The sequence below is a fragment of the Brienomyrus brachyistius genome, chromosome 24 (assembly GCF_023856365.1).
Source record: "Brienomyrus brachyistius isolate T26 chromosome 24, BBRACH_0.4, whole genome shotgun sequence".
In the NCBI taxonomy this organism is placed as follows: domain Eukaryota; kingdom Metazoa; phylum Chordata; class Actinopteri; order Osteoglossiformes; family Mormyridae; genus Brienomyrus; species Brienomyrus brachyistius.
Window position 1 is genome coordinate 4734759 of NC_064556.1, and position 144179 is coordinate 4878937.

General features: G+C 43.3%; 3 protein-coding genes and 1 long non-coding RNA gene across 15 annotated transcripts; 3 read left to right on the plus strand and 1 right to left on the minus strand.

Annotated features, from left to right (window-relative positions):
• Window positions 1-933: 933 nt before the first annotated feature.
• On the plus strand, window positions 934-15575 carry gabra6b (gamma-aminobutyric acid type A receptor subunit alpha6b). 6 transcript variants are annotated; one of them, XM_048995443.1, is made up of 11 exons: window positions 939-1122; window positions 1214-1262; window positions 1414-1532; window positions 1920-1987; window positions 2564-2784; window positions 3331-3413; window positions 3507-3650; window positions 4426-4578; window positions 7168-7421; window positions 8629-8888; window positions 13954-15575. In XM_048995443.1, exons 2-11 carry the CDS (start codon window positions 1228-1230, stop codon window positions 13964-13966), a joined length of 1350 nt encoding a protein of 449 aa, XP_048851400.1. In that variant the 5' UTR covers window positions 939-1122; window positions 1214-1227; the 3' UTR covers window positions 13967-15575. The 6 variants fall into 6 exon arrangements, with proteins under 6 accessions (XP_048851399.1, XP_048851404.1, XP_048851402.1 ...); XM_048995442.1 differs by lacking the exon at window positions 4426-4578 and adding an exon at window positions 6241-6393 and having other exon boundaries at window positions 934-1262; XM_048995445.1 differs by lacking the exon at window positions 4426-4578 and adding an exon at window positions 6241-6288 and having other exon boundaries at window positions 937-1262.
• Window positions 15576-35049: 19474 nt separating this feature from the next.
• Window positions 35050-58295, plus strand: gabra1 (gamma-aminobutyric acid type A receptor subunit alpha1). Of its 6 annotated transcripts, none has more exons than XM_048995435.1 (10): window positions 35050-35329; window positions 37007-37104; window positions 39641-39753; window positions 40813-40880; window positions 42870-43090; window positions 44196-44278; window positions 44797-44940; window positions 45964-46116; window positions 53279-53481; window positions 54920-58295. In XM_048995435.1, exons 2-10 carry the CDS (start codon window positions 37028-37030, stop codon window positions 55235-55237), a joined length of 1380 nt encoding a protein of 459 aa, XP_048851392.1. In that variant the 5' UTR covers window positions 35050-35329; window positions 37007-37027; the 3' UTR covers window positions 55238-58295. The 6 variants fall into 6 exon arrangements, with proteins under 6 accessions (XP_048851392.1, XP_048851397.1, XP_048851395.1 ...); XM_048995440.1 differs by having other exon boundaries at window positions 54926-58295; XM_048995438.1 differs by lacking the exon at window positions 35050-35329 and adding an exon at window positions 35493-35596.
• A 2293-nt stretch (window positions 58296-60588) lies between these two features.
• On the minus strand, window positions 60589-64816 carry LOC125720239 (uncharacterized). The gene is made up of 3 exons (XR_007385397.1): window positions 64626-64816; window positions 62803-62971; window positions 60589-60840 (listed from the first exon to the last, which is right to left on the minus strand). It is a non-coding gene; the product is annotated as an uncharacterized LOC125720239 (long non-coding RNA).
• A 26269-nt stretch (window positions 64817-91085) lies between these two features.
• gabrg2 (gamma-aminobutyric acid type A receptor subunit gamma2) lies at window positions 91086-133764 on the plus strand. Of its 2 annotated transcripts, XM_048995427.1 has the most exons (10): window positions 91086-91610; window positions 99256-99398; window positions 105182-105249; window positions 107607-107827; window positions 108411-108493; window positions 110056-110193; window positions 120432-120584; window positions 122313-122518; window positions 125008-125031; window positions 129474-133764. In XM_048995427.1, the coding sequence occupies exons 1-10, from the start codon at window positions 91498-91500 to the stop codon at window positions 129750-129752; spliced, it is 1428 nt and encodes a 475-aa protein (XP_048851384.1). In that variant the 5' UTR covers window positions 91086-91497; the 3' UTR covers window positions 129753-133764. The 2 variants fall into 2 exon arrangements, with proteins under 2 accessions (XP_048851384.1, XP_048851385.1); XM_048995428.1 differs by lacking the exon at window positions 125008-125031.
• Window positions 133765-144179: the final 10415 nt, after the last annotated feature.

A 144179-nucleotide genomic window follows, 5' to 3' on the forward strand; every position in this document is an offset into this window, starting at 1 on the left:
AAGCAGCTATAGATAAAGTGAAATTTGATACTACATACGATTGTATCGACTGTATGTCCATTAATTGCCTTTTGAGTACTAACATTTGTCATTATTTTAAATATGCTGAAATGCTAATTTCATTTATATTATTTCCATTCTCTTGCACAGACGGTTGTTGGTATAACTAAAGAAGAGTTTGTATTGAAGCTTCAGAAATCAGACCAGCTAACTATGTAAAGTGCCTTCAGATCACGGCTCTTTGACAGACGTCTTACACGTGACACCACATTAGCTAATAATTACAGGGGCAAAACGCGAGCCATTTATTGTAACATAATACAACCTGTCATTACTGAGTAGAAATCTGACATTTGTACTTTTTAACTGAAAAGAAGAAAAAAAAACATGCATGCAGAGTTTTAGTTACTCCGCAAGCATATTGCCCTGAGGGGAAACAGTCAAGTACAATATTGTAGTGGATTGTGTTCCATTAATATTACCCAATGTTCCGTTTAATGGCGTCTTATACAGTACTCTGTAACAAGCATATGAAAAAATAAACCTGTAACCAATGGATTTTTGACCGTCGTGCATATCCAATCCCTAATCATGTCATACAGCACGAAATAAGTCTGTAATTATTTAAGTACAAGAAACTAAATTTCTTACATTTTGTAGGCCTACATGTCGGGTTTGCAAACTCCATTCATACTCATGTTACTCGGTGAGATATTGGTGGCTCTTCAGTCATTTGTAAATAAAAATTATTAAACAAAATGAAATGAGTTCGTTGAAAATGGAAACTCCTCTCGATTCCGCCTTTAAACTTTATTGTGAATTTAACATCTGTGGAGTGCTCTCTCACAGGGAAAATGAAAGCATCTTTGGCGTAATCTCCAGCAGCGGGATATCTGAGCCTTGTCCAAATCTCCTAAAGGGTCCGGGCTAATTCTCTGCCAAAACTATCAGTGGATTTCTTCCTTCTAATCTCCCATAATGCCTTATTCGATTATTGTCAATGCTCTCCCTTACTGTTCTTACGTCTCTCAAAACTCCTTCGGTGCTTTTCCTCTAAACAGAGTTATTCAGATGAAGACCTACCGCAAGAGTGAAGCGGATGAGGGCAAAAACAATTTAGATGTATATTAAACCGCGGATGCGAATTGAATCAATAATATCAAATTATGGGCGGCGCAGGTTGTTTTAGTTGACGCACCTCTTTTCGTTGCAGATTATGCAAAAACTATGGCTTTCTTCATCACTTGCATCTTCCTGTCTTGGTGAGTCGAGGTTTTTGTTCGCTTGCAATGAAAAGTGAAGCATGTGAGCGGTGTTATTCTAATTATTGGTTATGTAGTGAAGCGCGGTGTAATAAAATGCACGGCGAAGTGCGCTGGGAGTTTGTGACTAAGGAGCGCTGTTTATTTGCAGTATCGGGGACGTTTGGGGAAACCAGCAAACAGAAGCCAGGGTCTATTTGGATAATATAACACGGATTTTGGACAGATTATTAGACGGCTACGATAACAGGCTCCGACCTGGATTTGGAGGTATTTCCTGCAATCTCGCTAAAGTGTTTAAAAGTGTCAATAATTGCTTTTATTTACCTTAAACTGAAATATTCTCCGCTATGTATTAGTATGGATTTTTTTTGCGCAACACTTAGCAGCGAATGTTTTGTGTCAGTGAGTAATTTCTCGGACAACTATTATTGTTCTTTCCACTTTGTTCAGTTACTTTTTTTCTCAAGTTCTTCAATGAACTCATATGTGTAATGCATATTAGTAGTGAAATTTATTGGCTAAGAGGAATTTTTGTTTATAAACGTATATTTCTATAAAAGATCGCTGTCTATATTGATAAAATGCAAATTGTGTCTGAAGTGTACGAACACAAAACCACGTCGTAAGTATGACTTTACAAAACGATGTTTTCAGGTCCTGTCACAGAGGTCAAAACAGACATCTTTGTCACCAGTTTTGGTCCGGTTTCAGATGTAGAAATGGTAGGTCTAGCGATTGCATGCCTTTGTATATATCGTAGTTGTGTCTTTCTTTTAAAAAATAAAAATGAGTAAGTAAATTAGTGATTGGTCCTTGGTTTGCAACATATATCAGCATTTTATTATGGTTATGTTGTGAACGTTGTTTTTAACCGATTAAGCACTTTAATCTGTTTGAGAGTCCTTGTCGGGGAAGGTCTCGGATTAGCCGTTAATTTCAGTATCTCCCTGTGCTATTTTAACTTCTTAAAGCCACTGCGTCCATCATGTAACATGTTATATGACTCCTATGTCTTCAAACTAGAACTTAAACAGCTTTCAAACATCCTCGCTTGCTTGTGGTTCTCGTGTTTTCACTTGGATTTTGAAAGCTGCGCTGTTCGTTTCTTGGATTATGTTTTATAGTTAGATTAATCAGTAGAATACTCCAGAACCCGTTTTATTAAATAAATGGTAAACGGGGAACAAAAATTGAAGTATGTCTGGAATAGATAAATCTTTTTGTATGAGCTCGTCATTAAAAAAAAATAATAAAATCGGTGAGCTGGTGATGTGAGTTTTGGATGTGGATAAACGCAGGAATACACCATGGACGTTTTCTTCCGGCAAACGTGGATCGACGAGAGGCTTAAATTCGACGGGCCCACGGAGATCCTGCGCCTGAACAACCTCATGGTCAGCAAGATCTGGACACCGGATACCTTCTTCCGGAACGGGAAGCGGTCCATCTCTCACAACATGACCACTCCCAACAAGCTGTTCCGTATCATGCAGAATGGGACTGTGCTCTACACCATGAGGTACACACAACCAAAACGGCCAGCTCTTCCAGAACACAATGTGTCCCCGCCATGTGTGCGGTTTAAGTACCGCAAACAGTTTGTAGTCAGCCTGATCTCACGTTAAGATCATTTTATAATATGTGTTTTCGTCATCAATTTGTACAATTTTGCACGTGCACGCGATTTTCCTATATACAGTAGAAAGTACATATAGTACTTCCTCTTTTTATTCGCAAAATATGCATAATGTGGGTAGAACTGTTACCTGCTGAGTTTGTGTATAAATCCATCTCCTGCTGTATGTGTGGAGTTTCCGTATCCCCTCGCAGTCTATATCAATCAGGGATCTTTGGTTTCTTAAAAACATGTGGTTAGGGGATGTATGTGTCTGTAATTCACCGTTAATGTGTGATTTGGGGATTCACTTGTTTGCAATAGACGGGCGTCTCTTTTTGTGTGTGTGCGTATGCATCAGGGGATAGACTGCAGACGCACTGCGTTAAAAAATGAAAATGTATGGAACTGGGTTAATACTACGTTAAACAGCAGACTGTTTAATTGCAGGCTTACTATTAATGCAGAATGTCCGATGAGACTCATGAACTTTCCCATGGATGGGCACGCCTGTCCCCTGAAGTTTGGCAGTTGTAAGTGTCACTTACGAAGCTCAGGGTGCAATTTTAAGAGGTGGGAGAGTTGGTGATGAAGGCTAACGACAGATTTCCTTACCAAATCTACAGACGCCTACCCCATCAGTGAGATTGTTTACACGTGGAAGAAGGGACCTCTGTTGTCCGTAGAGGTACCGGAGGAATCATCCAGCTTGCTGCAGTATGATCTGATAGGTCAGACGGTGTCGAGCGAAAGGTTAAAATCCAACACAGGTAAGACACATTTATTCCAGGTGAGGCGGTTAACTTTATTTGCATATTTAAGACAGGGGGGGCCACAGCAGGTAGCATTTTCGCACCAAGGTTGAGATGTTTGAATCCCAGCTATACTCCGCACGTAGAATTTGCATGTTCTTCTCATGTGATGTAGACGTTTCCCCCATAATTAGAAACGATAGACACTGTCTGACCGGTATTTCTAAGTTGCCCGTAGTGTATGAGTAGGGGCGTGAATGTGCATGTGTGCCCTGCTATGGACTGGCATCCCGTCTAAGGTCTACCCCACTACCCCAGCGCAGTGAGTTCAGGGATAGACCGCCCCTCCCCACAAGCCAAACCAGAAAAGGGGTTAGAAGATGATCGGGATGTATTTTTAAGTCACACATTAAATCATGTATTCAAAGGGGAACCGGTGCAGCCTTTGTTCCAAAAGATGTTTTTGGTTAATGTGCCGTGACTTGCCGTGCGTCCCTTCATATGGCCCTGGGGTAGCCGTGATGGGCTCTGGGGTCTCTGTGACCCCGTGATTATATATTATATAAGAATATGGAAAATGACATTACCATAAGTATTTGTAAAGCAGCAGTTTTGCCTTGTTCTGTTTAGTTGTTCTGTATTGCATTTCCTTTTGAGAAACGTTACATTTTCCTTAGATCAGTTGTCTGATCTGACATTTGCGCTGTACTGTATTATCGGCCTGCGGGAGCGCGTGCTATTCGCTGGAATTGCTGTGTCCCGCCTCCAATGTTTCCATTCTTTTTCCTGATAGGTGAATACATAATCATGACTGTTTATTTCCACCTGCAAAGGAAGATGGGCTTCTTCATGATTCAGACGTACATTCCCTGCATAATGACCGTAATACTGTCTCAGGTCTCTTTTTGGATCGATAAGGATTCGGTTCCTGCCAGAACCGTGTTCGGTAGGCCTGAAGTCGTCAGAAATCGAGTCTGTCCCATCAGCCATCATGTGTCTGTGTCCGCATGCAATGTAACAAAAAAAAAAGAGGGTTGCGTGTGTGTTTTCTTGCATCAGAATATAAAGGGTAACGCCGAGAGGCTGGATTTTATAGACGTTCGATTCAAAATTATACGCAAAACATGTTGTTTTTCCCACGTTATTTTATTCTTAGCACCTGCTTTGTTACTAGGTAACCAGTGCGGATTGGCATTGGCTGCCCACTGAATTGCCTTTGGTTTCTCTTCACTTGAGGGTGAAAAAATAGAAGTGTGAAGAATCTCTGCGGCGAAACGGGCATCTCAGGATAGACGAGCGCGTGTTGCAGTCACTCGCGGGCCCACAGCTCGCGCTTGTTCACAGTCCAGCGTGCTTCAGTGACTCGATCACCGCCCCCGTGAGCGGAGGACTCCTGAGTTCAGCGCCGCTCCCTCAATTAATGGCTCTGATTTGCTCTGTTGGGTGCGCCGTGCTCGGACTTGCTGTCTGTCCCCGCGGCCGGCGTGCTGGACGGACACGCCCTATTAGCTCAGAAGGCTCTTTGCCCCTCGGAGAGGCGCGTTACGCAGATTTGCTTATCTGGGTTGCATTTGTTTTGTGTACAAAATAAAGTCAAATAATTAACTGTACTCCTGATGAGTATTTAAACATTTTTTTTTTTGCAAATAAAGATTTCCTGTCCTTTGGGGAACTGCTGTTCAACAGTGCTGGTGAACCCGCTAGGCGGCGTGTCCTGAGGGGACACCGATTTAGCAAGAGGGGGGTGGCATATTCTGAGGGGGCGGCATATTCTGAGGGGGCGGTGGTATCGTGGCTGGGCCCCCCACAGGTGGTGACACTTGCCTGGGGCTTCACACAGTCCTTAATCAGCCCATGTCAACATCAGGCATTGTGATCTGTTTCCAGTGATTAGGGCAGTTTTACAGCATCAAAATCAGGGGTCATTTGGATCTATTGTACGTTTGAGGGCTGGGCTGGAGTAGGACACTAGCTCCTACAACCACTGGCTCACAGGACAGGGGCTTCCTCAGGCTGCAGTATGAGGTTGTCTGGGCTCAGAAAATTTTGATCCCCTTAAACAGACCCAGTGTTTTCTCTCTCTTTCTCCAGTCTCCCTTTATTTCCTCTCTGCATCCCATTTTCCGAAGTGTTTAACCCAGCTGCCGCCCTGTCGGCTGGCTACCTCCGCGGATACTACAGATCTACTCGCATCGAAGCGCTGCTTTAGCCGCAAGTGTCTGGCACAATTTTCCCCGTGTAAATTAACCGTGTAAATGTCTCATTAAGAAGGAGACGATAGAGAAGGTGCTCAGGTCAAGGTTCTCGATGGAGTAAAGGTAGAGCGATACTCTGAAAACGAAAATCTCACGAGGTCTGTGATCATCCAGTTAATATAGAAGTTTTCATACAGGCGACTCGGCTCTTACTGGTGTCTAAATGGATGCTTCCTTCTTCTGTTGTTCCATTCTTCATAAATTTTGATCTAGAGATGGTGAACAAGGGCTTCCTGGAGGGTTGGGCCTACAGCCTTGTTCACCAACTCTAGATCAAAATTTCACATGAAAATACCTTTTTTTTTTCATGTGAAATCTCTCCATCGTTGTTCTTCATCCCTTCTCCATTCCAGGTGTCTATTCCATACAGGTCATCCACTTTTTCCTGGAAAGGAAACTAGGTAATTATCTCATGCAGACCTACATCCCATTGATCATGACCGTTGCACAGTCACAGATTGTGTTCTGGATCAACAAAGAGTCTGTTCCTGCTCGAACTGTTGCAGGTACATCTCCATCTCTGGCTCCTATGTCATTGATCTTAATTTCCTAACATTCAGTATAATGTTTCGAGGTCCTCAGATTTGGGGCAGATGTGTGTCCAAGACCTATGGCAGCATCACGTATTCATTACCGTAATTTCTTAGAATTGTTGTATCGTATTACTCAGTCTAATTGAAGACTTCCAAAGCAGACCTTCCGATCCAAGGCGACGTGGTTTGGGTTAGTTGGGATGTGAACATGGAAAATAAACGAGAAGAATCACTACCAGTGTCTTCCAAGTGTTTATAACGTTAAGACCCTCTTGGACACCAAGGTTCCTGGACACAGATCCATTTTTGATCGTAAACAAAGGGTTGTGCTCGAGCTGAACAGTATTCATTTTAACCATGCGTTTGCTGCTGCATTTGCGATCTTATAGCTACCTAGCTAAAATACTAGCATCAGTTGCTAAATTTGCCTTAATTCACAAAATCGCAAGTTGACTATGTTATATTAACTGAATATAAGTTGCAACTCTGTAGACTGCAGGTTATTTTGGTCATTTTATTATTATTATTATTATTATTATTTTGACATTATTAAACTCAGGTAATATTTTGTTCCCATTCAATTTGCTATGGATTTGGAGTTTACACAGATTCTAAGAGAAGTTACAGCGGGTCGTTGTCGTTAGCAGAGGGCGGGAGATTAGATTGTGGGTCAGTCTGACCCCTTAGGGGTCAACTTGACACTAGGGTTGTTATCACTCAACTGAAGCCTCTTCTGTGTCCTTCCAGGTATCACCACAGTGCTGACCATGACCACACTGAGCATAAGTGCTCGCCATTCGCTCCCCAAGGTGTCGTACGCCACCGCCATGGACTGGTTCATCGCCGTCTGCTTTGCCTTCGTCTTCTCCGCGCTCATCGAGTTCGCCGCTGTCAACTACTTCTCCACGCTGCAGGCCAAACGGGAGAAGCGCAAAGCGGCAGCCCTGAAGGTGGCGGCCCTGGAGGCGGCGGTGGCTGAGGCCGAGGAGGAGGTGGTCCAGGTGAGAGCGCCCCCGGGTGGACGTCCATGGTAGTGCAGCGCTAGGCAAGCATGGCTCGGCTCCAGGTTCCGGGTGTTGCCTCGCGGTCCAGCTGACAGGTGCTCAGATCAGCCCACCTGCGTTCTCGAAATATGCTGGGGGGAGGAGCCGGGGAGATGGGTGTTTTGGAGAAAACTCTGAATCAAACTGCCGCATGAAGATCTTTGAAAATCATAAAACTCTTGACATGGATAACATATCTTCTGGTGGTATGTAGTAAATAAAATACGAGTTATATAATTGTGTCAAATCCATAAATAAGCCAGCAGAATATAGATTGCTAGCAGTAAGCTCGGTGTCGGCGTGCATTTTCAGATTTGCTAGCCAGTTATTTTTTTGTGACGTTTGTTCAGTTCAGTTCAGTGTATTTTTATATAGCACCTTTCACAACAGAGTCATGCCAAAGGCTTAACATGAATGTGTTGTGATATGTAAACCATCATTAGAGAGAAATACAAATTGGGTAAAGAGGAAGGAAAGAAATTAAGTATTAAATAATACCAACTGGAATATTATAAATATTTAGAAAACAGACAGAATTCTGTATGCTTTTGTTATTGCGTAGTAATTTTGTATAAGCGACAGGCTAGCTTTGTACTCTGCGTACATCGCTAAGCACTAAACTAGCAGGCTGGAAGTGTGGACTCTGGGCCGAGTCCAGGCGAGACCCGGCCTGCCGTCGTCTTTTAAAAATAGCCGCTCTCCGAAAGCAGCGTGGCACTCATCCTCCCCGCATGGCCCCACGTCTTCGCCGGGGGGGGCGGGGGCTGCACTCTGCGGCCGGCAGCTGACATTTGCCGCCGCAACCTGGCCCGCTCGATGGAAGGCAGTCAAGAGCGTGGCCCTCATCGGCCCAGTGCCGCGTGGCCCTGGGAGGCAGTGGAGAGCAGAAGGACCTCGCAGTGGGAGCTTTTACTTAAGCTGGTCCAGTAAATACAGTTCTGATGACCTCATCTCGGCACGGACGCAATCGTGGTGTTTTAAACGGTTACATAAGATCGGCCACGTGGGCTGCCTCTCCGGTGCCAGGACAAGCTGTAAAGATGGTTTAATTTTCATTGAAATGGCAGCCGATTAAGAAGGAAGTGATGCGTTCCGGTTGCCCCGCGTCGAGGCGGCGGTATGGCGGATCAAAAGCCTCACGCCAGCGCTCTCCGTTCTTCGCCAGCCCGCGACGGACGGCGGCAGCCTGAAGAAGAGGATGAACTCAGTGGCCCGTGGCGAGGCCCCTGCACCTGCGGAGCACCCCAAGCCCACCCCCGCGCCCGTTTTCGTGCAGCAACGCCCCGCCGCCCCACCTAGCAACGGGCTGTCGGGCACCAGTATCATCGACAAGTACGCGCGCATCCTCTTCCCCTTGTCCTTCGGAGCTTTCAACCTGGTCTACTGGATCGTCTATCTCACCAAGGACACCATGGAGCCTTCCAGGTACTGCTCCCCGCCTTCTGCAGTGGCGGGTTTTCGGCGTAGCTCGATCGATACTTCCCTCGTGGCAAACACGCCCGTTATTTCTAGCCTGGATCCTGATTGGGTAACCTCTGCCTTAAACGCATCTGCCATGCAGAGTATTATGGGAAAATGCATGTGAATTTAGAATTTAAAGTGTATTTAGAATAACACTTTATTAATAATGTCCAAAGTCCAAGTATAACATACCAGACAACTGAAAACAAACATCTTATTATAATACAAGTTGCAGTCAGTCCCTTTCTGAAAGCTATTACGTTAATCTTCTGGCTCCGTTTCTTGCAAAGTGTTTCGTTATTTAATATTATTAATTAGGGTTGTGATTCCTGGTACATCTCCGTCTCTGGCTCCAATGTCACTGATTTTAATTTCCTAACATTCAGTATAATGTGATGAGGTCCTCAGATTGGGGCAGATGTGTGTCCAAGACCTATTACAACGTCATATATTTATTACCATCGTTATTTAAAACTGTTGTATTCTATTACTTAAGCGCATCTGCTGTGGGTAGTTCTGGGAAAATGCTTATGACTTTAGTGGGAGTGAGAGAAGCGTCCAAGGTCCGATAGTAACAAAACCAGACAACTGAAAACTGAAAAATCTTTATTGTAATGCAAGTTTCAGTCAGACCAAAATAGTCCCTTTTTGCACTGACTCTGCAACCCATTCCGTAAATCTTCTGACTGCATGTGTCGCAAAGTGTTTCGTTATATAATATTACTAATTAAGGTTCGAGTATAACTGTCTGCTTGATCGCCTGGTTTCACACAATCACACACACTTATTGACAGGTGTTTGATATCTTTCCTGTGTTGACTGATTTGTACGTCGCTTTGAGAAGAAGCATTGGAAGAGAAATATCAGTTTATTTATTTAATACAGATTAATCAAATAGTAAAATGTATGCAATAGCTCAATAAGTAGTTAACTTATCTTTAAATTGTTGATTTTTTTGTAAACCAGCCTTTTAACCTTATAACTTAAAAGTATTTTCATATTGTCTGTATATTATGCTGTATGATATATTCGTGGGAGAATTTAAATTTCTTTTCTAAAGATGGTGATCAACTAACCATTACATATATTATGCATAATTAGTAGGCGGATAATTAGTTAAGTGTTTGGGAGATTAATCTTATGCCTTAGGTACGTATTGTCTGGTGCATCTCTCCCTCGGACTGTTAGCAGTTCCTTTAGCTTATTTATAAAAATTTGGCTTTGCAGTTTTTGAACTCTCAGGTGCAAATTAATCCGCCTGCAATGTGGTCTTGATGTGCTCGGAATGTAATGTGCTTGCGAGAGCCAGCCGGCGATATTCAGAATTACGTTTAAACCTCCTTGAAAGCATGCCGTTCTACCAGTGTCTTGTTGATTAAATTATAGTACCGGAGTACATTACGGAGCATTCAGTTTCTTGGAATAAAATCCGTGCTGTTACGAGGACAGAGATTCTCTTGGAGTGGAATCACTGTAGTCCTTTTTCCTTAAAACGTTATGTTCAGGAATTAAATGTAAGTTTAACAAATCTGATAATATTCATAAAAATATATATTTTGCTGATGTGGTACACACCGTCCAGAATGTTCCCTTGCTTTGTGCCCTGTCCTGTCTGGCTTCCAGGATCCCTGAGAATCTGCCCCGATAGCAGGCCTGGAAAAACGGATGCATTTTTTAATACTTATTTGCAAAAAAAAAAAAACAATGATTCAATGAATGAACAATCATTCACTCTAAGATGTTCATTTGAACCATTTTGACGTTCTGAGTAACAGAAGCTAACAGCGTCTTTAAGCCTGATGTGATTTCTGTGTTAATCTCCTTTATAGAAGCATATGGATTTAAATATTGTTTGATTGGATTTCGGCCTTTAAACGTCGCCTCAGCCATAATCACCGTCGTGTACCCCTGCTGCTAACCTAATCCCAACGGCACAAAGAAACCGCCGACTTCCGACATTCTGTCTTAGGTTGTTTTAATAACACCTGATACACTTTGCGTCACGCATTTACAGGGATGCCAACTCTCACGCATCTGGCAAATCTATAGTGTTACATTATAACCCTAAAATTAACTACACCAAACCCTACAGACTATTTACAAGATAACAATGAAATGAAAATCAGGCCCCAGCCAGCTGACTGAAGTTAGCGACCCTGCATTTATCTCCACTTCATGTTTGCAGTTAAGTCAATGCTTGCTTGCCAGTCTGGGGTAAATGTGGAACCCGGCACTTCACCACGTCTGTAACACATCCTTGGGTAGTTAGTTTGTTTTTCCATGTACGATAATGCTAACTAGCCAATTACCAGCATAGACATCCTGATAGAACTGTGTTTACTTCAAAGGTGATTATTTCTCTTTAGTTGTATTTGTGGTGATTAGCTGATATGTGGTTATTGATAGTTCTGGTAAATGTAAATACTTAGTAGGAAATGATTTGTGAAATTTTATATTATATGCCAGCTGACTGTGATAATGGGCGAAGAAATTGTGTCTGTTTGGTCTCATTAAGCTACAGCGTAATCGGAGGTTTATATACTCAACTGTCTAACATAAATTTTGAGCCTTATTTGGGTTGGGCTGTAAAATATTGTCTTTCACTTCTTTGCTTTCTTGGGACTCATTTCTGTATGATATATTATTAATGCTGCTCAATTTTTAAGGCAGAATATTTTGCTTTGAAAATATTTAAATGCGTTTTACGTTACTGCCTTACCGACTAACTTTCATCAAGAAAATGAGAGCACTGGGGCAGGTGGAAACGAAATTATAGATGGAATCCTGAAAAGAAGAGGTGTGTTTATAGAAATGTGTTTTACCTCTTTAAATAGATGAACAAAAAACTCTTTCATTTTTAATTTTGAACACATACAGATCCAGTCGGTCGCGTTAAGCTACAGAAGGCGGCAAAATCCGTTTGTTTAATTTTCACAACGCGGCCAGTGGAATGTCACTTCTAGCCTCTCAAGTCACGTTACATGATGAAATTACAGTGTCGATTTTTGTCAACTATTATCGTTAACTAATGCTGGCAGCAATAAAGTTTGCTCTGCAGCGCGTGAACAGTGTGATCAAAAATGCCACAGTAGGCATGGAAGTCAGGGATGTAAAGTTTGGGATAGTGTCCTCGCTTCACTTGTATGCCACTGGCATTACCGTTTCTGCGATAATTACAGACACTCTAAGAAAAAATGGTAAATTGTTGTACCTTTGCTTGCCACTGGGGCTGTACCCTTGTAATTGTACTTTTTAAGGTACAGAAATTCACTCCGAGGAACATCCCATAGGTTCAAACAGCAATAATGAACCATTGATGGTACACAAATGTTCCTCAGAGTCCATTTCTATACTTTAAAAGGTACAGCTACCTACAGCTAAGGGTACAACTGACAGACCCAATCTGAGTGCACCAGCTGTTTTGCAAGCATGGCCTTCGATGGACCTCTCAACGCACGTAGCACAGGACACTTGCGGTCGTCATGTGACCAGCGGTAGCTCTTCTAATGAATAATATTGTTTCAGTAGATTCTAAAACACATTTTCTGGTGCTCATTGAAGCTCTCGTCTTATTTGTCTCCCAGCAGGTGTTAAACTTACTCATTATTGCTTACTGAACTGCGCAAGGAGCAGCTCCGCTTCTTCTCATAAATCAAAACCAGTAAATGTCACACTAGCCTAGCACTTGCCAAAAAGTTTTCCTATGAGATTGTTCGTTTTCGGTCTGTCAAGTATAGAAGCACTATAACTGTGGCTTGATTTGCTCGTATCACTTTGTTATTTTGACGGTTTGGCACCAAAATAATTCACGTCTGACCTTCTATACCTGTATGCTTCCCTTAGCATCGATTCTCCACGTTTCGCTAATCAAACGGCAACACCGCCTAAGGTACCGGCCTGTCGTCACGGCAGTCGTCCCACTCATCAGTCGCTTGCCGCAGAAGTGTTAGAGATTGGACCCGTAATTGCTGGAAGGTCTCAAGTTTTGTTGAGATATTTACGTTATTTATTGTTAGCAGGCCTTCTTGCGGCATGTGCAGCAGGCCTGTCCGTAAATGATTTACACAACTCCCGCCCTCTATATCCGCCGCCTTGGTAGCTTAATCTGTTAGCCTCGGGTCGCATATGTGTCGGACTACCTCCGATTCCACACACCCACCCACCCCCACCCCCCCGCCCATCGGCACCAGAGATTTTTGCTTCCCCTTAATGTGCCAGTCACCACAGTTTAATATGTACTGCAACACCCCCGACGCACGTTCACGCGTTTTATTAATGTATTTCTTTTTCAAAGTATAAATTATAGTATTCACACGTTAAAAATAATAATATTAATACGAAAAACAGACCAGAGAATTTTTCGGGGGGTGCTATGTGTATCTTAGGGTAGTTCTGTAATTTGCATAACAGTAGAAATTAGAAAAATGCTTTGAAAAGATGGCAAAAGTATAACCCTTGACATTACAGTGCTATCCTCTGCATGCAGTTTTGTACATCGACCTCATCTGTCTGATATACTGGGTAATATATATTTTTCATGGTTCACTAGTCAGTATGCCTCCTTTCTAAGTTTGTATTTAATGATAGTGATTCTACAGTTTTGCACTGTTTTGCACTATTATATCAAATCGTCTCATTTCTACTGTTCTTAATTTATGTTCTGCATCAGGGCTCTTCAAATCCAGATTTCCATTCCAAATCCAGGCCTTGTTTTTCGGTTCTCCCGAGTAGTTAGTTTAATAATTACTGATCCTGATTGGCCAGAGTCTTCACACCTGGCTCACGGGTAAAGGAAGGCTGGAAAACCAGCAGGGCTCGGACCGTGATTTCAATAGCTGTGTCTGTGAATGCGTGCACCAGTACGGGCAAAAGAAATTTCTAGTACAGGCAGGTGTATCCGGCCAATAAAGTGTGTTCTGTTTCTGAAAGGGGTCGCTACAGCCCCCACCCAAGCCAGTTCCTGGTGCTGCCCCTGTCTCTTGCAAATATGCTCTTAAATGTAACTCTTTTTCCCTTTCTCTCATCACAGGGAGTCTGCGTGAGACCCTCCCCACCCCACCCCCCCACCTGCAAACTGAAGTCAGCGAAACCATCACTGGAAGGGGGGGGGGGTGCATGGAGACCAGCTCTGTTAGTGTTGCTGCTGCAGCGCAAACCGTACTTTCCTCCATCTGTTTTTTTTTTTTTGTTTTATTTTGTTTTTAATTGTTGCAAAGAGTTTACTGACTGACTGGGGGGGGGGGGTTGGGCGACATGGCCTTTTGCCAGACTCTTGATCAGGGGCAGGGGCTTATCTGGGGGCCTAAGGTTGACATCAGTATGGACACTTGGGTGTTGGCGATGTTGCCAAACTGTTTCAGTGTGGGGGCCCTGTAGTTTGCCAGGGGTCTGGGCTTCAGCCTTGGGTAGCCGATGGGTAACTCTGCTTCTGACATCAGTGCTTTCTGTTCGTCCAAAAATGTCTCCCATTGTTCACGGTGAGGAACCAGAACACGCGTGTACACCCATAGTGAGGTTTGACACACACGCAAGTGGAAATGAAAGGACCACACAAACATTGTAGCCAGACTAACTGCCTGTGTGAAAATCCTCCCCTAATCCAGGTTAATAAATACAGACTCTCCCCAGGTTACGATGCGGTTACGCACCGATAAACCTGTCGTAAGGTAAAAATATCGTAAGGTGAACAATGCATTTTAATACACCTAACCTAACGAGCATCATAGCCTAGCCTACCTTAAACATGGTTAGAACACTTACATTAGCCTACAGTTGGGCAAAATGATGAACACATTTTCTTAATATAATAAAGTGTTGAATATCTCATGTAAATTATTGAATTTACGAATGTACTGAAACTGAAAAACATTTACCCATCGTAAAGTCAAAATATCGTAACATGGGCCATCGTAACCTGGGGAGCGTCTGTACACTGATATATCAGTAGTTGTCCTAAACATGGTTTATCTCATTGCGTGACTGCTTAGGCTGCAGACGAATGTGAATGGCAGTTTATAAATGCAATGTTAGTTTGCGTAGACTATCTTCACTAACGATGGCAACTTCTAGAAGGCCTCAGATTTTAAGTGATTTTGGGGTGAAGTCAGGTTTATCATATTTAATGGGCTTGTGGTGACCATGCACACATTTGCTTCATTCGTTCACCTCTTCAATCAGGATGGTGGGTCCATGCTATTTTGGAAATGGAGTGATCTTTGCTACAGTCTTTAATGTGCGGTTTAGATTTGGGACTAGCATGACTAGACTCTCCTTTACTGCTCATTATGTGGTTCATGTAAAGCCGCACTGAAGTCATTCAAACTTCTGAATGTTGATTTTGTTTCTACTCATCAGGAGATTAACCTGCTTCAGGAAATGTACTGACCGTTAGATTTTCGTACGCAGATAGGCATGGTAGCTCAGATTTTCTTTTATTTTTCTAGCCTTCCAAAGTATATGATAATATCTGATATTCAGTCATTCCTGTTCAATCAGCTTGTTTTCATGAAAGAATATTCAGATCTGATTTGTTACAAACGTATCAGTTACTGTTTGATAAATGTATTATACATCAATATGATTATTGTACGCCGCATTTAAATGAATGTTCATTGTTCCGCTTGAATAAATTCTATGTACATTACATCTTTATTTTTTTTTACCTTTGTGGTTCTTGGCACAAATAGCCGCTGTCATGCAATAAACTTCAACTCATTCCTATGAAAGTAACAACCCAATTTGAAGAGTAACAATCCGATTTGAAGAGTAACAATCCAATTTGAAGAGTAACAATCCAATTTGAAGAGTAACAATCCAATTTGAAGAGTAACAATCCATGTCAGTTTGTATTGGATCTTATGGGGGGGGCGTATATGTATGTAAAGTGTCATCTTTTCAAAGCATTTTTCAAATTTCTACTGTCCATGACACTATAGTGCTGCCCCTAGGGCTTCTAAACCACTGGTCAAAGCATCTTTTATGAGCTTTTCCTGTTCCTGGCGGAGTTACTATCTAAAATGAAATAGTAGTTGCGGGATTTTATGCAAAATTGTTTGTCAGCTGCCTATAATAGTTTATTGTAGCTGTCCAGTGTCAATGCAAAAACTGAACATATGTGTCTCTTGTAAAGGCTTAAAAACCTCTGTTCATTTGTTCAAGTTGAATATAGTTTCTGCTTGTCTTGTTAATTTAGAAAAAGAGATGTTGTAACTAATTGTCTATTGGTGTTCTTTTACTGCCTCGGAGTGAGTAACCTCCTGTTACTGTTCTGGGATCCTCTAGAACCTAGTAGAACATTCTACACAGATGAAGCCTCATCACCTTGGACTATGAGAGTGTGGCACCTTAGGCTCTACACATATCGACGCAACCTCCAGCAGATGACCTAATAAAAGTTCCTGTCAACATCTGAAAACTAGCACATTTCCACTACCCTCTCTAGACGCGGTTCCGATCGTGCTGTGCACCTTGGCACCTCGGGCTATGTTACACTGGCAGCCTTAGAGTGAATCCCCGTGTTCTTAGATAAACCCGGGGCATCGAGGTGTGGAACGCTCTGTTCCTGCAACCTCCATCCCTGAGTGCACATCAACTGTACCGAACATCCAGATCGGCATGTTTTAGATAAGGGGAACCGACTGATCCATATTTAAAGTTGTTTTTTTTTGTTTTTGTTTGGATTAGAAAATATCAACCAACCTAAATTACACAAACAACATCATACTGTGCACCAGAGTCATTTTTTTTTTTCAATTTTAAAAGTTTGAACATCTGACCGTACTCTACTGAATATATTTACACTTAGTATTATCAGTTCTTTATTCCCTCCTGCTCCTCCCCTCCGGTTTCTATAGAAACATGGGGTCTTTGAATACTTGAAGTGTTTCCACTGGATACATTGACATATATATATATATAGAGAGAGAGAGCTGCCCGCACTTGCTACCAGGCGAACAGAGTGACCAGGGATGCCAGACATGTCATCAGTCAAGTGAAGCTCATGATCCTGGTCGTCTTGGACCCTGCCTGAAACAGGGCATGTAAACCGTATAAATGATAATGGTCTTCAAAATCATTTTTTGTCTGTTAAATCATTCCACATTTTATTAAATGCCAGAGAGTTAAAGGGGCAGAGTGAGAGACTAAAACCTTTAGCGTGATTTATTGCATCCGGGCCACAATAGAATGGTGAGCCAGCTCATTTCAGCACCTCGGAGAGCATCCCTCCTACGGGCACCAACACCTCCAGTATCACTGAAGCAATGGGGTTAAATCGGCAGGAAGGCTTCACTTCCAGGTAATGATGTATTCCACACATTACCGAAGCTGGAAATTGTTCAGACTTGTTTTCGTTAGGGCTTGTTTGTTGAAGCTGGCCTGGATGTCAAATTCTGAAGGCAGTTAGTATTAAATGAATAGAGTATAGAGTGTCCAGGATGCATGCATTCAGCATTCATTCTATACGTTCTATATACATTGTAAGTGCTATAGGTTGCTCAAAAAGTATAGGGTGCCACCTATTGGACGATAGCACACCAACGGCTTAGCTTACATCCCCACACCACCCCCATAAATGCCCTATTCCATCATAAACTACCCAGAAGCCTCTCAGGGTGGACAGAGGCTTCAGGGCCGATCAAAGGAACGTCGACTTTAAGCAACAATGCTTCTGACCGGTGGATGAGAAGCAGGCAACTCTGCAGAGAGGCGGGGACGCCGAGTTGATCGCGTCCAGTTCCGTGCGCAGACCCTTTATCCCTGGTGCGATTAGGCTTCTATACGCCCCACTCTGGCTCTGTGGGTCATGTGACTTCCAGGTGATCAAAGTCAGTGATGACAAGAAGCAAGAGGAGAATAATGACGACAGAAAAAATAATCACAAATGTGGAACTTCTGGATGTGTAAGACTGATCATTGAGAATAGGTGCGGATGGGTAAGCAAGACCTATGCTACAGGCAATATAGAGGATTTTACTACTGATTGCAGATCTCACACGAATACTCTGATGTAGTACTTTTATATCATTCATTTTGCTCACGTATGCAATCTCATTACGGTGGGAGCCAAAATGCAACAAAATATTTGGCACAATACTTAAAGCAAGTTTGAAATGTAATAGTTTGTAATGTTTTGTTAACAAACTATGCTGTCGAAGCATGTATTTGATGAAAATAAAGCATTCTTGTGGAATTTGGTAACTACTACAGGGCATGATGGGTATGATATTTTTTTTTTGGGGGGGGGGGGGGCATTGTCCATTTTTCCCCCAAGGCCCAGTTGTACCGCCAGTGACTGAGATACATCTGCAAACATACTAAATCCACCAGCACTGGATTTCATAGAATATTATTCACATGAAATCTATATATTCCTGTTCATATTTATTTCCTTAGTCCATTTTCATACCCTAACCCTTACAGGAACTAACTTAACCGACACAAAAACTGCATGCAGCAGAATTTTGGGATTTAATCCCGCAAGCATCTGATCATTTCCACTCCCTAACCTCTTTGACTATTGATTCGTGGCTCTTCCACAGAGCAAAAAAATCTGTCTGCTCCTTTTCTTACTAGATAATGGTGGGCAGAAGCAGTGAAATGTCTTGAGCCAACACAATAGAGGCTGAAAGGCTACGGCCTTTGTCCCTCAAAATAATAAACAATTCTGTTTCATGCTTTCGTCTTTTCGTCTGACGCTGGAAAGCATAGAGCCACATAGCGGTTTTTGAAGACTTTTTTTAAGCTTTTATGTATTTCAGTACCCAAGATATTACATTCTTAAAGTTATTTTTTCATTTATATATGATAATAGATAAAGCGTCCCCTACTTGTAGCAGTATTATCGCATGCTGGTTTCGTAGAAGTACCGCATGCATGAATTAATTTCCAGTGACAAAGTGCTCCTGTGTAAAAATGCTCTTTAAGTGCATTTAATCAGGGTGCGTGGACATAACATCCTGCTGTTTAAACGTTTATTATCATCTGCCAGCTGTTCTGGGAATGCAGAATATTAGACTAAAAAAACAAATCTCTCAGCTGCATCGGTTTCAACGCGAGGAAGGAAATCGCTGCTGTTTCATTTGACGGGGAGCTGCGTGTTCTAATTAAAATCCCTCACGCGCTGTAGTTAAAAATAAACTTAAATTACTGTCAAGTGACCTCTTTAGATTTGCACAAGCATTCTTAACTTCCCCAATGTGGTAGTTACTGGGCAAGAAAATATTTAGGAATTAAGGGTAATCCCCCCAGTTTCAAAACAAATTCCCTTATGTCATTCACATGTGTCAAAGACGTCATCTATCCTCGTAACCTTAGTAGAAGTTGAATATGTATTTATAACTCCTGCTTTGTCATTGGCTTTCTTACTGTTATATAGAGCTTCTAAGGACCAATCACTGGGGAGAGTAACACTTGCTTCCCAGCATGCAAGTTATCATATTCAAATTTGCGTTTGAATAGAGATCCAGAAGCAGGCTGTAGAGTCTGTAATAAAACAATGTCACGTCTGATTTGTGTATTTCAAGGGTAGGTGCGTCCTCAGGTAATGTTATAAGCTTTATGCCTGTGTAACTGTAGCGTGGCCGTCACACAAGGAGTGAAATATGAGTAGAGCTGGAACATCGTATGGTTCTTTTTTGTAATGCTTTGATTTTTTTTTTATATATTAAACTCCATTATCAATAAACTCGACATTTATTGCATTTAATTACACAGAAGTTAATTCTTAGATAAGTGATTACGTTCATTTTTTTCCCCCAGAAGTTTTCCAGAGACAATTAAATTCCCATTAGTCAGCAATTAATGTTTCATGGCTGCTTAATAGCTCTTTCTGTGAATGAAGTGTTAGACGTTTCCTGCGGGGACTCTTTCAGAATCAGCGAGAGAATAATCAAGTTTAAGGGTGGACTTCACGAGAACCTTGAGCTGTGAAGAACATTGAAGGTCTGGGCCTTCACCAAATGAAATCTACGCCAGATATTTAGCAGAGATTTATATATTTATTTATTGAAGTCTCACCACTTATCATAGCCCTGTAAATTAGCTAAGAACCTCTGAAACCTCATACTTGCTGCACGGAAAATGCCCTCACTGACCACATTGCGGTATCCCCCAACTTATGTGATATTACGTTCAATTGCGATTCCGCTACCTAGCGTTTTTGTCATTGGACCTACACTTTAAAACCACAAATATCAGTGGCAATGTTTGCAAACACTCAAGGAATGTTCACTAATATTATAGATTGGATGATTAGATAAGTAACTGGAGCAACAATTGAAAGTTCTGCAATCTGAAAAAAGTCAGAAGTGTTTCCACAATTTTGGACACTCGCGTACGTCCGAGGTCCACAGTAAATAACACACCGATGGAGACACGTCTGAAGGCGGACGCAGCCGGACGTTAGCGGCTGTATCGCTTAGTGTAACATTGCGGGGCAATGGGCAGCGCTGCCAGCCATATAAGGACCCCCTGCCCATATCTAACCTGCATGCACTCAGTAATGTATATATGATGGACAGCTACAATGAACAGAAATGATACAGATACAATAGCTGTACTGTGCTGATTTGTTACATAAAAAGAAACTTACTGTGTAATATTTTGTCTTCTTTCGCAGCTCCCATTGTTCGGTCCCGCGCACATTTTAATACCACAGTGCAAATCGCACCTTATTTTTAGTGAAATTTAAGTGCAATCTTTTTACTATGAAGTGTTGTGATTTGCTGCAGAGTGTGTATATTACAGTACCGTACTTAATATTTTGCATCTCCCCTACACTGTCCGAAAAAAAGTACCAATTTGTACCTTTGAGGGTACAATTACTTGACACTGGGGCTGTACCCTCAAGGGTCTGCTAATTTTACCCTAGCTATAGGTAAATGTAAGTAATGTAAATTTTAAGGTACAGAAATGGACTCTGAGGAACATGCTTTTACCAATGGCGGTGCATTCATGTTTGTACCTTGGGGTACAAAACTGCACCAAGACTGTACCATTCTTCTGATGGTGTATATCGGCAATTAAATAAAACAGGTAAAGGCTGGTTCCAGGGTAGCCTCAAGCCAGTGACTAGAGGGTTCTCAGCTTCTGAGCCACACGCTCAACCAACTGGGCCACATAGCAGTCCTGGGAGTAAGGGCAACACACAAGGGTCATCAAACAGTGAGTGACAACATGAGATGGCCAGTGACACCTGCTGGCCAAACGGGGAAAGGGCATGAAAGGTAGTGTCGGAAATACACCCACCCTGACACTCAAATCCTTTACATAAAATGCCACAGTATTTGCATATATCCTATGCAATCCTCCCGTGTACTTTAAATCATCTCTGTATTGTTTAGGGAATAATAACAAAAAAGTATATCGCAACCATCGTAGTACATATGTAAAATATAGATAAAATACAAATTCATTCCATTGCTTTACTTACACATCATTACATTAGTGTGAATTCTGCATGACAAATTCAAGTTAGGTGTTTGGAAATTTATGTTTTTTTTTTATATGGCTTTGATCTGTGGTGGGTAGAATCCACTGGTGCGGAACCCATGTATACGTGAAGGCCGACTGTTTCGGTGTAACCTACTCATTGAGAGGAAGGAGAGGCCCCTCCTAGATTGTTTAATGAGAAACTTAATTGTAGCTGTGACCTCAGAAAGACAACATTTACAAGGGTTTTGCTGCGTGTTGCAAACAACTGTTTTGTACATCACCTAGTCCAGCAATTACGTGCCTGACGTTAAGTAGTGCTGCTGTAGTTTCTAATGTGTTGTGTTGTAAAAAAAGAACTGCTTCTCTCCAGTGCTCAGACATACTGTTGGAGTTATGTTTTGGCTGCTATGATAAATATCTTTGGGCTAATATCCAAAATGTGTTGATGTACCCTCGGGATTGAATTTCACCACTGTAATTTTATGTATGAATTACTACCTAAAATTATACCACACATTATATTTATATATTTCATCATACCAACGTTTTTATAGCTTATACCAACATTTTTACAGCGTAAGAATCCATAGTCACTCCAAAACAAGCTGTCCACTCATACAACATTTCCCAGTCAATAGAAATGGGACAGTTTTATAGATTTTCCAATATTCCGCTGCTTGCTTTTTAAACAATTGCAGTAAATTGTGGTGGGCGGTTCTGGTATATCGTGCTTCTGGATAGCTTAGTGCCTTAGGGCAGCTGCTCTAAGCAATCTGGTCCTTGGGCATCCGCAGTCAGTCCATGTTTTTGCTCCCGCCCAACTTCCTACCAGACAGTCCACATTTTTGCTCCCTCCCAGCTTCCGGGAGCAAAAACGTTGACTTAACACTGCCTTAGGGTGACCTGCTCTGGAACTGGGGTCGCATGCTGTTCTGTTTTCTCCTTCTGTGGTTTTCATTGAAGTACCTTGATTCCTTCCCATGGCTCAATGACTCGCAGTGGCCTTAAACTGCCATCATTGTGTGAGCGCCCTGGAAACGACTCTTGCAAGTGTTTGCCTGGAATAGGCTTTAGGTTCCTAATTGGTTAAATGGTTGTTTAAGTGAGTGGATGCATCCTGTCAGAGTCCAGTTGAAGTATTTTAAGGCTTCTATTGATTCTATTGGCTTGTGGGAGAAAATGATTGGTTCAGCGAGACCCCAATCGGATTGTAGAGGAGGTGGTTCCAAGTAAATAGAGGAGGTAGAACCAAGACATCTGATTGGTTTACCTCACCGCCTGTAGTTGCTCGAACCCACCGATCAGTTATCTCTCTGAACCAATCATTTTCCTTCTACCCTCAGAACATTTTTGTGTAAGCAAAACTCTCTTGGGCCAAATATTGTTTATATTCCCTTTCTGAAGATAAAATAATCACCATTCCTGAAAATAACCATCAATAAACTGTACAGAATTGATTCCGTACTTAGCCAGCAGTTAGTTAGGTCTATCAAAAGGCACTAGCCTCCTTAACTCACTTAATCTATCGGACAAATCTTAAGGACGTACAAAATCCCACAAACTGCTATTGAGTCACGTCATATCAAAATAATGGACTAGAAATAAATGACGTGCTAAAGAGTCCATTGAATAATGGTGTAGAATTAAGTGAGGTTGTTATCTAATCACAGCCAAAGCTCTGAAGTCTCATTATCGCATGGTTTTTACTTGCTGGGTCCCTGGGGGCTGCTATAATAGTAAACTATTAATTTATGCCCATATGAATAAGAAAACCAATAATGATTCGTAAAACACATTATAATGAGGATACATGGCAAGACTATTGTATTCCATCGCTGGCTATGCATTCCACAGTACGTACATGTTTGCTCCTAGTCCCCATTCATCACGTTTACTGTTCCTCCCACTAAAACACATTTAAAGCTTACGCCCTGGAACCAGTTGTTTGTTCAGGAAATCCCTCAGGTGAGAAAGTAGGGAAAAGGTCAAATAATGTTACCCATTTAGGCTGCATGACAAATTCTCACTATCAGCATCATATCTTACTCATAATCCCATAAACATCAACGTGCGGCGGTTAGATCTATATTAAAAAAAAATATTTAGGTCCATAAAGGAATTCTGTTTATTTTCTTCTTCCTGTTATATGGAAATTAGAACTGCTGTGTTTGTGAAGGGAAAGACTCGTCCTCTCTGCTTGGCCGGGACGGCCAGAGAGTGACGACAAACAGGTGGATCTCATTGGCGTCAGCAGGTCTCAGCCGAATGATTGATGATGGTGGGGCGAGTTGGATGGAGTCTATGCTAATGAGAGTGAGGAAGGAGGCTCCTGGGGCTTTAACTACCTGGGCTGGAAGGCAGAGCGACCAGGACGGCATGTTTGACTTTGTAGGTGTACTTTCTATGCTTCAGATGTAACCATAGAAACAGAATGGAGTTCACCTGCTTCAGGCATAACCATAGAAACAGAATGGAGTTCACCTGCTTCAGACGTAACCATAGAAACAGAATGGAGTTCACCTGCTTCAGGCATAACCATAGAAACGGAATGGAGTTCACCTGCTTGAGACGTAACCATAGAAATGGAATGGAATTCACCTGCTTCAGATGTAACTATAGAAACAGCATGGAGTTCACCTGCTTCAGATGTAACCATAAACACAGCATGGAGTTCACCTGCTTCAGACATAACCATAGAAACGGCGAAGAGTTCACCTGTTTCAGGCATAACCACAGAAACGGAATGGAGTTCACCTGCTTCAGACGTAACCATAGAAACAGAATGGAGTTCACCTGCTTCAGACGTAACCATAGAAACAGAATGGAGTTCACCTGCTTCAGGCATAACCATAGAAACGGAATGGAGTTCACCTGCTTGAGACGTAACCATAGAAACGGAATGGAGTTCACCTGCTTCAGACGTAACCATAGAAATGGAATGGAGTTCACCTGCTTCAGATGTAACCATAAAAACAGCATGGAGTTCACCTGCTTCAGACATAACCATAGAAACGGAATGGAGTTCACCTGCTTGAGACGTAACCATAGAAACGGAATGGAGTTCACCTGCTTCAGACGTAACAATAGAAATGGAATGGAGTTCACCTGTTTCAGGCATAACCACAGAAACGGAATGGAGTTCACCTGCTTCTGACATGGCAATTTTACAGTCAATCGCCTTGCCCTGATAGGATAGGATGCATAGGATATATTGCCCTGTCGCCTTCCTCCATTCATACATAATACTGTACTTATAGGGTTGGCTCTCCCTTTTTCTCCCCGACTCTCCTTGTCAGGGCCAGTGAGGAGGCTGCATGACGCTCCAGAGGAAGTTCTTTTGGAGGCGACAAGCCAGATGATTTTTTTCTTGGGCAGTAACTTTCAGGAGGACCTTGTATACTGTTCCGTGTGATTGATGCTAAGGGGTTGCTTGCAAAAAGCACCCACCCCCCAACCCCCACTGCCTTGTCTCACTATCAGGGTTTCTGAGGAGGGCTCGACAAGGCAGAGAGACAATGTGACAACCAGTGGAGGGGAAACTGAACCTTACTCTCCCCCCCCCCCCCCCCCCATGAGTCCTTCAGTCCAACGATGTTCAGTATTCTGTCCCATCTGTCCATCTGCCTTACAACTCATGAGGTACAAAGTTGGAGCAAGCCAGGTGGGCAGCGGGGGGGCACCCTCATTTTGGTACCAGTCCATCACAGAATAAAACTAACATTTAAATCAAAATGACCCTGGAAATCAGTTGTGCTGTTCTGTGCAAAGGTGAGCAAATGGTGGGTGTTCAGTCATCATGGTTCGTTTGACTGTTTGAGCTGTGTGTTCCTAAGCCGGTTTGGATGTTTTTCCCGCGATCAGAAGGTTGCTGGTTCAAATCCTGGGGTCAGTATAGTGATGTCACCATTGGGCTCCTGAGCAAGGCCCATAACCCACAATTGCTCTGGAATTGCATTTTGCATTGAATAAAAGTATCTGTTAAATGATTGTAAGATCCAAACCCTCACAGAAATAATCAAAGACATGGAAGTCAAACACATCTTATCTCTTTCTGCAACTCTGCATGCAGCGCATGATCACTTCTTGAAGCTTTAATGCGGTGTTCCTCAACCCGGTCTGCAGGGACCACCCCAGACAGTCCGCATTTTCGCTCCCTTCTAGCTCCCAGCCGGTAACAGGTATTCGGTGTTCTTGTTTGCCTGATTGGATCAAAATATGTTGGGAGCTGGGAGGGAGCGAAAACATGGGCCGTCTGGGAGAATCCCCGCACTATTACATCACGCTACATAGCCCCACAACCACTGTGCCAAACTCCACAGAGAGCGCAGGAACGGCATCGCACTCGCTTTGGCTGTAAAATATTCTCCGCGGTGGATATTTCAAGCTCTGCTGTTAGTGAAGCGCTTAAGTTACAGAGGCGTATAGAAAAGCTGAAAGTGCAGACGGGGCAGGGGAGCGAAAAAACGCCGTGGGTCTCGGGGTGCTAGAACATGGGTCGGAGGTAGGAGGCGCTCAGTGATCGCACCAAAATGCATCCAGGGAACAAGGCATGGGTGTAAATCACCAAGCGACAACACCCCCGTCTCCGGAGAGGGCTGCAAGCCATACACTCCCCCGGTGAAGCTTTAAGCACATAGTGTTATGGTCACCTACATTATCCATCTGGGTCCAGAACTATAATATACAGCGACTGATTATCTTACTTTAAATAACATATGCGATCGTTTAATGAATTAGGAGCTTTTCTTTGATATAAATAGAAATATGGAAGTGCTTTTTCAGTCATTGCTGTGACAGGGCAAACGTGTGTGTGTGTGTGTTTGTGTGTGTGCAGACATGTGTGTGTGTGCATGCGCGTGATGTAACGTGCGTCGATCAGCGAGCACACCCGTCGATTATCGCACGCCCGTGGCGGTAATCCCCCGTAATCCTGCTCCTGCGTGGGAACAGTGCACACTAGAGGGCAGGCAGCCGTTCTGCATCTCGTCGGTGCTGGAGGCAGCCTGGGCATCGCAAGGCCACCTCTCTCTCTCTCTCTCTCTCTCTCTCTCTCTCTTTCTCTGCATTCTCTCTTCCTCCCCTCCTCTCTTTCCGTCATGGCCGCCCTAATCCCCTGCACCTGCCTCGCGTTCTGCCATCTGAAAAGGAGATGATTCAGTTGGGTCACTGTAAGACTGTAAGGCTCCATTCCCTTTATTTTCATATGCGTGGTGTCGGGGGAGGGCGAGGAGGGGGGGGGGGGGCAGGGGCACACAGTGACCAGAGGCACGACAGCGACGGAGAGGCCAGCTGGTGCCTGGCCAGGTGGCCCTCGCTCGCCCCCTCAAGGTCAGCTGACTGTGCCATAATGATCGATGTAAATACGTAGCAGGCAAATGCTAACCCAACCTTTACACAGGCTGTAGCCTGGTTTAGCATCATTAGCAAAAGTGCCCTGCATTGTAACTGACTTGCAGGTAAGTTGTATGGTTAAATGTCACATATAATATGGTTTAGACAGAGCCTTTCAACACAGCGGGAATCACAAAACACCGTGCAAAATAAGCTGGGCCCAAAACAACAGCGGCATCAACAAAATCGCCCCCCTCCGCCCTCTCACGCCGATGACTCGCTGTATTCGCCGCGTCCGCTCCAGTCTGGCCGTCGCGGATTTCGAAGTGGCCCCCTTCTGCTTTCACGTGGCATGGGTGGCGTGGGAACAGAGTACCCTGTGCATGCATAATTAGCGTTTAAAAGCGGCGATGTCGCACTTCAAAACCTCACATCTGCATCACCCCCCTACCTCTCTGAGCTGCGGGAGCTCGGTCCGTCCGCTCTTTTGTTTTAACGACACCTGAGCGAAATGAGCCCTTTTTGTTTCGGGATGGAAATGAAGATGTCTGTTGTGTCGCCATTGCTCACTAAAATACGTGCCCGTCCTTCATCCTGCTTAAAAAGGACACAACACCCCCCCCCCACCCAGAGGTATCGTGTGCTGTGTACATTTCTCTACGTCTGACCAATGGGGCGATAAGGCCGCGGGGAGGCCAAAAATCTCAGGCACTAGTATGACACACTTCAACACCACAGACGTCGGTAAACTTTAAATATTGTCACAAGGGCTCCTCTGGGACCTCTGCCTGCCTGCCAGTCCGGCTGACTGACAGGTGGCCTCGCAACGAGCCGCAGCACTAGAAACCGCAGCCACCTGTAAAAACTTCAGCGCTCTTGTAAGGTCAGCCAATCAGCACATGGCTACGAAGCTCCACCCCCTGACACCATACAGCTGAAGACGATTGGACCAGCTGCAGGCTTCTTCTCAGCATCCGTATTCCTTTTAAAACTGCTTCCTCGGCAGTGACAGGCTGTCAAAACGGGCACCACAGACTGACTCATCACTCTTAATTATCGACCATCCCTCTCGTCGCTGTAGATGACCTCATGTCGTTTTTCTCGTTTTCCCCCAGTTTTTGCCGGAAATCACTGTCTTTTATATCTCTCTCTCTCACTCCCTCACACTCCAGATGAATCTGGCACAGGGTGAGGGTGCTGGAAGCTATCTCCCACCAGCCTGGGACTTCCTCACCTCCTCCAAGGAGCCTTTCCCCAGCTAAATTCGACCTCCTTCCCCTCCCCCCCTCCCCGCTGCTCCCTGTCCAGTTCGCCAGCTCTCATGAAAGCACCATTGCCTGTGAGTTTTCATGCTCATATATTATCAATCGAAGGGATGTTTAATTCTAACTCAAATTACTAGGTTTTCCAATATTATGAATGGAATAGACTGTTGATTAGCATGTTCTTACAAAGTGAATCTTTTATCCATCCATCCATCCATCCATCCAGCCAGCCAGCCACTCATCTGTCCATCCATTATCCAAACCATGGGTCCTGTATAGCTGTATAGTTGTGTAGAGGAGGCGGGCCCAACCAATCAGATGTCTTGGTTCTGCCTCTTCTAATTGCTTGGACCCACTTGCTCTGAAATCTGATTGGTTATCCATCTGAACCAATCATTTTTTTTGTTCTGCCCTCAGAACATTTTTGCGTAAGTAGAGCTCCCACGAGCAGAATGAAACACACAACCTGATGGTGCACGACAACAGTTTTAATATATAAACCTATCCTGTCCTTTGAAGTCACTGTAGGATATATATTCATTTATGTGTACTAGATAAATATAGTAGTTTCTCTTCAATATTGTTCCGAGAATTACAATAAGTATAAATATAAAGGACATTTAAATTCAATTTTATATCAATGAATTATGTACACTCTGCTTGACATTAATATAATACCCTCAGTCATGGAGAATGAACTATCATCCTTTTCCACTGCGAAGGATAATCTCCAAAGAATGTGTCTTTATTGGGATTAGAACTGTTATTCTACCATTTATCACCCGTCTATACAATTGTTGGAATGTTGCAGTGAGAAAGAACAGCAACAGACTTTACTTATGTCCTGGGTGGTGTGTGTTCCTGCAAGAACTTCATCAAGGCGCTTGGTATCCTAGCTTCCTGCTTTGTTGTGACGCGGTAACAGAAGTTCCCTTTCTGAATGTGGAGATATCTAACTGGTGCTGAACTCGCTCACTGGATTCCATCCGCAATAAACTTCCATGTGCTCATGGAAAGCCTTGGGGACTGAGGATACCTTTGACAATCAAGTCAACTTTTCAAAGGCCTTTTCAAATACTTATAAAGACGGTTGATCTTGGGAGATGCGTTGCCTTTTCGGTCTGATTTGAAATCACCGTGGTCTCCAGTCCACCCGCTAAATTGGTGGCTTTTAAAAATTAAGCAATGCTGAAGAAATTCTTATTATTTTATTTTAAATACACATGAATAAAGATTCGACATTTAATTCTCTTAGGCACCAAATTATCTTTTATTGGAATGCAAGGTTTTTAAAATGCGTGATCCTACCGCACAATTGGAATTCATTTGTATATGTGTCCCTCTTTAAATCATCGCGCAGGTAAGATTATGCACATTTTTATAGAGAACAACAGCACTGGAACATTTCAGAGAACAATGAGATGCTAAAAAATGTACAAACAGCGAAATAGTACATCCTTTGACGATACTGCAAATGAAACAAAGGAAACTGTTTTATTTTACAAATTGCACCATTTTATGACCCATCCACTTTTATTCTGCTGTTGAAAAACATCTCTTTGTATTTTTTATTCACGGAATGATTTCTATTATAAACGCGCAATATTTACAGACTGCCTTCATCAGTATTTATTGTATAAAGGAGAACTTGTGGCTTCCTTTGTGCATACTGATTTGAAATCCCCAGTGCACGTGTCCTGCTCGACAGAATTTGGGACGTGATCCGTCATCTTCCAAAATCCGAAGACTAGGGCACGAGAGGGCAGAAGGTGGGGTACAACTGTGGAAGCAGAGATGGTCTCCAACCCCGGTCCTGGAGGGCTACCGTCCGGTAGGTTTTCTATCCTACCCAGCTTCTCATGAGCCACTCCTGTTCCTGATATTTACCTGAGAACAGGTGTGGCTCATCAGAAGCCAGGTAAGATAGAAAACCTACTGGATGGTAGCCCCCCAGGACCAGAGTTGGAGACCCCTGGGTTAGGCTCATAATTCTAGTCTCGATATATCTCTGAGCATGGACAGAGAAAAGCTTTGCTAAGCATATTTGTACAATGTGTCATTGTTAATTAAATCTATGCAGAAAAAATTGAGCACAAAAATTGAACGCCACTTTGAAAAATACCTCAACTTGAAAATTTAGAGTTTTAAAGTCGGCCCCATATGTAAACACATTATAAAATTTATATTTAAAAAAAAATGCGTTTATACCTTCCATGACCCTTCCTTACTGTTTTCATCTGTTATGTAAGACTGACTCTCAACCACATGGTTTGCGTCACCGCATGCGGTTAAGAAAATTAGCTTTCGTTTTTTTCTTTTTATTTGAATATTACAATATCGTTTATGCCTTAGGGAGCAACAATGGGATCGTGCCATTTTCATTCATTCAATTAACTAAAAATGCTCATTTACTTTAACTGGAGGTACAACTGCAATAGCAGTTATACTGTTATGATTCAGCGACGTTCAAACTGTTATGATTCGGTGACGTTCAAATATTGTGCCGAATTTCTATAGATATTTATAGGAATTAAAAACAATTAGATGAACAGATGGTCAGCTAGGTTTTAACAAGAGAGCCAAACTGTTGCTGTTTCATAAGTCTTGGGGTTATAATCGGTGTTATGTAAACTGCAGACTGCGATCGCTGTGCCGTCTGCCTCTACCGTGTCGCACTCCACTCGCCCCCCCCTCCCCCTCGTCTCTCTCCCATTTCACAAGCGGCGAGTAAAACAGAGAGCCAGTACAGGCGATGCGTTCATTGGCACTATACACATCTGTCAACCTTTCCGTAGAGTAATGAGTACTCCGAGTAGAGCCACAAACACTCTGAGTATGAAAACGTGAGACAGTGTTCCATTTTAAATACTACTGGTAATAAGTGCACGAAAAATAAGGGTACCAACAACATTAATGTACCCCCATATAAAAATGCTCCTTACAGTCCATTTCTGTACCTTAAATGGTACATTTACCTACAGCTAAGGGTACGATTGGCAAACCCTTGAGGGTATACAGTCCCAGTGAGAGGTAAATGTACCCTTAAAGGCACACATTGGAACTTTTCTCTGACAGTGTGACAGATACCCATACTAAATAGGATTATCCACAAGCATTTTAAAAAAGGGTTAGTTTTAGGTTTGAGTCGCACTAAAAACAGGCAGATTGAGGTCCCAGACACTTGGCTTGTCCTTTCCGATTTTCCTTTTTGTCATTAGTAATATTAACAATATGCTATAACTGTATTTCATTAAAGAGGGTTTCAAATTTGAGCTAAAATTATTTCGCTTATGGTTCATGTTGAATTGACAGAAGATGATGACTTGCATATTGGCTGTAAGCGTGGAAATGTGACACAGTTTGGAGAATAAATAAATTATGGAATGCAGTGTTACATTAAGCTCACCGCTGCTGGTGGAATAATTTAGCTTTATTTTAACATATTGCACTTAAGTTAATAATTTAGTTAAATGCCACAAAAGAAAGATTAATGCTTGAAGAGAATAGATGAGTGGGTTTACACTTATGAAACTCCAAGGTCAGATGGCCTAATTATTTGAATGTAAAATGACTGACTGCGTTGCAGATGTTGTCCATCATTTACAGTCCGCAGTCGCCCCCCTTGTAAATGAGTTCCATGCCAACCTGAGACCTTTCTAGAACTTTCTGGATGCCCCATCCACTCACAATCTGTGATGATGTCTTAGGGGCACATCAGGTAGGTAAAGCCCACCCTGAAAGTTCTGAGTTCCTTGGTTGGACATCTACGTATGTTGATGACAGTGATGTCTTTTATAAACACGACCAAACCGTCATCGTTGCCTCCCGTAGGCAAAATTGGAAGAAGTAAAATCAGAATATCAACTTCTTAAATGCCTTTTATCTAAACGTCACTATCCGACACCTGTTAACAAGAATATTAATCATTGTATAACAACCTTGTGTATTTTGGAGCATATAATCATCCATGAGTAATGTTTTACTCAATGTGACTAGTGAAATTAACAGTGATTGGACGATATTCTTATCCAATTGTCTGCACCCTGAGGAGTTCAGCCCCCAGAAGTTTGTAATGTTTGCAAAGTGGTGACGGTCGCCAACAGCTATATGAGTCAGGCAGTGGCGAATGCCTGTTGTAAATGTGACGGGACGTTGTAAGACTGCTTGAGCTCACCCATCGGAATATGATGATCAGTCTGACCTTCGATCATTATCTAGCTTTGTGCCGAAATACAAAAAAACAGCTACCTGCGGTTGCCCTCTGTGTGACTGCTCTCAACTCCCCCTACAAATAGCAAGGACAAGGAACAAGCAGTGGCTTGTTTAAACTGCGGTCAGGGCAAAATAACTCTAGACTTAGGCTGCAGGTCTAACTTAATAACTCAGGTGTTCTGGCTCCATCACTCTGATCAGTTGTGGTCGACGGGTCTGCATCACACAGACCGCTGGATGCTTCCGCCCTATGGAAAACATTCCGGCCATTGTTCTTCCGTACGGTGCCCAAAGATGCTTTTTGACTATTGCTATTTTTTACCAATAAATTGAAAACACCCAATGCACATTCAGGTATACTCCGCTCCCTCCCCCAGAAAAAGGATTCTAATGTGGATGGACACCTATTTTTTAAATAGACACTAGGGAATCAGATGCACAGCCAAGAGGGGGATCTCTGGGGACTGATTGGTAGAAAGGATGTAAATTGGAAATGTATTTCGAGGGAGACTGTTATATTGGCCGGCTTTTCACATGAGGATTAAATGGATGTTCTTAGAGGAGGTGCCGTTTAACAGCATTATATACCATTACGATCTTTATATGTGTGTGTATGTGTGTGTGTGTGTGGGGGGGGGGGACCAAATGTCCCCCACAATGTAATAAAATCCTGTTTTTTTGGGGGTTTTTTGACGATGTGGTGACCATTTTTTAGGTTCCCACAAACACCTGTGAATGCAGTCAAAAAAGATTTGGGTAGAGGTTAAGGTCAGGATGAGATTAGAGTTTCCCCGTAGGAATTAATGGAGAGAGCCCAGAAAGATACAATTACAAACCTGCGTGTGCGAGTGTGTCTGTGTGTGCATTTGTCAGAACCATTGAAATAGCTTTACTATCAAACATATACAGCTAAAAACATATCACTAAGAGGCCATAGACTATTAAATGCTTAAAATGTTAAAATGCTTAAAATGTATTTATATCATTTAATATATGCCATTGAAAGTACTTTTCATACCACTGTTGACGCGACAAACATAACCTAAATGCACTGCATAGGCCAATAAAAATGTGTTTATATAGGAAGTTGCTTACCAAATTCAAGTACGTGTCATTCGTACGTACATACTGTACACGGACTGTTAAACTGATAGCGTATCGGAGCATTTATACTAATGCACTTTGTCTCCAAGATTTACGCGAAAGGTACTGTGTTTTACGCTTCGGACGGAGAGTCATACTGTACATTTCCAGTGTAGCTTACTGGGAGCTGGCCATGGTTCTGAAACACTTACCGGGACCAGCTGCGTTGTCGCTGTCACGTTCCCTAAAATGTAAAGATGTGGAGCCCTAAGCTGTACGCTAATAACTTTCCCGGCCGAAACCGTGCAATATTTAGCATTAAATGTCCAGCCCGTGCCATATTAATGCAATAACCGCAGACAGAACGGTTTACCGCATTGCAATTTGCCACACGCAAGTATAACCTGCATTGAACACCGATTTCCTTATTATCCTTTATCCACGAAAGCTGGACATTAATCCAGCGTTTGCTGGTATAAACCCTTTTGAGTGTGATCTTGAATAACTGGAATGGAACTCTAAATATCGATGAAAGTCGCCTAACTTAAAAAGAAAATTGCACTGCAAAGCAAATTCCGGGGAGTGGAAAAGGGAGGTACCAGCAAATGCTTTTTCAACATTTGCATTAATACATAAATAAGTGTTTAAAGTGGTGTATACGCCGGGGCGTTATCTCGGCTCATACAGCCGCTTGGCTAAATTTAGAAACGGAAAAACATAAGGCTCCGGAGCCGAAGGAACTCGGTCATTAACATGCATCCCCCGGCCGCCGGTCCACATCCAGCCGGTCCCGAAACGAAGGAAGCATCAGGTTACGGTCCAGACGGCAGCACTGCATGCGTTACTGCTCCAAAAAGCAAAGCTGTGTATAAATACGGTACACAGATCACCCTGCATCCTTTGCTGCTATCATCATCCAGGGAAATTACAGTGCTTTAACACTATTCCCACCTCTTCAGTTTCATAAGAAGAAACCAAATCTCCCAAAGTGATGAAATAAATAAACATTACCGTCTATTTGCTCTTAATGCGTGATGATTTCTTTGTGAAGGACATCTGGATATAGGTCGTGTGAGACAGATACGTTAATATATATTATTGACATCAGATCTTGTTCTGCTTTATATGAATTGTCAGGAATTGGACGAAAAAATGTTATCTTCGGGTCATGTTTAACGATCCCGTATGTGTTTTACGGAATGGTTTCGCAGCGATCATAGCTTATTGTATAACCCTTTGCTTAAACGCGTATATGGGGGGAAAAAATCACAAAAAACGTCCCATATATACGAATGCAGTCGTGTTCTATATTCTTATTTGAGAATAAAGTGTGTAATTAAGATGATTTGTTGAGTGGTACGTTATTACAGATTCTATATGGTGTAAAATGTCAATTCTTACGAGAATTTAAAATACCTCTTTAGCATAAAAAGCTGTTATTTACAGTTTTACGAGCCATATAGAGAAACGCACCTTGATTTTTATTAAACGTAGGATCTGTGATTGCCTTGTGTCAAAGCGATTCCGTAATGCATGGTATGTATGTTTATGAAATAAAACTGAGTTTTTTTCCTCGCAGCAAAAAACATCAGAAATCAGTGTAGTGAAGGGAAAATGGGGGGAAAAAATCGGGGGATCCGTCTGAAAATGTAAGAGGATTTGATTTTGCAGCTACTGAAAAGAGATTAAGTCGACAGCAGTGGAAGTTAAATTGTGCTGCATATAAAAAAAATGGGCGGATTGTTCTTTAGATGAGAGATTGGTACCACCTTCCATTCTAAAATAAAATCGCCCCGGCATGAAGTCACAGCCTATTTCACATCCGGTTTACCCAGGGACATATTACTATTGTCTGAGTGGAGAAAAAGCTTTATTTGCTCGCAATCTCTATATTTAAAGTAGATTTTGTAGTTAGATTAGCGATCTGCTGGGACTGGAAAGAGTTTAACTCCCCTCGCAAGGGATAGTGTGCGAGACCTGCGCAAACTCAGCATCGTCAGCAGCCGCTTCGCGAGCCTCGAGCCAAAATCCGCTAGATCTGAGATCAGTGAGGATTTTGCACGTCGGATCCATGTAGAAAAGGTAAAAATCCACGGATACAAAATAGCCGCATCTCTCCAGTATACTGTCGTACGCGGTTTAAATGTGTTTTTTTTCCCCAGTTTGATTGTGTTTTTTTTACCAGTTGAAAACAGTGGAGGGGGCGGATGGGGGTGACAAACACTGGCAGTTGTAACTGCATTGAGTTGCGCTCCGGCAATACGGGTAGATACGGCTCTGTCAAAAAAAATGGATTGCTAAGGAGTTTCATTTGAAGTAAGAAATGGCAAGTTTGGGGCTGAAGCGAAGGTGCCTTTGCTGAATATGTACATGACTCAACTGTTTGCTGTTTTTTTGCCATCTCCGGTTGTTGGATAGCAGATTTAATATCGCGGCTTAATCACTTCGCAAGGATAAAATACTGAGCGTGTGGATGCATTACGCTGCACGGATACTCATTTCGGCATGCAACTTTAGATTTATACGTATTTTAAGGACGATCGCATGCTAGTTGCAAAGTGTAGATGCGGGCTGCGTTTTTATTTTTTTTTTGTCAGCTTTATGAAATTGTGGTCGACTATAGGAATTTAAAGAGGACACGCTGCATCATATGCAGAAAAACGCTGCAACGCTAATCTGACTTTCTGCTGCCGAAATCGCGCTCCGCTTAGTACATAACGTGTGTTTCTTTGGCACGGCGGTCGTTTTCATTGCCAGGCGTCTTTGGCGTAATGTTTTTTGTATTGATTGGAGTGGCTTTCGATGGGGAAGACGAATCGCTTGATGCCCCCTACATGTGTAAATAACGCCTTTTAAGGGTCAGAGTAAATTCAGACAGGTAATCATCGGCGCACTCTCTATTATCTATCTGTCCTTCCTGGGTGTGTTTTGTGTACGAGTTTTAGCCTAGTAAATAGTGTGGAGAATGGGTATGATGATGGATGGGGCTGAATTCGCCAGTGTTTAATACGACTTGGCTGGTACTGCTTTTAATTATTATGATTAATAATAGTTTATATGCCTAAAAGTGCCATGGTTACAAACGACGTGGCATTAAGACGTTGATGTTAATCAGATGCTGTTAATAGCGAGGCGTGATTGTCGCCAGTGCTTTTCTGCTTTGTCTATTAAAATATATTCTTTTCCCCTGAAATACTTAACTGGATACGGTTACGATAATGGTCCTGCATGCATTTTGTTGATCCGATCGACGCCTGTTGGTTTTGATAAACTCAATCACGACGTGCGCTCCCGTGTGAGATCGTGAACTAATCCCGAAAAGATGTTGGGGTTTAGCAGCGAATCGCCAAGCCATACAGGCGCCCAAGTGCGCCCTTTCGTCTCTGGCTGCACTGGCGATCACTAGCAAAAAGGTGTCTGTTAGAAAGGTCGTGCTTTTTTTTATTGCAAAGACGGGTGTATGGTATGTTTAATTTAAAATATCGCTTGGATAACTGAGACGTAGGATTCGTGGGATCACCGTAGCTTAACAACAAGGCACGTCTGTACAGTTTTTATTTTCTAAACAAGCAAGAAACAAGTAAGAAAAATTTTTTTTTGGAAAGACGGATTTTAGATAAGTTGGTTTTGCTTCATATGGTTTCCTTGGATAAAATATGGCCATTCAGAAGTAAAAACAAGTTTGTGTGTATGTTTGGGTCTATTATTACAAATAGGCGTACTGGTGCATCATATACGTGTTCTCTTCTTTCCTTTCAGTGAAATTTGCATAACAAAACCATGTTTGGACGAACCGGATCGTTCGTGCTCTGCTTATGGGCCTGTGTGCTGGTGCTGCATGTGCTCTGTGGGAAAAGGTAATTATGCTTTTATACCACACTTCCATTGTCCTGGATCGATGGATAATTTTGTTACAGAAAAAAATACACTGTAAGCTCTGGCATAAGAACAATATCAATCTCGCCTCAGTAGCAAAAAAAAGGTACATTTTTCAATAGCAGCATAAAATATATTTTTTAGACATTTTCATTCTCAGTTTGCCAGGATTGTTGATACATATATAATTAAACAGTTGGGAAACGCGTACAGTTATTACGGTAATGCAGTGTCCTATATTTGTCAGCCATGTAGTATGAAATGGCATGTTGGTAATTAGAATATTATTTAAGAGCCATGCTACAAGCTAATGAAAGGCACATTCTGAAATGAGTGTTACAGACTGTGTCAGAATCAGTATATATTTTTAAGTTTAGTTACCTGGCTGGCTGGCAGACACTTATATGCAGAGGAGTTTCACAGTGCGTGTTGTAAAACATGTGCGGCGTGTTCGTTTTCTTCCGTTTCAAATGAACAAAGTGGATAGCCATGCTTCTGCCTGGGGGCTGTTTCTCAGACGAGGAGTTTTTGACCAGGGCCCTGTCAGGGTTGAGACATAACTGCCTCTAGCAGCGACTGGAAACATCACATCCCCACTGGGCATGTGACCCGGGGCCTCAGCCGTGCCCATAAAATGACAGCGAAACAAACAGTCTGATGCAGCACATCTGTTACAAAGGGGGCAGCAAAGTTAGCCAGCGGAATACTTTTCAAGAGTGAGCTGAGGTGCTAAGGGGTTTCCGCAGGGGTAATATTTAAAGCTATCCTACATAAAATTAGACTAAACCAGAAGGTATGTTTGGTCCTCTTACAGAGTCCCTACTCTAAAACCTGTAAAATTTAGGCCTAAATATATTAACGTCTGAGCATAACCATTTATCCTTAAGTGTGTCTTGCAGTCATGGTTATTAAAATAGGACACAATGATTATGTAGTAATATAGCTAGACGGAAGGGAACACATTTAGCAGAAATTCAGAAATTTGCAATACAAATTGTGTGACATACTATATTCCCAAATAATTTGTATGGCGCATCCAGTATTTTCTTTATAGTTGTGTAGTATAATGCAATGGAATATTTAATGAGACTTTTAATCTTTTCCAGGCGCCGTTGACCATAAAACCACAGCACTCGAATTTTTTCCTGATCCTTCAACTTAAAAGTCCTCCTGGACCTGCGTGTGCGATGGTCCAAATTGCTTAGTGGAAGGCTAGAGTAGGAGCACAGGGGCTATATTTAGCCAGGATTTGGCCCAATGATGGGATAACTCGGAGGAAAATGAGCAACAGCTCCTGATGGTCCGGGGAACGTGCAGCCCGCAGCGAGAAGTGTTGCTGTTCGCATGACCTGTAGGTGGGGGTGGTGTACAGTGTTTATAAGCAAGAGGGTTTAGCTTAAAAAAACACTTCCCTGATTCCTGTCTGCATGCATACTTGCATGGACTCCTCCCTCACCTGTCTCCAGAGTAATGATAATTTAAAGGAATTTGGATTATAATCCAGATTAAAATAATGCCCTGTATTATTTTTGTACAGCAGTGGTTGCTATTCTTGTGCAAACACAGCATGACAACGAGATGCACCCTTTAACGATGCGCATTCTAAAATGCGTCTTCGGATATTGCGCACGCGCATTATTTTTAGTATTTGAAATTGTGCAGAAAAAATTGTATCTTCAAAATAAAGCCATCTGTGCATGAACTACAATCTATGTCAAGCCCCTAAAAATGAAAGCAGTTATTTCATAACTAATAGACCTAAAAAAAATGTTTCCCACAATGCTCAGCACTGTGCGGTTTCAATCATGTTTACTTCAGGGATAGGTTAGTAATAAATGTGCTATTGTCACTGACATAAAACATTTTGGAAGGGTACAGATAGCATATGGTTCAGTTCCTGTATAATGAAGAATATGCAAATGAAACTAGAGAGATGCTGTGATTGTCCCTGTAAACTGCAGTACATCAGTGTAAGAATGTCCTTATTTACCAGATATCTGCCCGAAAACTCTAGAATCTTTGTGACTCAGTCCCAGCCTTCGCTGACGCTTCCGTGTTCTTCCCGTTGCTCAATCTGGACCCTCCTTGCAGGGCTACGTTAGCTAATCCCAATAACCTCCCTTTGTCCTTGGGCTGCCTCTGTGTGTGCAGACACTTTTCAAACAGTGAGTGTTTGCGGAACCAGTGATCGAGCGGTGCTTCCTGTTTACCAGAAAAACAAAGCATCAATCGAGTGAATTTCAGAGGAAAAAGGATCTTTTTTTTCCCCAGCTTTTGTTCCTAACACTGATCATATTAATCTAATTCATTTTTGTTTGTGTTTTTTCACCAAAATTTTTAGAGACATTTTTACTCATAAGTGGTGTTGCTTGGTTATTTGCTTTTTTGAATTTTTTACATTCTGTTTTGTACAAGAGCCGATCAAAATAAGGGCCAACCTGGAATGGGTTTGAATTTGTATCTTAAACGCTTTGCATCTTTTCACAACAACCCCCACGTGTCTCTCCGCTTTGCCAGTTCCGGACAGAATGGCATTTCTGACGAGCAGAAAGACAACACTACTGTCTTTACCCGCATCCTGGACAGCCTGCTGGATGGGTACGACAATCGACTTCGGCCCGGACTGGGAGGTACGGAACCACGATCTTCGTCAATAGCAATCAGTTCCCTACTGTCTCCTCCTGACTAGTCCTGCTGTTTGTAGACACAATGCTATAATTTACTTTATTGCTTGGAAAAACAAGGACTATGTGACCAGGATGAGAATGGATGTACACATCCAGACTCACGTACTCCATGACAGTTAGGAAGTTGTGGGGTATGTCTTTCCGGAGAGTTTTTTGGGCGCAGATAACCGTAAGTGTACGTGTTAAATCTGAAGCAGTCAATTCTTTCTACGTGGAAGAAGCCCTATAGGTATTTCATTCCATGAAGGTCAGTCGCATTATATTTTGTGAACAAAAAAAGTCTTGGGGGAAACATCCCTTGATTGTGTACTTGATATTCTTGCCAGCACGGCATCCGTAGAGACTAAGACTCTTTAAGATGGAGGACAAAACTGGAAAGGCAAAATTACTCTGTCACCCTGACACCGTCCACTGAAGGATGCTCGCCGACAGTTTAAGATGATCGTTTTGGCACCCTAGATGGGAAAATGACAGTTCCAATCATTTGATCACTGGGAGACCAAATCTCATCCCTTGTTGAGACTTTTTGGGTTTTATAACCGAGACTCTGGTCTTTGCCATGTTCCCCTTAGAAGCGGAGTTGAGTACACAATGGGGAACTTGCGCAGGAATGATGGTTTTTGATGGTCTGGTCAAACATAATGACCAGCATTCTTAATTCTGGGAGTTTGATTGGAAATAGCAGCGACAGCAGGGCAGATAAGAGTAGCTGAGTTCAGAGGACTGATCAGGGGTTGATCAGGAAGGCCTCTTGGCTTACGGATTGCGACTTCATTGTGCATCAGTACTCACGTTGACGCCAACGCTAGATCACATTGGCGAGTGGCGAAGCGCTGCTTGACCGGGAAAAGGAAACAGAAGCAGACAGTTAGGTGTCGGTTATCATAACGATTCCAGGATGATTAGATCAAAGCTCAGAAATGCTCCTCTGGATGAAGAAGGAACTGGGTCTAACGAAGAACGCCGATCGACACTCACTGTCCTAATTTCCTGCTTCAACAGAGCGTGTAACCGAAGTCAAGACTGACATTTTCGTGACGAGTATTGGGCCTGTCTCGGACCACGACATGGTATGCCTGTCTTCACCTCCTCTAAATGTCATCACCCTTGCATGCCTTCGTTTCCACCAATCACGAATCGGTTGCTTAGATAACATCTCTATGGGTGTCATAATTGCATCTATTTCTACTTTAGGAAAGTTAATCGATTCATTTGCACCTCCAAGGAATTAAATGTTTACTGAGAAAATCTTTAGTTCACCCTGCAGATATAGTTCTTAACACGTTCTCCTTCCGGAAATGTGATCATTCCTTGCATTCTTCATCACCTTTTTTTGTAATGCTTCTTCTAGCCGATTAATGACATTTTCATATGTCTCCTGATTCCGCCTGAACATTTTTCATAAAATCTCACAGTGACCTTTTTGCTGTCATTTTGGCCTCACCTTACTCGTTTCATAGCTCCGGGGATTAATGGGTAACTGGGGAACAGAAAGTAGAAACGGGTTGAAAACACAACATCTAAATGCCATTTTCATAGCACAGATTTTGATAGTGACACTGGAAAGTACTGACCATTTGTGCAGCATATAAATTTTACTTGCTATATATTTTAAATGTAAATTAGGAGGTGGCACAGTGACACAGTGGTTAACATTGTCACTTGACACCTCTAGGACCAGGGTTCGAATCTCTGCCATGGTTCCATGTGTTTAAGTGGAGTTACCATATCATGCATGTGTGAGTGTGCCCTGTGATGGGTTGGTGCCCCGTCCTGGATGATTCCTTGCTTTGTACGCATAGACACCAGACGTCTCATGATCTGGAATAGGACAAGGAGATACAGAAGATGGATATAAACTATTTTCCAAAAATGATACCTAAAATCTACATCTACCCTATTATTTTAAACACCAGTTCATCTATTTTTTTGATAAACAAGATTGCAAGAAGCATAATAATTAATATATATATATATATATATATATATATATATATATATATATATATATATATATATATATATATATATATGTTATTTGTTTTGTTTTAGTACATCGTCTTGAATATTACACAAAAGTTATTAGACTGACAATGTCATTACGAAACTTCTTTAGTCCTCGCTGTATTTTAATACGTTCCCTAAGGGATAAGATTAGCTTCAAAGTTCGGAACACTTAATATCTGCAAAATGCTATTAATTTCTTGACAGAGTTCCCGCAGTATTTGCTTGGACCTTTGACGTTGAGTATAATTCCCGATAACTGTAATGCATGCGCCGGGCCTGCTGCTGCATCGTTACGAAATCGGCCGCGAAATGGAATAATCATCGCCTCTCCCTCAGTCTGCACGTGTAACCTTTCGGCTCGGTCGCAGACCCGTTTAATTAACTCACTGAGAAGCAAAGCATCCTCCAGATTTTTTTATTTTTTTATTTTGGCAGCTGACTTTGTCAGGCTGTATAAATAAATTAAAGGCATGCTCTTGGCTGTCGTTGTTCGTTGTTCGTTAGCGCCTCGTCTTCCTGTAATTTCTAATTACCTACTTGGCCCAACGTGACAGGCCACACTTTATGGCTTTCGAGCACAAACAGTCTTCATTAAAGGGGAGGGCCACATTATGGGGCCCCTCTATGAGGGGGAATTTTGTGGGCCCTTGCAGAAGCCACATAACCAGAGTAGGAGAACGTGAGCAGTCCTTGTATGGGATACTGCCGGCCACCTAGCCAAGGAGAGCATCACGCTTGCTTTCTAAGCAGCAGTTGTGTCTATTTTCCGTTTATTATTATCAACGGTCCTTAGCTAACGATTTTATACAGTCTTGAAAATAATAGTTTCCCCCAGTTTTTATTCGAGAACATTCACCTACGGAAAATAAGTACTGCACCTTCAAGGTTCAACATGAATTCCACCAGGTAGTTTGACGCTTTCGGGATGCAGTTGTTTATTATTTTCTGCTTTCTGCTGCATAGTCAGTCTTTCCCCGAAGTGCAGGACCGTCCCGAGGCAGTTAAAAAAACCTACTTTCCCCTGCATCCGTTTCTCTCCGTCTCCCCGGCAGGAGTACACGATTGACGTTTTCTTCCGACAAAGCTGGAGGGACGAGCGGCTGAAGTTCAAGGGTCCCATGGCAGTGCTTAGGCTAAACAACCTGATGGCGAGTAAAATCTGGACGCCTGACACGTTCTTCCACAACGGCAAGAAGTCTGTCGCCCATAACATGACGATGCCCAACAAGCTACTGCGAATCACTGAGGAGGGGACTCTGCTGTACACCATGAGGTGAGAGAGGCACCCAGCTGTGTGCGGAATAGTCGGTCAGACCAGTCATCCCCCCTCCAGGATTTTTTAAGGTGGGGTACATAAGAGACGTACTTCATACATAGAGGGGCAAACCTTATCATTATCCAGTGATGTTTGGAACCAGTGAGTGACAGGGGAAGGGGAACCTTGGGGGCCAATTGGCTTTTAGCTGGGGCTAATGTCCTTGTGGCCCCGCCCCTGTATACGCCCTGTCCTCCTCGCCCGTACGTACCATCTTGCAGCTGTCCTTGTGGCCCCGCCCCTGTATACGCCCTGTCCTCCTCGCCCGTACGTACCATCTTGCAGCTGTCCTTGTGGCCCTGCCCCTGTATACGCCCTGTCCTCCTCGCCCGTACGTACCATCTTGCAGCTGTCCTTGTGGCCCCGCCCCTGTATACGCCCTGTCCTCCTCGCCCGTACGTACCATCTTGCAGCTGTCCTTGTGGCCCTGCCCCTGTATACGCCCTGTCCTCCTCGCCCGTACGTACCATCTTGCAGCTGTCCTTGTGGCCCCGCCCCTGTATACGCCCTGTCCTCCTCGCCCGTACGTACCATCTTGCAGCTGTCCTTGTGGCCCCGCCCCTGTATACGCCCTGTCCTCCTCGCCCGTACGTACCATCTTGCAGCTGTCCTTGTGGCCCCGCCCCTGTATACGCCCTGTCCTCCTCGCCCGTACGTACCATCTTGCAGCTGTCCTTGTGGACACAGCGGCAGATTAAGCCCCCAGTGATGTCACTTCCCCAAGCCCATAAATAAAAGAGCTGACACCCCGGGCCGCCTAGAGAGCGGCGCTAACGAGCAGGGCCGTGGACGATCCCCATAAAGCATCTCCTAAAACGTTTATCTGGAGATTAGGGCTCAGCATGGGCTCATATTTACGGCGGGGAGATGAGTAATGGCAGACAGGTACTGGATATGGGACTCTGATGGTCAATTTTTCACCACGACTGTCAGGAGAAGCCCGAGGACCCAAGGATTCGGGTGCCAACGTGTACCGTGGTGGGTCCAAGGAGGACGCCCCACAATGAAATGCACACGAGATATAAAAACTGAATCCCCCCCCTCCCCCGCTCTTACCCCCCAGGCTGACGGTGAGAGCTGAGTGTCCCATGCACCTGGAGGACTTCCCCATGGATGCTCACGCCTGCCCGCTCAAGTTCGGCAGCTGTAAGTGGAGCCATCTTCCCAGAGACACCTGGATGGGCAGCTGTGTGTGGCCAGGATTCTATTTGGGAGGGGGGGGGGAGTCCATGCAGTAGCCCACGCCATCGAGTCTGTTGACATGACGATGTCCTTCAGCATATAACAGGATGTTAAGCATCATCTCCGAAAAAGAGAATCGGAAAAAAAAACACCCAGCATGAACAAGAAACTGACCTTTAACTTTGAACTTCTCAAGGTCTTTAAATATTTTAAAATACCGATGTGTTTGCGGTAAAAAAAAAAAAATCCTCTGCAGTGGAGGAGGTCTTCTGCAGCTCGTGCTAGGCTCGATCACAGGAGAACGCACCTGTCCCGATTTTACGAGGCTCCGGTGGACACCTGCACGTTTAGTCTGACCTTTATGCTGTTATCGCTGCGATCTTCTCACAGTCCGCTGTTGTGTTGGTTATGGGACCTGATTAACGAGAAACCTGTTAATTACTGTTCCACTTAACCTCTACATTTCTGTGCATCCTGATCAGACGCTTACACGCGCGCGGAAGTCGTGTATGTGTGGACAAGGGGAGCTGCCCAGTCTGTGGTTGTGGCCGAAGACGGATCCCGACTTAACCAGTATGACCTAATGGGACAGTCTGTGGACTCTGGTGTGGTCCAGTCGAGCACAGGTCAGTCTACTGGTCAAAAGATCTTGATGTTGCTGGTTCAGCAGCAAGGATGTGCCTTGATTATAAACACAAAGCACTTTCTGGAAGGTGATTACTAGAGTTGGAAAGTTCAGGTCCAGAAAGTGAAAATCCAGACCAAGATTTTGTTTCAGCCGACTGGCTGAGTACTATGTGACTGTGACTCTATGCTCAACTGGTTGGTTGTAACAAAATCCTGGTCTGGATTTTTACTTTCTGGACCTGAAATTTCCACCTCTGATTATTAGCTTGAATTTTCTGTGATCCTTGAAGTGCTGGCCGTAAAGTCAAAATGCTGATGAGAAAGACGAAATCATTCACTAAGAGACAACATAAAGTTTTTGAATGTGTAGATTAATAGGACAGTATAGAAGAGCATACTTCTAGTTGAAAATGGCATGACAGAGCAAAACCATTCATTTCAATGTAAATTCTTTAGAATCTACTTCCAGGTCAATGGATATATTGTCAATTTCAAGTGCTGTTAGATTCCTCTTAGTAAATCTCCCTAATCAGTAAGAACTTCATTTCTTTCACTGCCAAAAGGAGTTATTGATTTCTACCCCTACCTAGCAGATACCCCATATAAGATAATTGGATTAATATTTATTACTGTTACCTTGAATTTAATATTTCACTTTATAAACGTGATGACTACATAATTTGGCCGCCAAGCATAACTGCACCAGTATCGATAAATCCCCACAGCAGTAAAACCAATCCGCATACAAAAGAACTTATCGAGCAAAATATTTCATGCCATATATTGCACTGAAGGTAGCGTTCCTTTGATTGTATTGCAATACAAGCATCAATGGTGCATAAAAGTTTGCTTTTTGTGTGAAAGACCTGGATAACAGTCCTGGCGTAATGGTTGAGGTAGAGATATTGAATTTGGATGAACTGGTTTTTTTTTTAATGCAAGGACATGGTGAAATAACATAAATCAATGCAAGAGTAAAATTTTGATTAAATAAAATGTGTTTTTTTTTTCCCCTCTCGCAGGCGAATATGTTGTCATGACAACACATTTCCACTTAAAGAGGAAGATTGGCTATTTTGTCATCCAGACCTACCTGCCCTGCATAATGACAGTGATTCTATCCCAAGTGTCATTCTGGCTCAACAGAGAATCTGTCCCTGCAAGGACTGTGTTCGGTGAGTAGCAGTTATTTGAAAAATGCACTCGCTTAATTCCCAAAAGTGTGGGGGGGGGCTATAAAGGATGACCTGGAATGACCCCCCCCCCCTTCAGTCTGATGGAGTTTTTTTTTCTCATATTGTGCTTTAAATTACTGGGGGGTGAGTTTGGCCCATCCTCAGAGGCCTGAATTCAGGCACCGGCTCGTCGGACTGATGCACCCCCGGGTCACCAGGCAACGGTAACCGCGGGGACCGCCAGTTCTGAGTGTGGCCCCTGCGGAGTTACGTAAGGGAGAACGTCGCAGAGCGTTTTTCTAATCTTCCTGCCGCGCACCTGTCCTCACTTTACCTTCTGTCATAGTTCAGGGGGCGGAACATTCAGTGTCTGAACGCCCATTAGTCTGTCCTTAAATCGCGCGCAAGTGTCTGCTCATCAGTCACGGAGCTTTTGCGTTCTTCCGATGATTTATTTTTTTTTATTTGAATGAGATAGCTGCCGGCTCAGTGGGTAGCTTAGCACCTCTAGGGTGTGACAGAGCAGTGTGGCCACAAAACTCTTTGGCTAATTCTCACTTATGAGCATCTAACAGTGGGTAGCGCTGCGTGCCTGTGATTATCTGGGAAGCCCCTTTGAGTCAGGTGAGCAGGTTTGTGTGTGTAATTCACTATCTGGGCTTTACAATTCCAGAACGGCGTGGGGGGAAGGGGGTGTTTTCTCTGTTTTGCAAAATCTCATCGTTCATGTTCTGCTACACATATAAGTTATATCGGTATCACGTCGGTATCAGCCAGTTTTCGCTAAAAAGTTAGACATCGGCACTGGTCCGATGTGAAATCTTGACCAAAGTTAACAATGATAATATTATGGAGATGATTTGCCCTGGAGGATTTTTTTTTTGCGTGATGGAGGACGAGGGATTGCGTCTCATTCACCACGCAAAAGAGATCTCGAAGTACCGGCCAGCGAGACGGTTTTTATATGGCTTGTGACGTGCTTTTAATTCGTTGTTAAATCCGGCCCTGAGACTGATCCCTGATTTTCCACAGAATAAAAACACTGTGATGGACAGGACAACGCAGAGCGACTGCCGTGTTATAATGAGGCAGTTGCCGCGGCGATTTTGTTTAACAAGCCGCAGTCATCCGCAGCACTGGTGCTCTAAGAGTGACTCAGTCTCCAATGGCTATAGCTACTTAAAATATCCCACTTACACACATTGCTGTGGAGGGCAGCTGCATTCTCTGAGTTAAATTAAGCATTAAATTAGACATATAGGTCTGATCCCAGGGGTGGTGCTGGTGGTGGTGGTGGGGGGGGGTGTAGGTTTAATCCCAAGGGTGGTACTTAACCTAGGAGGGACAAACATCATCAGAGGACAGCGGTAATATTAGCGGGATGTGTGATGTGATGGTGTCGTCCGGTAAGGTAAGGTTTGAGGCACTGTGCTGCCCTTAAAGGGTAAAGTCAAAGGTTAGTAAGCACTCAGGTACAGCGTTAAGGACGTACCGCTGCCGCTTAAGCACAAGCGTATATAGCGGATCGGACTCTCTGGAAGAGGTAGGTGTGGGATGCTGTCTCTGTGCTGGCTGAAGCCGTGTTACTATAGTCTTCAGTTTTGGTTTTGATGCCATTTTCGATTGTCAAATGAAACGGAGGTTAGTTTCAGTTCATTTTTTAGTGTGATATCATTCGTTTTTATTTATTTCTATTTATATATAGTTTTTTATGCACTTTTAATTTACATTCTTCTACGGATAGCCTGAGAGTTGCCGAGCTATTTTATGTGTCTGATCTTCAGAGAATTCTAAACGAATACACAGTGCATGTCATGTATTGATGTCATCAGAACAGGTTCCAGGCATTATTAATAATTGACGATAAACAAATCATTGCTTTAGCTAAATGGAATTTCGAAACCATAACAGAGGATATTTGTTTTTATTTTGTTTCAGTTCGTTTCGGAAGCAATATTTATAGTTTTCGTTTAGTTGGATTTTTAAAAAATTAGTTCTTGCATCTTATTTTATTTTAGTTTACGAAAATATCTTCTTCTAGTGCTAGTTTTCATTAACAGTAATACCCCTGAGTCCATAGGGCTCAATATTGCAGTTAGGCCCAGTTGTGAGGCTCAGTCTTTCATAAACATAATTATGTTTTACAGAGGTAAAACACAGTAATATTATATCAAAACTGACTTATGACCACAATTGAACCTCTTTGTCTCATGACAAAATAACTTCGTTCAACTGCACTAGTTTTTTGAAGAAAACGGAGAGAAAATTACAGTTGCCTACAAAATCCACAACAAAATCAAGGCAAATCAGTTTCATCGTCGGCGTAGATGCTGTGTTTTTGGGCAGTATTTGTCGCAAGGGGAAAGGGGAGATTCTGTTGTGCTGGTCACTATATACGGTCTTAATCTAATCCTGAATGGTCATCCTGGTCCCTTGGGGGTGGTTGGAGTTAATGGAAATATGACTGAAGAGCTTAATTCCAGTGTCACACTTTAAGCAGCCTGGTGTGTTTACTGAACTGTCCCACCGCCCTGTTTGAAGTGACTGCTGATTGGTTTTCAAGTCCCAGTTCCCATTATGTTCTCTGTCCGCATTCCGTCCATTTTACGGTGACCATGACAACCAATCCCAGACACTATGAGTCAGGACGGGATTTGTGAAAAGCCGTTTCAATTAAAAGGACTTGAATTTCATTTAAGCCTCGAGTTCTTGCCGCCGTGCCGATCGGCCAGTCTCCGATAATCATGCGCGTGTCACTAATTTGAATGTGAAACAGCTGGATGAGTCGTTCAATCAAGGAAACGAACCAGTCAAAGCGCAAGACGAGCTGAACCATTTAGCCAATCACAGGAGCCTTTCGGTTTTAAAATAGTTTGTAAAACCTGAAGTAGCTCATAGCGTCCCCCTAATATGGCAAACTGTTGGCAAAGTGTCACCTTAGTTCATTTTTCTTCCTGCCTTTGTTACGGCCCATGAAAATAGCCACTTGAGGCTTTTGTGCCATAGTGGCAAAGTGGCCTCACAGCCAGGGGACACTGCTGTGGTTTCGGTGGATGTTGCTTCGGAGAATTTATGACTGCTGTGAGTGTGGGGCTGGGGGTTGGATGCTGGATGGTCTATTCACCGGTGCACAAGACAGGACTTGACTTTAGCTAACGAGGTCTTAGTAGTGACTAGTTCCAATATTGGTGTGCAGCCATTTTGATTGGCTGTGTTAGTTTCTTGTGCCTGGAGAGTTTTGAACCGTTTGAACCACTGCGGTGTAGGTTTGCTGTCCTGATACCTGCCGACGATCTCTAATGACATTCCTCAGATGTGTTTGCTCTCTTGCTGTCACTCTGATTAATCTATGTTAATTTCTTCTTCATCTCCTGCAGTGTGTGTGTGTGCCGGAGCACGCCTTGTTAAAATATGTGCACTGCCTTAATCAAATTTCGCTGGACTAAATTGAGTGGAAGAGTCCCAACAATCGAGTTATACATCAGTCAATTCCTTTCAAGAACTTTCCAGATGACTGGCTGAGTTCATTCAGGGCCCATAACCTTACTAAAGTCCACTGGGGCTTTTGACGAGAAGCAGGGATGAGAAAAGCTGCCAGATGGAGTCTTTGAGAATAACATTACGCTCATGGGAGTTTTACCTACACAAAAAATGTTCTGAGGGCAGAGGGAAAAATGATCAGTTATCAGCTATAAGACATTGGAGTTTTACTTACATAAAAAAGGTCTGAGAGCAAGAAGGAAAAATGATTGGTTCAGAGAGATAGCCAATGAGATTGTAGAGGAGGTGGGTGCAAGCAACTAGAGGAGGCAGGACCAACCAATCAGATGTGTTGTTCCAGCCTCCTCTATTGCTTGGACCCACCTCCTCTGCAGTCTGATTGGTTATCTCTCTGAACCAATCATTTTTCCTTCTTGCTCTCAGACCTTTTTTATGTAAGTAAAACTCCTATGTCTTATAGCTTCAAAGATTCAAAATCTGCAAGGATAACAAAGGCACACCTGCATTAAGCATTCTGTTACACCAAAAACCCATTTGGGATTTTTGTTACTTCACAAGGGACCAACTCCTGTGCCCCATTTTTTTTGTGGTACAGACGGAAATCATTCATCCTGAAATACCTTATTGGCCCGAATATACAACAGTGCTTTTTTTTTTTAAAAAAAAAAAAAACAAAAGTACTTACCTCTAATAAACTGGGGCCATCATATTCAAGGACTAGAATTTCAACTTCATCACAGGAATACAACAGTAGATGGCTTAAATTATCTGCTGTACGATGACGTTATGAGGTCGCGTAATCACTATGGTTATCAACGTTTCAGCACACCACTCGTGCAAGGCCCCCGAGCCATACTTTTTCTTTGTTCTGATCCCACCCCCTGTCTATGATTGGCTGACATATATGTGATGCCGCAGGGTTGGTCAGCACGTCTAATGTTTACAGCTTCGGACCGCGTTGCTCGTGTCGTAGAATTTGATAATGGTGAACAATGTAACCGCGTGATGTTTGCTGTGGAATGCGTGTGGCTCGTTAGCTTGTAGCCATGAGTGTCGTGTAAACTGTTGGCATCCCTGCCTGTGCCGCTGCTGGTATTAAACCAATAGTGGCCATTAATAAAGAGAGCGGCATTCATTTTAACAGAGCTGTCATCTCCTTTTCTAAAATGACGATAAATTTTTCTTTTTTGTGATCATTTATGTGGATTTTCTGAATCAAATATTCTGCGCCCTCCAGGATTGTAGAGTTTGTAATATCTATCTGTCCCCCCCCAAATAATTCATTCGTTTATCAGAATGTTTGCGGTTTAATAATCTTGTGGTAATACGATTGTCTGTGGTTGCTTTTTAACACTGATGGCTTCTTAAATGTTATTGTCAAATAAAATGATATTGCGTCATAAACATACCATTTGGTATCCTAAAGACGTTCTTCCACAAATATTCAAGTTAAGATGGTAGTTTTCCGAGTTACATGGTTTTGCCTGTATCTGTAATTGTCCAGCCCTGGATGATAGATTTGGACTTAAACCTGTATCTGATACATTTATTCTATTGAAACCAATACCAAAGCGTCAAAGCATTAGTTCCAGTGATCACTGGTATGGTCCTTACTATGGTAATTTGCAGGTGGCTTTTCAGGATACATCTGTGCGGTAATGGATTAGGACGGTTTTTCACGACTTCATGACACTTCTGTGTAGTAGAACAATAACAGTAGGAGATGATGGAGAAAACCACAAGATACTTCTAGGTTATGGATGAGTAGAGAACATTCATGAGGGCAACAACTCAGAGACACTTCTGCATAGTAGTGAAGACCGATTCATGTTGTAACAGAACAAGACCACCTTCTTGATGGAGATGACTTCCATTATGAAGTTGGAACAACGTCGAGTTATTTGCAGGTGGTAATGGAGCAGCACCAACTTCAGGAGGGAAACACATACACAAGTACTGTGTTCATTGCTAAAAGCAGAGAGATTTTACCATTTATAGGCTTTCAGAACCATGCGGTGAACCTGTGTTTCTGTGGTAAGAATGATGTGATCTTGGCAGTTGACAAAGCCAGCAATCAAAACACAGCTACAAAGCTCTGAATTCAGTATAAACCCATCGCTTCCATGCACAATCATCACGCCCAATGCGACGCCATCGAACTGACATAGGCTTTGCGTGAGCAAAGGCCGGATGAGTCACCTGCACTCATTCAGAACAACGAGCGATTAAATAACTCTGATGAAAAGCGACAAGAAGCTGGAGCATAATTGTTCACGGTAGACCGCTTTCGTCGTTTTTTTGTTTGTGTGAGTTAGTCACGGTGCATACATGGGGTTTAAATACCTTCTAACCAATTTCCCAGCAAAGAGACGCTACACTGAATACATTCTACGGTCTCGTCGGACATAAATTCCGCCGCAGTCGCTGGGAGTATTTTTTTTTTCCCTACTTTTTTTTTTTATGCCGAAACAGATGTCGTCCATATCTCAGGCACGCGCTGAAGCGTCCGTCAGCAGCAGGGACGTTCTTGCTCAGCTTCTCTTTGCCCCCCCCCCCGCCCCCCCCGCACTAAACAGAGAATAATACAAGGAGGATTTAAAATGCACAGTCACGCTGTTCCCCTTTGGCAGTGGTGTGACCAGAATCCAGGCCAAGGTCAAAGTGCAATGGAGAGTAGAAAAATGTCACACAGCCCGCAGTGTAATTCCGACTGGATTATTTGTCATGAAAGCTTAGAGTTCGTCCCTCCTCTTTCTGCAGCAAAACCAGGGAGAGAAGAGACCCTCAGTATCCCCCGTTTTGTGAGAATTTCAGGGGTTATGGATATTCGGAAGGGGAATTTTTAAAAATGAATTGATAGAAATCTGCTACACAGGAAAAGCCTTTCACAGTCCAGCAGATTATAAGTGCCCAGTGTTAGTGGCAGCTAGCGAAGACTGAGATCTGTGGACCGAATGCCTCTGTGTCTGAGGGGCACGCTTGTCGTCGGAACTGGCCGGCTTCCCTCTTCTGCATGGGCTGACCATTCACACTTGCACAGTAGGGTAATGTACCGCAGATCCAAATACAGTTCAGCAAACAAAACAAATGTCAGACGTCACACACTGGTAAAAGTTACAGTTCAACGTGCTCTCTCAAGTATCCCATCCGTAAATGAATAACTTTGATGCGCCATGTTTGCCGGGATCTATTTTTAGATCCATTAAAGCAGTTTTTCCAACCCAGCCCTCGGGGACCCATAGACGGTCTTCAGTTTTTGCTCCCTCCTAATTCCCTGTCTCCTACCAGGAGCTGGGAGGCAGCAAAAACACGGACTATCTGCGGGTCTCCGAGGACCGGATTGGGAAACACTGGATTAACGGGTTTGTGTAAAAGAATAAGTCAGACCTTGGATCCTCATTTTTTTGTTCAGGATAAAAAAAAACAACAAAAGAGCACGACCTCACTATGGAGTTTGCCGTCCTCTTGGTAAAGAGTCTACATGTAAAATGGTTTCTAACATTTTATCTGTTTTTATGCGTAGGCTCCATAAGGTCAGCTCATGAGTAAAGCTCGGTATGATTTCACCAAGGGACAGTGTGTAGCCTCCCCGTAGGATTCTGAGGTAATGACTGTATTGGTCACATGTGCTTGTACTTCGTATTTGTTCCCGTCTTCGCAGGGGTGACCACCGTACTGACCATGACCACGCTCAGCATCAGCGCGAGAAACTCCCTCCCCAAGGTGGCCTACGCCACCGCCATGGACTGGTTCATCGCTGTCTGCTACGCCTTCGTCTTCTCCGCGCTCATCGAGTTCGCTACAGTCAACTACTTCACCAAGCGGGGCTACGCCTGGGATGGCAAAAGTGTGGTGCCAGAGAAGGTGCGTTTTTGTGTCCTTTGACGTTGCTTAGCACGTTAGCACGTTAGCACGTTAGCACGTTAACGATTAGCCTAGTCCAATGGTCCTCAACCTGGTCCTCAGTGAACCCCACATGGGCGTCGCCGCCGTTAAATCTGAGGGGGACGTGTTCCCCTCATATTTCATAATTATTTGTTTGGACTCCCCCCCCCCCCCCCCCCCTCCCCCCACGTTCAACATAAAATATTAGTTTTATGCCAGTGTGTCCCCCCGCACATTGAAAATGCTTCTGACGTCCCTGGAACCCCAGTCCACATTTTTGCTTCCCCCCCCTAGCTCCCAACACGCCTGTACCAGGTATTCTGTGTTCTTCATTGACTGGGAGCTGGGAGGAAGCAAAAATGTGGACCGGAAAGACTGGGTTAAGAAACACTGGCATAAACCGTTCGCTGGTGAAATCTCAGACAAAAGCGATGGGTTCATTACCATGTGTTTCTCATTACCATGTGTTTTTAAATCGGATTTAAATGTCTTGAAAAGCCTCCTGTTACACCATCTTAACACTGTCATGCACATTATAACATTATCCCATGAATTGAAACAAGACAAAAGAATAAGAGTCTCAAAACTCTTCACAAGATGAGTTCACGCATGTGTCATAACTCGTTATAGTAACCACGACTGGGAATGCAGCCCAGTGACACCTCCATAAGTAATGTCAAAATTAATATTAAATTAAATCTCAGAACGGCAAAATATTTAACACTTCCTCCTGCTAGAAAATAAGCGGCAAGATAACGGCCAAAGCGGCGAAAATAACAAAATGGGAGATGCAGTTTTGACTGGAAAATTGACAGCGTTTATGTTTGAAAGTGATAGCAGTGATACTGCTGTGTCGTTCCATGACGTATATTTATTCATACTCTGTGACAAAAGGGATTATATCGAGCTTGGTACTATGTGTGGCATTAACTTTTAAGTCACTTTGTAATATCCTTTTATCGTAATACCAGTTTATGACTGTTGTCTTGGGGGCCATGACATTTCATCAGACGCTATAACCTGTTACGGCATGTTTATGATGCCATAATGTCTGGAAGTATCAAAGTGTACCCACACATCTTTATTATTGCAACGGGTACTACTTAATGGGAAGTGCGTAAAAATCATTTAAGGAAGCTAATTTGATTTTGCTGAGACCGACACATTAATAATGTGCTTCTTCAATATTTGAATTACTGCCTTATTCAAGCCTGCTTATTAGCGGTACAAATTAAATACTGGGAAATATTAAATGTTGTACATCAATTTTTCCGTTATAATTACTTTTGTGTAATATTTGCAGAACATTTAATTTGGTTTAACAACAGCAAGTTCAGTCACAGTCATACAGTTGCTATTCCTCCCCCCTCAGAAGGATATGCACTTGTCCTTATTGAAGTATTGTTATTTTGCCCAGCAAAAGAAGAAGAAGGAGTCACTTCTGAAGAAGAACAACACGTATACTGCCACAACTGCGACGGCCTTCGCACCAAATATCGCTAGAGATCCCGGACTGGCCACCATCGCCAAAAGTGCCCCCCCTCCCCCCACCGAGCCAAAAGAGGAGCCCAAACCCAAGCCCCCGGAAGCCAAGAAGACCTTCAACAGCGTGAGCAAGATTGACAGGATCGCCAGGATAGCCTTCCCCCTCCTCTTCGGTACCTTCAACCTTGTCTACTGGGCCACCTACTTGAATAAGAAACCAAAATTGCAAGGGATGCCTCAGCCTCACTAATCTGGAGGTTCACTTTCGTTTTGCGTTATATTTTTTGGGGAGGGGGGAGGGGACACAGGGAATGATATTTTCCCCCCCGGAGAAGTCTGTCATGTTCAAGTTGACACATTGTTTCTATGTGTATCAAAGATAATATTGTACCTTAAATTAGGAAAACAAAAAGGAGATTCTAGAATTCCAGAAATGTGGTTTAAACGAATGGGAACCTTTAAGGAATCGCTCTGCTGTTAAAATACGCTAAAATATATACATGAGAGAATGCTAAACTACCAATGCACATAGCCTAACAGCTAGCCTAACGGGCCTCCCTCGTCTCGGTTTCCATCCCTTATTTTGCTTCACAACATCATTACTTTTAAACCGGTCTATTAAAAAAAATGGGAAAAAAGTTGCATGGAATTTTATTCACTACATTTTCAAAATCCGTTAAAAATTCTTACAGATTTACGTAATTTCACTCGCAGAGGTTACCTTGAATCCAAGGTATTCAGCTAGTTAGCTAATCTTCCACATTTAGCAGTAGTATATTTAATGTTCGGATCTATTTGTTTTTTTTTTTTTTAATTGCGATAGGGTTTCAGCAATAGCAATAAAACACGTCTCAGTGGATTCTATTCATGAATTTAAAAAAGGAAAAAAGTTCATTAGAGTATTACATGGAACAATAAGCAGACTATTTAGTTTTATTGTAAATATTACCAAGTGTTAGAGATGTCAATATTACGTTTAAGCTTTGTAAAACGTAACTATAAGATATACATATTCTATATGTGGAACAGAACAGCTTTTAAAAGCTCAGTGTAAACAAAGGATGAGGAAGTTCATGGATTTTAAGTGACTGTTTCTTTACCAGGCTAGAGTTCTTCTAAATACTGGTTTATGTTCCCAGTGTTAAACACCTAAGTCAAATAAAATTAAGAACAAAAAACAAAAAAAAAAAACTGATGAATATATGTGTGTATTTACACACCAACATGCGTTCTAAGAAGGATCAGCAAGATGTAAGAATGTAAATGTAATATTTAAATGTCGGAATGCATTTTATATTTATCACTTATTATATATTTTGATTTATTATAGAACAGACATTTGTAAATGGTTTTGTCAGAGCTGAATAGTTCTTTGCATCGTTTTTTTTTTTCGGTTGCCACTGGTAGCTGGTTACATTGACCGTGAAGAGCAGTGCCTTTTCCACTTGAAGGGATGAACTAAGACAGATTGCGTTCCGCAGATTGTGAGAAGTCCGTCCGCTGTGTTCTACGTTGTCCTGATACAGTTCGACTCTTTCGTTTTGACTTTTCACTGAAGGTCGGAACATGCCAGCTGCACTGCCTTCCATCCCACATGCCCTCAGTAGCTTGTCATCGTCGTTTTTATTACGATTACTGCATTCTGTTTGTCTGTTACAGAAAAACGCTACCTAGCCTTGTACATTAGTACTGCACCCTGCACATAATGATGTCTTCTGCTGTTACAGTAACAACAAAATGTTTTATTTTTGTAGCCAGATGTCCTGTATGAGAACGTTCCAACAAAACCAAAATAAGCCACTTTAGAGTTTTTTTTTCCAGTGAGTGATTTCACAACTCGGCATATCTTGTTTCATTTCTTTTAATGTAGCAATATAGCGAGAAAGGGCTTTTTAGTGACCAGGAGATATTTTATTGGGTAACTAAATTTATTTGGCAATCGCAATGGTAGCTTTATGTTGGCGTCAAAGAAATATATAATTTAGTACGTCGAATTCAGGAGACTCTGGTGGGTGAAGGTTTTTCCTCGATGTTTGATTCTGTTGGAAAACGAATTGCTTGTGGGCGGGGTGGGTTTGTGAAGGAAGGCGTTCGATTTCAGGCCGTGGAATGCTTTGGGACGGTTCCTGCTACACGAATAGCAAGAGGAAATCACACGTTTTAAGGGTTCAAACACAGCAGCCCGAATATGAGGAGGACTGATTGAATCGGAATGGGGTTTAGTCTCATGGGGGGGCTGTTTTCCCCTGCAGATTGTATGTAAACTCTCTGTCCATTTCAAACTGCTGTATGCCCTTGTCACATGTTGTATAAACACATACAAATGGATAGATTTGCCAATTAAAACATACTGTACGGATGTTTATTATCATGAAAGTACATATATAAATACAAATATAAATATATATATATACATATAAATATTTACTTATAGTACAGATAGGTATTGTTTGTAAGAGACTAGTAGTATGCATTTTGCACATTAGAAGCTTAATTTACATTTACGTAGTCAGCTTCGTGCTATGCAAGAACACTATTGTTTTCCTTCCATATTTCAGATCGACCAGATGTTATATAAAGCTTAACACTTTGCTAAAGACAATGCATTCTGCTTTTTTTTGCCCCTCTTCATAATTTTTGTCAAAAACAAGCCAAAAATAATTTTTTATTCGAATAGCTATTCGGTTCTTGGTCAAGGTTACAAAAAAAAAACGACGTGGGGATGTTAATTGTACGTAAGCTTAATATCATGGCAATAACATTTCAAGGTGATGCATGTTGCGAATTAAGATTTGAGATGCCTGTGCAGACATCGATTCAAAGCATATGCTGGTGTTGTAATAAGCTGGAAACGAGTTTCGAGTGAAGAAAAAAAAAAAAACGTGTCAATTGTCCATTTCACCAATATCATTTTTATTCATCACAATGTTTGTAGTTAATTTCTGCTTCACAAGTGAATCAGGTTCCATGGTATGTTGTGGAAGAATTGGAATACAGTCATGAATACATGAGCACCCAAATGTGTCAGACACACTGCAGGTCATTATTTCGGGCAGCAGTTATAAAATAAAAGTATAACGTTCTAAGTCAGGCATCGTGCACTTCCACTCACCTGTGTGTTATTCTTCCACGTATGTATTATGCACAGATGTGTAGCACCTTAACATTAGCAATCGAAGTCAGTCTGTATTTAGGTTCCAGCTGATCTGGTTTTCTTCTCGAACGTGGGTGTCTGTTAACCCTGTTAACATATGCCTCCATTTGTGTTTGTTTTAAAGAGAAAATAAAGACTTAACTGGAAAACGAAACTTGCTAATGGGGGCATTCGGGGTTCATTTGGAGGACAGAAGTGCGCTGTCGGATTCGGTATCGCTTTACGCTCCGCCGGACTGCTACGGCGTGCCGAACCTCACCCGTCCGTCGAATCGGGTACATTTCAGCTACTCCCTGGGTGAAGACAGAGACGATCAGCAGCTCTCGCGCTGGGAGGGGGGGGGGCAACGGCTGGGCCTCGGACCCTGTTCAACATTCTGTTAATGTTTGGTTTTCGTTACCATGCGGCACCCGTATAGCTAGATGATCTGCGTTACTATTCAAATAAAAGAGAAAAAGGTTACATTCATTTTTTATCACATTGAATAAACTCCAAATATGAGGACATTAAGTATTTAAGTCATACATCAAAAGAAAAACAGAAAAAAGTCATACATTTTTTGATCAATGTTAATAAACTCTAAGACTGAGGTGAATAGGTGTTTAATTTTCGACATTATTTTTATGGCTTTTTGTCTGATTTGGCAGAAGAAATAAGTAATAATTATTCATGACAAATGATTTCAGTATAGCTTTAGAAAGGAAATTTAATTAAGATGAAATATTCTCATGGAATACTTCAATGTGTCTTAAAAATTGATCATCTCACTGCACATTTTTATCGGATGCTGACAGTTAAACCCAGGGACGGATTACGGACCGGGTCAGCGGGACCGCTGCCCAGGGGCCCTTGGGGTGCAGGGGGCCCATGGGGCCCCTAGCCCAAAACAATTTGCAACGCTTATCAACAATGTATTTTCGTTTGTCTATTTTAGAGGGCCTACATTCTTTGATCCTCTGCCTACAAGGGCCCCTGACCCTATAGGGAGGGCGTTTGGCTGCCAAGGGCCCTTGAACTGTGGTGGTTGTGGTGGTGGTGGTGGTGGTGCTGGTGGTGGGGGGGGGGCCCTCGCGAACGTTTTGCCCAGGGGCCCACACAACCCATAATCCGTCCCTGGTTAAACCTTTGCGTTAGTTTTTTTCCCGCAATTTATTTGACGCTCCATACAAATAGCAAAATCCAAAGTATAAGTTGGGGTGACTAATTGTCATTCTATGCCTAGAGGAAAATTAATGCATAACTACCAGATTAAACACTTAGATTTAAATTTTCTAATTATGCCGCTCACTGTATATAATAAACTGTATTTCTCTAGTGTTTCCGTTAAGCCTAGAGAAAGATGTTTATTCCAATGCGTATCTGTGTTACTCCAGATTTTCCAGGAAAAGACACTTTTAGTCTCACAGCAAAAAAAACAGTTAGTTACTAAATCATGTGTATCGCTGGCATTGCTGATAAAATCAAAGTAAATGTATCCACCGCTAACCCCATAATATATACATATAATCTACACATATCAACACTGGTTTTCCGCAAACACATTCTCAGGTTGCCAATAGAGAGCCTTGGAGCCAGGGCTAGCTGTGGGTATGCTGCCGCCCCAGGTGAGATTCTGCTGATATCCACCCACCAGATTAGAAAACAAATTTTGCTAGTTAATTTATATAGCAAAAAAACATTTCAGTAGCACTAGGGTAACTGGCTGCTAACTAGCTAGTTTGCGTCTGTTTCACAAGTACTGGAATATTAACCCTCGTTTAAACAACTAGTGTTATACAATGCAAGCAGAGGTATTTTGGTCGCTCTTTTGCGCCTCCGATCAATTGGCGCCGTAGGCAATCGCCTATTTCGCCTGTAGGGCGAGTTGAGCCTGCTTCGAGTAAATCAGCCTGACTAGCTTCAAAGTAATAAAAGAATAGAGGGCAAAAGGTCAAAGGAAAGAAGCACAGCCAGAAATTATGTTGCGTGATGGCAGTTTTTGTTGACATGAATTAAATACTAAATAAAAAATTTTAAAAAGTTGCCCAAAGTATTTTAAGCGGAACAGTCATCTGACTGTCCAGTGGTTTGCTGATCCCTCTACAGCCTCCTATGCACTTCTCTCTCCCTGGCAAAGCCATTTGTTTGACATGGGGCAGCATTTAAACCGAGATGCAATCCTGCATAATCCTAGTACCCAAAATAAAAAACGTCCCCAGCGATAGGACTGACCGCCGCTACCATCTCCTCCCACAATGCACTATTCTCACCGTTCTCCACTTCATGCTTTCTAAGCCTGGGCACTCACTGCAAGCTCAGCCTGCACTTACACTTACGCCTAGTTGACTACTTGACAGCACATGTGTTTGTAATGAACATCACCTGTACGTCACTTCGGGCAAAAGCAACAAACAAAAACAATTAATAACATAAACGTGAACTTAAAGCACCATACAGAAATGACAGTTTGAGGCAAAGGAGCCATTTAAGCATTGTGTGCTTTCTTTCTGGGATGCATGTGAGAATTTTATTTCAATCCAGTACTAGCTTGTCTATTGTTAGACAGGGAGGGGATGTAATCAGTTCCGTCTCTCATTTTGTTAGCGCGGATCTTTTCACGCTGATGAAAAGTTAATTAGCCGATACCTTCACCCAGAGAGCAGTGCGCTTGTTCTTCTCATCCACTAAGTGGCTGTGATGGAGTTTATTTCCTCCGCGACCTGTGGAAACACGTGCTTCCTAAATAGCGTGAAGACACAGCACTGGTTTCGTTTCATGGTCTTGTCACGCATCACGTGACTCGTGTTCGGCGTGTAATTGGCTGCCACCTCTGGCCTTGAAATCAGCCAGGAAACAAGATGGCAAATCTGACTTTTAATCTGCATTGCCCATCTGCTGAAATCCTAACTGTAGATTGGTCTAAACATTCATAACAATGTATTTCATTACTTTTTGCAGTGATAGAAATACTTGTGTTTCTGAAGAGATAAGATTTGTATTCTTCTTCTGAAAAGCTACTGCAGGAAACTAGATTCTCAAAGAAGCACAAGAACTGAACACCAGTTAAATGGGATCTGAAGAAATAAAAAGGCAATATCTGAGCACTTTAATGTTCAGATGAGATCCCTGAACATCTTTAATTTTTCATCCAGTTTGTCTACACCCAGAGAATTCTGATGATGTATCGGAATGCTGACTGGAGACTGCATTACTTTTGCTAACTATCACAACAGCAGCAAAAGTGACATCAGAAGGTGGCACAGTGGTTAGAATTGTTGGGACCAGGGTTTGAGTCCCCACCATGGCTCCATGTGTGCAATGTTTGCATTTTCTCCCCGAGTCATAGTGGGGTTTTCTCCAGGTACTCTGGTCCCCCACCACCCGCGCAGTCCAAAAAAATGCTGAGTTTAATTGGAGTTACCAAATTACCCATAGGTGTGCATGTGTGAGTGAGTGGTGTGTGAGTGTGCCCTGCGATGGGTTGATGCACCATCCCAGGTTGTTCTCTGCATTGCTCCTGTAGACTCTGACCCTGAGTAGGATAAGCGATTACCAAAGATAGGTGGATGGTGCCAGATTGGATGCACGTGGGGGCGGCATGGTGGTGCAGTGGTTAGCACTGTTGCCTCACACCTCTGGGACCCGGGTTCGAGTCTCCGCCTGGATCACATGTGTGTGGAGTTTGCATGTTCTCCCCATGTCCTCGTGGGGTTTCCTCCGGGTACTCCGGTTTCCCCCCACAGTCCAAAAACATGCTGAGGCTAATTGGACTTGCTAAATTGCCCGTAGGTGTGCATGTGTGCGTGCATGGTGTGTGAGTGTGCCCTGCGATGGGCTGGCCCCCCATTCTGGGTTGTTCCCTGCCTCGTGCCCATTGCTCCCAGGATAGGCTCCGGAACCCCCGCGAGCCAGTAGGATAAGCGCTTTGGAAAATGGATGGATGGATTCACATGAAAGCTTTGCATAAACTGTCCATTATCTGCACTAAGCTTTCAGTCCTGGTGGCCATTTTGCAAAACGCTCCTACTTTGTTTTGACCTCTCTGCCTGACCTCAGTTCCTACCTGTTTCTGTTGAAAATATTAAGAGCATTATAACTGCAAACTGAATTGTGCTCCCATCATAATGTAACCTCTTCGATTTCCAGACACCTTCAATATATCCAGTAAAAGAATACCTAGCCTATCGTATGGGTTTCGACATTTTAATTTGTATGTGTTTTTTCCATACCTGCCAGCAGTAGATTGTGAAAAAAGAACATTTTTGTACAGTGACCCATGCAAACTTATTCTCTGTACATCCCCTCTAGTGTTCATATGGTTCAGAGAACCGTTTAACATAAAATAAAATGTTTAGTACTGTATCAAGCAGTATCTGTATCAGTGAGCCAAATTTGGAACCAAATTGTCTTCAGCACAAATCTAGAAATGCTGCCTTTTCTAGGGTAGAAGTGCTACACACATCAGTAGATTTTGGGAAAGTTTTAGCGCTTCCTTCAGACTGTGAGGGAACGTAAGGAGACCGACCGCAGAAGCTGTGCCTTATGAAGCGACTCCCTGTCAGGAGACGACGCGGGTGTGTTTCTGCTCGGAGAGGTGTGCATATCTAATGCGAAAGGGCCGCATTCGGCACCTTCAGATGAGCAGCACATGTGAGAATGCTGAGGTGCGATGGGACCTAGACCTCGGGGCTGCCGGAGGACGCAGACGGGGCATCGGCGCTGAGTCACAGAGAAACCGGAAAGCAGAGTCGGCTACCGGAATTGACGGCCATCGCTAGTCACGGCCTCTTTGCGTCCAAGGGCAGAGAGAGAAGCAGGGGTTGCCCTCAGTGGGTTCCTCAGCAAACCGACCTGCAGAAAAACACATATCCGAACTCTTATACTCGCCAGCAGGAAGGATGCTAAAGCGAATTTGATACCGTTCATCTGGGTCAACTCAACCTTTACATCAACTGATGGGAAGTGACAGATGACAGTTGGTGCTCAATGAAGAGGTTTTAAAACTTCATTTGACAGCGGTGCAACATACAAACAGGAAGTAACACTCCCCAGGACAGTGATGTGACATACAAACAGGAAGTAACATTCCCTCAGGACAGCGATGCAACATACAAACAGGAAGTAAACAGGAAGTAACATTCCCTCAGGACAGCAGTGCAACATACAAACAGGAAGTAAACGGGAAATAACATTCCCCCAGTACTGTGGTGCAACATACAAACAGGAAGTGAACAGGAAGTAACATGCGTGTGGCAGGGTGAACCCGGGCAAGACTCCCATTTCTTGCAAGTCAGACGTGCAAACTCCACACATGAAGACTTGGGGGATTTTACGGAATCCATGGAGGTGTGAGCTGACAATATCCACAGAGGTGGTCTAGGTCAGGGGTAGGTAGGGTCCTAGCATTTCAGTTCCTATCTGCCTGAGATTGGGCGTGGTTCATCAGAGACTGGGTAGGATAGAAAACCTGCTAGGTACCAGCACCCCAGGATCAGGCTTTCCAAACTAAAGTCAAATTTAATCTCTTCTATTATTGAGAGTCTCCTAGCAAAATTCATCATCGGGATCGTGACTTTTAGTTTCCGATGCAATCTGGCCCTCAGAGAAATATAGTTCTTAGTCTCAGCACATATATATCTGGGCACATCTAGCGACTATAGCGTCCATACTAACTTTCCGAACAACATGCCCGATTAAATCGACATTAAAAACAATAAAGGACCCAATGCAGCTCTCCCATCACGGTGTAACAGGTGTGCTGCAGTTAAGCAGGTTGTGCTGACCTTCATTCACTAACCAAGGATCCAAACACCATCGGCAGCAGCTTTGGAAGCGAGTAAATACAGACCTAAGCTTATAAAAATAAAACATTGAAAGCTCTCTTATTTACTGCACCTCCTGGCAAACCGGAGCTCTCTAATAAGGTGGAGATTATTAACAGGAAGTCTCACTGATTTGAGCGGGAGCCCAAATTAACAGTATCATCAGCAAATCGACCGCTGGAGCGAATTTCATTATTAACACTCGATCCTCTCTGATGCCCATCTCTGTCCTTTGGATCACCACAGCCCTGGAGGGACTGATCTTTGGTAAAACATCTAATCAGCCCCCGCTTTCACTATTAGATTCTCTGAGAGCTAAAAACGAAAACGGTCAAGACCTATACTGTGCAGATTTCGGTGGGACATTTTAAATGTTCTTGAATGGCTTTTTCCGAGCGTAAAATCAGGCTGAACTATTTCTGTTCTACGTTAACAGATTTAGGATGCGCTGTGAGTCAACTGGTGATTCCGTACGAGTGTTTCGCGTATGATTGTTGTGCGTATGTGTGTGTATAAGTGAAACCGCATTCCGAGTACAGTGTGTGTGCAAGGTTATGTAAGTACACACTCATCGCAATTCAGTTGGATGGTTATGAAGAATTCTTTTTGGTTCTTCTTCTCAGCCTTTTGATGCGAAATTTACGTAAGTTTGCTTCAAAAGAGCCGGAACTGACGGATCTTACTGTCGAATGAACGGCGCAACCAGAATCCGGCGGAAGCCAAAACGAGGGGCTTCTCCTGCCTGTCCGAGGCACAGCGCTTGTGTCGAGAGAATCGCCCCAAGGGGTGCGAGATGACTAATGTTTGCAGTGCAGTGACACAACAGCACGTATGTGATTAGAGGAGGATAGAAATCAGTTATCCTGCTCTCTGCCCCCCCACCCATCCTGCATGCCATCATCAACAGTCACTGGGTGATTCTGGAACAGGTTTATAAATAACTCCCACACAGTGTTTGCAGGCTTATGTAACTTATTTAAAAATTCCCCGTTCTTTTTTAAAATGTACTCCCCGATTTAGATGTATTAAATCTCTCCCCCAGTGTGAATGGGCTTGGCCTGACAATGCCTTTCTCTAGCTTAACTGTTACAGTTGCTGAAATACGCTTTTGAACGTAACTGCCAGATCGCCGGAGAGGTTGGGGAATTTGCTTGTTTGTTTGTTTGTTTGTCTGTCTGACTTCAGGGACATTTTGAGAAAGGTTATGTGTGAAATAAAATGCTGTTCAGAAGCTTAAAGCTCCAAAAACCAGGAAAAAGAGTATTTCATTGTCCTTGATGGATGGTGTAACCTTGCAGGCTTTTATTTTGATCAGTTTTGTCTCCATTTGAGGCATGCCCCCATTGTCACTCACCTTCAGCCAATCATAGGGCATGACCTGTACCACCTGACCTGAGAAGGCAGGTGGAGGAAGGGGAGGAGTTAAAATGCTCCTATTCAATCAGAATGTCTTGAGAAAGACAATCTACAAACACAAGAACACTGTTATGGATCAGTGGAATTATTGGGATTATTTTCCACTCTTAGGGCAGAATTCTAACAGTGATGAGGTCTTGGTAAGATCATTACATTTTGTTGTTTATTTTCATTTTATTTTTGTTTTGCTATCACCAAGAACTGGGCAAATGTCGTAACCTAAAAATCCTTCGTTGAACATAAGTCAGGGGTGGCCAATCTTATCCAGAAAGGCCATTGTGTATGCATGTTTTTGCTGCAACTCTCTAATTAGATTACTAAGTAGAGAACTGATTGGCTGAAGAGTCCTCACACCTGGGTTTGTACAGCTGACCTACAGGCTACCCTTGCTTTATACTCAACTGGTTGGTTGAAGCAAATTCTTGATCTGGATTTGTATTTTCTGAACCTTAAATTTCCACCTCTGTCATTTAGTAGTAATAGGAGAGTGATAGTGCTCTAAATATAGTCTCACCATGCAGAGTCCTACTTTACCCCTGAAGGAAACAGTGAAATAGCCAATTTGATGACCTGCTGATCACGGCTGGCTGTGCAGCCTAATATTAAACTTCAGTGAACGCCACCTGTCCCAGACTAGACCCATAAATGGTTAATTATCTCTAATAAGTTTAATCAAGTGTTTCCCAACTCCAGACAGTGTTTCTTGGGAGTTGGGTCAGAGCAGAAGTGTAGACTGTCTGTAAGTCCCCATGCACTGGGTTGAGAAATTTAGATTTAATCAACTATATTCTGTATTTTTCTTCTCCCACCTTTTATAAAAATTAAGCTGTGTTTATCTATGGTGTTGCCTGGGTTTGCAAAAAAATGCTAATTGCATCATATTCGATAGCTGCCCCCAAAATACCTTTTCTTATAGACATTACTCATGCATTTTGTGTCATGGAATTTGAACCCTAAATGCTGACTTATGCGAGGTGACATTTCATTCTTATTTTAGCTTTACATTTACATTCACATGTAGTATTTTTTCATGTAAAGTCAGGCTGATTTGCACGTGAATGCTATAAAGGCTCCTGAAATCATTCTTCATTCGAGGGCTTTTTCTCACCGACGTTTGAAATTTTTCGAAAGATGCATTAACGACTGTTGGAATTGGTCGCTTTGTCTCTGGGGTCACCCTAGCGATGACCAATCGGATCCCTCGCACGCGCTGCCGTTGCGTGACCTGCATGGCTTGTGTTTTGCCGTTAGCTTTACCGTAAAGCTTTTTCCCCCATAACGCCTGGAGGGTGTCGCTTTTTCTGGATCACGGACTCCGCCGTAACCCCGGCACGCCAGCAACGGCTGAAGAGACACACGCAGTCAGAATCTATAAGTCTTTTTTCGAGACGGACATTGCATTTAGATTGGCTGTCCTTCAGCTTTGCCTGTGCTGCTCCCGGGAGGGTTAGAAATACAGAGAGTCGACTTTGAGAGAAGCTTGTACTTCATTGATTTGTTCCACTGCGGTCAGGCAGTGCAAACACTCTTCACAGGTGGGTTTAATGGGTATGTAAATAAGTCTTGTTCTACCTGCTTCTTTGTTGGGTGTCGTACACCTGCATGGAGAATCTTGCTTTAAAAAAAAAAAAATCAAAGGTTTTCGTTATTTTATATTCTTACATATTCAGTAAAGGAAGATCTTTCCGCATTTGGTTAGAGGAGGGTGAAAAGGTAGCAGATAGGACACAGTAGGAGTTGGAGTGATACTTTTTTTTTTAAGGGTTGCTGTTTATGACGTGTCAGTATTGATAAACGGAGGTGGCAAGTACAGGTTTAAAAAGTATAAATCCAGACCAAGATTTTGTGTCAGCCAACCAGTTGAGTATAAAAGGTCACAGTTACAGAGAACGCAACTGGTTGGTGGAAACAAAATCGTGGTCTGGATTTTTACTCTCTGAACCGGAACTTTCCACCTCTGTTGATGAACACATACGGTCAAAGCCAAGGAATCTAGCAGGTAGACATAGGAGGATAGCCTGGGCATGGGTGGAGAAAGGCCCTCAAACAAGAAGATTGTCCTCGATTACATTACAGCGCCCTGCCCCCCTTGTCTCTACAACCGCTTGTCAGAAAAGTGACACTGATCAGCTCTAAGAGGAACCTGCTAGTGTATCAAAGAAGGTGGAGATATATTGTGCTTTTTCATACACAGAAAGGAAAAAAAAAAACCTTGAGAGCTCTTTACATCTGGGGGTTAAACACACGCCTGCTAGCTGCACTTACAGTCAGGCGGGTAGCGCTCAGAATTATTATTATTATTGCACTGGGAATTTTGATTTGTTCTCTCTGCATAATTTATCGCTTGTTCCTGCAAATGGCCGCCTTTGAGAAGGCAGAGAAGAGCCAGGCACTTAGGTTGAGCACATTTCTCTTTCCTTTTGAGCGCTTAAAAGCATACGGCCGGTCCGGAATGGCAGTGTCCGCCTACCTCCTGCCTGGTGTGCAGTGCGTTCCAGCGACAGACGTGGGATAAGATAAAGCCTCGTCGTGACAGGCAGGCCGTCGCTATCTCCTGGCACCTTTCTGAGACGCATCGCCATACCTCTATACTCATCCCTGTGAGGAGACTCAACTCTTTTTGGTTTAATATTCAAGCGTCCATTGTCATACGCACAGTAAACAGTCAGTGACACCAGGCAGAGAAAATCTTACTCTGCATATCCTTCCAGCAAACATATATTCAGCTGTTTTCTATACCCATTTCTCCTATGCAGAGCCTATCCTGGAAACTATGGATTCAAGGCAGGAAATAACCCAGGATGGGGGCGACCCTGATGCAGAAAACACACATAAACACTCCTATGGGTAATTTGGTAACTCTAAGTAACCTCAGCATGTTTTTGGACTATGGGGGGAAACCCCATGACATTCCAGGGAGGACATGCAAACTCGACATACCCTTGTGGGGGCTCAAACCCTGGTCTCCGAGATGGGAGGCAATAGGATTAACCACTGTGCCACCTTGCCACCCCGTAAATAGAAATTAAACACAAATACAAATTAAGCTGGCAAAAGCAGAATATAATGAGGAACAAATTTCCAAAACTTGTACTGTCCGTGGGATACATTTCCAAGGAAATTTCTGGGGACTTTGTCAGTTTTGGAAATTTTATGAAATCCCCTTTATGGATTACAGGAGGACTGAGTGAGTTTTGGTTCCCAGCACTGTAACACATGATGAAGAAGTCCGACTTTAGGTCACTGGCGGTCTCATCTCAAACGTTTTGGAAATCTGTACCATCAGACGGTTCGCCAATAAAACAATACATATTAATATAATTATGACAAATATGTAATACACATACACAGTGCTACATAAACATGTAAACACAGTGAGCCATCCATCCATCCATTTGCTGTAGCAGCTTGTCCTATTCAGGGTTGCAGGGGTCCGGAGGCTACAGGCTCATGGCAGGGACCGGCCCCTCCTCCCCCCCTACCACCCCGATGGGATACTAACCCATCGCAAGTGATGTAATCGTATAATACAAATACTATATTGTAAAGGAGTAGATATGTAAGAGCCACAGGTAGATTCAGATTTCACTCATCTCCTGAAAACACACTCGGCTATTTGCCTAAATTTATCATCTGCCGATGAGATGTTACCTTGTCCGGAACTGAATCACGTCACCTTATTTCCTCTGGTAAACAGTGCGTCCTGGAGAGAGTAGTGTGATTGGAAGATTATAATAGTGCTAGTGACTGAGTACTGAAACTGAGTACATCCTGTACTCATGTAATGATCTGGATACCTTTAATACCCTTTAAGTACTCAACACCATCTGCAATCCACCATCAGAAATGTCTTGAAAAATTAGTACTCATTTTCACTTTATTTATATTTGATCCACACGCAAGATGATAACTAGAATAAAATACTGATTTTAATCCTGGTGTTTTCTGCCTGTCCCTTAACAGTATGCAGTACCCTTGGAGCTGGGTGATAAGGGCTTTTGCTCAAGCGCCCACAGATAGATAATTATTCTGCTGGGGTACAAACCTGCGACCTTCTGATCGCAGGTAACGCAGCTTAACCCCACTGCGCCACACCCTGCCCCCAGTACTGTGTGTCACATATAAAGTAGACCGATGTTTTTTAGTTCTTCACATAAATGCATGAAGTAATGAAGGCTAAGTAACTATCGAAATACTTCTCACTTCTCCCGTACTGTACCGCGAAGCAAACGCCAACTCAAGCCCCCGTTTTAGACAGACCTTACATAACGTATGCATGTCTCCATATTAATAATGTAAGCCAGTTGTAACTTTAGGTTTTTTTTTTCGCCTGAGGGAATATTATAAGTCTGACGATTTCCATGGTTTTGCAGGCCTCGTAGAGTTCTGTAATTTAGGTTTCAGTACCACTGCTTTATTTATTTAAGCTGTTGTGTGTGTTTGTTGAGTCATCCCATAAAAATCCTTCTATTCCAGTCAGGGTTGTGGGGAGCTGGAACCAATGGGTGCGAGGCAGCGAACAACCCAGGATGGGGCGCCAACCCATCGCAGGACACACTCATCAGTCAGTTCTGCATCCACACCTGCGGGCAATTTGATGACTCCAATTAACCTCAGCATGTTTTTAGGTTGTGGGAGGGAACCAGAGTACCTGGATGACATGAGGAAAACAGCCAAATTCCAGGCACACGGAGCTATGGCACGAATTTGAACCTTGGTTCCAGTTGTATGATGTAACGGTGATAACTACTGCACCGCCGTGCCACCCCTGCTGTAAAATCGTGGGATTTTGTAGTTCATTAAACCCGATTAATATTCTTGGAGATTTTGTGGAATCAGGCGATGCGTCATATCTAGTTTCTAATGTGAACTGGAGCATGAGATGCTCCACACAAATATGACTTTTAATCACTGATGATCGTTCTCGTGGAAAGAAAGAAAAAACTAAAAGAAAAACACCTGGCCTACATTGTAAGTTTCCAGCCTGGAACAACACTGCAAGTCATGTGACATTTGAATATGGTTCCGCAACAGCAGCATTATGGGAAACGTGGTCTCGTTGTCATGCAACTAAATGGACACACTTCATGCATGATCTAATGATCTGAAATGTCACAGATCCGCTGAACGGGAACCCAGTACCCAGATGCTCAATCTGGCCTCCATACGCATCTATATGGGTTTCTCCCTGTATCTGTAACCCCTGCCCCACGCACCCACCTTGACCTAAAAATAAATACGAGATCTCAACACAGGTCAAACAGCAATGGCCCGAGGAGAGGAGGCTGGCCAGAACTTATGGAGGCTGCATAGCTCGATCCCAGCAAAACCCTGGGGGCAAAACACTGATGTGTCATGGAAGGTAACAGTCATTAGAGGAAAAGGTCTATTTCCCTTTCAGCCGGTGGGAGGGGCTGCACACTCCTAAAGAACTCTGCTGTGTGACCTGCAGAGCAAAAACGCACACAGACCTAATGAAACCCAAATACAATGGAGAGAGAGACAGCGACTAGACAAGCAGACGAGGCTCATGGGAGTTTTACTTGCACAGAACGAAAAATTATTGGTTCAGAAATATAACCAGTCACATTGTAGAGGAGGTAGGTCCGAGCAAGTGGAGACCAAGATATCTATTTTGTTGGCCCCGCCTTCTCTAGTTGCTTAGACCCACCTCTTTTACAATCTGATTGGCTATCTCTTTGAACCAATCATTTTTTGCCCTCAGAACATTTTGGTAAAGGTGAAACTCCCTTGAGAGCAGGAGAGACACAGAGAACGTGGACTGGGTAGCGATTTCAGGCTTGGGGGAGAGTAGAGGCCAGGTTAAAGAGGAGCAGGGAGAGGCACCACGAGGGGGGGAGGTCAAGGGGTGGCCCCATTACGGTAGCAATGACCCTTTTTCCAGCCCGCATGGGAAGGGAAGAGGAGATGCAGGGAGATCACGAATACCATTTACAAAAGAGATCTGCAGTGGCGGTGGGCTGTTATTAAACTGTCAAGTATAGGTGCCCGATAAGATGCCGGTGAGTTTAAAAATGAGCCCAGTTGATGCTATTCCAGTTAATTACTCCGCTCACGGATACAACAACAGGTCACACTCCAGACTGCAGCCCATGTTGAGTGATTGAAATGAAAAAGAAAAAAGCTCTGAAATCACCCACTTCTTATTCTCCGTGGAAAAGGCATCCATCTTCGAACCGCTTTTTCCAGTTTTTCAAATGAATTTCATGTGTAGGTTTTCATACTGTGCTCCTATATATTTTTATGAATATATATTTTTCCCCAAGTCCCACTGGGGCTCTCTTGGATGGGACTTTACCTTGGGGAACCTGAGATGTGGTTCTTTAGCACATTCTGACAGTAAACATCACGGAAGATTAAGAGGTTTGTCATTCTGAACTGAAATATATAGCAAAGCATTTTTTTTTTCTATATTTTTTTATTTTGCCGGCTGTGAATTTGGCTATTATGCACATGAAAGTCAAATCTATGTGATAAAAAGGGCCACTGCCGTTTTCATTTGGCTGATTCTCCTGGCTCCTGCCGTACGCTGGTTTCGGGGGGCAGGGTGGGATAGTGGGGGGGGGGGGGGGGGGGGGACACTGTGCATGCATTGCAGTGAATGCATACAGTACTCCTATATCAGAGAATGATCTGGAAATGTAGTTGCTGCAGTGATTTTTCTGGAGCGGAAAATTAATTATTCCCTGTGCATTGTGATGCGTTAAAAATATCAGAGAAAAAAAATCTCACATAAAGCTTTATTGCAAAACGTTACTATGGGGTGTCAAGCTGAGCGTCTGACTTCTGATTAGAGACATTTCTTACAGGTTTCAGGAGCTGCTGACAATGATTCTGATTATAGTTCTATCATAAATGTGTGGTGATTGTTGGAGGTGTTAAATAATTCGTTTTCCTAGACTGCTAATAACGCTTTATCTTTAGTCGGAGGTGAGCGCAATAACATTAGATTTATCACATTGCATCTAGTTTCTGATGCAGCACAGGCAGACCTGCAAGATTGTGTGTGTTTTTTCGCTCTCTTTTCCTGCTTTTCCTGTTATGTTCTGTTCGTCGCCCCGGCACATCCGTCACCGCAGCTGCTGCAGGACTGAGCGGTGACATGCTGTGAGCTGAAAATCGCCTTCATGATGGATTTCCTAACACGCTCATTTCAGGTTCCGGCTTTTTTTTTTTGGCTTGTCAACCTGCCCATTTTGCATTCATACTGCATTTTTACTCCTCAAAGCAGCCACCCCTTTGACTTGATACCCTCCAGAGGTGGATAGTTCCGGTCCACAGAGTAAATGTCCAGACCAAGATTTTATTTCGGCTAGTCGGCTGAGTACTTTATGTCTGTGACTCTTTATACTTAACTGGTTGGTTGAAACCAGTATGAAAAAACACAGCCATCTACTTGGGATTGAGATGTCTGGCACCAGCAATCATGTCATTTTTAAAATTGCTTAGATCAGTGTTTTTCAGTGCGATCTTTCAGGACCCCAGACAATCCACATTTTTGTTCCATCCCAGTTCCCTGCCAGACAGTCCACATTTTTGCTCCCCGCCAGACGGCCCCCTTTTTTGCTCCCTCCTAAGAGCTGGGGTTAGAGCAAAAAATATGAACTCGGAATCCCCAAGGACCAGGTTGAGAAACACTGGCTTAGATCATACATTCACATGACTGGTGGTTTGCAGGTCCCAGTTTATACCAAATGTTTCGTAATATATTGTGCGTGGTTGATTGTCTTGATGTTACTGTAATGCTGATTTATGATTTTGGCCCTAACGTCACCAGTCAGATTGGAAGCATTTGTCTTCCACAAGGCCCAGATTGGCTAAAGATAGCATTCGTGTAAATGTGAGCCTGCAAAGGTAATTAATAAACTCTTTCCATCACCGTCCCAGATACTTTTTCTTTACAAATCTAGAACTTTCTTCTTTATAGGAGTTTATTTCAATCCAGTGCAACATTAATTATTTATTAAGCTTAATTATTGTTGTTTCTTGCTTTTAGGGAGATTTTTCTTGCCAGTGTCACCTCTGGCTTGCTGACTGGGGGCTTTGGGCAGGACAATGTAAAGCACTTTGAGACTTTTTACTTTTTGACAATGTAATGTTGTGAAAATGCACTATACAAATAAAATTGAATTGAGAAATTAAATTGAATTGATTTACTTAATTTTGTATTATTTATGGGGAAAAACATTTAAACATGCTATAAATTAAGACATAAAAAAAGCTGATGTTCCCATAAGTGCCCAAAGTCAAACAATTAAACTGGTTATTTTTATTTCTCTCATTCTGTTCAGTATAGACCCTTTTATATGTGTGAAATATCCATCCATTCATTTTGCATATGCCCTTAAATATGCTCATGAAGTCTATTCTGGGGAACATGCAGAACGTGATCATACGGAACAGGAACAGACTGAACAGGAATGCCCTAAATGGGATAGAATTTGAAATAAGCAGCGTTCATTTCCCATCTATAACTGTTCCACATCAGCTTCTTATGACATGTTTATGTTTTTGAAAAATGTTACAAAATGTATTAAAGTGTTCTTTGAATGTACTGTGCCAAAATGTGTTTATTATCTCATGGCCTGAATTTTGTATTTTTAAATATTTTTGTGTTCATCTCTGTGAGTTTATTGGATGAAAATGGATAGTGACCTTTGAACCTGAACCTGTTCGAGGAGAAGCGGGAAAAATGAAAAGCGATCGAGGGAGGGGTTGGCTGCGCGCGGACGGTTAGTATGACGCCGTAAATATACGGTTAATATCCACCTCCAGGCTTTAGAAGTGGAATTACGCATGATAACAGTTGTCGGATTGATAACTTCTTTATCAGAGATCGGGTATTTCTGATCGTGTATTTAAGTATTCCTGAAGTTTAATACCGCGTGAGTAGCAGTAATCGTAAGAGCGTGGTGGCGCCTGGCCGCCATCTTAAGCTGAACGCGACCTCCGGCACGGTGTCAGTTACCATCGCCCTGAAGGGACACGGACTCAGTGGACGGAGTTCGCCGTTCACCTGGACGAGATGGGCGTATGGGGAAACTGGACGCCAGCACAAACAGGTCTGCGGGAGATACGGGCTTCCAGGCGTCCCAGCGCGACGGAGCTTCGCTCCTCTCCTGAAGCGGCAGGTACCTGCTTCTCTGTCTTTGTTTGCTCGCAGAGCGAAGCGGCCGCTTCCATGTCGGGTCCCGAGCCACGTTACCAGGCCTCACCCAGGGGGTTATCAACCTTAAATTACTGTATATAAATAAAAGAATGCAGGGCGCCCCATGGAGATACTGGATAAAGTTAAGGTGTCATGCCCGTCACCGTGGCTTGGGGGCGCTACACAAACCTGAAAACAGCGTCGCTTTATTAATTCCATTAAGCTGAGAGTGCATTTGCAGTGCTGAGCAAAACAGGCTGTATGGAAGAGTAATGGGACCCATCGGGATGCTGCTAAACTCCAAGACCCACCCCAGCTCCCCACACCCTCCCCCGCTGAGACTTGGTCACCATGGGACAGGTCCTCATCGTTCATAAATGAGACACAGATCACTCTTTGCCATATCACCCAGGCCCCCCTACTGCGTACTCTACCACACTCCATCTTTATGGGGGGGATGGTGTCAAATGTGTTTTTTTTCCCTCTTCTCTTCTTTCCTTTTAGGGTAAATGACTTCGTAATCTTATCTCTTACAGAATGCACTCTGTATTACACTTCATTTTTCATTAATCCAGAAAGCATGGGCTAATGTGATAAAATGCCCACAGGACGGGAGACTTCTGTAGATACTTTATTTGGAGGTCATTTGTTCTGGGTCTTACATAAAATACAAAAAAAGACCAATGACTTATGTTAACAGGGTTCTTTTAAACCATATAGCCTTTTATTATTTACAATAGACATTTCAGAATTATACTTCTCCAAATCCTTTAACTGTTTTGAGGGCTGGATACTTTATACCAAAGCAATTCAGATCAAACACCTCGCACAAAGGTGTCATGTCAGGGACTGAAGACTGGTCACAAAATTCTGTGTCCATACACTGAGAATTAAAGTCCTCTATTCATGCACCTTTCACAGCTATTTGACAAGTGCAGATTCATGTGAGCTTGGAGCTGGTGGCAAGTAGCACGGGACATTTACATGACATACCAGTCTATCCCAGCGTGTGTGCACACACACACACCACACACACACACACACACACACACACAGACATATTTGTATTTATATTTCTTTAGGACGCAAAAGCAATCCCAGCAATCTTAACCCCTACCCAGCCCTAACCTTAACCATAAGTAACCAAACAAAATACAAGAGTTTTGGCATTTTTACCTTTCTCTTTTTATTGCAGCCCCAGATTTTTATAAAATTGATAAACTGACTGAAAAAATTAAACCACAAGGTCAAAATTAGTTTTCTTAAATTTTTATGTTCTTGGGAACTGACTGTGATTCAAGCCCCCAAGTAGCGCGGCCCTGAGCAACTGACTACATTTTCACACCTCCCTAAACTCACTCTTTTTATTTCACAAATAATATATTAAAATAGATTTTCTGGCAAATATCACAATTAATATTCTAAACGATCCATGAAACAACAGCCCTTAGATTCTGGTGATTGTACGTCTTAGTGATTCTGGTGATTGTACATCTTAGTGATTCTAGGAGTCATACTTTAGAGCTAATGGCCCCATTCATCATGTGTCGCATTGCAATAACGTGAGTAATGTGATAAAATGATCAGTGTTCCATGATCATGCTCTCCTGTTAGCTCCTGTTATCTTATTTTTGCTGATCTTCCTGAAGTCTTTCATGAAATATCAAAGCAGAATGCCCTATAAACGGGATCTTCTGTAAACACATAGACTGAATTTTAATGAAACAAGGTAGCCTTTCTGTGAAGGTAACCAGTATGACCCATTAGCTCATTGGCCCTGAGTTCTGTTAGGCTGTGGGAGAGATCGATATCCTGTTGGATGAAAATGATTAGTGAAAAATAAGCCTGTAAGGTTTACCTATTGCACAGTGTGGCAGAAAGTAAATCAAACTTCTAAGAACAGAAATATTTTTTTCAGTAATTAATTTCTTTCCAGGTTTTTTTTAACCTTTGGGAATATTTGTACCCTTGCCTTCTCGTTCGGGTCCACATGGTTAGAATAATTTGTAAAAACCCATGATCCCTTTGTCACTGGCTAAGCAGGGGATTTGTCTGTTATTGTCTGAGTGTGTTGCAGTTAGACCTGTATTACGATCCTTTGAGACCTAGCTATCACACGCCATACGTGATTTCTATCTATGATTTGATTATGGGAGAGATACTACTTAATTTCCATTTCCGAAACGCCAGCACCTTGATGTGAGTATATATATAAAGATCAAAGGATTGTCAGTCACGTGATGCAGCTAAGTCCAAATGCAAGGCTGTAGGTCATCGCCAGCCTGTTATTGCGGAGGACCAGTCATTAAAGTGGGAGAGTGATGTAGGTACTGAAGGGTACCCCGGTCATGTGGGTTTCTTTGGGGGACAGACCTTGATCTTTTCGCCTTTGAGGTACTGATTTAATTTGGCTGCCTTTTTCCTTGCTGTAAGACACACACATCATCAACTCACATTCTACATTATTTATTCCGTCATTCCCCCCTGCTCCTGCTTCTGATGATCGGCCTTGTCTGATTTCTGCATGGAGTCGGACGCTTTGATTCTTGTGCCCTGTTCAGAATCTCCCCATCCTAACGGCCATCGATGGCCCTTGACAGAAGACCTCGTGCTGATTGCCATCTGAATTCCTCATTGGTCCATGGATATTTAGCAAGGTCACGTTCTCGTCACTGATTACATCTAGGAAGAAGACTGCATCACATAGCGGCTGTAATAAGATCGATAAATCATCAGCAACACTGTGAATGTTTTATGATGAGTAAAAAATGTGTGCACACGCGCAGTGACTTATCTCCGACTGCTATGGGTTTGTATTAGGCCATTAGTGGTACTGACAGTACAGGGTATGTCTCAGAAACCATGCCCAAAGTGTAATAGCTTACTTAATTTCCACTGGTTGGCTGACTAACCTACTCTCGACCATAACTCCCAACTTCAAACCTTGCATGAAAAGTTGTGATATCTTTGAGAACTCGTTCCCCCCTGGGCCTTTTTTGCTGTAGGTCACAGCCACAGCTGCTCACCGGGATCTGAGGGCAGCACACTGATGTCTACATGCAGTAACAGATAGGGGTTAAACGGCTCCAAAAGTGCTCCCGCGGAGCACTTTGTTTTTCCTAAGAGGCTTTGTTTTTCCTAAGTGACCAGCATGGCTGAAGCTGAGTGTAAATGGGAATGAGGACTGCAGAGGTGCCATGAGGCTTTATTATTGCAGTCGTAGGGTCTAAAAAAAATAAAGGAGCTAGCTTAATGGCTAGGGGAAGGTGTCATATTTCATACAGAGGCGAGCCAACCTTATCAGCCAATGAAGTGCTTTGAATCTGAGAGTGACAGGGATGGGACACTCCAGGGGCCAATCAGCTTTCAGCTTGGTCTGGTACTCCTGTGGCCACGGCCCCATATATGCCCCTGTTTTTGGAGGACACCTCACAAAACTACCGCTACGACTTCAGTAGTCGTGTTGCTGACACTTTGGAGCAAATGTACGATGTTTCGATAACATCAAAGAGCAATATAGATACATATAGTCTGGGGTAGGATAATGTACTTCCAGTTGTCAGATGTGTGCCCAAGGACTGTAAACACGGAGTAAGCACTCTCCAGCTTGCTTTTACAAATTCAGTAACATGGGAAACTGTGCATGATAGAAAGTGTTCAGCGAAATATTTACCCACAGAAACGCCACTGTATGTTCGACGGTAGACTGTCAGCAGAGCACAGCTTAACAATGCAAAACACCACATCTTTTCCAGTGGAAATTTGTCACATCGCAAAGTTGCTGACCCAGAATGCTTCATGGCCAATCACTGTGCCAGTTCCCATTGCTGACTATTCAATTACCTTCCGTCCCTGGGCTGTTCTAGAATGCTTCATTTTGTTGCCCACAATCTGATTAGTAGCTGTGAAACGTTAGAATTTCGGAGCAGCTCCCAAAATCCAGGCAGTGTGCAGCTTTTAAAAGATGGGATCTACGCCCCAACTGACTGGCTGGTGGCGGAGTGGCTTTCCTGGATCGTGGGAATCCACAGAGTGCTGTTGTCCTCGGATTCTTTCCATTTGGACCAGAAGCCACCTCCAACTTTCCAACACATCCGTGGCCAGGGAGCAGATTAGCTCTGTGACTGACAGGGTTGGCAGACAGTCGAGGCCCCGGATTTAGCTGAGTCTGAGGACGGCAAAGGCTTTCAGTCACTGAATGCTGGACCCAGTCCTCAAGAATGAGCTTTGAAATAGATTTAACCCAGTGTACCTTAATTCCGTTGTGTATTGACAACATGGGATGCCTTTTTGTTGTTTTTTGTTTTTCTGAATTTTGCAGCACAAATGCTCCTCTACTTATGAATTTTTGACTTGCGCATTTTCAGATATATGAACGAAGAGGACGGCAAGTCCAAATTGTTTTCATTGGGTTACCGTTTCCTGTGCGCAACATTTTTTTTCTGCGCGCCAAATCCGGGTAATACGACTTCTGGTCGCTACTTCGCTGCGCAGCAATGTCGCACGCGTACTCCCAGCACCCTAGTTCTTTGTACTTGCTTATACCCTTAAAATTATGCTGAATAATGACTTACGAACATTTCAAGTCGCAAACGGCCATTCTGAACGTATCTCATTCGTAAGTAGAGGAGCTGTATTAAGAAAGATGCTGTGAATGAAACATCCCAAATAGACGTATGTGTTTTTGCATAATAAATCAAATATAGTAACTCCATCCCTAAAATTATACTTCATTTACAATCTTAAAACAGATATTATGTATTATTCTCATATAAAATAGCAATTCATAATTTTAAGTGTGGAATGGATAAATTTCCATATTTGTACCTCAACAGGTGCAAAAACACTTTTCGATATACAGTAAAACCTTGGATTGCAAGTAACTTAGTCTACGACTTTTGCAAGATAAGCATATTTTTTTAAAAATACATTTCAACTTGATAAACGAGCAAGGTCTTCAAATGCGAGTATTATGCATACTCTTCGTCTGCCTAGCGTCACGTGACCACGTGGCCGATGGTTCTTCCCTCTCTCTCTCTCGCTGTGGGATTGTAGGTAATCGTTTCCCATGTTCGGTCTCAGTCGGCATGCCTCACTCGGTGTTAACATCCTTATGAGCATATACTGTTTGCTATAGTATTGTGACCACGTGTGTTTTTTTTTTTTTTTTTGTGTCCAAGTGTAGCGACCGTTCTTTAGTAACTATACTGCAAGGAGGAATCTCTCACTTCAAATGATATTAGGGAGATGTGTAAAATGTGGGAAAGAGTGCAAAAGTTTGTGCAAAAGCATCTCCCGAATAAAGCAGCAGCATGCAAGCGACGAATCTGTTTAACTACAGTGCAATTTCTGCAAAATCCTCAGAAGGAGGCAAACGCAACTATCATGTGAAAGGTTTCTTGTTAAAGTCACACAAAAAGAAAGATTCCAGTGAGCAAACAGAGAGCAGTGATTCCATTAGTTATAGTGAAAGTCGCCCGACAAAACCTCCTCTCCTCTCTCTTGTCCCCCTCACACCAGCCACGATTCTCTTCAAAGGTAAACTGCAGGTTAATTTGTTTTATGTATTTTTACTTTGCATTTTGTGTGAATCATTTTTGTATTAATATTTCAGGGTTATGGAATGACCCAAAAATGGGATAATTTGCTTTGATATACGAGTGCTTTGGATTACAAGGACATTTCCGGAACAAATTGTGCTCGCAAACCAAGGCACCACTGTTATTAGTTTTTTAAAGTTTCACTTTAATTACTGACCATGATTGTTCTGAATATGGGTGGTACAGTGGATGCAGTGGTTATCACTGTTGCCTCACTAATTTGGGACCAGGGCTCACGTCTCCGCTGGGGCTCCATGTGTGTGGAATTTGCCTGTTTTCTCTCCCTCCCAAAATATGTCCTAAAGTATGCTGAGGTTAACTGGAGTTTCTAAATTGTGTGTAGGTGTGTGTGCACCTTGCAATGGGTTGGTGCCCCATCCTGGGTTATTCCCTGCCTTGCGCCCATATGCCTTGGAACCCCCATGTCCCAGAATAGGACAAGTGGGTACAAAAAAATGGCTCGAGAGACTTCCATTGATGGATTATTCAAAATATACTCGGTGACTATATGTGTAGCTTTAAAAACTGGCCAGCAGCTAGCCAAAGGGAACCCAGCTGTGCAGCTTCCTGGGTTGCTCAGAAGCTTGGACGTCTCTTCTCCACACGTCCCCACATAGAGAGGCGGCAGGACTTTGGCAGCCCTGCCTGACACCGCGTCCATTTGTCATGTGACCACACCATGCGCGAGTGGCTTCCCGCCATTAGAATTACGCATGCTAACCTTGAGCTAAACAGGACGTGTCCATCCATTAATCAACAATGGAGACTGATGACTAATTTGACCCCCCATCTTCGTCATTAATCACAAGCACGTTTTCACAGCTGGTATTCCCAAGACGTCCATATAAAGTATTAATTACCTTTCGGAATGCACATTACATTTGATCTAAAATATTAATTTCTTTTGCAAGAATAGTAGACTGTCAGATAAAAAGTACCATTTTGTACCTTTGAGCATGCAGTTACTTGTCATTGGGGCTGTACCCTCAAGGGTCTGCCAAATGTACCCTTAGCTGTAGGTAATGATACTGTGTAAGGTACAAAAATGGACTCTGAGGAACATAGTTTGTACGATTGGTGATACATTACTGTGGTTTGTACCCTGGGGTACAAAACTGTACCAGCCCTTTTTTTCTGACTGCGTGCACTCGTCAGACCCAATTCACGCTGGTACTGCTAACACTCAAAATCACCATTCAGTCAGCACCCAACTTGCCATCCCCTTGGCAAATTATCTCAATGGGTGAGTGAAAACCATGCGTCTCCAAATGCTTGGAGAGGGTAAAGTTCTCTGAATTGACAACATGAACAGGAATGACTCAGCTGCCAACGCTCAAGACTGAGGCCTCCAGGAAACATTTGTTTTGCTGACTTGGCATTTCAGACCAACAAACTACATGACCCCAATATGCAAGGTGTGCTTCCCAAATCCCTGGTAATATTTTAAAACAAAGGTAATTTCTTGCTGTTCAAGATACAGTAAAATTAATGTGCTCACAGCACATGTTGATAGAGCAAAAATGTACTGTTATCTGTTAAATAAATCTGAGCGAATGACCACATATGTGTATTAAAATTGTGAAAACGTTTTCTAGATAGGGCAAAACGTAACATCTAGATCTCAAGCTATTAAATGTAGGACATGGGACAGGGGCATCCTATATGGGATGTGGGTCCACGCCCGCACGCAGACATTCATACATATTCAGACACCAAGGGCAATTTACAGAATCCAGTTCATATAATCGCATCTGTTTTGGGGAAAATGCTAATTTGTAGGAAGAAAATGGAGTTCCCAGTGGAACTCTGCACAAACAACATGCAAAATCAACTCCCATACAGAGCCATATACAATATAACTCGTGTACAATCCAATTTAACATGCGTCACTTTATTATGCATGGATAAATCCCGTACATTGTAGCAGGTGATGCAGTAAGCAGAATGATACAATTTCTAGCCAGCAATTTCTCTGCAGTAGTTTAACATGTCATCCTCATTAGAATGTATGGTAACACTTTCTATTAACAGTACATTCGTAATGCCTTTATAATGCATTCATACAGCATTCAGTGTACCTTCGTAATGCATTCATAGAACATCCTGTCATGCCTTAACAGCTTTAATATAAATCACAAATATTATAATAATAAACATGATATAATTATATCATTTTTGTTATTAATGTATTGCTATCGGGTGTGCATCTCCTAGCCTGCATTGGAAGTAACTATAAATAGCCCCTTCTTGTATTGTTATTGTTAAAACTCCTATTTTCTAATTGTGGCATGTATCTTTGCCTGTGTCATATGTGAACCCTGTCTGATCATAGTAAATCTTTAGTATTGTATAAATTATCCACCATGTGTGAGCTTTACTGTTCGGCCTCCCTGTATTTTCCAAGTATGTTTGATTTGGTGGTTGTTTGCGTGCCTGTGTTAATACTGTTAAGCCCTGTAATAAAAGTGCATTGTTCTGTGCTAAACAACACTTCTCATCATTTGCGATCATTTCTGCGATGCTTCGGTCTGCTAGTCATTACAGTATATTAAAGCTATTAAGGGTACCTGCTGCTTATGAGTGTTCTATGAATGCATCATGAAGAGGAACAGAATGCACATGAAGACGCAGTTATCTTTAAGCTTTACGAAATATACCATATTATGATTTGTAGAGGTTTATATTGAGATGGATGTCACATTTTTCAGGAAGTAAAACAACCAACAAACAGCCAAGTTCACCCAACTTCTCACTTGTGCATCAGTGTACTTTGCTGCGATCATTCAAGAACCTACTTAACCTGTGCTGACTTCAGCATTTCATGATGACTTTGTTAACCCATATTTACCCAGAGACACTGATGCTTGGAAATCTTCTCTTGGAAAAATGACTTCCATCAGTACATCAAAATAGGTGAAACTATATTTTGTTTTAATCTGCTACTGCCCTTTTTGTAGAACTATCTATTTTAAGCTTTAGCTTTCAGCTGCAGAGTCAGAATTTGTGATGCCAACGCATGATGTACGAAGCACTTTTTCCTCAAAGACTTTTCAGAATGATCGTCACCATGACCACTTTTAAATCAAGCTGAAAATGAAAAAAAAAAAATGAAAGGTGTGTCTACAGTGACTAATCCTACACAAGATGCAGGTGCCCCATGAATCATCATTTTAGAGAAATCTTCCAAAATTCTGTTAAAAATCTTAAAATGCATGCACCTGCAATACGATATTGCAGAATGTTAACAAATCCTAGTGCTTATAGCTTCCTGTATTGATCTCATGATCACAAGAAAACCCTAACGTTGCTGATTTTTTTTTTCCCCCTCCAATCTTGATTTATTTTGTTTCACTTCCAGTCAGACGTTTGATTTCTTTGACAGCGCCTTGTCATCCCTTCTCTGAGGAAGCGAACAGCCTCCCTGTCTGACTTGACCGTTGCATAAGCATCTGTCAGGCTCTGAAAAATGCCAGCTAGCCGTGTTAAGGGATATAGTGCTTCCGCATTCGGCACAGGCCCCTTAGTGCACAGCGGCGTACCTGACAAGTGTGACTGACAAAAGGCCAATGACTGACAAGCTGGTGCGTCACGGGGGGGGGGTTCAGGTGGGGTGGGTGTGGCTGCTGCAGAAAATGGAGTATAATATGCAACTGGAGATAAATTAGCGAAGAAGTGCTTCAAGCAAACCTCACAATTATGCACGACTAGATTACAATCAACCGAACTTTTGCATAAATTATTGTAATACATGGCAAATTATGCAGAGTGTGAAGTTAAATGTCTCGCTGTGCGATGCTTTGCTTTTTATAACTTTTATTTTTCGAACATCAGTATATAGTCTTTGTAACATGCAGATTCTTGTGTAAACTGGTTTTACCATATGGTGCAGCCTATTTGTGGGTCAGCAGCTTCTCGGAAAGACAGTCACAGAGCAGTCAGATAATGTGATATGGTCTGGCAAGGCGTCCTGTTAAGTGTGTGCGAATATCACGCGGCGAGATCCACAGCCCAGGAGCACCTAGTTCTATAAGTAGACGGCGCTGTCGCTCTCATGCAGCAATGTAATACGTGACTTCTGCATAATTTTAGGCAGAAAAGACCATCTGCCTTCTGAAATTTCCTCCAAGGTGGGCGGGGGTAGCTGATAGGAGTAGAGTAAGTCCTGCAGAAAACAGCTTTTTAGCTTGTGAATAAGGCCTACAAGGCCTTAACGGTGATATCAAAACCTCATTAAAATATCGACAGCATACAGAGAGGTTATCCCATTAAAAACAGCAACAAATCGCACAGAATCACATGGAAACCGTTTCTCACAGGCAGTAAACATTATCATGGACGACACTGGAGCTAAACATATTTCTGTGGGTTCTCCCAATCATAAGCCAAAATGCATTTTATGGAACTTAATTGACTGACTTTTTATCAGGCGAGTACTAGTCTGCTACCCATTTTTACAAATGACATTTACTTTTTTCCCCTTTATAAATTCAAGTTTTGTTCCACAACAAAGTATTGGAACACAATATTGATTTGTTCACTGTGCAAAACTATTTCTGAGTTGCTACTGCAAAATTTCATGTAGCATATTTTCCCTGACTTTCATTGCATTATTACTATTTAGTCTAAATGTCTTGTACTGTCTGAATGTGTATCTACTGTACACCTGATATTTTCATTGCCATCTATCTAGCTAGCTAGCTAGTTCTACTGCACCTTCAAGCCATTGAAAGGTAAAAAGGTATTTTAAGTGCCAGGAACATTCAAAAGAAGCCAGCGCTTGGAAGACAGACGATTTCTGCCTAACAAAGTTTGCCTAAATATCCAGCCTCCAATTACAGTCACACGGCTGATGTGCCTGTTTCACAGTTAAACAGATGAGATCCTGGTAGCAAACATTAAGCAACAGGAATGGAAAGGTGTGCACTCTTTTTCTTCACAATCCTAGAACATTTGTGAAGTCACACCGCAGTGAAACCTTTATCGTTGTGTAATGGAAGCAGCCTGAACTGGTTCCAAAATGAAAACCAGACACCATCATGTTTTTGAACCCGCGTTGGCAAACGTGACATGATATAAGCTTCCCCGTGAACGAATAATCTACGCGTAATTAGCTTATTTGCAGTGTTTTAATCTCAAACGCCTGCTTCATAATCGGCAAAATGTAACATTTCTCAAAAAGTCTTGTGTTTTTTCCAAGTTGGTTTTCTTGGCCAAGGGTGTCATCAAAGGCGAGACCGAAAGACTTAGTGACAGACTGGATTAGCATATCCTGCTCTGACAGGATTTCTCCTGTTTAGCAACTGAAAAAGTACTTTTTTTTCAGACCTTTGCTTCTGGCTCTGTCAAGATCTCAAGATAAATGCTCAGTATCAGACGCCACAGCTGAGTGTCTGTTCCTTACACCTGTGCTGTGTTGTAATCAGGTAATTGAGCAAGGCCTGTGTGATCCCACTCTGAGCTGCTGGAAGCTGGCTCTGAGTCCTATTTAAGCTGGGCAGTGAATATAGCTTGGGGCTCTGTTGCTACTGCTGCTCTTTGAGCATGAGGCCAAGCATTCGGTTTGTTTAGTTTGCCTGTGTCTTATCTCTGGGTTTGGTCCGGGTTACTGCCATCATTACCTGGATTTGTGGCTGGCATCTCCTTTCCAGGTTCATGCCTCAGGGTTAGCTGGCACCTTGTCTCGAGTCTCACGGTCCGAGTTTGCCGAAGTCTTAAGCTTACTTCCAGGTGTGCGGTTCTGGATTCTGGGTCTTGTCCTGAGTCTCTTGGTTCCAGATTAGCTGGCATCTTGCCGAATCTTATGGATCTGGCTAATTGGAGTCCAGGTTAGCAATTCTGTGTTCTGGGTCTTATCCTGAGTCTCTTAGTTCTCCATTTAGCTGGCATCTTTCTTCGAGTCTCATGGTTCTGGTCCGCTGGGGTCTTGTTTACAGTTCTGGGTTCTGAGTCTTGTCCCGTGTGTCTCTGTTCTGGGTTATCTGGAATCTTGTTACAAACCTCGTGCTTCTGGTTAGCCAAATAACATGTTATAAGTGACCCCTCTAAATCCCTACCAACACGACTGAGTGCATGCGCCACACGATAAGAGGGACAGCACGTCTAAACATGTACACCAACAGCAATTATATTTTGCATATTTTTATATAAAATGACCAAGAGTGTTATTTCCTGGGTTTTACATTCCAGCTGTGTTTCCATGTGTGAACGGCCGTGTGCGTTTGAGGGAGAGATGCAAGGTCAAAGGTGTTAGAAATTGCCCTGGTTATGTGTGTCATGTTGCAAAATGGATAACGGCGAAACTACTCCCACACCTGAGACAAATTACCCTGTCCCATTTTAGTGACAGCGTTACATAACACAAATAATTCCGCTGCTAATTAATGTGTCTGTCATTTGGGCATGATGATTTCCTGTGTTTATATGTCCTTGGGAAGCGTATCTTGACCTGATCTCTGATGATGATACTATCAAGTCCCGCTCCCTATCTTGGGCTATAATCTCGTCGCCACATTCCTTCCTGAAAAGGGCTGCACAATCGCGGCATATTTGGCAGAACAGTCACAAATGTGACCGACGCATGTGTCAAAAATCCCTGGGGATGGTTCCTAAGAATGCTGGCAAATGAAGTACATTGCCGCCGGTACCCCATACGTCCATAGTATAAATGATCAATGGTCTATTAGCCTGAGCATGGAACTGCAACTTCCACAGCCTGCAGAACTCGAAGAAAAGAAACAAGTATAAAAGGAAACATAAGAAAAGGAGAGGATAGAATATATCTTGGGCTCCTGAAAAGCCAATCAAGAATAGTTTAACTATTTATGCGAAAGTTATGACGGCCAAGAGTCTGTGTATCTGGATTGCTGATCCTTCAGGCAATGTTCTCTGCAGGTAACTTGCCATCTGGAACCGAATCTAACCAGATTGCTCGAGCAATCTCATCTCGGAAGGACTTGGAAGGACTCGAGCTAACAGTAGAGAAGTGATGGAAGATGTTTTGGGCTGGTGGTGGGGGGGGTTGAGGGATGATCGACGGTCGCCATGCATCGCAGACATAGGGAACGCGCTAACACGAACGACACACTCCAACTTTTACAGAATCCAAAGTAAATTGATTGTGTTCAACAAACCTGCCAATCTATTCTATCTCAGTACGCCCACAAACATCAACGTTCTTGACTGCTACGTCTGCAGCACTCCCAACCACTGACTTCATGTGCAACATAAACACGATGCAGTGTTGCCAGCCATTCATGGCAATTCATAGAAATATGTAAAATGTAATTGCTGTTACTGTGCATGTTTGTCTAGAGCATCTGCAACTTTCTGCGTGCTGATACAGATAAAATGTAAACTGATGATTGGCCGCAGACCGCTGTATTGAAATCACAAAACGCTAAGCTCACACCCACTACAAAGCCAGATATATTAAGATATAATGTCTGCAAATCTGAGATAACATTGTTGTTAAAGCCTTATACGCTATTATGCTGATCTCAAATGAAAAAAGCACTTGAACATTAGACAAAACTATGTTTTTTTTTTTTTTTATAGGTATTTCTTCAAATAAGCCAGCAAGTTCTTAAGCAAGATGAATATTTTATATCGACTGTGATCTTATTTTGATTGTCCTTTTCTGTTCTGTAATATGAGGCTTGGGCTGATGTCTGACAGCTATTCAACTCAAAGATGACAAAGCATTTATCATACCCAAAAAAAAAAGAATAAAACTGAAATGACTTATGTGATTTGATGGAGTGTAATCAGGGATTTAATGAGTTTACTGCTGAAATGTGCTTACAGTGACAAATGATGGTGCCCAGACAGTACAGATCATCAAAATGACTGTGAAGTCACTTTAAACCTCTAACACAATGCTCCCAGCGATCACGGCTCAGGTTTGGCAAGGCCTTCTGTTTATTGTGCTAATCTGTGCCTAGTGATCTGAAGGACCATATCATTTATGTGAAGCTGAGGTTGAATGGAAGGAAACTGCAGTTGCCCGAAGACCATTCATGAAATTCGAACAGGGGGCTGTGCAATTGAAATTTCCCTTGACTTTGATGTCCACGTGCGCCAAGGTTGGTCTTGCTGCTCCAACAGACTCAGAAGATGTGGTATTATGATAGCACGCGGGAGCAGGATTTAGATGTACCAGCATGTTTTATGTTTAAATGACATTTGAATCATTTCTCAAATCTGCCCCCCCCCCCACCCCACCCCACCCACACTATGAAAATGACAAATGGGATGGACCAGAAAAATGGATGAAATCAAAGCTCCAGTGGCACTATGCAAAAACCAGTTTTCTGAATGGATTACTGCCATCAGCCATTACGAAACATAGATCTTTCATTTTATTTGATTGCCTTGGGATTTTATGGTTCATCGCCACACATAAGTTTAGTTATTTGAACTTAGGCATCTTGTTTTGATTGATCTAAATTAATTTTCCATTAAATACCTTGCTCCAACTTTATTTTCTGTTATTCTTAGACTAAATAGCTATGTGCTCTCATCTCAACAATGAACTTGAGCTGGTTTTAAGTTTTAATGTACTTCTGTGGTGAGCTCGTCCTTTGATGTACAAAATTACGCACAGCAATGCATAATGATCTGTACATTGGATCACTATGACAAAGCAATAATGTTATTCCAGTCTGCAGCATCTTGCTGACCATGGTGAAGGAAGCGATAGGGACGTCTCACGCCACCAAAATGATTTTCTGGGTTTTTGTACTGCAGGCCTACAGTGTGTTTCATTACTTTATTATGGACGGTCCTAGTTGAATCCTGAATCGTGGATTTTGTGTTTCATGTGGCAGTACCCAAACCAGAAAATGCTGATTCTTGAGAACAGCCATTGGATTAGGATTGGGTCAGACGTACAGTATGCATTTCTCTTAAACCAATCAGAATGAATTACAGAAGTTAGCAAGACAGCGCAGAAGCAACGACTTCCACTCAACGCGATAAAGCGCTTTGGATCCGAAGAGATTCCCACAGTCGGGGATATAGCAAAACTAACATAAGGAATCTTTTTCTTTTTTTTCCCCTTTGTTAGCATGCCCATAAGAGTCAGCGGCATGCAAATCAGTCTCGTCCGTCAGATTTCTGCCACGGGATGATCTTCATTCTGACCTTCAGACACCAGGTGAACCAGATTGTTTTATTTTGGACGGGCGGAGAAGTGCACACGGCAGATTCTCATGTTTCATAAAGAGAGGTGCCGGTTTCCAGGCAACATGGCGGTACCTCAAAAGCGCTAACGGCGGCCTGGGACGCTTCTGCCAAAATCGAGCCGCTCAAAGACACATGCCAGCGGACTGAAGTGGCACTGACAAGAGGAGAAAGCGGAAGCGGGCCTGAAAGCCCCTCCCCCCTCTGCCAACACCCTCTGCGGGGGCTCCATCCCCTAGCTTATTGAGATGAGAGCCGCTGTTAGACACGTGAGGCCGAGGCTGACGTCAGAGGCAGACAGGCTGCCTCAAACACATGAAAAGTTTTCCTCTTTCCCCCCCTGTGAAAACTGAGACATTGAAGACGTATCCTTGTGTTCTATTAATGCCAAATCTCTATCAAATGATATCGCTGAAGGATGCTTTGCCTATGATTACTCATTTGGTTCTGTATTCACGCATGATATGAAAGAGGTAGAAAAACAAATGTCCAATATTTAACGAAAAGTGAATGACCTTGAATAGCATTTTGCCCATGTATAACATGCACTATTTGCACAATGGAAGTAATTGCCCGAGTTCTGTACCTTAGTGGGATCTTGAATAGATCTCAAACCCCCCCCCCCAATCTGCCCCGATAACGTGTCTCGATCCATGAATGTGTGTGAAGTTTAGCTACTGCATGAAAGTGAAATGTACTGGTATAAGCTTGTCAATGGCTGAAACACAAGATTGTCAATATTATATATAATGTATTTATAATGACACTTTAACATCAATCAGCATCAAGTATTTATTTCACACACTGTGAGCTATATTTTACTGAACTTAAAAACATTATTAAATGTATCCACCAGGCCCTAAACATAATGTTAGGACATGTAAAACAGTATTATAGCTGAGTAAATAGTAACTATTCATAGACTCCGCTTGAGTGTGTTTCACCTTTTTTTAAGGCTTGGGGGGGGAGGGGTGACCTGTCAGCTTTCCAAGGTGCTGAGAACACAGGCTTGATACGTGAGAATGAGGAGGCAGTGAAAACAAACCGATGAAACCTTTTCCAAGTGGACGCAAAATCGTTACTCGGCAACACCGTTTCATTCTGACGAAACAACACCATTCCATTAAAGCGCAAATTTGAACTTAAAGAAAAACATACATATAATCAGACGCATAATGAGTTTACAGTTAAAAATGCACGATTACCGTCATTTAAAGGAGGAATTTCCTGTGTCATGGAAGGATTTAAGTACTAAGGATGCAACGTTTGATTATATTAGTGTGTTTTTTTATATATTAAAACTGTACTTAAAATTTAAGATTGATTATTGGATCTTGAATGTGTAAACACTTGTTGTAAATTCACGTGTGCTAAATAGAAGTTGTCTATCATTTAATAATCATTGTAGTTGTTGATTATATTTTATTAATTATATTTAATGCTCTATCAGTCGTGCAGCAGTACAACACGCATAACTCATCAAGCAATTAACATAGAAATTCTGCTTACTAGACATGCAAAGCGAAACGCTAAAAAGGGCCACGAAGTGTTTCTCTTGGCACTTTTTCGGCTGGATGCTCTCACCTAACATCAGTCATAGCCACCCAAAAAGAAAATCACTCAAAACTATCATTTGCCACGCTCCTGGTCGCAAAGACGGAAGAAGGAAAAAAAAAAACATCTCCACCGTTGACAGATTACGATCTGACAAGCGCTATATAAGCAAAAGAGAATAAAAATCGTATGCATTTCGTGCTTTGGTACTTTGGTCGCCCGGTTTTGACGTGCGGCTGGGTTCTTACAGATCCAGGAGAGCAATCCTCTATTTTTCTCTCTCGCCGGCTCCGGCGCTGCGCGCTTTAACCACGCATGTGTTCATCAGTGCTGCGGCAGCGTGCATCAGCTCCTCTTTGACCTCACACTTAATCTGCATTCAGGCACAAGCTCAAATATTTCCTGCCGCTGGATTTTAGAGTGCTGTTGCATTTATGTAATTTCGGGATTTTCCCCTTAATAGCCGCGCACCTCGCTTGTGAATTTTCTTGTTGCCTCCGTAGCATCGCACCACAGCACGTCTTATTCCGACCCCAAATGCTAATACAGCCCGCTATGTGCGTAATGTATCACACCGAAGGAACACACTAAAATAAAGGGACACGTCCATCCGCTATAAAGAGAGGAAAAGGGAAGATGGTGATCATGGCTCCTCCAAATCTCTTATTCTGCTCAAACGCGATGGCGAAGCCTGCTTCCTTTATAAAGATCATTCTCTGGGTATTTATAATCGCCCATCTTCCTACAAGGTAAGCCGAAGATGCATCGTTATTAAATTGACACCGTATATCTGCGTGGTCCGGCACCGATTGGGGGAAATCCAATACGGTTTATGTTCTTTAATTTTCTGAGATGCTTTCTTTTTTCCTTTAAGGAAGTGCAATCGTGTCGCCGTGTTGTGTGTAGCATCGCCTCTTTATGATCCTAGTGTATTTGTGCGCACGCTATAAAAACAACGAGCTGACTTGTATTCGTGTATTGATAATATCGGATCTTTATGTATTAAGATGCATCGCAGACACAAAATAGGGCTTGTCTGACGACAGATATTTCTTGTGCTTTTCGTCCGTGGAAAGATTATCACGCTTTTCTGGACACAGTATATTTTTATGACTAGAATAGAAATGAAAGTAAACATGTAAGTGATGACAGGCATGTAGCGTAAATTGACTTTATGCTTGCAGCTTTTGACTACGGCGTTTGCGGAGGTGTAATGTTAAGGTTTGTACGTTTGGAACACGATCTTAATTCTCAGGATTTATCAGGCGCAAATGTAACAAAAAAAAACAACCTCAAAATGCGTTTTGAGCTGAATCCCGGTGCATGTTGGCGCGGCGGCTATGCGAAAAAAAAGGAAAATCGGCTTTAAATTCCTTGTCTCTTCTGCTTAGTGATATGATGCTTTCCTTAGCAGGCCCGTCGATCTCCTCTTCTGATAGTAAAAAACATCACAAAGAAAGGGAGACCGGCATGGTCTGTAAAAAAGATACACGGCGCCAAATAGGCTGCATTTTAAAGGAATCAGGGAAAAAAAGAAAGAGGGACAGATGTGGACGCCACTGCTGGCCGCTGGATACGTGCCACTAAACGCGCCGCCGCACCGAGCGCTTAAGAAGAGATGCATGATCTGAAGGCTCTTCCCGCATAAGTTTGCTGCTCCCAGGCTGAAAATGGAGGGTATCACAGATAAGCCGTTTCCCCTCCCTTACTCCAGCGGTGGAGAATGCAGCCATACAGCTACGTGGCCTAGATTGAACGCAGCTGCACCAAATATCTCTTTGCATATTAAAATCGGCAAATTAGTTCTAAAACTAATGGAACGTCCCCTAAACATAGTGTATGGGCCATATCATTCATTTTCGTTCCTCATCCCTATGACATGCTGTTTAGTTTGCTTGAGGGAGGTCTAGATGGTACCCTGGACGTTAATTATCGTTGAGATTTCCTCCATGCCCTGACCAGGCGGAGCTTTCCGCTGGCCCTGTCTTATGCCCCTGCGGTTTTGTGATGTGTGGTGGTGCTCTGATGCCGTGTGGGACTTGGCCATTTTATTAGTGTTGTATAAGTTCGCTGAGTTAGCTCGGGGCGTAATGAAGGTGTTTTGATAGGTCCCGGCCAGATCGAGCTGAGTTTCAGACCTCTTTGGATGTTTGCACGTGGAAGGCATGGTGGCTTGGAGAGAAGTATAGTGCAGTACTTTAATTTCTGCTTAGTACTTACTGCATTACTTGTCCTTAAGTGATTATTAATATTAGTCTTCAAGAGGCAATGTCAGAGGTTATTAATATTGGGCAGTATCAGTGTGATTATTCAAACGTTACATTGAATTAGACCCAGATGATTAAGGACTGATAATTGTATTGTGATCTCTGTCATGTTCTTGAGCTTTTTTCTAAAAACAAAAAAGAGAAGCTGGACTCACTGTAAGTGCTAACAGGTTTTTTGGGCATTTGTGCATCTTTACAAATAACCATATGACCCCAATTTACTGTGTTCTCCATCACTCTGTCTTTCCCGCAGAAGTTGCTCCTGCCCTTTTGCTTGGCAAATGACGAAAATTTGCTGCCCGCACAGAAAGAAGTCCCTTCATTAATGTTCCCAAGATCCATAAATGCTGGAATGCACTATTTCTAGATAGAATGAATCCATAGACTATAGTGGCAGATGTATCAATCACCTTGCGTTGTATTGTTTTATCACCAGAAAGCTTAAAATCTGTTCTTTTTAAGAGTAAAACAGCAAGCCTAGGTCATCCCTGAAGGCCTCACTCCCCCAGCGGTGTTCCGTGGATGTGATTCCCAAAGCTAAGCCTATCTGACTTGGTTTACAAAAACGAAAGATGGACTAGTTCCCAGCGAGGGAACTACACCTTATTTGTAAACAGGATAAATGCATGGCGGACGACAGCGGAAGGTACGGTGAAATTAAAACTGCAAGCTTTTTTTTTCTTCTCTCTGCCTCTCTCTCGGGGTCTCACGGGCGTGACGTGGAGGTGTCCTTGTCTGCCGAAGCGGTGCGGCAACTGCTTTTGTTTCATGATCCTCGATCACCGCTGACGTTCCCAACTCTAATAAATCCACTTCTGAAGAGGTTTCACAATGAGCTGCGCTAGGCGTTCTGTGTTTGCAGCTCGCAAAAAAGCAAACGTATGTTTTAGAAATGTTCTCGATATACCTGTGCCTGCACCAGCATGTACAGCGACAATTGGAAGCTTATGATCTCCCCCAGTGGAGTGCCAGTAATGATCTTGTACATCATATGAATTGGTCACCACAGGCAACTTTGGGACATCGACAGAGATACAGCAGTAAATTTTCTCCTGCTGTCATACCAGACTTGTCTATTGATCTCTTAGGTTCTATACAACTTCTCAAGGTTTTGGTTGTAGGGAGTTTGGAAACAGTGAAGGGTATCGAGAAAGTTCGTGTCGAATTTTGGTTGTCCCCCTTCCTGCTGCTTGTCCCACGCAAGTTTTTAATTAAATGTAAAATTGAACATGAGCTCTGTTACCTGGCAAGAACAACAAGCTCGATTTCCAACTGATCTGTGCAGCTCCGATGTAATATCTTTCAACAGCTGGAAGAGCAGACGGCTGGTCACATGACCATCAGCCACCCACTATGACTGAACCAGGCCCATATACTGTGTTTTGCCGTCATGGCTGTATGGTGTGCAGGGATGTACGCACCTCTTTGTCACTCCTTGTTAGCGTCACCGGAGAAGCGTTCGCTGGATCTGCGTGTCCAACGGACGCGTCAAGAGCTGTAAATACTTCTTCGCTCGTTTCCCACATTTCTGGGGTAGACAGGTGACATGTTTAACGTCATTTTCTCTTGTCAAGGGAGAGTGTAATGCAGAAAATATCCCCTTCACTTCTTTTTCACATCCCTGTGTTATATGTGTAAAATGAATATATGTTTTGTGCTCGAGTCAGGGGTGAAATCACGCTGAGGGAAACATAACCTTCAGTCCTGAAGGCTGCACTAAGTTCAGGAGCACTTTAAATCCCGCCACCTACAGTATGGCGCCCTCCAAAGGCCTGGAGGGTCAGACCCACTGGGAGGGCTAAGAAAATAACATAAAATGCTGTTGTACTGCTACAGATGCTTTTTAAGGTTGGTAAAATGGAATATAATGAGGCATCCAGCACTATATGACCACATAAATCTATCTTCTAACCACTTATTCTGGTCCAGAGAAGCTAGGAGGGAACGTGGAGCAGCCATGCAAACATCACGCACAGAGGGAGGAGGCAGCGTGACGCCCTGTCATACACCAACATAAGGAATTAACTCTGAGTCGATTACTGTTGTCCAGCCAGAGTTCTCTGCTTTTCTTCCTTGTTGTGAAAAGCGCTAAGAAGAATTTGATTGCCTGAGGCTGATATACCCACAAAACAAATAACCAGACTTCAATTAGTACATCCTTTATGTTTACGGCGTATAACACTTCAGCAGATTGCAGTCATTTTGGCAGATACTCCTTGTATACATCATTTACCACAACGTGATTTAATCAGACCCATAGTCTTGGCATCCCATTTTTTCTCTTTATGGTTGTTGATATCAACATGACCAGTGCGAGGCTTTATTAAATTACATTTAAACTCTGATAGTCGTCGTCCAGATTAGAGGCGGAACTTCAGGGCCTTTATGTAGCAGGATATTTACCTTCCCTTCTTGATCTATGAGCCCCCACCTTCCCTCCCCCCACCCCCAGGCCTTGTAGAATGATAGGTCATTCATGGGGTGGTTGTGTCAACAAGACTATCACATAGCCAATCACCGTGATGTCAGTTGAGGGGGGATCCCGTTACATGCCGCCTTCTCTCTAAGGGGTCTGGAATGGAACAGGCCAATAAAAGCATGTCTCTTGTCTTTCCAATAATATATTGGCAAATAAGTCATATTGGTAAACTTTTTCTCTTGGCTAATGCACATGTGACTTAATTTGGAACATGCACATGTGGAGTTTGCATGTTCTCCCCGTGTTGTTGTGGGGTTTCCTCTGGGTTCGCAGGCCCCCCCCCCCCCCCCACAGTCCAAAAACATGCTGAGGTCAATTGGTCATAAATGTAACTGCCGAGTCAGCCATGCGATGGGTTGGCCCCCCATCTTGGGCTGCTCCCTGCCATGCACCTGTAGCTCCTTAAATAGGCCGCATAGGACAAGCGGGTATGGAAAATGGAGGGATGAAAGAATGGGCGGAATGGCAAGGAAATAGGAAATAATATTAAATAATATTGACACATACAATGTAATGATGAAAGTCAAAAGATTTTATTAGGAACAGCCCTGACTGCTAAATTAATTCACGATAAATAATTCTGTCGATAAATATGTAGCAAACCTGATTAGAGTAGCTGAAATCACTTTGAATTCATCCTTCTTTCTTGTTATTATTGCTTCTTCAAAGGGACAGAAGCTTCTTTTCCGGAGTGTCTGTATATCGTCACCTTGGCTTAGGAGGCATTTACGCAATAACAGGGTAATAACAGTGTTTTGTAAGGGATGACATTTTAATGAAGCTTAAATTGATTCTTGGGGTAAGGTTTGTTTTGATTGCAATGCTGCTTCTGTTAGCTGTTCTTTCTTGGATACTTGGGGTTGCCGCTCTGGTTATACGGGTAATATTCTCTTGCTTGGATACTTGGGGTTGCCGCTCTGGTTATACGGGTAATATCCTCTTGCTTGGATACTTGGGGTTGCCGCTCTGGTTATACGGGTAATATCCTCTTTCTTGGATACTTGGGGTTGCCGCTCTGGTTATATGGGTAATATCCTCTTGCTTGGATACTTGGGGTTGCTGCTCTGGTTATACGGGTAATATCCTCTTGCTTGGATACTTGGGGTTGCCGCTCTGGTTATACGGGTAATATCCTCTTGCTTGGATACTTGGGGTTGCCGCTCTGGTTATACGGGTAATATTCTCTTGCTTGGATACTTGGGGTTGCCGCTCTGGTTATACGGGTAATATCCTCTTGCTTGGATACTTGGGGTTGCCGCTCTGGTTATACGGGTAATATCCTCTTGCTTGGATACTTGGGGTTGCCGCTCTGGTTATACGGGTAATATCCTCTTGCTTGGATACTTGGGGTTGCCGCTCTGGTTATACGGGTAATATCCTCTTGCTTGGATACTTGGGGTTGCCGCTCTGGTTATACGGGTAATATCCTCTTGCTTGGATACTTGGGGTTGCCGCTCTGGTTATACGGGTAATATCCTCTTGCTTGGATACTTGGGGTTGCCGCTCTGGTTATACGGGTAATATGCTCTTGCTTGGATACTTGGGGTTGCCGCTCTGGTTATACGGGTAATATCCTCTTGCTTGGATACTTGGGGTTGCCGCTCTGGTTATACGGGTAATATCCTCTTTCTTGGATACTTGGGGTTGCCGCTCTGGTTATATGGGTAATATCCTCTTTCTTGGATACTTGGGGTTGCCGCTCTGGTTATACGGGTAATATGCTCTTTCTTGGATACTTGGGGTTGCCGCTCTGGTTATAGGGGTAATATCCTCTTGCTTGGATACTTGGGGTTGCCGCTCTGGTTATACGGGTAATATCCTCTTGCTTGGATACTTGGGGTTGCCGCTCTGGTTATACGGGTAATATCCTCTTGCTTGGATACTTGGGGTTGCCGCTCTGGTTATACGGGTAATATCCTCTTGCTTGGATACTTGGGGTTGCCGCTCTGGTTATACGGGTAATATCCTCAGGATGTCATGAAGTTTACATGCGGCGACAGACTGAGTTACAGCCTGTAACATTATCCAGAGAGGACTCGAATCCTTCAATGTTCCCGTGAATTCTGGCACATCGGCATTTATGCTATTTCAACGCAATGAAATCCTTTCCCATACACTGCTATTCTCATCAAATTTGGATAAAGAGACTGTTCTGTCACTACTTTCCTGCTCCTTTCCTGGCTTGCTGTCATGTACGGAGTTTCAGCATCAAAAATGTAAAATGCAGTCAAGCGAGGTTTCAGGACTGACGTGCGAGTTCATGTATTGCACATCCCATTGCAATAAAGGTCAATGTCACATTTGTCTCAGTCCTTGCATTTATTGTCTGCTGTTTTCACAATCCATACATTATTAAACATCCAAAATTATACACATATCATTTAAACTGAGCCCTAGAACCTTCCTGTCCCCATAATTCAAACATACTGTACCTTGGGACATTAATTGCTTATAAAAGCTGCATATTTGTTTCCCAGCAAGCTAAGATGGCACACAGACAAATGTACATTTGGTGCAATTCCAAGTGATATTTTATTTCTCACTCATTGCTGCATTTCAGGGCTAGAGTTTAATTCCAGGGGAATACTGTCTTCTGTATTTCACCCCTTACTTGGGTGCAGGTCTGGAACAACATAAGATGCAATGGAGAGGCAGGACTGCAAAGGATTTACGATTCAAATATATTACAGCATGAATGTGGATCTTATGTGGGCACCACTGGGGAAAGCCTAACATGCAGTTTATCACCAAGCGATTGCTCCGGCCAGTATTGTATGCTACAGCTCGCTATTTAGGTTATATTTAGCCACTAGTTTTATGTACATGCAAGCGTGTACAACAGCTATAATAAACACCATAGAAGTGCATCTTTGTCTCTTTGTTTATTGGTGTCTTTCATTTGCTTTATCTGATAAATTGCTTTTACCATCTTTCTTTGGAGTCCACGGCATGATATTTCAGTAAAGTTAGCAAAATATAGCTATCGTATATTTTTTCCTTTTAGTATAGAAAGGTTTCGGAATGAAGGACTTTCATCCTTTTTATTAAAGATTCTTAGATTCAATTTAATTTAAATTTTTTCATTTTTAATAATGATACGCTTTGGTTTACGTCGCTGCATGTAGCATTAGCATGTAGCACTGTCCCATCTCAGTCCTTTGGCATTTCAGGCACACAAAGCCAGTTCTGCCCATATCGTACTCCAACATTGTCACTTCCCACCTCTGTCCCAGTCGCCGGTTTGATTGACGATGCCAGATCCACAAGAGGCCGAGCTAAGGAGTGGCGGGAGACATCAATCGTGGTTCTCCCAGGCCGCCGGATCACAAACCCAGCCCTTGGTGACATGCCTGTGTGGTCAGGTTCTCAGTTCAGCACCAATGGCCAAATCTTGCAGAAGAATAATGAGAACAAATGAAACGACTATAAAGGGGAAAGACCAGAGATTTAGAGTGAAACAGGCATCTCCACAAGATTTGCCGAGGGACGTATAAGTGCAGATTAATGCTGGTCCCCTGTTAAAGCCCGTAGTTAGATACCACGTTATGGTAATGTAGGATTTTTTTGCTTCTTATTCCTTTGACGGCTGGGACGTTTTCTTTTCGGAAGTGGACTCTCTGGGTCTAATCCGCCATGTTTCCTCATCAGCTCTCTCCAGACTGACAATGACGACGACGAGGTGACCAACAAAACGTGGGTACTGACTCCGAAGGTCTACGAGAGTGACGTCACGCACATCTTGAACAGCTTGCTAGATGGCTACGATAATAAGCTGCGACCGGACATAGGGGGTATGTATTAATATCATCATCATTATTATTATTACTATTATTATTGGTGTTGTTATTAGGTATCAAAGGTTTCAGTGATTTTCAAAGGTTTACGTGGTGTGGATTCCTGACACTAAAACCCTAAAATGTAATAATGCCAAAGTTGCCCGCAGTACTGTGGCACATCGCTCAGTAACCGCAGAGACTTTGGCCCATATGACTTCCTGTTGTTCATTCCTGCATCGTACAGAAATAACTCTTTGTCCTATTGTCCCCCAGTGCACCAGTCCCCTCAATTCAATTATCACTCAATTCAATTAAATTCAATTAGTTTTTATATATCGCTTATCAGGAGTGTCGCCCCAAGGCACTTTACATGGGTGTGTTGTGATACATTACAACATCATTAAGACAGAACGATAGAAAAACAGGGGAAAAGAAAGACAAAGAAAAGAAAGGGAAAAAAGGCAGATGACAATGGAGGAGAGGATCCAAAACCTCCCAAATGGGGAGGAAGATGCTGAGAACGCTTGCTAAAAGCAAGGTAGACTGTGGTCAAGGTCACGCCAAAGTCCATCAATGAGTCCGTTCTCCATGCCGGCCTGTGACTGAACCAGGACTCAGCTCAGATGGTGCCCACCCCGGGCACCGTCCGGACATGTGAGAAGGAAGGTGAACATGGGGGGGTCAGAACATGCACAGACACATTAAATGGACGCTCAAAGTAGATAGAAATGGCATGTCCAGCGGCACCAGCAGCCACAGTGATGTTGCGTTAGGTTGTGGGTAATAAGCTAAACTGAAGTAATAGGTCTCCAGTCGAGATTCAGAGACTGAAAGATTCGGCATCCCGAACATTGACTGGTAAACCACTTCATAATATAGCGGCCCAATAGCAGAACGTTTTGCCACCAACTGTCATTTTATTTTTGTGTGGAACGGCAAGGAAACCTGCATTCTGTGAAACTTTAAGTAATTCTGTTAGGCAGGCAGGTGCTAGACCTTTAAGTGCCTTATATATAGGTAGAAGAAAAAGAAGCCAATGCGTGGAACTAAGAGCAGGGGGGTATGTGCTCCAACTTCCTGCTATCTGGTGACGATTCCAGCTGCTGCATTTTGAATACGCTGCAAGGTGTTTAGTGTGCAGTGTGCGCTCCCAGATAAGAGCATTACAGCAGTCTAACCTTATGAATACAAAGGCATGTGTCAGTTTCTCAGTGTCTTGAATAGTAAGGAATCGTCATAGTTTGGCAATGTCGCATAGCTGTAGTAAGCACATATTCCATATTGCATCCACATACGGTTTGAATGAGGCATGTATGTAAGATGCCAACTAGGTTGTGTCCTGAGCTGCTGAGGGAAAAGTTCAGCCCCTTGGAGTGGAGTGTGGAGATTATAATATTCCTATCTGCAGACCTGCCTCCACACAACAGAACCTCAGTTTGCTGAGCATTTAATGATAAAAAGTTTTTAGTCGTCTAGGTCTTTACTTAATTAGCAATTAGCTGTGACAATAGATACTGAGATGATAGGTGTAACTGAGATGTACAGTACTGTGCAAAAGTCTTAGGCAGGCAAAGAAAATAATGTTTAGATTATCCTTGTGTTGCTGTAAAACTATGATATTATGCCTGTCAAAGTGTGTCCGTTTAGCCATTTCAGAACCCCTGCTAAAATCATCCTAGTATTTGCAGCGACCGTTCAGTGCAGCCATGTATTTTTCTACTTTGGCCACTAACACACCTCATACAGCTAGTCAATCTCTCACTGACTTTTTAAACCGACATATTTAATGATTTAATTGAGCTGTCGGTGAAATTTAACAAAATCATGGAACGGCTGAGGTGCCCCTGAGGAGAAGTTTGGGAACTGAAGCGGTGTTCATCTAGCCATCCAGCTAGATATCAGTAACCTTTTAGAAAACAGAAGAAATTATTGCTAGTTTTTATTGTCTTACTCTTAATTTGCACACATTCTAATGTTAAATTGTGTTTTTTATTCTAAGCCAAAGTACACTTGCTATCCAGATGAACAGCTTTAAACATTTCTTTCGACTGCCTAAGACTTTTGCACAGTGCTGTATATTTGGGTGTCTGAGTGATGATTAACATTTTCTCATTATGTTACCTAATGTAGAGAGAACACAAAGGACCAAGGACTGATCCATGTTTGTTTAACTGGTGACATAGACAGCGGAGTGCAGTTATTCAGCACTTGAACATGTTGATAATGGTCAAAAAGGACTTAAACCACATCAACACCATTCCACACAACCTGACATCAAATTTACGTCATAGGGGTAATATGGTCAACCGCGTTAAAGGCTGCACTAAGGTCCAGAGGCATTAGCTCACTCGTGCTGTTAGCAACAGTTGCCATTGTTGCGTCATTTACGACTTTAATTAAGGCAGTTTCAGTGCTGTATCCCGGACAGAAGCCTGACTGGAATCTGCCCAGTATATTGTGTGTCTCCAAGTATGACTGAGGTTGAGCAGCGGCTATCTTCTCTAGAACTTCGGGTGAGAATGATACAATAGAGAGAGGTCTGTAATTACTGAGCTGCTTCGGATCTAAACTTGATTTCCTCAGTAGTAGTCTGATTACGGCTACTTTAAATCGGTCAGGTACATCGGCGGAGGACAGGGACACGTTCATTATAGCAGTTACAGATCTTGTCAGAACTCCCAAGGATTCTTTAAGAAGTTGAGTAGGGATTGGGTTCAGTGGAAAAGTGGTCGGTTTGGTTTTAGTTATTGTTTTTAACTCCTGTTCACTGATTAATTCAAACACAGCTTGATTATTTGCTATTTGTGAGCCATTTGAACATGTCCGAAGTCTAGTGTTTGTAATTAAGTCCACGGAATGTTCATTGCCAATATTACTTGGTAGCAGAGGTTCAGCCTTATCTCTTAGATGAGTCGTTGCCTTAAAAAGGTAGCGAGGGTTATTTCGATTGCAATCGATAAGGCTAGAGTGATATGCTGAACGTGCCCTATAATGGGCGTGCTTGTATTGTTGCCGGCTGAATGACAAAGGTGATTAGAAAATGGTCAGAGGAGGACTTCTTCCATAGAAATACAGATGCATAGACTCCACGAGTGATAATCGAGTCTAGTGTATGGTTATGCACAAGCGTCGGTCCCATTACGTGCTGGTAACATTCGACAGAGTCCAGGATGGACAGGAGACATTTGCTGAAGGCTTCAGTTTCTATGTCCACATGTATATTGAAATTTCCAAGTATTATAATATTCTCTAAGTTAATAACTAAGTCAGTAAGAAGTTCCCCAAATTCAGCCAGAAAGAAAGTGTATGATCTCAGTGGTCTGTATACTATGAGAATATAGATGTGCAGGTCGGACACCATTTGAACTCGCATTGCTTCAAATGTTGCAAAATCTTCTATAATTTTGGGTTCAACTTTTAACATTGAGTCAAAAATAGCTGCCAGGCCGCTCCCCGTGCTGAGAGCCACATGGTTTCTGTACAAAAACTAAACTCCATCAGGTGAGGCTTCAACAAGAGCTATAGTGTCTCAGTCTGGGTCAGGTTTCAGTTAAAAAACACAGGTCTGCACCAGTGTCCAGCACCATATCATTAACAAGAAGCGATTTGTTTCCTAAAAAGCGAACCTTCAGTAATGAGCATTTCATGGTGGGTTTATGTTGTGGCTCGTTTAATCTTATCAGTGGGATTGATATTAAGTTATCGGCACAGAAATCTCTAGTGGAACGTTTAGGTCTAAGTCTTGGTCTAATAATAGTTACTATATTCTTTCTAGGCTCATTCAGTCCTTTTTCCAAATTGTTGGTAGATTTAAGGATTGCCTTGTTATGGATAATGTGGGTCATAGACAGATATGAGCAAAGAGTGGAAGAATGAACTTTCTTCGATTTAAGATCTCAGTTGTGCTCTCAGGCATTTTCATTACATAAATGATCCCCTCCAATCAAGATGGAGGCCGTCCCATTTATAAAAGCCAGGCCGTTCCCAAAAAATTATCAATGAAGTCTATGTTTGAAGATCCACACCAAGTCTCTAGCCAGCGGTCTAGGGAAAGTGGCCTACGATAGCTCACATCCCCTGTACGGCACACACCCTGCAACCATATCACAAGAATTTTATTTTGTTCCTCGGAACAGAAGTGGCAATAAAACTTCAACGTGTGACAACAGAACTTGAAATAAATATGATGATGATGTCACATAGTCACCCGTTAAATATTCTTGATTTGTCACACCCACGCCATTCCATGCGACAGTTTCAGGAATGGTTTGACAGTTGTTGATATGCAGAGACATTCACACAGGTCATAATCAACAGTCACTATCATCGTGTCATAAATCTTCTGTAATATTTGGCTCCTTTCACTCTGCGGATTCTGGAAATTCACCTATTTTCGCACTAGTGGATTTATTTCTCTCGTAGCAGTATTGAATTTGTTATTATCCAAAAGTACGCAGAGGATGTTGTGCGCATTATGTTTGTATAATTTTAGTCATGACTCACACCTCCCTCCTCCCATTGTGTTTCTGCCACTATCAATTATTATTAGATGCCAGGGAATAAATGTGGGCAAGTCCTAATCTGTGTGTCAAGCCAGCATAATATGTTAAACAGCAGGACTATATATCAATGTGTCTTCCTGTAAAAAAGTACTCTGTCTCTTTGGTGTTAACGTTTCACATTTATCATCAGTAGGAACCACGCAATGGTTCGTTGTTGTACTGAAACTCGGGCTGCAGAATATGGCGTCCAGTGAGGCGAGATGGGATGCTGCAGAAGATCAGAGCCCAGGATTATACCGAGCTGTCAGTCACTGTCTGATTTAACCCAACAGGGAACCGGCAAAGAGAGTGATGGGGAAATGGGTTAAACCACTCGGTGACTGATGGCGACTCACTAATCCCGCCCACTGGCATTTCTCCGATCGAGCTTTCCTGACTGGCCCTGAACGACGAAATGCCATAACACAAATCCATTTGTGCGGTTTCCTCAAAGTGCAGACGCTTCTACCTGGTTGATATTTCCTCGTGCGGCTTGGAAAATGCTTCCATTCGGATTTATCGAAGTCTTTTTGCAGTGAGATTAGGCTCCCTGAACCCTCCCCTCTACTGCTTTGTGGCACCTGGGGTCTAGCTGGGCCACCATTAGTGCCAGAGGTCAGTGGGAATAAGTGCCTTTTTTATTCATAAGACTCCAGGCTGGACAGCTGTGATTTTTTAGCATCATACTCGCATATTTAATAACGTATTTTGTTATATAGTTATAACATCGCTTGCTATTTCAGATATACTATTCCTTTCTTAAATGAAGAGCAAATTTCGTTTTTGAGAAAATGTTTGTGCACTTTTTCGGATTTTATGTGGACTTTTGGAATTTTGGAAGTTCTTCATTGGATTACTTTTGGACAGAGGGAGTTTCGTTCCTAAAACTGTAACATATGGAGAAGCCTGTCTTCAGGTGATTGGTCTCATCTCGAAACCACAAATAAAAAAATTCGGACTGAGTCTTCAGATTAGCTCCTTTGGTGTGGCCCAAACGTGCTTGTGTCCCATGTAAATGAGTCATCCTCCGAATGAGGTCCTGAACTACAAAAGCATGTGCGTCACGTGTGTGTTTAGCTCACCAACAGCAGTCCAGTTGAACCTGATTAGTGTTTTGCTTAAAATAAAATGATGTGGGAGGCAGCCAGTCTGGTCAATGTGCTGTTGCCTGCAACATAAAACCTTAAGAGATGTGCACTCTGGAACTACTGGAACTAACTGTAAGGTGTGTCCTCTGTTTTTTTCCCCTGATTTCAGTGAAACCAACTGTAATCCACACCGATATGTTCGTGAACAGTATCGGCCCAGTGAACGCTATTAACATGGTAAGTCAGTCCTCCTGTACCAGAGATCTCAGCGAATCTGAACGAGCTGCAGACAAACTGCAATATGTTCCCACCCTTTTGGGGCAGAGGGGTGATGCTGTAATCGTTCATGTTAAATTATTTACCGTGTTCATTAGCTCAAAGCAAATGTTTCAGGCAAACATTTTAATAAGCTTGATGTCAATGCATGTGCTTCTGTTTGTCCTAAAGAACTGAAGAAATAAGTGAAATACCCAACATTTAATTTGATTAAATTGACGGTATAAAAAAAAAATCCTGTGCAATTTTGTATTTCGCCACTTGGGTATTACGCACAATAATGTAGTAACGGTTATGTATTGCTCAGCAAATCCTGCTTTTCTTGCATGATTACAGTAACTAGTTTGCCATGTAGTCAGAGAGCACACACTCACACACACTCACGCAGGAATCGGCAGGTTTTTTTTTGTTGTCAGGAGGAAAGCATGCATGAATATAGGGAGACGGTATTAATAATCTCGTCATAAAGGTGATGGAAACCGTGAAACAATGGGCCATCGATGAAACAGGGAGGTTGCGGGATTATAATATTTTAAAGTACAGTGTGACATTCGGTTCCAGTCTTTTAATGCATTACTCAATGATTGGTCCTCGGAGTGACCCCTCCCCATTGCTCACATATTAAAAACATCATTGGCTAATGATAAATTTAGCCCTTCTGTATGAATTATGGGTTCTCTTGTGTGCCCCCATCCTCCGCCCCCCCACCCTTTAAAAATTCTAGAATTGCCCTTGGCTGTTTTTTCCAGCACAGAAATAAAACATGCACACTATATATATATATATATATATATATATATATATATATATATATATATATATATATATATATATATATATATATATATATATATATATATATATATATATCCTTACATTATTTAATCAACAAAGATTTATGGGAAAACTGGAACTGCACTTTTATCATTTGCTTAGGTCAGCTACTTAGCTATTTTTCAACAAATTTTTCAGTTGCCGTGTATTTATGGCACTACACAGCATTTTCTTTTTTCCCATATAGGAGTATGACATCACCGTTTCTTTTTTTCATATTTCATTACATTGGCGAAGGGACGAGATCCGATTTGCGTGCGGCGACTAAGCTGTTATCCGCGAGGGCCGGGCCTGCGCTTGGCGCATGGCGCAGCACTCGAGATTCCACATATCCAATCTAGATGAATGACACAGAGCTTCCCCGAGCCGCGATTGGCTTTCGCTCCATTTATATGTTCTTCCCCGATGTCACATGAGAAAGTTAGCAAGTTTTAGATGTGTTTTTGCGAGAGAAATTCGCTCCTCCACACCCCTACGCTTATTAGAGCTAATATTTATGAATGTAGATGAATGAGATGGGAGTCTTCCTCAGTTTTTGATTGAGCAGATAGTATGATTTGAATTGCCACGGATATTGTGTTTTATTTAACGTCATACGTGACACACGGGTGCAGCTCGTTGTCTGCCTAAGCTCTGCAGCAATGTACACTGTTAATACCTCTGCTCGCTCTCACACCCAAATCCCTAGCTTTTTGCCAGCATTTCACTTTGAAGCTAACGCCCAGTATGATTGCAGAAAGCCAGAATAACGCTAAACGGAATGTCCTGCAACCTCCCTTCTTTGCTTGTCATTGTGCTGTTTTAGGTGGGCATTCATAGCACGACCTCTAAGGTTGGTCTCTTAGCGAAACATTTTTAATAATAATAGCAAGCAATATTATGGTGACCCAGACAGAAGCAGCTGCAGGAGGTGTCTTCTCTGAGCTCGGGGAGGCCATTCGTTGTCCTCTTAGACCTCATATTCTTGGGTAGAAAGATTCAAGGTTCTTCAAGTCAACTGAGTGATTCATCGGGGGGGGCAATGGAATGTTAGCAGAAAAATCTCTTTTTCCATCAAGAACACATACGTATTCTCTGGGTTATGGAATGTCATCTTCTAGTTGGTAACAAAGGACTTTATCTCTGCAATGTTTTATTTTAAGAATGACATATCCATTAAGCTTGTATTTGCTATCATTTTGCAAAAGAATAATTGTGATTCAGTTATGGCCAAAGGCAGCAAGTTCGAATTCTTTGGTAGGCTATAACATAAAATTTACATCAATGTGTAATGAGTACCAAGGACACCTTATCTTATACAGATTAGCCATGGCTCTCTTTCCTGTAATTTGACGTTTGGAGTTTTCATCCAGTGACTAGATGTTTTATCATAAGAACTGGAATTTGAATGTCCTTCTCCAAACGTTTAGGTACAGTGAGCCAGCGGCCTTTGACCAACATGAAATCCTACGCTACCATTAATTGTTAATGTCACTTCCAAACAGGAGTACACCATCGATATATTCTTTGCCCAAACGTGGTACGACAGGCGTCTGAAATTCAACAGCACGATGAAAGTGTTGCGACTCAACAGCAACATGGTAGGAAAGATCTGGATCCCCGACACCTTCTTCCGCAACTCCAAGAAGGCCGACGCACATTGGATCACTACACCCAACCGCATGCTGAGAATCTGGAACGATGGCAGGATCCTCTACACCTTGAGGTAAAGCTGATATTTGTCATGTAGAGGGGGGCTTGGGACAGAGGGGATTTAGGTTATGTAAGGGAATGGATTCACAGTGGTTCGTCCTCGAATGACAGTGAAGGATTCTGTGCGACATCATTGGTGAATCATGATGGGTTGACGTGCTGTTGGGTGCTCCTCATGGTGATGCATCGTCACCCCTGAGCACTGTGCGCGATCTCGGACAAGCGGCACTCCGACACGGCCTGGAATGCAGCGTCCTCCTCACGAGGCTACCGAGGGGCCCGTGATTGATGCTCCTATTTTTCAGCTAAGACCTGACTGTGAGCTTTTAATTGCGGCCAGATAATGCTGAAAGAAATATGACATGACAGAATGAAAATGCATGAATGGGAGGCGATATTTCTGTGTCACGGGATAGGGGTGGCGACGTTCACCTCGCATGTACTGCGAACGGCTGCTTGGATTGCTCCACGAAGCCCCCCCACCCCTCCAGGCTGATTCAAGGCTGACTGGATGATCTCAGGGAGATGGGGATGGGGGGGATGGCGGGGGTCACATCAGCTGCTCGCCTCTAACCGGCCTTGTTTTCTTCGTTCAGGTTGACCATCGATGCCGAGTGCCAGCTTAAACTGAACAACTTTCCGATGGATGAACATTCCTGCCCCCTGGAGTTTTCAAGCTGTAAGTCTGGCCTCATGCTCACCCGCGTTCAGATGTGAGCACAGTTAGGGCGGCGGCAGAAGCCAAGAACGACCCCCTATACCTCGTTGATGAAGCCATCATTACGTTAACTGGAGCTGCTTGCCCAGTTTCCATTCCTTATTCCACAGGCCAATGCACACATAGGTCTGCAAAGAGAAATCAAGAGACCACGCTTGATTTCAGATGAACGCAATGTTTTTGTACTTTGTCTTCTTGGACAGGGGCGGGCAGATGGGTTATAGGGTATTCTAACTCGTCATGTAGTATTACAGTTAAGGGGACAAACACCAAATTTTCAATGTTAAAAGCTCCAGAGAGAGACAACAGGGAACAGCTCAAATAATGGGAAATTGTGTTCATTTATCATCAAACCACTTATCCAGTATAGGGAGCTGAGATTCTGTCCCAGTAAGCAGAAAGTCCGGGGACGTCCGGAATGGGATGTTGGGGTGTCACAGGGCACACACAATCACGCACAGTTTAGAGCAGGGCTCTTCAGCCTTACTTATGGTGAGAGTCACTTCTACAAAGACAGTAGTCTGCTGAGCTATATGGTTGATGCAAGATTATATCCGGGGGGGGGGGGGGGGGGTTATCCAATTGGCAAGCCAATTAAATTTTGTCTTGGACAGTTAAATCCCTTGTACACCAATGTAGACATGCAAGCAAAGTAATTGATCCTATTTCTAAAAAGTGTTACGGGAGTTAATCATTGGCTCCCTGCGAGCAACTGTGTCCTCACGAGCGACACACTGGCAAGTCACTGCTTTACCTAACTGCAGATTTTGGGGGTATAGGAGTAACACCATGCAGTGTAGGGAGAAAAGTCTCCCAGCACATATTGAAGGGATAGGATGCAAAGTACCCCCCCCCCCCCCCCCCCCCCCGAGGTAATAGTATAACTGCCATGCAACCCAAGAAACCTGTATCATAACAACTGGTATTTATAAAGCTAATGAAAGACTTGGCTCTATCTGGTGCCTGAAATGGAATTAGATGCAGTGCATGAGGTGCTGCATGACGCGGCAGATCGTGTGTGCATTTATAAACAGCTCTCCTAAATGGCTGCATGGCAGAGTGCTCTCATTTTTCAGTAAGGAAAATGCAGATCAATAATTCATTCCTAAGGGAAGCCGACAGAACGATGGATGGAGCCTCATCACCGAGGGCTCTTGAGAACCTCCTGACACTTTTCCAAACAGCCGTGACTTAAAGGCTCATCATTCCCCAATTACAGCATGCCCATGGGCTCTTCAATTAAAAAGCCCATTAGCCAGGCCTTCTGCGGGGTTTTTACCGCATAACACGTCACCTGTTCGCCGCGTGCTGGTCCCTGGGTGCCCTAAGGGCCGCAGCTGGAGTGAGGATCGCAATGCAGCCAACATGCGGCAAACCGCCGCCTTCCTGAGCTGGCTCGCGGCGTTCTGGTTTCGCCCGGTGACGTCGCGCCAACCCATCGAGGTTTACACTGTTGCTCGTGGTGAGGCTTTGGACCGGACAGGCTCTCCCAGTCGCCAGTGTCTCCTCCCTTCCTCCCCCAGATGGCTACCCCAAGGAGGAGATAGTCTACAGGTGGAAGAGGAGCTCCGTGGAGGTCGGCGACATCCGATCCTGGAGGCTGTATCAGTTCTCTTTCGTTGGGCTGAGGAACACGTCGGAGATCGTGAGGACGGTGTCAGGTACAGGCTGCTTCGGCTGCGATGGCTTTCTGTCACGTTATCTGTGTCCTGGTTCGTTTCGCTCTAGCATCCGTCCATCCATCAAGCAATCTATCCATCCATCTTTCGGCTGCTTATTCACTAACAGGGTCTGTTCCGGACAGTGTAGGAGACAAAGCAAAATTAAACCTGGGATGGAATTCCCGTTAATACTGAACGATCATCATAGATAAATAAGCAAAAATTGAATTCACCACGCTGGTGCACTGGACAACGTTAGAGAGTCATTAACACATACACTGTCAAACTAAGCTAAATGATTACCTGAAAGACATAATGGCCTGTCGTGGAGGCTCCAGCATTCACGTGCGTTTTTTAGCATCTAGCTTGTGAGGTGGCCTCTGAATTTGTTCAGAGTGGTGTGTCAGCCTCAATCCCCCCCCCCCCCCCCCCCCTCCAGACGGCAAACATCCCTATTTAGATTCATCAACATCTGGTTTTTTGTTTTTTTTTGTTTGGCGAATGACGATGAAAATGTCTCCGAAAATGAAACCTAGCCTCAAACTCAAAGGGCGTGCTATAAATCATTCTGTTTAATCGGTCAAGGTACGGCAAGACTCGCTAAATGATGTATATCCTCTAAAGACGTTCTAGAAACGCGCGCTATGATTTTCCATTATCGTAAATATGATAAGCACTCTTGTGGTCCCACCATAACAGCAAGTATGAAGCATTTTAAAGAGATATTTTTATTTGTCGGTCTTTTAGCTGCTAGCTTGGGTGATTATACTGGCCAACAAAGAGTTTGTCACAGAACATGTAAGGGGTGCATTTTATGTGCTATTTATGTGCATTCTATGCTATTATTTTTGCTCTCACTCGTGGTTTTTGAGTGACATCATTAGGCTATATTGATAGTATATGTATTATATGCTATATGGATAGTATATAATTAAGATTATATGGGTATATTAAAGTTTCTGGAAAAGTGTATTTTATTTTTCTGAACATTTTTAAGACTTTACAGAAGGATGCAAAGTACACTCGACCCTTCTGCATCGCAACTTTCCCCATGATGGTTTCGATATGTGGCGAGGTCGGCATAAGAATCGGAATGGGATTTCTTTCGGGACACTTTAGGGATTTTACGAAAGCCACAGACGACACACGAAGGCCAGCAGATGTCAAGCATGTTTACGGCATCCTCTCACGTGATATCTCCCAGTGATCTCCCAGTGATCTCCCAGTGATCTCCCAGATGGGTGGGGGGGGGGGGCTGTGCCCCTGTGCCCCTAACCTTCGGTGTGGAAGAGTTGACAATACACTAAGTCTGTTTTGTCTGGGTTTACAGGCTGTGACACATTTGGACATATTGAGACAGGGTTCTGCTCTCTCTGATGTCGCAAAAAAAATATCCAGGTGGGTTGAGTCCCAGTGTGCTTGGTGAATTTCGCTGGACCCTTAAGAGGGATGTTCCTGAGACCCAGTACAGCAGAAAACCATACACTTCTGCCTTTAATATAAATCACTTCCACCATGCACATATCCTATACATATATATAGCATTACGTTCAACTGTATATCACTCAAAATCCTTGCATGATAGAGAAATTCCGATTAGATATTTGAATTCAGCACATAAAGTGTAAGAGTGCTGTATACACTTAGCTTCTCTGCAGTGGGTTTAAATCCCTTTTTTGCGCACCACCCTCCAACCCTTTTTGCATTGCTGGCATAAATATTCGGCGCACTCTCTGTTTCAGTGGCTATGTCAATACAGAAATGAGCTGCTCCTACAGAGAGTCACGCAAACATGATGCCTGAACAGGTCACTGCGCTGTGTCATGGACCCGGTTTCTTCCATACCTTCCGAACAAGATTGCGATAATAAGGACAATAGGGCAAAAAAAAATAATAATAAATCGTTAATATTTTACGACCGATCTTTTTTTTTTTTTTTTTTTTTTTTTTTATTATAGTATGAAATTTTCATCTTAACCATGCCTGGTTTCTTGTTAGTGCCCAGGATCTGCATGGGAGCTGAGGGTGTGAACGTGCGCTTAACATGTGTCGTCCAAAGAAACATCAGAATAGTGAAAATGCGATCAGAGAGTGACACTGTCTGTCCCCCCCCCCCCCCTTGGTATAATTTAACTGTTTTTCTTGCAACCTAAAACACGACGCTTACTTTCCTGAACTCACACCCATAACGTACGTTAAGCTACAATTTCCCATGTGGTGTTTAAACTTAGCGCATTTTTTTTTCTCCCTGTTCTTCTGTAGAGATGTTCTGGTCACACTTTGTAATTCATTAGATTGCACTTGCATATATCTCTCACTTGATTGTTGGGAAAGACAAGGATTTGTAACCCAGAGCTGAGGAATCCATGCAGATTTAGAGCAAATGTTACTCAGTGGCTGGGATAATAGATAGCTTTTTTTGTATTTTGTAAAGTAATTCTCCTCTTCTGTGAGTGTGTGTCTCTTTTGATCATGCTGTGCTTTTTGATGGCTTGAAATGTAACAAGGTTTTGTCTGGGTGTATTTCAGTCTCACCTGTTCTCCCGCTATTCTCAGTCCTGGTCGGAGGCCGAGATTCTTATGCCATTAGTGTTCTCCTTGCTCGCCTCCCTCTCTCTCTCTCTCTCTCTCGCTATTGAGTCTCAGGACCCATTTGCGACCAAGACCCCAGCAGGGCGCAGTCCAGCTCACCCTCCTGGTATTCATTTGTTTCAACCAATGGGTTCAGTACAATGTGATTGTAACTCTTCATACACAACTGTTTGGTTGAAACCAAATCTTGGTCTGGATTTTTACTTTCTCGACCTCAACTCTCCACCTCTGCAAATGATCCACAGTGAGGACAGATATTGTTCAAAATAAACATTTTTCTCACGGGGCCCTTGATTCCATATGGGATTATTGCACCGTTAATCTCTTTGGGGATAGAGTGATGTATCTAGGCAAGGGACGTATACAGTTGATTGGTTCCTGGAGTGCCCCCTCCCGTGTCACTCCATCCATCCATCCATCCATCCATCCATTTTCCAAACTGCTTATCCTACTGGGTCGCGGGGGGTCCGGAGCCTATCCCGGAAGCAATGGGCACGAGGCAGGGAACAACCCAGGATGGGGGGCCAGCCCATCGCAGGGCACACTCACACACCATTCACTCACACATGCACACCTACGGGCAATTTAGCAACTCCAATTAGCCTCAGCATGTCTTTGGACTGTGGGGGGAAACCGGAGTACCCGGAGGAAACCCCACGACGACATGGGGAGAACATGCAAACTCCACACACATGTGACCCAGGCGGAGACTCGAACCCGGGTCCCAGAGGTGTGAGGCAACAGTGCTAATCACTGCACCACCATGCCGCCCCCCCGCCGTGTCACTCACCAATTCAAAACATATCATTGGTTGATGATAAGGTTGATCCCCCCTGTACCTCCCATCTTAAAAAAATCTTAGAGTTGCCTTTGGTGTGAACTGGGGTTGAAAATCTCATTGCTTCACTGTCAAGGCAGACCAAATAATCCAGAGAGGCCAACATTTACTGAAGACAGGTTCCAATAGCGGTATGGTGGCAGTGAGCAATTAGCAGATATTTATTTACTAAGTAGTATAGTCAGAAAGCACCTTCCGGATTTTGTTGCAGGATATCAGAACTAACCGCTCGGACAAATGAGTTTAAAATGCGCTGTTAAACAGGGCCAAGGGGGGGCTCCAGGAAATGGAAACGGATCACCGGCTTTGGCCATCTGCTGCCCCCTTCCTTTGGTTCTGTTAACCACTTTCAATTTTGACGCCGAACGTAATGGCAAATTTATTTTAGTGCAAGCTATTCGCATAATGACCTTGTAGACTCCGACGTGCTTCAGCCGCCCCATTGTCTGTGTTCATCGATCTGTGTGATTCAGCTACAGGGACTGCAGCCTAAGGATCCATCAGCATCCCTCCCCTCTCAGATTACAGATGCCCACAGTTTACAGGTCAGATGTTCGGCAGGACGAATCTGGAGCCGCCGTGACTAACAAGCAGAGCGGCGCACTGAGCGTGTGCGAACACTCAGACTGTGTTCCATTCAGGGCTTATTCATGGAATGCCGAATGACGCATCCAACCACTGGCATCCCCGTTCTTACAGATCTTAAGTGTGCGTCTCCTCTGCAGCGGATTTAATCCCTGCGTTCTCTCTCCACCCTCCAACGCTTTTTGCATAGCTGGCATAAATATCCGGCGCACTCTCCGTTTCAGTGGATACGTCGATACACAAATGAATTGCATATAGGGATATTAAAAAACGTGTTCATACGCGACGCATTGTGGAAGAGGAAGGCAGGAGAGGGAGACGTCCAGTGGGCGCTAGAACATCCCCAAACTTGCATGAATCCAAAGTCTCCCGGGAGCATGAGCCAAATAAACTATGACTCAGATAGAGCCCAAAGATTCAGAGCCGCTGTTGCATGAGAGAAGCAAACGCTGGAGCTCTGCCTACACAGGGGCAGTATTTTAAGTTGTGGGGAAGACACAAAAAACCCCATTCTCCTGTGGTTTTTTTTTTTACCTTGTCCCTTGCTATATAAAGCACGAGAGAGCCTCAGTAAAACATAAAAACAGCCCCTGAAGCTGAATACAGGGAGAGCGAATTGCAGTGCCTTTTCGGATCAGGCACGGCACGCCAGCGGAGAAGCATAGCTCTCGCTATGCAAATGAAGTGCCCCGTTATTATTTATTAATATGGAACAGCTATAATAAGAAGCCATCCTCAGTCTATACACTTCCCAGCTTCCCTTGTCAACAACTTAGGTTGGGAGTCACTGACAGGAATTTTTTAATATGGTAGCGGCTAATTTTATGGTATTCTTGCCACACACTATTACCCCGTGTAACAAGTCAGCAATTAGGACACAATCACCGAGGTCTCTGATATGCTGGGGTGAAACTACAGCGTTGGGAAATGGCCTGCGCGTTTCCTCCCCCCATTGAGCATGGCATGCACACAAGAAGGTTCCCAAGGCTTCGCCGGAGATCAGGCTGCTCCTCTTATGGGAGGCGGGTGCCCGGGATGCGAGGCAGAGGGAGCTCCCTGTAACATCAGCGCTGTGCTGAGATGGGTCCACCGGGACAATAAACGGCGCATAATTTAGCACTCGGATTCGTTGTCGTGGATGTTTGGGACGTTAGCGGCAGCCTTATAAAGAAAAGGAGTCTGTTTATCGTCGCCATTTGTGCAGCTTCAGATGTAGCTATTTGTGGAGGGGCCTGTGCACGTCATTGGTCTAATAGCCAATCAGATCCCAGAGCTGGCAGAGTGATTTCACCATTGGTTCCTTGAGGAAGGCCTTTTACCCTTAGCTGCTCCTGCATTCACAAAAAAAATGCATGTTGCTTTAAAAAAATGTCTGCTTAATAAATGAAATGCTAATGCAAGTCAGAAGAATGAGTTCCTCTTATGTGTAAAGGTCTAGCTGCCCCCCCCTCCCCTCCCCCGCCCCCCAAGTCACGGACAGGAGTGCATTGTGTTAAGTGGCCATTGGGAGTCTACACACTGTGAAATATGGTGGCAGTTTGAAAGAGAAGCTACTTCTGATTCAATTGCCTGTCTTGATTGGCCCCATTCTGCCGATCCTATAAAGTACAAGAGCGGAACCTAAGCAGTAGTTTCAAAACATTACCAGTCAAGTGCCGAGTCTAAGAGCGGTAGCAGGTAGTTGGACTGAACTAGTAAAATCATGGTAATTCAGCCAGAGGTAACTCATTTACAAGTTCTATGGAATCCTCTGCCTGTGGGCTGACACTGTAGGACAAGGCTAGACCCAGCTTATACTCACTTGATGCCTGCAAGAAGACCATTACTCAGATAACGCTCACATGTTAATTTGCAGTTAATGTGACGAAGATCCAAATCAGCGTGAGCTCAGCAAACACCATCCTCTCCCTCGAGAGATCCGGAGAGCTGTGTAGATCATCGCTGTAGAGACAGAGAGGCTGGAGGGTGGAGCAGAGTGCAGCGGAAAGATTTCAGGAGCCTCTGAGCCAGCCGAGTGTGCATGCATGCATGTGCATGCGTGTCAGCCACTGTAGCACCCGCAGACGGCGCAGTGCGGCATCCCTGCTGCACCGAATCCTCTGCACATCTTTGCTAATTATAACCGGCCTTTTGAAATGCAGATCTTTCCGAACACGTCCGGGATTAGGATTAGCATTCCATCAGCATTCCGATTGTTCCGCGAAGATTACACTACGCTAAACCATTTAGACTCAATCGAAGGGAAGAGATATCTATATATTTACCATTCGTGTGTCTGTGTGCGATTGCCTTGTCATTGTACAAAATATATATTTGACATCATCACACGTGGTGATAATGTAGCCGTGCCCTGTTACATAAGCCCAGTAGGAGCTGTATCTTTCATGGCATGAATAAACACACACTCACCGTTTTAGAAGGACTAACCTAATTTTCAGAATGCCCAGAGACAGCTATCCCCTCTAAACTGAGTCCAACGGAGACAAAACCAAATGCATCACACGTGCGGAACGTCACATCAGTACCAGAACCGGATCCAGGCTGTACGCAGGGAAGCAACGTCAAACTTCCTGTTACATATACAATTAATTATGTCGAGCGAGGGAGAGGTATTGGTCTTGAGGTAAGGTTAAAAAAAAATACAACAGGCAAGCTAGACTGTGGTGGAAACTGGACTTGTTTCCATGGCGACGCAATTACGCAACCGGGACCTTCAGCTGACAAGACACGGCTGGCTAATGACAGCCTGTCAGCAGGGGTGAGGGGTCACCGGACGTCAGGCCAAACCCACGATTCTCGGGCCCCCTGCCGCTGCATCAGGGCTGCAACATACCGTCAGAGCTTTATCCCAGGGGAATTTTCCTACAGCCTGTGCATTCTACCTGAAATAGCAGCTCGGCATTCATCACTATCCAGTGACCTACATCAGAATGTTGTTTTTTTAAATCCTTAGATTCTCAGTGCACAGCCGTCACTAGAGAGCAGCTCAGACGGGAACGAGAAGACGATATTTGCTAAAGTCTTTTTAATGACGTGGTTTCGTCAATCTCTGTCCCAGAACATGAAACACAAGTTCTTTAGTAAAAAGACCAGATTACAGCGGGTTGGGTTTTTATTTTTGATGTGCCTGCAGGGAACGGAATATTTCTGCGATTACTTTACTCATGATTTTCCCTAATTCTTTTTTTTCTATTTTGCCTTATAAGGACTGAGAGTTCTCGCATAACTCCTGGCAGTAACGTGATCCTCGTATCATTTAATTACTGTGCGAAGTAAATACACACTCAAACAGCTGTTCCGTTGGCAACGCCAAGGATGATTTAAAATTGTCGTAAAGCCCTATTTGATTAAATAAACGTCCCCAAGGCTCACAGCGGCAGCAAAAAGCAAAACGATCAAAAAAAGAACTATTAGAGAGGAGACTTTTGTGATCGATATTTAGACCAGTATTTCCCAATCCAATCCTCAGGGACCTACAATCGGCCCATATTTTTGCTCTCTCTGACCGCTATCTGTGGGGCCCCGAGGACCCGATTGCGAAAAACTGATTTAGACTATTCTATCCTAACAGAGTATTCCATTTCGGTTAGCTATTGTGATCTCACAAGCACATTATTGACCTGAACTGTTGTGGTTTAGGTGTACCACACAGATCCAGCCTAGACTCTTCTAAAATCAGTGATCAGTGATCTCATGCATAGTCGACACATATACCTGCCGAAATAAGCGTCATTTCATATCCTGGTTGTCCTTCAGTCGTCACCCTGTGAGAATTTGAGGTGTGTGGCTGAAAAGCGTAGGGACGTTGCGCTTGTGAGCAAAAGATTGCTTGTCTGAATCCCAGAGTCAGCAGACTGATGATGCTTTTGGGTCCCTGACCAAGACCCTAATCGCCGCCCAGCTCCAGGGAAGTTGTGTGCTGGCTGCCCCTGTATATATGTCTTGTATGGTAGGGAAAAAAGACAATTCTGCCACGGGGATCAATAAAGCGTCTTTATCCTGTGCAGTCCACCCATGGTGACTTTCTTTTTGAAGTGGAATTAAATTCCCTACAAATTAAAGGGACCTTCAAATTCATTCCGAACTAGATAACAATGTATGTCTTAAGTGGTGGTGCGGGGGGGTGGAGGGTACTCCACAGTTTGGGTTCGAGCCATTACACACAAACTGTCACCCACTGAACAAGCGGCGTCTGTGGAAAGGCGGCAGACCTCGCGGCAGAGCCCGGCGTTATTAATAGTGCAGTTTAATGTGACGTGACGGCAGCATCGCTGGCTAAGTCTAATAAGTGTATTAACCTGCAGCTTCTTCTCTGCCAGGAGCTTCCCGTCACGCGGGATCTCTGTTAATGCTGCAGTAATAAGGACAAATGTTCCTACAAAGACCCTTGTGGACATTCCTCACGTTTCGGCCATTACAAAGCAGGGGGGGGCAACACGTGCATCACCGCACTGCAGGTGTGTTTGGTGGGGGAGGGTCTGGGTTACTGACACTGGCCCGTATACGTGTGTATGGTAGCTGAACCAGAAAGCAGCTGAGCTGTCCTCCCCCATGGGATTAAGACCGTTAGTGTTCTAAGAATGCAGCTGCGGGTTGCCGGCTGTTCAGGCAGTCCTGAAAGATTGCCGGATTCAAATCAGCAGGGAGTCTTCCGTGACACCCCACAATAGTTCCCTGGAATTAATCCACGCTGTAACATATGCCATGGTACAATTCCTTGGTACCCTGTTGTGAGACCTTGCTGTTGCACCCAGCCATAGTTCACTTCCTTGGTACCCTGCCGAGGTTCCTCACTTTGAGACCTTGCCATACCACCCAGCCGTGGTTCTCTTCTTTGGTACCCTGCTGAGGTTCCTTGCCGTGAGACCTTGCCATACCACCTAGCCGTGGTTCTCTTCTTTGGTACCCTGCTGTGGTTCCTCGCTGTGAGGCCATGCCAAACCACCGAGCCGTGGTTCCCTTCCTTGGTACCCTGCTGTGGTTCCTTGCCGTGAGACCTTGCCATACCGCCCAGCCGTGGTTCTCTTCTTTGGTACCCTGCTGTGGTTCCTCGCTGTGAGGCCATGCCAAACCACCCAGCCGTGGTTCCCTTCCTTGGTACCCTGCTGTGGTTCCTTGCCGTGAGACCTTGCCATACCGCCCAGCCGTGGTTCCCTTCTTTGGTACCCTGCTGTGGTTCCTTGCCGTGAGACCTTGCCATACCACCCAGCCGTGGTTCCCTTCTTTGGTACCCTGCTGTGGTTCCTCGCTGTGAGACTATGCCATACCACCCAGCCGTGGTTCCCTTCTTTGGTACCCTGCCGAGGTTCCTCACTTTGAGACCTTGCCATATCGCCCAGCCGTGGTTCCCTTCTTTGATACCCTGCTGTGGTTCCTTGCCGTGAGACCTTGCCATACCACCCAGCCGTGGTTCCCTTCTTTGGTACCCTGCTGTGGTTCCTCGCTGTGAGACCATGCCATACCACCCAGCCGTGGTTCCCTTCTTTGGTACCCTGCTGTGGTTCCTCGCTGTGAGACTATGCCATACCACCCAGCCATGGTTCAGTTCTTTGGTACCCTGCTGTGGTTCCTCGCTGTAAGACTATGCCATACCACCCAGCCATGGTTCACTTCTTTGGTACCCTGCTGTGGTTCCTCGCTGTAAGACTATGCCATACCACCCAACAATGGTTTCTTTTCAAATTCAGTCCTACTATTTTTTTTTATTTTTTTTTTTATACACAAATCACTTAATGGCTCTGGACCAAAATACTTTTCTGAGAGTTCAAACCCGACTGGCCTCTTAGATCACTAGGGATGGGTCGGCTAGTAGTACCTAGACATAAATCCAAACACGGTGAGGCAGAATTGAGCTACTATGTTACCCAAAACTGGAACAAACTCCCCAAAGATGTTACATGTGGCCCAGCTGTAGCCATTTTTAATTCCAAACTGAAAACCCACCTGTTCTCCTGAGCCTTTGATTAGTGTCTCAGGTTAAGTCCTGCATTTTTCTCTTTTACGTATTCTAAAGTTTATCTGTTGTACTAAAAGTGAAACTTGCCCTACCTCGATGTAAGTCTCCTGTGTTACACTTCATCGGTCCCCTTGACCTGTTAGTCACAAGTCAAACTTCCAAATGTACGAGATGACCTGTAGCTATTTGACAGAGTGTGTGTGTGTGTGTTTTTTTTTCTTTCGAGAACCTCTCCTTCTCATGTTCTCTCCTCGTTCCCTCCTTCAGGTGACTACGTGGTCCTGACTGTCTTCTTCGAGCTGAGCAGACGGATGGGCTACTTCACCATTCAGACCTACATCCCCTGCACCCTCATCGTCGTCCTGTCCTGGGTGTCCTTCTGGATTAACAAGGACGCCGTGCCTGCAAGGACCTCCTTAGGTAAAAGCCATCTGCCAGGCCAACACATCCTTCACTGACGACCCAAACGCAGGCAAAACCGTATGGAGCCCATTGGAAGTCAGTAACACTTTATTAATTTTTGTTTTCTTCTTCAACAAGTCCAGACCGTCCACAGTAGGAGCTGGTCTCTAGCTGGAAACTAAGATCTGATAGCTTTTAATGCATTCAGCCTTGAATTAACTCTCACTGATACGTAGTCGTCTTTAGCCTGTGATATGCCATAATTATCTAAGCCTTGCTCCACGTATAGCCAAAACCAAAATGAGTCATTTTAAAGACTTTGCATCTTTCTGGAAACTGCCCACTTTTATGGAATCGGAGCTCAGGTTGTCAATTCCTTCGGTGGTGTTTTGTCAGCTGTGTAGAAGCCTATAAAGCCAATAATGTAATAACGGCCAATAACGTGACACAGTCCCTGAACCAAAAATATACCAACTTTTTGTTGATTATCAAGTTTTATTACATTAACAATGGAGAAATGTATTATGTTGCTGCCAAGCTATTTTACATTATTGGTAGTTACTGCATTGTTACACCCTGTGAGGCACTATGGCTCCGTAAACCAGCACACGGTATCATAAAACCCAAAGGTCTCATCGCTTGTTATGTATTTTTTTATTCTACAAACTCAGCAACAAAATTTACTATCTTTTTTTTTTCTTTAAAAAAGTAAACAGAGTTGCACTTCCTGACTGCTGACATTAACGAAGATTAAAATTTGCTTTGTTTCCATTTAAAAGATGTTAGGGAGATGAATGCCTGGTGGCAGCTGGAAGGATTAAAAGTCTGTGATGGGTGTGTGTGTGTGTGTATATGTATATATTTTTAATCTTGAGTATTTATTTATTTTTTTTGAGAATGTGGGGTATTACGACGATTAAATATAGAGATAATTTAGCATTCGCTCCTTTTGTATTTAGGTCCAAGGTCTGCGTACTGTAACACAGCATGATGAATGGCATGCGGAGAAAGAGAAGGGATTTGGCTTTGGTGTCCGTGCAGTCCGTGTAATTTATTTAAGGGCCTCTTCTCGTGTATTGTCACTTTCTGTGGTCATCCCGTCCCCCACGGTGCAGAACACAGCACGCCAGATGGTGCCGAGTAATGTCTGTTGGACCGCTCTCAAGTGTACACAAACGGGCGGCGAGGAGAGACTCAGCCTATTGGTCGACTCTCTCTCCCTTGGAATCGAGATCATAGCTCACGCCCTCCTGCCCCAGCGGATGATTCATCTGCGATTTAACCGTTTGCCGCCCGCCGTTCTCTGGTCGAACTCCTCGGGCGTCAGGTCCATCCTGCCAGTAATCGTTCCTTGGCAGGGTCGGCCTCATTCAGCGGGACGGTGTCTTCGAAATCGATAATGCCACTCGCTCGTTCACGGGAGGATCACTTCTAACCGATATCTTGAGTTGCATTCGTGTCTTCTCTAGAATTTTTTGGGTGGGCGGGGCATAAGAGGGGCCAAAATTAATATACAGAGGGGAAACCTTATCATTAGCCAATGATATGTTTTGAACTGGTGAGTAACAGGGGAGGGGGCACACCGGGGGGGTTCAGTTTTGCCAGTTCCCCTTGGTAGCCCTGCCTCTGTTGCTGCCAAAGACTCTGCATGTCTCCTCTGTCATATATGTCCCTGATGGACCCCTAGAAGGCTCCGCACTTTGTTCCCTCTTTGCCCCTCGATGCATCCCCCCTGCCCCCCCGTAGGTATCACCACGGTGCTTACCATGACGACTCTGAGCACCATCGCCAGGAAGTCTCTACCCAAGGTGTCCTACGTGACGGCCATGGACCTCTTCGTGTCCGTCTGCTTCATCTTCGTGTTCGCGGCCCTCATCGAATACGGCACGCTCCACTACTTTGTGAGCAACCGGAAGCCGAGCCAAAAAAAGGACAAGAAGAAGAAGAACCCGGTAAGCACCCGACCGAAATCACTCGTTACCTCACCAACGCATGCTGAGGTACCATCATGGTGGCATTCGTCTCTGTTAACAGAAGTGTACAGATTACATCATCTATCTCTATTAAGCAAAACATGCTGATGTAATGATTATATTTGTGTATACTATGAATATTTTTAGCAGGACACATATAAACCAAAATGTAAAATAAACTTGCCCTTGAGACTGAGAAGTTCTCTTTTCTAGAATAAAGACGGGAAGATTATGTTTTGTTGTTGTTTGAACAAAACAGTATGGAACCCTTTTTTATGCAGTTTGTAGGTTTATGTTGCTTATTATCGTACTAGACTCATACCACACAGAGAATAAAATGCTCTCCTTCTTTTGGGGTTTTTAATGAAGGATTTGGTATATCAAATCAGCACCCCTGTAGGGAACTCCCAGTTCTCTCCCGCCTTCCAAAGTGTCGGAATTTCAAGGAACGTCGCGTAACTGTGGAGCTGTGTCTTGCCCTTCTGACCTCTGTACATCTCGCATACAATGTCGAGCTGCCTTGGAGGTAAAGTTATCCCTTTTCGGGTCTCCTCCAGTTTTGCCAGATTCCAGGACGAACGTCACTCCTGTTCAATTGGGGTTTTGTAGCGAGCAGAGATTAGGGACCCTGAATCTGTCACAGATTGACAGTTCGGCGTTTGACACTATTCCCTTTACTGAGCTGCAGAGCCTCTGAGTTAAACATTTGGGCCGTTTTTTTTTTTTTTTTTTGCCTGGGCGCTCAAAGCTGCAGTGTGTCTCAGTGCAGTTAGATACAGGACTCTGTACAGGCGAACGCAGTGCAGCTTATCCGCCCGCTATGTAAATGCCAGTGACGCCGAAACAGGGAGAACGAGGGTTAAAAAGCCGTAACTCACAGAAGAGTGTGCTCATTTCTCGACAGCATTTCTGAGCTGCCGGAAACATGCATATCTCAGCTTTTTTTTTATATTAGCTAAAAACATGCAGCCGCTGATGGCCGGATACCTGCACAGTTCTGGTATTAAAAAAAATATCTTAAAGCAATCTAATCAAAATGTTAAAATGTTAATTATGAAATGCTCTTGCTTTCATCGGAATGAACTGGAATTGCATTTTTTTTCTATGAAATGCCTAAAATGTATATTGTTAATGCATGATTATATAACTGTGTCTCAGTACCCTTCAGGTGTCTCACATTATTATGGTTAAATGTATTTATGCATATGTTATGCCTATATTTGTTAAATAATACATTTTAATATGGTATACGAATAGCGATGGAAATGCAGCGGAAAAGTGAAAATTGTGAGACGGCGAAAAGGTAAGAAGAAACGTTCAGTCAAATGAAAAATTAAACCGCGGGCCGATTCATAAATAAACATGAGCAGCGAAACCGCCACCTTCAATGGAGTTCGCGAAAAATTAAAAATAGACGCTGTGAAATATGCAGGGAAGGTTGGCGGCTTTTACACCTTAGCCACGAGGCAGCAGAGTACGACGCGGCACTAAGGGCTCGTCTCTTAACCGTTCGGGTTCCCCTTCCGGCACAATGGCGAGTGTCGCAGGGAAGAAAAAGGCGGCGGCTCTGGGTTTACGCTAATCCCTCAACAAGTGCAGAAAGGATGCGGCAGCAGCAGCGGAGAAGCGGGCCAACATGTGGCTGAATTAGTCCCGGAATCTCTTACCGTAAAAAAATGCGGTCAGATAAGGAAGTCGCATCAAATCCTGCGAAATGCCTCCAGAAGGGACTAATGCAGTGAAAAATGAAGTGAAAAGAGGCTGGAGTGTACAAGTTTTACCCGAGGAGACAAACCTATGCTTATTTAGCAGATGCTTATACCCAGAGCCGGGCACAATTGCAAGAACTGGATCAGATGGTCTTTAGACACATTGGGGGGGGGGGTTTAATAGCCTTGATGTTTCATCGGGGAAATCATTCTGCCAAGTCTGGGATTTGAACTAGCAACCTTCTGATCGTAGGCACAGAGTTTTAACCAAATCAGTTACACAAAGCATTGTTGGAGATTTATGAAAAGGGTGGTAAACCATTACTGGGGGGAGGGGTGTCTGATTTCAATGAAAATGAATGGGAACACACTTTGAATACTGATTAGTGTATGTTTATTTGGTGGGGGGGTGGGCTCTACAGCCCCCCTAAAACAGCCCTAGCAACACCCCTGCATGAAAGGACTTATAGGATAAATCATTTAACAGCCAGCTTTTGCTCTTACTTAGATCTTACATGTTTTTAAACACACACTTGGGTTTGAAGCGTAACGCGCTGGGCGTCCTCCTGCTGTCCACTCCGACATGCATTCTCCTGTGCTTTATCTCCCTCTCCTCTTGCTTTCAGTTCACTATCGGACTTCTGTGTGACTCTCCGACGTTTGTTTTCACAGTTCTTTCTTTCTTTCTTTCCTTTTTTCTTTCTTTTCTGTTGTTCTCTCTCACTTCCACGTGTCATTTGTTCCCGGTGCGGCCGTAAGCTTCTCCGGCTGTTTTCCTCAAAGGTACACCTACCCCCCCGTCTGTGTGGACGGAACCACAGCTGCATGCGTGCCCCACGCTTTGCCTCCCCAGTGACGCACGCCTGCCATGGCTCCAGTGCCACCTCTCACTCCCCCCCCCCCACCCCTATGCACACACACCAAGGACCCTCTGCCCAGATTCAGTGTACATGGATCAGACCATACACCACAGGTACGGGGGGGAGTGCACCATACACAGATATAGGGGGCGGCGTACACGGATCATACCATACACAGATACAGGGGGCGGCGTACACGGGTCATACCATACACAGGTATAGGGGGCGGCGTACACGGGTCATACCTTACACAGATATAGGGGGCGGTGTACACGGGTCATACCTTACACAGATATAGGGGGCGGTGTACACGGGTCATACCATACACAGATATAGGGGGCGGCGTACACGGATCATAGCATACTCAGATATAGGAGGCAATGTACACGGGTCATACCATACACAGATATAGGGGGCGGTGTACACGGATCATAGCATACTCAGATATAGGGGGTGTTGTACACGGATCATACCATACACAGATATAGGGGGCGGTGTACACGGGTCATTCCATACACAGATATAGGGGGTGTTGTACACGGATCATACCATACACAGATATAGGGGGCGGTGTACACGGGTCATACCTTACACAGATATAGGGGGCGGTGTACACGGGTCATACCATACACAGATATAGGGGGCGGCGTACACGGATCATAGCATACTCAGATATAGGAGGCAATGTACACGGGTCATACCATACACAGATATAGGGGGCGGTGTACACGGATCATAGCATACTCAGATATAGGAGGCAATGTACACGGATCATACCAGTCACAGATATAGTGGGCGGTGTACACGGGTCATTCCATACACAGATATAGGGGGTGTTGTACACGGATCATACCATACACAGATATAGGGGGCGGTGTACACGGGTCATACCATACACAGATATAGGGGGCGGTGTACATGGATCATACCAGTCACAGATATAGGGGGCGGTGTACACGGGTCATTCCATACACAGATATAGGGGGCGGCGTACACGGATCATACCATTCACAGATATAGGGGACGGTGTACACAGGTCATTCCATACACAGATATAGGGGGCGGTGTACACGGATCATAGCATACACAGATATAGGAGGCGGTGTACACAGGTCATTCCATACACAGATATAGGGGGCGGTGTACACGGATCATACCATTCACAGATATAGGGGACGGTGTACACAGGTCATTCCATACACAGATATAGGGGGCAGTGTACACGGATCATAGCATACACAGATATAAGGAGCAGTGTACACGAATCATACCATACACAGATATAGGGGGCGGCGTACCCGGATCATACTATTCACAGATATAGGGGGCGGTGTACATGGATCATACCATTCACAGATATAGGGGGCGGTGTACACAGGTCATTCCATACACAGATATAGGGGGCGGTGTACACGGATCATAGCATACTCAGATATAGGAGGCAATGTACACGGATCATAGCATACACAGATATAGGGGACGGTGTACACAGGTCATTCCATACACAGATATAGGGGGCGGTGTACACGGATCATACCATACACAGATATAGGGGGCGGTGTACATGGGTCATTCCATACACAGATATAGCAGGTGGTGTACACGGATCATACCATACACAGATATAGGGGGCGGTGTACACGGGTCATTCCATACACAGATATAGGGGGCGGTGTACATGGGTCATTCCATACACAGATATAGGGAGCAGCGTACACGGATCATACCATACACAGATATAGAAGGTGGTGTATTCGGATCATACCATACACAGATATAGGGGGCGGCGTACACGGATCGTACCATACACAGACATAGGAGGCAGCGTACACGGATCATACCATACACAGATATAGCAGGTGGTGTATTCGGATCATACCATACACAGATATAGGGGGCGGCGTACACGGATTATACCATACACAGATATAGCAGGTGGTGTATTCGGATCATACCATACACAGATATAGGGAGTGGCATACACGGATCATACCATACACAGATATAGGAGGCAGTGTACACGGATCATGCCATACACATATATAGGGGGCGGTGTACACGGGTCATTCCATACACAGATATAAGGGGCGGTGTACATGGGTCATTCCATACACAGATATTGGGAGCAGCGTACACGGATCGTACCATACTCAGATATAGGAGGTGGCGTACACGGATCATACCATACACAGATATAGCAGGTGGTGTATTCGGATCATACCATACACAGATATAGGGGGCGTCGTACACGGATCGTACCATACACAGACATAGGAGGCGGCGTACACGGATCATACCATACACAGATATAGCAGGTGGTGTATTCGGATCATACCATACACAGATATAGGGGGCGGCGTACACGGATCGTACCATACACAGATATAGGAGGCGGCGTACACGGATCATACCATACACAGATATAGGAGGCAGTGTACACGGATCATGCCATACACATATATAGCAGGTGGTGTACACGGATCATACCATACACAGATACAGGGGGCGGTGTACACGGATCATACCATACACAGATATAGGAGGCGGTGTACACAGATCATAGCATACACAGATATAGGAGGCGGTTTACACAGATCGTACCATACACAGATATAGGGAGCGGTGTACACGGATCGTACCATACACAGATATAGGAGGCGGTGTACACGGATCATAGCATACACAGATATAGGAGGCGGTGTACACAGATCATAGCATACACAGATATAGGGGGTGGTGTACACGGATCGTACCATACACAGATCCATAATTTTTCTAGTATACCAATGGTTCTGTTTATGGGGTGACAAACCCCAGCACAGCCCTATCCTACTATATCACCGTAACTGGCTGAAATGGACACCCACCACTCCGCGCTGCCCCACGTCAGATATAAATTCTGCATGCATAAAAGCCACAGCATTAAGCCAGACCCTGGTGTAAATACAGAATTATCCGGACATTTAAGATGCATGTTTTGTTTATTGTTCAACTTGACCTTTTTTTTTCATTGAAGATTTGCATGATCTAGTTATCAAAAATCTGAAATGGAAAATGTAACCTTGGGGTCAGTTTAAACAGGAACCTCATTTCCAGGGAGGATATTTAGTGGCCGTGGGTAATGGCCCCTTCCCAGTCCCCGCCGGTCCCTCCCAGTGAAAGGGGTCTCTGCCATCTGATTCCCCGCCCTGCTACTCGCGGCCGGCGTGTGTGTGTGCTGTCCTGCGCTTTGGCTTCCACCTGCTTCTTGCACAACCCTTTGAGAACTGTCCCACGTCAACAGCCCCCCCCCTGCGGTGGGCAGCCAAATCAGGCAGGGACTCCGGATCCCTCATCCCTCTGAGAGCCAATCAGGCCGGGGCACCACGTTTAGTTTGCGAAGGGATCCAGTATGTCTCTGTGTACTAGTGCTGGGAAAAGAGAGGACCGGGTTATGGGCATTCGGATCTCTGCTCAACAGATCAAGGAAAATCCAATGGCTGGAACCGACCACTAATATTTTCCTACTTTTGAATTTTTTTCTGGTAACTAAATCTAAAATCAGAAGAATGATCATGCCCTGCAGGAGGAGCGTTTAAGAAAGTAAACTCAGTGCAGGAAATGTTTTCAGTATTTGTCAGCAGAATGCAGTATTATCCTCTGAATCAGTCGGTGACGCAACACTTAATGCTGTGTAGTCCAATTTGATGAAGAATATCAGTCCTTTTGTCTGAAATCTCAAGCAAACACAAGTATTCTCATTGATTAGAGTTAATTTTCACACCAACGTTGTATCCAGAGTGCATAATTAAGCTGAATGTTTTTTTTTTAATTTGAATGTCACGTAAATAAATCTACTTCCGATTAAACACGATTTTTTGTGACCTTTGGTCACAAGCAAAAGTCTAAGAAAATGAAGTTGAAAAGATAGAGTTTTGCTACCTTCCATGAAAAGCTGCACATTATTTAGACACAAAGGAAAGAATCCAATGTGAAAATAAATACCCAGTTATGTGGTAAATGTTGTAATGAAATCATGATGACTTTCCCAGCACTAGCATCATCTAATAGCTAAATAACGATATAACAACAAATATAGATAAATCTGTCAAATTCATCGTGGGCTTTTCCCGAAGGGGGAAACTTGCATCCTTTGTTTGAAAGTGAACAATCCGTTTGCAGGCTGCCAGGTGCTCAACTTGGATTTGCTTGGGCATAGTTTAGTTGTACTTTGTTTTGTTTTACTCACTGGCAAGAAAAGGTGCGATAATCTTGCAAAGAATGTGACAATACTAACCAGCCACCCTGAGTCCCCCCCCCCCCCCCCCCCGCCCCTCCCAGGCATTGGCCGCTGACTCTGTGCTCTCTCCCTGGCAAAAAATGCAGACCCCCACAGTAGACATCCGCCCTCGGTCTGCCACGGCCATCCAGATGAACAACGCAGCTCACGTGCAGGAGCGCGACGAGGAGTACGGCTACGAGTGCCTCGACGGCAAGGACTGCACCAGCTTCTTCTGCTGCTTCGAGGACTGCCGCTCGGGTGCCTGGAGGCACGGCCGGTTGCACATCCGCATCGCCAAAATAGACTCATACGCTCGCATCTTTTTCCCGACCGCCTTTGGCCTCTTCAACCTCGTCTACTGGGTGTCCTATCTCTATCTCTAAATCTCGCGCACGTAGCTGGCCTTAACATATGCCGAAAAAGACCGTACGTTTCCGCGCTCCTTAAAAATCCAACGCTTCGCAGTCCGTTTCCATTTTGGTTCACGTGTTTGTTATCGACACTTGTTTGCCGTTGTTTTAAAAAATGAAGCATCTGGTTCGAGAGAAAGTTGTAGCAAAACTTGATGGAAGAGCGAGGGATGATATCACTCGATGCCTTGAAATGCAGAGAGGTTTTTTCTCCCTTCCCGAACAAACGTTATATAATTTCTCCACAGTTTCATTGTTGCCATGGCTCTGTTTAGTCGGATGAGTTAGCAAGGTGGCAGTGTAAATGGGGGGCGTCACCCCGTGTGACCGTCATTCTGCAGGATAGTTGCTGTCTGAAGAATCTTTGCTGTTCGGAGGCGTTTTGGCTATTTATTTATGCATATTTTTTTTTATTTTATCCCGCCAATCGCACTCAGATTTAGATTTTAAATTCCGAATCGAAAAATTCCACCATAAATTGACAATTTTTTTTTTATTATTCTGAATATCTGCTTTTTACCTTTCATCACATATGTTAATTTATCCATCCATCCATCTTTATGCTGCCTCTCTCAATGAGGGTTATGGTCACATGTTTTGTCAAAATGTCATGAATCCAGAATGCAAATTAGGCACGACTTAAGCAGCATAGATTAATAAACAGTGATTATGAACCAATGGTTAGATTTCTCAGTCAAAGGTGTGTAAGAAAGAGGAATCCTTTTTTAACGAATCATCAGGTCTACAGTCAACTGTATACAAACTGTATATATTTTAATATTGACTATGTTGTAGTGGTTTGTTTAACGCATGCATCTATGAGGCCAAAAACAAACTAACTTATCAAGGTCTTCTACCGACGTCTGTGGAAACAAGAGGAAACGTTGCACAAGAAACATAAGTAGAACATTTTACTGAAAAGCATCAGAGAAGAAACATTAAGTTTCCCATAAACTTGAAACCAATTGCCTTTGATGCGTTAATAGTATTCTTTCTTTTTCATTATTCCGGAATGCGAGAAAACTGACTTCAGTCCTTTATAAAGGATGGTTGGTATTGAAAATGAAACTGTAAATGATCCTACAGGTAGGGAAATTGTAGTATTTAATAATGTCTTTGATAAATACTATATTTTATATCAATATTTTAGCCAATTTTGTCATCACACAATTTTTTTTATGTCATTTTCCATTATTACCAAGCAGCTCTGAAAAAACGGACAGTTACGCAACATAAATGTTTTCCTGGGAGTTTAATTATAAGTGCACCATTTAAATTAAAAAAACATGGTTGAAAATCAATGCGACGCATAATGACGGGGACGTCCAATAAGAGAGGAGTGCCAGCATGACCAAAGATGCTGTTAAGAAAGGAAAGATACAGAACTGCTATTGGTTGGTGGCAATACATACAGAACTACTATTGGATGGTAACAAAACATACCAAACTGCTATTGGTTGGTGACAGTGGTTAGGATGGTGGACCGGACCATGTGGTATAAAAACAGGAAACGTGGGATGAATCTGAATATGCTTATTTGAGCATACTTGTGTTCTCATGTACCCCTTATTACGTCATTTTCCATTGCCTGAAGACCAGGTCCTATACTAAGAGCAGAAGCATAGAGGATGGTAAAATTCCCCGGATGTTATCCTTGCCTTGCCCCAAATATCAAGGATACATGTGTGGCATTCCTCACCAAATGAGACCAATCCCATGATTCATTGATCCCCAAGTTTGTTCTTGGAAAGCGAGTTAGCAAGTCCAGTCTTGCCAAGATCACAAGTACGGTCTTGGTATTGAGATTCACCCTTGGCGTTTACTTGGGGGAAAACAGGAAGTGGCCCTTTTTGCAGAGGAATGAAACGGAGTCGGAAAAGGCATGAAGGTTTGTCTGGGGACATGGAACAAGTCTGCAATCAGGAGGATTGTCGCTTCTTTCAGGTTTCATGGGGCGGCTGGGCTATCTATTTGTACGTGTTGCAAGGAACAATGGACAGGTGGAATTATTTAGCACAAACCTGGTTAGCAGGTCTGCCTTCCTAAAACACCCAACGCACTTCGGACAGACAGCTAATGCATTTTTTTTTTGTTCAGTTTTGTTCAACCGGGTGTGTTTCCATTGTTTGTTTACATATATATGCCCCCAATTAAAAGACAAACCGTATAAGCTATATAGGCAATTAACCTGTATTCCCACTGAGGAAAACTCAAAACAAAAACAAACAAACAAAAAAAAGATTGGCTAGGCTGGAGGGAAAAATGGACAGTCTGTGACAATTTATTTTTTGTTTGTTTTGCTTTTTTAATTTTTTTATTGCTTTCATCAGTATAGCTTTAAATATGTTGTTATATCGCTTCATTGTGTAGTACGTGCAGCATGGGAATGACCAAACAAAATCGATCAGACTATCTTACTCTTACCAGTTTGGCATGGTACACTCTTTGAAGCAACCAGGTTTCTGCTGTAAATCCGTGTGTATTTTTACGTGTCATGTTCATGTAATTCTTGAGAATGTTATTCTGCATAAAGAATTCAATCAAGAATCGAACAGGCCAATCGCAACATGCAGTACGAGTATGTTTCATTACATTTTATATACCCAGTTACTAAATTTGAAACAAAAACTGTCCTAGTCAGTTAATCATATCGACGAGGTTTTGACTTACAGTGTGAGTGAAGTGATCCTGTTACGTTGTACTTTTCGGCACCGTTCGTCAGTGTTACAGTGTTTCTTTGTTTCGACAACTACTGTGTGCTTCTTCAAGCACGGAGCCCTTTTCTCACACCATGTCACTTTGTTTTTTATGACAATATCGAGAATGAGAGGTAATAGCAGCTTTAGGAACCAATGGGAGATGTATTCGAGTGGAGTTTGTATATAATTCCGATGTCATACTCTCCCATCGCTTGCAATAGACCAAGTTTTTCCCTTCTGGTCTCCCCGTCACCTCACTTCTTACCACGTTAATCCACGGCTGTATTAGGCGTCACGTTGAAATCGCCAAGCTTTGTCTTTGTACAAGTTGTTTTGTCTGAAGTGAATATGTGTTTTCATATCACAAAGAAGGAACACATGATAAATTTCAGTCATCGTTGTTTTTAACGCTAAATGTAGGGGAATGTAAATGTATAACAGATATTAAAGTGCCAAATTCAAATGCAAATTGATAGTAATATTCGCTTATGCAATTAAAACACTATGATGATCTAAATTACATCTTGTTTAAATGCATTTATTGGTCAAAATAAGCTAAGCTAGCATTTTTTGACTGACAAATGTAATAACCGACAAAATGCAAGACATTGTGTTAAAACTCGTGAATAATAATTAACCATTAATGTTTTAAGTGGATTTCTTCCAGAATGTTAAGCTAGTTTGTACCAATTTCGATAAATTCCCTTTTGAATAATGCTTGAATATTACGATACCTTCAATAAATGGCAAAAATGAAAAATATTTTGGCATTTAAAATTGCGGAAATTTAACATATCAGACTTCCTACATATAAATCCAGTCCTTTGGCTTATGTCATAAAAATCAACACAGATAAGGGAAAGGCATAAAATACTACTACAGGGACAATGTGAATTATTTATATGCTACATTTAGCTGTCAGACATGTAGACAGATCATCTACACCAGTACATCAGATGCTCAAGGATCATGAAATGACCAGGGCACAAAAAGGAGTATATTTGAAATGGACCCTACATGTGGATCGCATGTAAATAATAGTTATATTTTCTGACATCAGACAGTAATACAGTGTGTCACACTTGGGCTCAGTAAATGATCGCCAACAACTGGAGGATGACTGATCTGGATAATTATTCACCTGCTGTGTCTCCAAGCTTGGGTGTGGTACAGAGATCCCCATAGATACTAGTTCAGGTGTTCACTGTATGTACGACAGATAACCCTTTTCATAAAGGAACTGCATACAGTTGTGGAATTTTACAATAAAAAATTTCTGCATTCAATGACAATGTTTATTTTATTTTTTTCTTATTCTTATAAGGGTTTAATCGGGTTCTTTTTGATACACGCTACCAGTCAAAAGTTTTTGCACGCAAATGGTTTTTACCACGTTTTCATTTATTTCATAAATCGCAGATTCTTTATTCTTGTTTAGCTTTGGGAAGTTGAGTGAACAACTATAAATGAAAATATATGTCAAATAAAATAGGTTTGTTTTATAACATGGAAAGAGTAACATGTGCATGTCTGAAGCCCTATTAACTGGCTGTGTGGTGATGGAATAGTCAGATTCCAGGTCGTCCTTTAACTTTAAACGCACTAGTTTCCTGGTTCATCCCATGAAACAGAGCAGTATTTAATGTCTCTTGTAGTAAGAATGCCTCAAATTTTCTCTGTTATAACTGCTAGAGGGGGTTACTTAGATGAATGAAAGATGTGACATTTTCTTGCTAAGAAAGGTAATCAAATGGTGAACATACTGTAAATCTATTAGTAAAGAATATTGATTGTATTTTTAGTAAATGTTATGTAAGTAACATACAAATGAAGAAAATCTCATCCATCCATCCATCCATTTTCCAAACCGCTTATCCTACTGGGTCGCGGGGGGTCCGGAGTCTATCCTGGAAGCAATGGGCACGAGGCAGGGAACAACCCAGGACGGGGGGCCAGCCCATCGCAGGGCACACTCACACACCATTCACACACACATGCATTCCTATGGGCAATTTAGCAAGCAGAAAATCTCAGTGTGCATAAAAGCTTTTGACTAGTAGTGTACTAAATTGTTCTTTTACTGTTACAAGGATGAATCCTCGACAATCCAAAAGGGTAAATCCTTACCATAAGCACTGCAAGGAAATAACTCATTCTTCGGGTGACGTCTGGAGTGATCATTGTGTAGCTCTTAATTAAATATTAGACAAAATTTAGAATAGATAGCAAAGGGGATAACAATGTAGGAAATGATTTCAGGTGCCACAGCTTTTTCAGGTTTTTTTTTGCTTACACATGAATTTGTGATTAAGATTATAATATTATTTGCCACATTCGTCATCTATGGAATTGCATATTAATGTGTTTAGGTCTAGTAAAGTGTGCAGAGCAATGCAGAAACAGCAGAAAGCCACAGCAGTCATTAGCCCAAGTGGGAATTCTCCCAGGGCTGATGTGCATTCAGATTACTCAGAGCAGAGATTTTCTTTACTTGAATAAATATTTTAAAAATTATTGCTGTCCATTAAATTTTCATACACACCCTAGCTGAGCATATATCTAACCATTAAATCATTTATGTTAATGATGAGCAATTTTAATATTAAATGGTAATAAATCAACACATGCCTGCAGTCATACCTCCCACTGAACCAGGAATCCACACATGATAATGAGAACAAAAAGGAAAAAAAAAAACGATGCAGAATTTCCAAGTATCACGTTATTTCGGAGATGCAAGTCTTGGCTTAACTGTAAGGTCAAATTTACCATAGAATCCGGCCTACAACACGCCGCTGCACCAATTTACAGACTTTCAGATGGTTGCCGGATCTTTCTTTGTTTCATGTTATTTTAATCATCTTCTGGCTGCATTTCAGGAGATGCAGTATCCTTGCATTTGAGTTCCTTTTTCTGTAACAGTTTATTCTATAGGATCGCATGCCAGCCCATCACAGACACACACACATCATTCACCTGCATGCACCACATGCACACCTATGGGCAATTTGGCAACTTCAATTAACGTCAGCAAGGGTTTGGACTGTGAGGGATAAACAAAGTACCTGGTGGAAACCCCACCATGACACGGAGAGAACATCCATACTCAACAGACATGGAACCGCACTGCCCTGTAGTTCCGCTCATAGATACACAGTATATGACGCATAGACGCATGCATACACTCCATATAAAGTGGTTATAATAGAAATTACTCACCTCTGTACACTTTTTATTATCTGTAGATATGGATGTGTTCAGCTGTAATTTCTCACCACTGATTAGCAACTAAAACCGACTTTACATTTCCAAATGAATAAATATGGCTGGATGCACAAAAACAAATGTGCTCACCCACTTGAGCTTGCGTTTACTGTCTTTTTCAGAAATGTACAGACGTGAATCTCCTACCGTAGGTGTCGACTGGATTTGCGCATTACAGTTTTTCCCATAATCCTTTGCAAAAGGTTGGATGGAGCCTGCGGTCGGACGCATTTTCGGTTTCTTCTGCCTACTGTCTATTTGATTGGATTCGACTCCAAAACTTCGCTGTGGCTTTCAACTGAACACTTCCAGTCACTGTCTTCTGGAAGATGATCCACATCCAGACCAAAGCCAAGTTCTCCTCACACATTTCATGGTACTTTCTTGAATGTCTAGCCTTCTGCTATCACAAGTCTTCCCAGTGACGTTTAATACGGTGGTGATGTTTACTCATGTGCTAACGATAGAACTTAGCACTGATGACACACATGCTAATTTTGGTCTGAACTATAAGACTTTAGAACTATAAGATTTTCTTAGTCTTATGGTCTCAAAGTCCCCCCACATGCTTTCTGGCAAACGTCAGTTCATTTTTGTTTTCTTTCTTAAAGCGCCGATTACTTAAAGACCTATACAGTGATTTTTTGAAGATTTCCAGTTGCATGCAGTTTCCCACTCATGCTATATGATTCTGCTCCGCATGCAGCAGTTCTGAGTAATTGAAAAGATAACAGTACGTCAACAAGGATGCACTCCGTAGGTGACACGAGACCCTGTGTGACATCAGCAATTGAAATGAAAGTTCTGAAGTTTGTAAGAAGCACTACAGTGAGATTATTCTCACAAACACCAGTGCCCTTAGCACATGGTGCTTTCAGCTGGCGATACAGTGGAGGGTCATGGTACTGTATGTGAGACATTAGCCAGTCTGTCCTCAGTGGCATAAACGGATCCCTTTACTTCCACATGATCTCGGGGGAGTCGTGAAATTGTAACTGCAAGCCCCGCAAATCCATATATCAGGATATAAAATATGTCTTGAAGGTGCAGGATTGCCGTCAAAGCTAACAAGGGTTGACAAAAATGCACATAACCCTTTCATAAGCTAAATACGGAGTAACATTAATGACATGTAAATCCCTTTGTTAAACATTTTCAGTTGAAGGATTCTATTTGGTTTCGGTGCTTTAATTTCAACTTTTTAATGCTCCGAAATGTTGTTATTGGGAATCCGTGTACATGCGAGACAGACTCATGTAACAGCTGGATTATAGTATGACAGTGTTAATGAACAAACAATTTAACGAAAGCATATTCGGCGCTGACATTTTTATACAATTAGTGAAGCAAGGAGTAGCATGACAATAATGGTGCTACATTATTCAAGGAGAATTCCACGCTTAGTGAACGATGTTGCAGAAATCCAAGAAAATTCCATGCTTAATGCTTTGGTGAATGATGGTGCAGAATTCCAGGAGATTTCCATGTTTAGCGTTTAGTGAATGATGCTACGGAACTCTAGGGGAATTCCATGTTTAATGCTTAGTGAACGACACTGCAAAATTCCAAGATTGGTGAGTCTAAGTTGGCCCTGTAATTGTGAGAATGTGTTTGTGTGTGTGTGCCCTGCGGTGTATTGCCGACTGCCCTGGGTTGGTTCCTGTCTGCCCCCATTGTTCCCGGGATAAGCTCCCCCCCCCCACAACCCCAGTTGGGATTAAGTGGTTTCAGAAGATGGATGGATGTTGTATGACTGAGAATGATTAATGCATCACATACGCATGTTATTACATAACACCCTGGAAGAACGCTCTATTTGAAGTGTGGACCCCCCCCCACACCGGTACCCAGGCGCCCCCAGGGCAATGCTCAGCAGGGGGGGTCCGTGACGCTGGCAAAATCCCCTGGTTATTGCACAAGGTACTATCAAAGGTGGCCTTTCATCTTGGGAAAGGTGGTGGGGGGGCAGACTCAGTTCGGAGGCACGCTGGAGCTGTGGGGGCTTTTCAATTATGCAGAGAGCAGAGTCCCCTGTGCCAGACTCGCCCGACTCCCGACTCCCGGGTCCTCGGCGACGCGACGAAATGCCGTGTGTCACTCTTCCCGCTGCAGCCATTTATTTTTGCAGGGCGTTCTCACATCGTCCTCCTGGACGGTCAGGCGACAGCACTGGGACGACGCAGGGCCCACAGACACACTGCCGACGCTCGACTGTGGGACCCTGATGAAGTGCTTAGAGATTTAGGCCATTAGGTTAGACGGCGGCAAGAATTTCAATTACTCAAGTCCTGGATTCGAAATTAATCTGCCGGCATTTTTCTCCTGTCCTATTCGCCATTTAGGAGGCAGTACAGAATCAATTAATTTAAACATGTTTAATAATATATTCTCTCCTTCAGTAGTTTCTTATAAAGTCCACCACGGCTACATGGAAGGCGACCGCAAGTAGCACCTCGTACTTTTCGAACCTCGGACCACTTCAGCGTTCCGCGGGAGAGCGGCGTAGCCCCTGGCAACCTGAGGAACTGAGCAGTAGATGAAGCCGCATCGCGCGGGGGGGGATGGGGGGGGCAGCTGAGATATCCCCGCCAATTTACACCCTCCTGGGCAGAAAAGTACTTGGGAGGGGTCAGAGATATTACTTTAATAAGGACAAGTGACCTCATGGTATTGAGTGAATATCAGTGATTTATTTCTACAGATAATACAACACAATAAGTTTAAAAAAAACATTCATTTTAAAAATGCCTTTAAATCCCAACATAGTTATAGACTCTAATGACAAACGCAGCTGGGATGCCATGATACAACGAATATTCACTTGAAAGCCCTCCATCTTTCGGCAGCGTTTAAACACAACATTAGCGAATGGCTTTGATTGTTTGTGTAATTTGCACTTAAACATTACCATAACAAACACTTTAAGCAACAGAGCTGTTATTTCAGCTGACATTTAAATACTGCAGAAACACATTTACTCATTTTTATTCGGTAACCATGATAATCTCGAAACCTTCGTATCCGTCGTCACGGTGGGGCCGAATCGGCTCCTGAAAGACTTGGCGTATATCTGATGCACGTCTGTTCCGCCATTTTTTTTTTTGTCGAAACAGACAGAAGAGCACTGGTGTGTGAGACAGAAGAAGCCAGTTGTGCTCCAGGCTAGAGAAGCTGGTATTTAATCTGCTCATATAAAAGGATTGACACTAATGTCCCAGAAACATCTGTCCAGTCTCAGTCTGTTTTACAGAAGACTTTAGTGTTTGATAAAAAAAAAAAAAAAAAAAACGTTTTGCCAACGGAAGGTGCATCTTGTGACAAGTGATATTATCATCAACATGCTAAGTGACAAGTCTGCTTTCTGGGACACATACGACACAGTCTGCCTTTGAATTTATGGAAGAATCCTTTTGACAGTTATCCTTGTGCATTATATATTATAATACATTATATATTTAGAGTAACAGAGTCTCTCTTTTCTGCACAGGTACAGATGGGACATGGCATGTATTTGGCTATTTATTTATACCTTTGCCTCCTCACCCCCTGCTCTCTGGTTCCGGCAAAAACACAAATACAGCGTCGCGCGCATGTTTGCACGTCACTGCAACAGCTGAAGGCACCGAAGAGGGATACAAATGTAAAAGTAGGGCACAATAAAGCAGCTTCGCCAGTTCTCTGACATCTGGGATGACACTCAAGCTTTCAGACTCTCACGCGAGAAATTTTACAGCAAATTTGTATTATTCCATCATAAACCTAAATTACGTCAGAAGCGTTGGGGTAGTTTGCAAATCCAACAGACTATTTAAAAGGCAATAAAACTCTTACATACATTGTAGATGGGTGTGCTGTTGTGCGTAGACCAAAATTGGCAACCCCGATTAAAAACCAAACGTACCCTCATTCTGGCAATAGTTAGTTATCCAAAGACACACGGCAGTTCTGCTAACTAGCGTTAGCTGCAACCGCAAGCCTTGAGATTAATTTCGCACAATGGGGGGGGGGGATTCCCTTCTTATGCGTAGCACATGAGGAAGAGTTTTAGATTTTTTTGCGGGGTAGAGGTGCAATGAAAGAAAAAAAAAACGGTTTGGATTCAATAGCATTAGCCATGTAATTTTTAGTTGGAATAGCATTTGAGCGACACCTGAGTGTGGAATCCCAGAGTGCAGACAACAGTGAAACTGTGTTCTTACGCAAAGTTTAAAAAAATAAGCATGAACAGATTCCTTCTTTCGTTTGTGATCTTTTTACAAATCTACTCAAAGTCTGAAGCCAAAGGATTAACTTGAGGCAGATGCCAGATGGATATCCGGACACTACTCTGTGGTAATTAATCCTTGTGTACAGGTATTTCCTGGGCTTAAGGCAGGACAGTGCGCAGAAATATATACGGCCTGAGTCAAATTGCTACTGACCCCAAGCAGCTTAGACACACTGCAACCAGGAGAAATCTGTTCAACCATAAATTTGCCCCGCAACTGGAACAAACCCAGCGACTGAGTCTGAGATTCAACCCAGAATTTATAATAGCGCATACATGCTTCTGCTGTCCGAACTGAAAAATTGAAATTCCACAGAAATACTACCCGTATCCCCTCAAGAGATCCTCGACATCATCAAACTTCTCAAAGCCCCGTCGTTCAAAAACACTGGTAACCCTTTCTGTGAATGCCATGTCTACAAGAATCTACGAAATCTACGATCATATTCACGACACATTATGATGCATTCATAAAGCATTATAAATGTGGCCATAAATATTTCTAGGTCAATTCATTTTAATATGCTGCCTTTCACAATAAAGTCATCCTAAAGTGCTTCACTTGGGTGTTTTGCGATACATTCCAATAAGAGGAAGGAAGGAAGGAAGGAAGGAAGGAAGGAAGGAAGAAAGAAAGAAAGAAAGAAAGAAAGAAAGAAAGAAAGAAAGAAAGAAAGAAAGAAAGAAAGAAAGAAAGAAAGAAAGAAAGAAAGAAAGAAAGAAAGAAAGAAAGAAAGAAAGAAAGAAAGAAAGAAAGAAAGAGTCAACTGGGGTTAATGGGGGTAATGCTAACATTATCGGAAAAAAGAAATGCAGAAACTAATTGAAATGATATTTATATCTTATTTAAATAATTGTTTTCAGAAACATCTGAAAATTCGCGACTTAACTGGAGATTTTAATAACGCTAATCTGCGCCACTTCACCAGACGTTACTAATCCTTACGTCAGTATTAGTTTTACGAAACACTGTTTTTCCTTCGGTTCTTAACCTCCTCGAGAATTTGCATACGAGGAAACAAGAAAGCACATTTGGGCATTCCTCCGGCCATTTTAAGTTCAAAGCGGAGCCCTGTTCCTGTTATTAATTGGACCTCTGGCGATTCCGGGCCGAGTTTCCGAAATAATAACAGTGAGAAGCTCAGCGGTGGCACCACCCAGCAAGCCCCACCCCTCTCCTTCCCCCGACAAACCCCCACGACCACCACAATCGCCACCGCCAAGCCTCTGCACCGTCGCCATCCGGTGGCCTCCGCGGTGGCCGCGGACCATCCGTGTGGTGACATTATGTGGGACACGCTGCACCCTGGGTGACGACGAGGACTCAGAGTGGCGCAGAACATCTGCAGTTCAGTGCGGCGAGATATATTTGGCGCCTTGACCCAAATTCACACGTTCGGCTTGGCCACCCTTCCGCATGACAGGGCTGGCTGCCGTCCGCTGCTCCTCTCCTCCCATCTTCATAAACCATACGCCTCACGCTTTTCAGGGCCTGTGAAATCTGCCCTGCGTCTACAACCAATTCTTTTCATGCAGCTATTGCTTTTGATCTAGTCTAACCGGGTGCCTGTGTACGTATGTGTGTCTGTGTGTGTATGACCTCTATATTCTTCAAGAAAAGGCCTACTAAATTTGCCATGACCTGTATGTGTTTTTGCGTGTGCAATATCCATGTTTTTGTTTTGTTTTCTTTCAATAATGCACAGATGCTTTTACCCAAATTAACAATCAATGTTTTTTTTTTTCTGTTTAGACTAAGCAGGGTCAGATGTTCCCTGGAGAGATTAAAGGTCAAGGGTCTTGCTGAAGGACTCAACAGTAAATCCACTCAACCGATCATGCGATTTGAACCTAAGACTTTCTAATCAGAGCATCGTAACCAACTGAGCTGCCACGCAGCTCCACTTAACCTCAGTGAGCGATGAGGACGTCCACAGCTATGCCGCTGTACGGCCCGTGATAGACGGGAGACACGGTAGAGCGGCTTTGGTATGTCTCATTTCATGAGTACGACTGTTTGGACAAATTCTGTTAACTAGCTCTGAAAGAATGTTCATTTATGAGGTCGGAGGTCACAGGTTATTTTTCCAGCACCACCTGTGTTACTCAGATGTGCATTTTACACTGATTAAAACACACCTGCGCCGTTACACAGTCTGGTGGAAAATTCTAAAAGTTCTACTCTAGTGGCTTATTGAAATTCTGTCACGTGCAACACGCATCTGTTTACCTCCAGGTTTTTCCGGGTCGTTTTCGATCAGCCGTGTAATAAAAGTTTTGATGAACAAGATGCAGGTGCGATGCTGGACAGACCAAAAGAAAAAAAATCAAAATTTCTATGGGGCTTAGATGTCACTGATTATTTGGTCACGGAAGAAAACGGCTGAATTCACAGCTGACCGCGATGAGGACTGGCTTCGTTCGACAGAAAGAATTTGTTGCAGCATAATCACACAGTCTGAGGTCAAACAGGTTAAGCTCTGAAGCAACTTTTAAAAACCATCTACAAATAAGCTGACAATTACAATACAATCAAAGCAATATTAATGCAGCACAGTAATATTTTAAACTAATGCTGAATGAAAGGTGAGAGAGTATCTCTTTGAATTGTCTTAAATACAGTCAAAAATCAAAGCATTTTTCAACATATAGATATTGTTTCAACTGTTACATTTGTGACAATTGTATGCACAATATAATACTGCTACATTTAGCAGAAAAGAAAAAAACCGTTAAAGGTCAGCAGACATGAGTCATTAGCATTAACGTGATTATCCCACGTAGGCTAACTTGACTTGATGTGTTAATAGCTAATTTACTTGCCTTCCGCCAGTGTTTGGTGGCATCAGCCAAACTCGCGTTCATATTACCTCAGGGCCTCCAGTCCGCCTCGCCCCCGCGACATCACTTCCTGTTTCTTATTGTTATTTATCACCGGGGGAATAAGCCTTTCCAAACCCGACGTGGGCCCCGCATCATTTCATGCCTGATGTAGAGCGACTATTAAAGATAACCAAAGCCTGATAAGGCCAGCCAGCACCATTACCGACGGTCTCACAGCTTGGCTGCCAGATGAACTCTGGCGGTAGGCTTGGGCAGGATTGATGGGCCGTGATGCTGGGAGTGACAGAGCGCTTTACGCTTCCATAGTTGGCCGTGCTCGGCGGCGGCGAGGGAGAAATCAAATCTGCGGTGCGACGAAGCAGCGCTTCTCGTTCGACTCACCGCACCGCCGGCCAAGGGCCGCCTGCTTCCTAACGACAGGCGGTGGAGGTTTGTTTGCTGTGGGCTGAAATATGTGCTGTGCTTTTACTGGGAGCGCACCCAAGAACCCAGTTGCTACTATATACACCTAACAGGAGATCTTTAGTCGCTGGACGCAGTTATCTTGTAGTTGAACACAGCAGCTTGAAAAGCGATGTAATGTGAAGTCTGCTTGGGCTTCTTACAGGAGCTACCCTGCGGCCTCCCGGATAAACCTAAACAAGCTCGTAAAAAGCCCAGACCTTTTAATGTAGATCTTCATTCTTTCTATCGCAACTGTGCATTCGCCTAAGAGCCTATTATTGTAACACTAATTAACCACACATTTTCTTAAATTCTCAGCATAGCCTAAGTGACTTGGAGGCTTATGGTCGACTTTTTCTCCCCCCCCCAGAAAATCAAGCATCACCGTTTGCAAAATTACAGAAACGCGGGAATAGGTGCCTCTCAGAACAGCACGTTTTTACGGACGAGTTTATGGGCAGATTTCGGGCTACCTTGAGATTTCGGTAACTCGTTACACCGTAAAACCTTCCCGTCAGAAGAGCCAGAGGGATTCTCTCAGGTCTCCTCCTCCTGGCCGAAGCCATCTTAGCTCTATCAAAGTGCGGCAGTCAGGCTGGCTATCAGACAAGCAGCTGACAGGTGAGATAATCGCATCCTGAGCGGGCGCAGTACCAGCACATCAGAGGGTGACATGCAGACCTCGTCGCTCACTTATCGCATCCTCCAGCTCTGCAGGATGTGGGGGGGGGGAGGGGAATCATCCTTCTACCCCATCACCTCCCCGTTCAGATTCGACCTCAAATTTTCCGCGTCCGGTGAGTAGCTTCCTCGATTCTAGCCAGTACGCCCAACTGGGTCACAGGGGGATCAGCCTGAAGCCAGCCTGGGGAGGGGGGTGAA

Coding starts and splice junctions, on each gene's coding strand:
- gabrg2 (XM_048995427.1), top strand. CDS start 91,498: ATGGTGATCATGGCTCCTCCAAATCTCTTATTCTGCTCAAACGCGATG. Junction 122,519..125,007: donor ACAAGAAGAAGAAGAACCCG/GTAAGCACCCGA, acceptor TGCGGCCGTAAG/CTTCTCCGGCTGTTTTCCTC. Junction 125,032..129,473: donor TCCGGCTGTTTTCCTCAAAG/GTACACCTACCC, acceptor CAAAAAATGCAG/ACCCCCACAGTAGACATCCG.
- gabra1 (XM_048995435.1), top strand. CDS start 37,028: ATGTTTGGACGAACCGGATCGTTCGTGCTCTGCTTATGGGCCTGTGTG. Junction 40,881..42,869: donor CTGTCTCGGACCACGACATG/GTATGCCTGTCT, acceptor TCTCCCCGGCAG/GAGTACACGATTGACGTTTT. Junction 43,091..44,195: donor ACTCTGCTGTACACCATGAG/GTGAGAGAGGCA, acceptor CTTACCCCCCAG/GCTGACGGTGAGAGCTGAGT.
- gabra6b (XM_048995442.1), top strand. CDS start 1,228: ATGGCTTTCTTCATCACTTGCATCTTCCTGTCTTG. Junction 3,651..6,240: donor AAGGTTAAAATCCAACACAG/GTAAGACACATT, acceptor TCTCCATTCCAG/GTGTCTATTCCATACAGGTC. Junction 6,394..7,167: donor TCCTGCTCGAACTGTTGCAG/GTACATCTCCAT, acceptor GTGTCCTTCCAG/GTATCACCACAGTGCTGACC.